The sequence below is a fragment of the Lethenteron reissneri genome, chromosome 44 (assembly GCF_015708825.2).
Source record: "Lethenteron reissneri isolate LAM-NWPU_2019-01 chromosome 44, ASM1570882v1, whole genome shotgun sequence".
In the NCBI taxonomy this organism is placed as follows: Eukaryota; Metazoa; Chordata; class Hyperoartia; order Petromyzontiformes; family Petromyzontidae; genus Lethenteron; species Lethenteron reissneri.
Genome location: NC_083822.1, coordinates 11,804,917 through 11,928,575, shown reverse-complemented (window position 1 = coordinate 11,928,575; position 123,659 = coordinate 11,804,917). Strand labels below are relative to the sequence as shown.

Genomic DNA, 123,659 nt, shown 5'->3' with positions numbered 1-123,659 from the left:
CCGTTTAGTAGATCAATCAAAACTCCCAATATCTAAACATTAAGGATAACATTCTAAAAGCAAGCTTATTTAGGTGTGCTGTAGAATAGGTTTAAGGTTCTGTTCCTAGTTAAAAAAAGCTTCAAACGTGTTGTGAATTGTCTGGGTCCAAGTATCGTGAAGAGCTCTCCGTATTGAATCTTTAAAATGCAATTGGTACAACACATTCCTGCGGAGGGAGCTGGTAGGAACGTTGGGTTGCTCGGTCAATGGCCAAGGTCAACGACGGCGTGGTGTATTCTGCAAATATGGCCGACAGTGAGGGTGGGCACAAGCCGGCGTGAGTAGGTTAAACGTTGAGTTTTATAAGGGCACCACGGGGTGACCAGCCCCTCCCCACCCAGCCCCTCCCTGCACGACGGACACAATAATCCCCTGTGGCCTGGTGTAACCAGGAGGTTCATACCAGTAAAAGCGAATACTCTCGTTGACAGTATTGTAGGTCCATACTCTAGATGATATTTGATTAGTTTCTAGGTGATATAACGGGACCAACAATTTTACGCGTAGTGTTCCACATCCTTGTTGGATATCCGTGCTGCTGTTGAAATTCCGTTCAATTGGCATCTTTTCGCCCGTGACAGCTGCAGCCTTGAGAGAGGAAATGCCACACGGGCCCCTGCCTGTAGCGAGAGGCAGCTGTGATTGACCTCACGGCTGTCACCACTTTTTTTTCTCCACAATCCGCACTGCTTCTTGTTGTCACGGCTTTCCGCCAGAACATCGCTCCTACGTGAATGAGACCCCCACTAACCCTTTCATGCTGTTCAACATCCCAACCATGTTACCCCCAATACACGTACCAACGATGAGCCCGCAGTGCCCTGTTTAACCGAGACTGACCCTACAGCAAAGTGTGCACATTTGCGAACCGCCTCGATGGGACAGGCGCCCAATTACACCCTTGGACATCGCTTATTGAACGAGGCAGTTGTCGTGGTGTCATCTAGAATCATCAAACCCATTCCATTTGAAGATGTCCGTCCCTAAAACGCGATCGTCTGCCCGAGCGCTCTCGGTGCGACCCTGACGATGTTTGTGTTCATCCGTGTTGCTGCCACACACATAATTCCTACCTGGTCAAACCGGTCGCGCGCAGCTACCGTCACCCACGCGTCGAAATGATTATCCCCACGCCGAGCCAAACAACCGCCCACTTTGACATCGTCGTCCCGCGCGTGGGAAGGGGCTGGGGGGGGCTGACCCCAATTTAACTCGTGGCGGCTTCAAGAACGTGGTCAGGTTGCAGCAGCTGCTGCGTGCAGTGCAAACGTTGAGGTCGACGTGAGGAGTCGCGCTGCTCCTTGATGTGTTCAGCCTCACGGCGGTTGTCACCCCCCACCGCCCCCCCGTGAGATGTATGCACGAATGTAGAGATGTAACCACTGCATGTTTAAAAAAATTAACCCGTAAAAACAAAGTTTTTCACTATAAATCCTTTATATGCGTGGCGGCTAGAGTCCTCTCGTCCTCTGGCTTGAGATGGCTGCCACCTATGGGTCAGATGATTGCCTGCCACCATTAAGCAATTGGTAATTAAATATAATTTATTTTTTCCTAAAAAGTGTAAAATTTTGGAGAAAAAAAATTTCACGAAAATAAATTGTCACGCACAACGAGTCTGTGTGCAAAATGTCAGCTCGATTGGATCACGGGAAGTGGGTTAAAAAACGACCGAAAGATTTGCACGGTCGTAAGCGCGCAAGCAAGCAAGCGAGTGAACTTAATATAAAGGATTTTTTTAAAAATTGTCAGCCAGATTCAATCCGAGGCGGAGCAAGAAACTTCCCAAGGCAGGGTGGGCGTGAGCGACATTTCAAGCTGATTAAATATGGCCCGAGAGTGATTTAAAACCAAGCAGTGTATTCTCTCTGCGAAATATCCATGATATAGCTGGCGAGTTCCAGAGCGAATTAGGAGGACTTAACAATTCTGGCTATCGCCTGATGAACTATAAATGTTGTGGGTTTGTTGAGCTGGCAAAACTTACTAATTGGCTGTGTGGTGGTGGCGGCGGTGTTTGACACCTTTTTATATTTAAGTGACAACACCCAAAAAATAGTTTTATGGATTAACGATATACACTCGGGTCTACCAATGTACTTCCATGAGCAGCGTTGCAATAAAACAGGTGTGTTTAAGATGTTAAAACACTCAAATATAAACCTTTTGCAAGGAGAATCAAGTTGCTGCATGAACCACGCACAGTACTCGTGGATACCATGCAAACAGACGTGCTCTGATACTGGCAAAAAATTAACCCGTAAAAACAAAGTTTTTCACTATAAATCCTTTATATGCGTGGCGGCTAGAGTCTTCTCGTCCTCTGGCTTGAGATGGCTGCCACCTATGGGTCAGATGATTGCCTGCCACCATTAAGCAATTGGTAATTAAATATAATTTTATAGAAAAAAATTTGTCACGAAAATAAATTGTCACGCACAACGAGTCTGTGTGCAAAATGTCAGCTCGATTGGATCACGGGAAGTGGGTTAAAAAACGACCGAAAGATTTGCACGGTCGTAAGCGCGCAAGCAAGTGAACTTAATATAAAGGATTTTTAAAACAAGATCCCATGCTGGTGGCAGCCTGCTCAAAACTCGCACGGCGCTTAGGGGCCGTCCATAAATGACGTCACGCACCTAGGGGGGGGAGGGGGGGTCAGACAATTGTGACGATGTGTGACGGGGGGGGGGGAGAAATATGACGTCACATCAAAATGCGCAACTTTAAATCAATATAGACAACACGTTCTACTTAATTAAATATACTTTTTGATGAATGTGTTCTCCTACAACATCAGAGTGCAGCGGCACATTAAATACGCACTACAATGACAATAGTTTAAAGCGATATGAAGCATGTTTTTGCGGGGGGGGGGGGGGGCAGAGCTTTGTGACGTCATATTTGAGGGGGGGGTCTGACTTTGTAACGCCGTGTGACGAGGGGGGGGGGTCAAATCGTCCAAAATCGCGTGACGTCATTTATGGACGGCCCCTAACGTGTGGAATGTTGGTGGAACTCGCCACAGGTCCACCACGCAGCATAGGTGTTTGTTTATATTTTTCGAAACGTTAGATCGTCGTCTGCAAATCGCGCTGAATGCTTAAATAATGATTTGTTGATGTTGCTGCTGTGTTGGAAGTGGTGCAGAAGCGCAACACAGTAGCCCTTAAAAAGGACAACCATCGATTCGCAACGTATCGTGGCAATGTCCCGTCTTCATAGCGTGTCAAATTAGCATGGACAATGTATGAAAGGCCATTACCCAAAACGTCTATTCTTTAAGGCCACGGTTATTGACGAATGTGTGGTTGTTTGTTATTTACGCGTGTGCACCGTTGCCAACGCAGCACCAGCAGCATCACAAAATAATTTATTCAGTCGTAAATGAACCTTTTTTTTTCCACAAACAGCATCCATATAAATTCCCCCCCCCAGCATCCTGGTTGCAACTTGCACCGGAGAAGATCATGTCCCTCCCTCGCGAGCTGCTGTTGTATACACGCCTGCCGAGCATTGGGGCCCATCGGAAGCGTTGTTGATTGGACTCCCGGTTGTACCCAGCACGTGGGTGGCCCAGACAGACAGAGAGAGACAGAAAGAGATCGGGGGGAGGGATGGTGGATTGGGACCCTCTCCCCGCAGGTTTGCCGGTCGGTGGTCGATGACTGTGCTTCAGGAATGGGGGTGGCTCGTGTCCGGACATGCGCTATCCACATTCTCCAGAGGAGTCGATGTGGACGTGTCCCAACGTATAAAGAAATGCGATAAACAGATCCAGAATTAAGAGGGAGGAGGGGGTTGTTTTTTTGGCCAAGATCGCTTAAATTTAAATGTCGTGAAATCCGCCCCAACTCTACACATCCAATTAGTACGGTTCATCACCTAAACAAAAACGGGTCAATTCGCTACTACTTCAGCAGAGGAAATGTCCCTGTCCACGTGATCCGTGGCTCAAACAAATCGCTCGAGACATCGGTGCATGACGGCAAAGAGCAGTTTAAGCGGACCGCTTGTCGCAAGAGATCACACGTTCGACGGCAGCGGTCCTTCGCTGTCCGTGCACAATGAATGAATTGCCCGTGATGAAGATATCGCACACGACACTCCGACAGAGTTGCTACCGCCTCCCGTCATGGTACCAGCCGCTGCTCTGCCACGTGGGCCGATAGCAGAAGCCCTCTCGGTGCGGATTGGCGCGTGTCACGAACAGCAGGCGCCGTGCTAACTTTTTTATTTTAACTTTGGTTTTTACCAGGTAAAGCCCGCTGAGTTCAGAATCAAAATGTGTATGTATACTGGAAGAATCCGATGAGCTGTGAAGCAATTTTTTTCACAGTTGTCCAGTGTCGGGACAGGCCAGAACTTTACAACAACAACACAAAAACACGAATAGAGTGCAAAATATAGGACGGGTGAACACATAATTTAAATATACAAGACAACAGCTTTTTTCTCTTACGAGGTAAAGCCCACAGTTATACTGTATAGCTCTTTTTTCATAAGCGACTTGGACACAAATGATAGCTGAACCAAGTGGCTTATCACGTGGCAATGTACAGCAGCCAAGTACTCTGAACGCGTGATGTCCATTCTAAACGTGGAAGAAAAAAACCAGAAGACCCGGAGAAAAATCCACGCGACTCCGGGGAGAACATGCAAACTCCAAATATACAGCAACAGCAGGCATCGTCAGGGTCGAGATCGAACCCACGACCTCCTGCACACCAGGCGAGGTAGCCAACACCCCAGACGACACGCGTGTACCAGGAGCTTGGCTCACGACGCCTCTCGCCGGTGTCTCTGTGAGTCGACGGTGACGAATGCTGACCTACGTGACTTTACCGAAAAAACTTAAGAATATGAACCAGAGAGGAGGCCCAGGCACAGGACATCTGTGGGGGGGGAAATAACTTTATCGATCACCGAAGTCCTCCAGTACAAATACAGATCCCGATTCTGACACCAGCCATGCTTACTCTTCGGGTTGTCGGTAAAGTCACGTAGGTAAAAAATTAATAATAAAATTATAATTAAAATAATAATAGAAATAATAAAATAATAAATCACGACGTTTCGGAGGCAACACAAGTCTCCGTCATCAGGTGGGACCGTCACAGCTAGATTTATTGTCTCAAGTGAGGATCTAGCTGTAAATCTAGCTGATTGATTTACCTTACATACGACTATCATGTGTGTTGTACTGTTTGTTGCGATGTTCTTTACCCGCCCCTACTGAACATCTGTGAAAAAAAGCTTTATAGCTCATCGGATTCCTCCTCTAGGATGAAAACATCCTGATTCTGTTGGCATGACGCCACGACGGCGAGTGTGCACCGCGCAACGCGGACGTGCCCGCCCGGCTGGCATGGAGCCCACGGGCGTCACTTGAGCCCAGCAGCCTCCAGTCTAGGTGCTGGGAAGTTAAATGTCGTTCAAATATATATCAGGGTAGGGGTAGTGATAGGGGTAGTGGTAGTGATAGGGGTAGTAATAGGGGTAGTGATAGGGGTAGGGGTAGTGATAGGGTTAGTGATTGGGTAGGGGTCGTGGTAGGGGTAGTGATCAGGGTAGGGGTAGGGGTCGTGGTAGGGGTAGTGATCATGGGTAGTGGTAGGGGTAGTGATGGGGTAGGGGTAGTGGTAGGGGTAGTGATGGGGTAGGGGTAGTGGTAGGGGTAGTGATGGGGTAGGGGTAGTGGTAGGGGTAGTGATGGGGTAGGGGTAGTGATCAGGGTAGTGGTAGGCCTGGCCGTAGCTGGGGAGTGGGTTGAGGAAGTAGTAGTCGCAGGATGGGCGAGGGGATAAGAGGTTAATTCAAGTGAGGATCAAGGCTCATTGCCCGAAACGTCGCATATTATTTATAAAAAAATTTAAGGCCACGCAGTGCTTTCAACGTGGTGAGCACACCTCGGCATTGGCATTTATATTCCTTCTAAACAAGTTTCTCAGAGGGCCTGGGGGAAGTTGGTGTGCGCTCTGCGTGGGTGTGAGGGATTAGATCCTCAAAACGTAAATACATCTTCTTGGTTCTTTCGGTAAAGTCACGTAGAAGGGAAGTAATAAAATAATAAAAATAAAACATAATAAAATTATTCTCACGACGTTATTACTTCCCTTCTACGTGACTTTACCGAAAGAACCAAGAAGATGAATCCCTGCAGTCACGAAAGCTTTAAATCAAAATTTAACGTAAATACAACAAAGTGTCCTTACACTTCAAAGGAACCGCGTAGTATAATAAACAGCGCACACTATCTTCTTGGTTCTTTCGGTAAAGTCACGTAGAAGGGAAATAATAAAACAATAAAAATAAAACATGAATAAAATAATTCTCACGACGTTTCGGCCACAACGCAAGCAGCCGTCCTCAGGTGAAGACCAGGTCTGTCGGGGAGACAGCGTCTGAATGAAACACCACCACGCTTGGCAGCGTCTATTTAAGCTGCTGGGTTGGAAGGGGGGAAGGGCGCCTTGACAACATAATGTGCATATCTCTCGCCCGTGTCTACAACGAGGCGATGTTTCTCGAATCGTCTCCGCCGCGAGAGCTTCTCAGCTGCGGGCCCATCACAGATCGTGAGCGCGTCAGCCCGAGACGGGAGCTCACTTTGAGTTTGAATCTCTCCATCAAGACGTTCCTCACCACACTCACCACACTACAGCCTGACACTCACCACCCTCACCACACTCACCACCCTCACCACACTCACCACACTCACCACACTCCCCACCCTCACCACCCTCACCACACTACAGCCTGACACTCACCACCCTCACCACACTCACCATCCTCACCACCCTCACCACACTCACCACACTCACCACACTCGCCATCCTCGCCACACTCACCACACTACAGCCTGACACTCACCACACTCACCACACTCCCCACCCTCACCACACTCACCACACTACAGCCTGACACTCACCACCCTCACCACACTCACCACCCTCACCACCCTCACCACACTCACCACCCTCACCACACTCACCACCCTCACCACCCTCACCACACTCACCACACTCACCACACTCACCACCCTCACCACACTCACCACACTCACCACCCTCACCACACTCACCACACTCACCATCCTTGTCACCCTCACCACACTCACCACCCTCACCACCCTCACCACCCTCACCATCCTCGTCACCCTCACCACCCTCACCACCCTCACCACACTCACCACCCTCACCACACTCCCCACCCTCACCACCCTCACCACCCTCACCACCCTCGCCACCCTCCTCGTGTGCCGTGCCGACTTTCCATAGGAGCACTTGCCCCAACAAGTCTATTGAAGGCTATACGGGAGAGGGGTGTCTGGGTGTGTATCTCCACGAGGGATACACAACAACAATGAGAGTGTGTAAGTTGCAGTTGAATCATTAAGATGCAACCTTAAAAACTGTGATCGTGTTAGTTAAAGTGCTCTGCACTTGCTGCGTTTCGCCTGCATTGCATCCCTGTCGACCCCTTATCAGTGCCCCTACCTTATTACAGACCAAATCACACCTTGGTCACCCCGTGCCGTTATAAATCTCAACGTTCATCTTACAAGGTACCATCACAAGCGAGAAACACGAACAAATAGAGAAAAAAATGTGCCCGTATTGAAACGGATGGACCTGAAAACTCAATTTCCCTGCACAAGAACACGGGGTAACCCGTGTGGGTTGACACAGTGTGTGGCATTGTACGCAATCTTGAGATACAGGCGCATTTCCATGTTTGACACGTGCACAGCTAATTGTCCGAGTGAAGGTGTTTTCACTTGTGTTGCGTGCGTTGATCTGTCAGTATATTGTCTTACACTGTCAGATGTGTTTGTGTGGTGTCGGGTGTAATAAGGGGTATTTCTCTGCTGTGGTCGAGTGGGGTAGATTGAAAGCTATTGAATGGTTTTGCTCCTCTTGACATGAATGGCAGTAGACCCTCGTGTGTCCTGCTGGGATCGCTTTTGTCAAGCGACATGCCTTGTTTATAGTTGTAAAGTGCATTTACAAACGCTGTGCCGAGACTAAAATGCACTGCCAAGGATAGTGGGTGATAGAAGCTCCAAGATTCGCGATGTTACAGACAGAAAGTGAACACCCACCTGGGAATCGAGGACGCGTTCAACTACCGTACCACCGATTAGTCCGTACGTACATTGAACTTCTTTCACACCGTACACTAACCAATCGCGCTAATCGGAGGTGCGGGGGGACGGGCAAGACAACCAAAAACAAAAATCATTTCTAAATAAATGAGTTTTTAATCTAGATGTAAAAGTGCATTGCTCGCAGTGGCTTCTTAATGTCGGAAGGAGCCAAGAGCGTTCCAGACGGCCGCAGAAGCGCACCTGAAAGCGCTCGCGATGCGGTGACCGCCGTTTTTGTTCGACGGCCAGCCACAAGCAGCCGCTGCTGCTTCGATGAGCCAAAAGCAGCTACGATGAAGAGAAGGGACTCTACCCAGTCCAGTCTAAGTAAACACAATATAAGGGGTGTCCCATAAGTCTGGAATCATAGGGGGGGGGGGGGATTAACTCATTAATATTTGTGTTTGTTCCTGCAGGCCCAAGATGTGTCTGAGTAAGGAAGGAACAAGTCCAGATAATTCTACTCGTAAGAAATCGGAGACTGTTGAATTTAACCGACTGCATCCAGACCACGGGCAAATGACACGGAGCTGTGTTAGCAAACTTGTTGCAAAGTTTAGGGAGACGGGATCCATACAAGATTAACCGCGCAGTGACCTTCGGGGAGTTGTATATCACGAACAACGGTGGACACATTGAGCACGTTCTGTGAATAAAGTCGTTATTATTGCCTTTTTTGTAATATTTTACTATGATTCCAGACTTATGGGATACCCTGTATGTATACCGTGCACTCGCTCAGTATCAAACAGTGACAATGCAAACGGAAACATGGCTTTGATGAAACTCTGCACCGTGCAAGAATCCCGCTTCATAATAAATAATAGATTTCTCACAGGCGTATACAGTACGTAGACTACGCACATACCCTGGGTCTAGTCGGATTACCCATCTCCCACGGTCACACACATGACCTAATACTCTCTAACACCACAATGAAGTGCGCCTTTTGGCGTCATCTGGTCGAACACCATATGAGACTAGGTTCTAAAGAAAGCTGTCTCTGGTGTGGACCAATCAGTTTCAATGACAATGCATACATTATCATAGTATTGTTTTTTGTTTGCATTTGACTGCAAGTATTGTGGTTAATGTAAACATGATTCCTTGCAAAAGGTGTCAGTTTTGTTGCCAGAAAAAAAGGGGAAAACCCCTATTACCACAATGAGTGTTCGCTCACTCTCTGCTTCAGCACATTTAGACGATCCGAGGGTCATGCCACGCTGCGTCCGCGTCTCCCGACTTCTCGATCCGCGACATCTGCGCGCGTCACCAAATTAATTGTTGATCTTATTTGATGGCTTTTTTCCCATCTCTGGGCCTTTTACCCTCTCACCGCCCAAATCTCGCCTTCCCTGAAACTCAACATATTTCTGTCCAACGAGTGTAATGCCCAATGTCCACTTAAATGGTCTAACTCCAAAAAACTCTCTTGACCTTCTCCGCTCACTTCTTCCGTTGTACGGCTGCTGATGATGTTAGATGCAGAGCATCGACTACAACTTCACATTCAGGTGGTCAAGCACAGACAACTGCGCTCGGAGCAGCAGCAGCAGCAGCAGCGGAGTCGTGTAGCATCGCCGTGACGTGTCCTTCGTGTTTGTGGATCGGGGCATCGCGTCGGTACACGTTGGCTGTTGTGCATGACCACAGTGGCACACTGCTACCGGAGAGTTTTTAATGTTCCCACTGATGCATCTCCGTGATGCCTGTGACCACATTGCACCAACGAACTCTCAGGTTTGAATGACCAGAGGGAACATCTCGCAATACATGGTCACATTACGGATTTTGGAGAGCATTTAAAAAATCTCTACCGGTCTCAACTAAATCCACCTTCCTCGAATACTAACCTCCACAAATACATTTTTTTCCTTTGTATTTCTGTTGTTGCACAAGATGAAAATGCTTATCTGACAATAATTATATTCTCAACAACATTGCCTAGTCCCACTTAAACCATGCATGAGGTTGTCGGAAGCTTTGCACTTTTAAAGTTAGATTGAAAAGAATTTCTTTAGCACTGCTTTTTGTGTTTAGATTTCTCGCCCCCCCCCCCCCGCACCTACGACTGTCCCAGTTGGCAACGTACGGTGCGAAAGAATTTCAACATACGGTACATGCACACAGGACAGTGTCGCTCGTGCAGGATCAGCAGACCCCGGGGGGCTCTGGTGTGACCTACAGGATGCGTGGCCCTGGCGTGCGTGGGCACACGTGGGATTCACATCGCTGAAACTGGGTTAAGTGCGTATCCGCAAAGCCCCAAACTGAGCTTGCTTCCTCCACGTGGATTGTTTGCCGAGTTCGAGGAAGCGGAGTGGGGGGAGTGCTCCCCACATGCAGGATGCTGGGTGTAGATCTCGTACAGAGAAGAGGGGGCATTGTGATTAACACCGGAGCGGGCATCCTGTAAGCTGCCGCCGGTGTACTGGTGAACACGTTGATCTTGCGACGCGGACGGCGCCAGTGCAATCTCCAGGCGCGGCAGCTGATTAAATGGGGAGAAGTTCCTTAAAGTCCACCGCTTCTGTCCACCGAGCAGCGTTCTATTATTTATTTTATTATTTCACCTTTATTACACTGTCGTTTATTTAGCACGTCCTACTTTATTACAGAAGGGGTTGCTACTCTACGCCTACTATTATTAGGTAACTATTCGTATGCCAATTAAAAATACACGGAAATCACAAAGCATGCTTTAAAATGTAATTGTCATGAGGGCACCATGGTTTTAAGTTGCCAGGTCCAATTATCCACTCAGTGTGCCCCATGTATGGCCCATGAAGAAGGGCCCCTTTCCCGTAACGTCACCCATTGTACGTGTTCCTGTGAAGGCCACGCGGGCGCGGTGCTATTGTCGGACGGATTTCAGTTTCTTGTGCTTGGGGTCGTCCATAAATGACGTCACGCGATTTTGGACGGTTTTGACCCCCCCCCCCCCCCACCTAGGTGCGTGACGTCATTTATGGACGGCCCCTTGTCCAGCAGTGCCAACTCAACATCATCAGCAGCAGCATTACGATTTGATTTCTGGTCTATATTTATATTTTTTAATTTAAAAGTACAATTGCAGCGTCAGTGAAATGCAGCGTGTGCGTGTCGTGCGCCTTCCTCGGCTACGAACCCGTGGACCGGAGTTCGATTCCCGCTCAGGGCCACCAACACATACGACTGCGATTATTTGAACCGGTCCTGGGCCATCCCCTAGGTCGAACTCAGCCTCAAATGAGTACCTGGTGTGGTGTGTAAAACATCGCCGGGCGTGGTGCTGGCCACCCAACCCCTCGTGTGCCACAGTGCCGGCCTTCAACAGGTGCTTGCTACTCGCGACAAACTTGCCCCACTTGCCCCAATATTATTTGAAGGCTACACGGGGGCTCTTTGTCTTTGTCCACCCGACACAGCCACGTGACGAACCTCTCCCTAGAACAAGGAGAGGAATCGGTGACAGCGTTTGCCTTTGCAGCAGCAGCAGCAACCTTTTGGAACAACTTCGTTTCCTCCCTTAACACCGTTAACATCTTCTTTCAAATAAATACCCCGAAGCAGGAGATGAGTGCTGGTCACACGGAGGCCACATTTGCAAATGTCACTTTGATCCTTTACCTGTGGAGTTATCGATAGTTTGAGTGTTCATGTGCCATACTGCTGTGTGGTGTTGTCTCAGTGTGGTCTGGGGCTGTGTTGTTGTTGTTGTGTTTTGCTGCCTTGCCTAATCTTGATTAATCCAACTTATGTAATCAATTAATCCATTACTTATTTACATTTGGTGACTTGCTGATCATTTTCTAGATGTTGCACTCCCAGCGTTGTCTGTACTGCTTGCCGTTGTGACTTTCTGACCCGTGCCCCCCCACGGGACATGTGTGACAAAGAGCTTCACAGATCTTCGGATTCCTCCTCCTGCAGTCTCAAAACCCATGCTTCTAGATTTGAAGCTTTCGTGACTGCAAGGATTCATACTCTTAGGGTGTTTTCGGTAAAGTCACGTAGGTAATTTTTTTAAATTAATTAATGAAAATAAATAAATTACATCACGACGTTTCGGAAGCAACACAAGCCTCCGTCATCAGGTGTAACTGCTCCAGTAAAATTACACGCTGCAGTAATTTGCTTCCGAAACGTCGTGATTTAATTTAGCTATTTTCATTTATTATTATTTAATTTTATAATTATTATTTTACCTACGTGACTTTACTGAAAAAAACTGAGTAAAAAACCCATCCTGACCCCCCATTGTGAAAGGGGGGGGGGGGGTTCACGGGGTACGCCCCCAATTCTCACCCCTCCCCCTGATCACGTGACCCGCGCCCCCTCCCCCTCCACGCCGCGTCACGTGATCACCCCCCCCCGCCTCGCGCTTTCCCAACCGAGGGGGATGGGGGGGGGCTGTATCGATTCCCGATTGCAGCTCCGGTTAAGTAATCGAGCAATGGGGAATCAACATAGCCGACGATTTAATTCCGTGAATGTTACATCGATAATAGCTGCTCCGTCGTCGCGAACTAGTGACGGACGTGCGGGCGTTGTGTGTGGAATGCAGAAGAATCGATCGTTAACCCGCGCGACGCAGCGCTGCAGGGCGCGTGCACACGCGAACGCGAGAATCGAACGCAGCACTAAACGGCGCGTGCGAATCGATTCCTTCCCTCGTCACTTGTCGCGAGGGGTATGGTGATAGGGATGGTGTGTGTGGGGGGGAGGGGTTGGGGTTGGCCAGTGCGCATGCGCGGCAGCGACCTGCTACGTCACGCGTCGGGGTCTATATAAGGGAGGCGAGACTCAGGCCCGCCCACTACCACCACAGAGCCGGCGGTGGAGCGCGTAGTCGAGAGCGAGTAGCGAGCGAGGCTTTAAAGATCGAGGGGGGCGAGCGAGGTGCGGCTGAGTCGAGGCTTGAACGGGGGGGGGGCCCTCTCCTCTCCTCTTGCTGTGCCACCGCAGCGGCCGTAAGGGCCATCGGTGAGAGAAGAAACAAGAACAACTAAGAATCGTCTTCGGATCGCGCGTGGAAGTCACCGAGGCGGCGACTGCTGCTGCTGCTGCCCTCCGCCAAGAGAAACAAAAGAGTCGACGAGGACGAGGTGGGTAGCGCTATGGCAGCGGTGGTCGCAAGTGGCGGACCCTCATGGTCCTTTAACTGCTGCGGTGTCTTCACAGACTCCGACTCTGTCTCGAGTCTGTGGAGCCGATGGCCGCTTCGAGTTAGAGCCGTGGGCCCAGCTGATTGGGGATGGCGACGGACGCGGTGAACGTGTGTGTGTTGGGTGTGTGTGATGTGTGTAGTGTGTGGGGTGTGTGTGGTGTGATGTGTGTCGTGTGGTGTGTGTGTGATGTGTGTGTGTGTGGGGTGTGTGTGTAGTGTGATGTGTGATGTGTGTAGTGTGGTGTGTGTGGTGTGGTGTGTGTGGTGTGTGTGTGATGTGTATGTGGTGTGTGTGATTGTATACTTGTGATGCGGTGTGTGTGGTGCAGTGTGTGTGATGTGTGTTTTGTGCAGTGTGTGGTGCGTTGTGTGTGGTGCAGTGTGTGGTGTGTGTGGGGGGCGTCTGTGGTTGGTGTGTGTGTGTGGTGTGTGTGTGGTGCGTGGTGCAGTGTGTGATTCAGTGTGTGGTCCTTCATCCAGCAGTGTATCGATCGCAGCCGATTCCGATCGCCGGCGCGCTCTTGCAGCGGCGCCGTGGTCGTCGCCATTGAGAAAATCGTCGCGATGTTTTATTATTCAGGCTGCAGGAATCCCATGAGCTACACACGATCTTTGTATTAGTTGTCCAGTAGAGACCCCTTGAGTCATCACCACCGTCTTCACTGTTACGCATCTCTTAATAATTTCTCGACTTCTCCCATATCATCTCTCACATATCACCATCTTCCACTCATCTCCGATTCATCATCACCATCACCCACTCATTATCATCAGCTCATACATCATCACCATCTCACATCATCATCTCTCACACATCATCATCATGTGTCACTCATCATCATCTCTCATCATCATCATCTCTCACACTCATCATCATCATCTCACTCATCATCATCATCTCACTCATCATCATCATCATCTCACACATCATCATCTCACACATCATCATCTCACACATCATCTCTCACTCATCATCATTATCATCTCTCATCATCATCATCTCTCACTCATCATCATCATCATCATCTCACTCATCACCATCTCACACATCATCATCTCTCATCATCATCATCTCTCACTCATCATCATCATCTCTCATTCATCATCATCTCTCACTCATCATCTCACACTCTTCATCATCATCTCACACTCATCATCATCATCTCACACATCACCATCTCACACTCATCATCATTTCTCACACATCACCATCTCCCACTCATCATCATTTCACACATCACTATCTCACACATCATCTGTCACACATCATCATCTGTCACACATCATTATCATCTCTCACTCATCATCATCTCACACTCAATCATCTCTCACACATAATCTCTCACTCATCATCTTCCACTCATCTCTCACTAATCATCTCCCACTCATCATCTCCCATGCGCCATCCTCGTCGCTTCGTCTCTCGGCTGTGAGACGCGGGACATCTCGTGGCTTAAACGAAGGCGGCTCACAGTGGCCACGTGGGTGTCTCCTCCTCGTTTCGCTGGGAGAGAAGAGATCCATCTGTGCGGCGCTCGCTTGGATTTAAAAGATTCCGTCACGTAATATCATTCGTTAGTCGCTCCCCTCATTTGGAGATCGACTGGCCCCTGCCGTAGGAATGTGGAATTCCATACCCGTGGGCCTGGTTGAGTGGTTGCACATGACTTGATTAAAGCAATACATTTAAATGTGTAACCAGGTGATAGAGCTCTATCGTTCATCACTACAGAATTACTACTACTACGACACGTGTGTGCCAAGGAGACGGTAGTGGGTGCGTGGTTAGTGAGACTGGCCCAGCCGTGACGATGTCCCCTTGCATTGCTGTGAGCCAGCGGCTCTGCAAGGACTCCACTGCGGCTCGTGAAAAATATTGAGTTTTTTTGACCGAATTTGAAAAAGTCTCTTTGTTATGTTGGTTGCCGATTTCTGACCATGGGAGTCCAGTTTACCATGGGAGTCCAGTTCACCATGGGAGTCCAGTTCACCATGGGAGTCCAGTTTACCATGGGAATCCAGTTCACCATGGGAGTCCAGTTCACCATGGGAGTCCAGTTCATCATGGGAGGCCAGTTTACCATGGGAGGCCAGTTTACCATGGGAGGCCAGTTTACCATGGGAGGCCAGTTTACCATGGGAGGCCAGTTTACCATGGGAGGCCAGTTTACCATGGGAGGCCAGTTTACCATGGGAGGCCAGTTCACCATGGGAGACCATGGGAGTCCAGTTCACCATGGGAGGCCAGTTTACCATGGGAGGCCAGTTTACCATGGGAGGCCAGTTTACCATGGGAGTCCATGGGAGTCCAGTTCACCATGGGAGTCCAGTTCACCATGGGAGTCCAGTTCACCATGGGAGTCCAGTTCACCATGGGAGTCCAGTTCACCATGGGAGTCCAGTTCACCATGGGAGGCCAGTTTACCATGGGAGGCCAGTTTACCATGGGAGGCCAGTTTACCATGGGAGGCCAGTTTACCATGGGAGGCCAGTTTACCATGGGAGGCCAGTTTACCATGGGAGGCCAGTTCACCATGGGAGACCAGTTTACCATGGGCAGGCGTTGGCAACCTGCGGCTCATTAAGGACTACTTCGTGACATTGTTTATTAATTATTTTTTAAGGAGCACCACCTTCTCATTCACATGGCATTGCGGCTGATGAAATATTGAGTGTTTTGGGCACATTCGAAACAAAATGTCTCTCTTTTGTTGCCGACCGTTGCTGTGAGCGAACGCCCGGCGCAGCAGTAGGCACATTGCTGATGCTGCTGCTGCTGCTGCGTGTGTGTGTGAAGCGCGATGCTGGGGGTCGTCGTGGGATGAGGGCGCACGCCAAGTCATGAGAGATTCGCACAAAAACCGCGAGAGAACGTGAGATGTGCTGGCAGGTCTCACCCCTACCACTACACCCACGTTGATGTTACTCCATAGCATCGGCAGTGCATTCATGTGCACAGTTTCAGAAAACGTGAAATATAAAAATGCTGTGCAGCAGACCGAGCGTGGTGAAATTTGGTCGATTAACCCCCCCCCCCCCCCTGCCACGACCCGCATTGCCCCTGGGAAGCACTCATCCAGCAGTGGATTGACGAGGGGCACTGCTAATAGTTGTAGGGAAACTGCGTGCACCCACACATGTGCTGAGCTTGTTAATTGTGCGATTTGATTTGGGTTTTTATCTCAAGACCGATGCGTAAAACACATTAACCGTAAATATTACGCAGTGTGATCCACTGGGTAAAAATAAATAAAAAACTCTACTACCGTCAGACATGATAATTGGTTCTTTACCCTTCTATCTGGCAACAAAACTGACACCTTTTTGCAAGGAGTCATGTTTGCATAGACCGCAATACCTGCAGTCATAATACAAACAAAAGAACATAACTCTGATAATGTGCACTGTCCTTGAAGTTGATTGGTCCACACCCGAGACAGCTTTCCTTCGAGCCTAGTCTCATATGGGTTGGACCAGATGACGCCAAAAGGCGTCATCTGGTCCAACCCATATGATTGTAGATTATTCCATCGGGGCAAAGTGCTCCTAAACAAATATATCCCTGAACCAGTGGTAAATATTTTCCACGTTCCCGTGGCGGGCACCACGGCACCAAGTGGTACCAGCTATATAACTCGACCCCTGCACCAGGTTCTAGAATTCGCAACCTTTCCGTTAGCGCTTTGCCGGGCGCCAGACCATGCCTGTCTGCCCCATGCCGGTGCTGCTGCAGGCGCCCCTCTGCGGTAAGTGGTAAGCTTGTCACTACACGGCCGTGCCAATGCTCTGTGTGTGTGACACCTAAATGTGCCCCCCCTCAAGACAAGTGACATCCGTGGAACATGTCGTACCGGAGTACGCATCGCAATCGCCATCACCCCGTCGCGTAAAACCCGCGCTCGATAAATTAGCATCGCAGGGAGCAGTGATTGGGCCGACTCGTGGGAACGCATTTGCAAACGGACGCCGCGACCCCTCCATTCGGTCGTTACGCACCACGGTCAGGGCATTTATTTTCACATCTCCCCTGATCTTGTTGGCGATGGTCTCCCGTTACGGATCCAAGCCTTTGACGCCTGCCCGACATGTGGTTTTAAGTCGATACATCTCCCCCAGCGCCACCCCCTTACCCAGTGATGTGGCACTTAAAAAAAGCCCCACTAAGCTATATATCTTTTTCAGAAGCGACCTGGCACAAAACGACAGCTTGAAGAAGTGGCTTATGGTGTGGAAATTTATAGCGGCCAAATACTCTAAACGCTTGTTTATTATAAATGTGGAGGGAAAAATCCATGGTGGCATTTGTCTTTTCTACTGGCCTCACCGTTTTAACGTTGTCCAACGCTCAGCGGCACGGTGAAATTAGCCAAAGCGTCAGCAAACTCCATCTGAACAATAAGCTTGGCCGTACACAACACGGCAGCCACAAATGCCTGGCATTGCCGCACTCGGTGTAAATTACGTTCGCTGGGTAAATGTGATAATTTTGATAAACGTGGGGAAACATTATTAGTTGCGGGAATCATTTAAGCAGTGTGGGAGGTGGCGGGGGGGGGGGGTGTGACACCACTCGTGTGCATTGTAAACATAAGGCCCTGGGAAACAAATTGTCGAACAAATTGTCAGATGGATAATTATTGAATCCCAAAAAGCTGATATCCATTTGTATGTATGTTGAACTTCTTTCGCACCGTACGTAGCCACCCGTGCTAATCGGAGGTGCGGGGGAAGAACAACTTACTAAACACAAAACGCGGTTCTAAAGAAATTAGTTTTTAGTCTACATGATATAAAAGTGGATCGCTCTAGTGGCTTGCTGATATCAGAAGAGCGTTCCAGATGGCTGCAGAAGCTCATCTGAAAGTGTGATGCAGTGACTAAATATGTCTCAATACCTTCGTCTGAATGGCCTTTTCCATGTTATGCTGATTTGACGCCAGGGTGATTAATTATATTTATATAATGAAATACCGTATCCTTGTACCTATATTATACCTTGTTGAATGTATACATTATTGTATTGGTATTGGGCTCTAATTTCTATTTAAATCAAAATGGCCGCAACAACCTGCTAGAAAATTTGCCGCATTGCCAGAGATTGAGAGATTGGCACAGTTTTGGCAGAAAAATGCGACTCGCCAAAAAACAACAACAACCGAAGACCCCTTTTTCTCGCGCAAAAATCTGCCCAGCAGTGCGAGATGGTAACGTGGCGTTGATGCTCAACTGCGTGACCATCCCCATCGATTGCTGTCGGTGTCTTCCCCGTGAGATGTGCCCCCCTCGCAGTCCACTCGTGTCCAAGGGCCACGCGGTGCGGCCAGTCCCTCTGAGACATCCGCACTCGCTCTGATATGGTCGCAGTCGCCCTGAAACGTCCACAGTCTCCCTGAGACGTTTTCCGTCTCTCTGAGAAGTCTGCTGTCGCCGTGAGGTGTTTGCAGTCGCCCTGAGACATTTTCAGTCGCTCCAAGACTTTGGCAATGCGCCCTGCGACTGGCGAACGGTGCAGTGACCCCGGGTCGTGTTTGAGTGGCTTCCTCTCAAGGGGCAGCCCGACCTGCACCATGCAAAAAAATAAGAATTAATTATTTACAGGCGTCTGTCAGCCCCAGTGCTGGGTGAAGGCCTCCCGCGCACACAATGGAGCTCATCATGTGTGTTGTTTGACCACGATTCACGCTGGTGAGTTCGTTGGTGAGCGGAGAGGCCCGGGACTGGTTCAGATACCACTCGCCACCAATGCTAGGCAGTGGCTAGGAGTCAAACTGGCTGCCAGGTTTGTTTTGCGTCGCATTAACTACTACAAAGACAAACATCCCCGTGTAGCTTGAGCAGGCTTTTGGGGAAAGTGCTGTTAGCGTGCACCTATGAAGGCCAGCACGGCACACAAGGGGGTGGTTTGCTAACACCATGCCCCGCCGCCTTTGTCTCCCGAGTGGCGATGTTTACACACCGCACCAGATACTCATTTGAGGCCAAAAAAAGCCTCGGAATCACGGGTCGGTTCAGATAATCGTCACCGGTGTATGGCCGTCAGCAGGCATCTAACTCTGGTCACTGGGTTCGTAGCGCAGGGCATATACACATACACATGCATGTGCACATACTTGTGCGTACACACACACACTCTCGTTGCTGTGGGACCCCAGAGTGTGCTTGGAGACCACACAAGGAACGAGTGGGCCCTGTCATGGCCCTGCGGGTTTGTGGTTTGTCGTAGCTGCTGCTGCCGCCGCCGCCGATTCCGACAAGCGTCGCGGTTCCCAGCTCGAGTCAACGCCCTGTCACACAAACAGCAGCCCAACCTCTGTGGCGCATCCCGCAGGAAGTAGCGAGCGAGTGAGCGAGCGCGGAGTGGCCCATTAATTACGATGCGCGCGGGCGTGCTGCTTGCGCGCGTCAATGGCAGACGGACGTGCCTGTGTTGTGGAATGCTTCAGCCGAGGGGACCAGAGAGCGGGCGGCCTGGGAGAATGGCGGCCGCGGTCGATGGATGCCGTTTTTCACCGGCAGCCGGCCACGACCGCTGGCTCCGAGGAGCGTGCGGCCCCTCCAGTCTGTTAAGGCTATACGGGGGATCTTTGTTGAACTTCATTCGCACCGTACATAGCCGACTGCACTAATCGGAGGCGGGGGGGGGGAAAGGATAACAAGCTAATCGCAAAATGCAGTTCTAAAGAAATTAGTGTTCAATCTCGATTTAAAGGTGCATAGCTCCAGTGGCTTGCTAATGCAAGGCAGGGGAGGGAGGGAGCACATGTGCAACACTTTCTCACTGTGTCCCTGTTGTAGCATTAAGCATCTGATGGTTGCTGAATAATAATAATTTAGTATCAGGTGTTTTTTTTATTTCACAGCAAACCCAGCTGAGGAATGTGTATTTATATATATCATCTTATGGTTGTGAAGAAAATGTTCTTTTTGTTGTTGTCCTAAAAGAGTTGACAACGATCGAGTGTGGACGTTCCTGTGAGTAATTGAGTCTTCTACAACACGTCTCGTAAGCCGCTGCTCCCAAAGGAAGGGGGGGGGTGGGACGTGCAACGAGCATTGGACGAGAGGGGGAGGGGGGAGGAACAGTGGTTAGCGCACAGCACTGTGAACTTGGCGACACGGGTTCGACTCCCGGCCAGTGGCTAGCGATGTCTCTTCTTGAGAACTGCTTTTTGTGTTTAGTTTGATGTACTCCCCCCCGAAACCTCCGATAAGCATGGTTGGCTACGTACGGCGCGAAAGAAGTTCTACATGCACGAGTCAATGCTGGCCCTTTAGGAATCGGAATCTTTATTCGAACCGGCGGAATCCGATCCGCTGCAAAGCTCCTTTTCACTGACCGGCACAATGAAGTATGGTCAAGCGACGCACAAATTCCCGACGTTACACTGAGGCCTCCGTATAGCAATGGATCGACGAAAGGGGCTGCGTGTGATCATTTTTTTTGTTTTACGCGGCAGCGGGCTGCGTCGAGGCTCGTGTTGCGCTTGGCGGTGGTGCCCGTGGGCGCCTGCTGTTGAGTGACAGCCCGCTGCGGCTCACCGACACGGGGGGGAGGGGGCTGGGGGGGCCCGGCCCGATCCGGTTTCGCTGACCGGAGCCGCGCCGTGTGGCCGACTCGGCTCTGTGGCGAAACGGCTCCAAGCCCCTTTCCCGCAAGCCAAACGCGACGTTTAGACGCCGCGCGCGTCGGCGGTTTTTCGAAGGGGGAAGGCCGCGCTTGGTCTGGAGTTCGTGCACCTGAGGTGGATTAATGGCGGCGGGTTCGCCGTTTGTCCCCCCCCCCCCCTCCAGCGAAGTGCCGTTTTGTGGCCTTTTTCTCTTGGTGACGTGAAGATGTTCCTATTCGGAACGCTCATGGCGAGCGGTGGACCCATCCTGTGTCGTGAAAATCGGCCCCCTGAAGAGGTCTACTTCTGAAGTCGCTTGCCCCCCCCCCATTCCTCCGGTCCGCACCGTTTTAGTGTGCTCCCCGCGAGCATTCGCCTTGCATCAATCTGACCGCAATGTTTTCTTTAGATGGTCGGCATGAGCCGGGAGTAATTGGAAAGTAACGGTCACTTAGAAGCCGGTTTAATCGCAGGCGGCTGAAACCGAAGTTGGAAGCTCGGATCTGGGCGGCGACCGCTCCACCTCAAACCCCAGAGCCGGCCGGCCACTTTCCTCTCTCTCGTCCGCCTGAGCAGTGAAGATGCCGCTTGTGCCGCGTGAGCTTGCCGCAGAAGACCGCGCGTGCTCGCTTGATGCCGCGTTAATGCGGTCCATACCCTCTCATCCCGATTGCGCTCTGAAAGCGGCGTGTGACGTGAATAAATAAAGCTTTTGTAATTCCCACTCGTTAAAATGCCGTGCCACTGGATGAACGGTGCCGGCACGCTGGCCGTGCTCCAGGCTCGATGGGCCTCTGGTCTAAATAAATGGCCGTGGGCGACAGCTGCGGCGTTACGGGATGCAAACTGAGCCTTTGTCCACCCCCATCTCTATCCCAGTGAAATGCTCTGCATTCTTTCTGCTGGTTTGGGGTGTTTGAAGTTGGGGGGGGGGGGGGGTTAAGTCCCTGGTGTGGGCAGCTTCCTCTTTGCAGAACAGATGCAGCTTTTTTCCCCGTGCGACCAGAACTGGTGATGGGATCTCATCTCTGCGCGAGTTGAGTAATTTAATCGCAGTTACAGATAGTGTACCCAGATAAAGAAGAAAAGTCACGGGACGTTTAAAAGCCGACATTTTAAGATTACCAGCTTGCATACCGTTTGTTGTAAACTGCACGTAAAGAATTGCAGAAAGGCAATTTAATAAATGCGGGACAATTTTTATCCGTTTAAATCAATGCGGCTGCAGTGCAGTGGCACCTACTGCATTCAAGCATCATGGTTAGGGCAGCTCGCCTACGTCAATAAGACGTACGTCCGTGATGCCGTGGACTTATTAACGCGACTTGCGGCAATTTCTTCGTAACATAATTTGCGTAGTAACAAGGTGAACGTGTTGCGATCATCCGCAGCTAGAAATGTCACGCTTCGGAAATAATTGCTTGCGGCCGTGCAGTCTTATCTGCAGTTGGGGTGCCGTTGTGCTCGTGAATAATCACGATCTCGGCATGCGGTGGTTGCGAATCGTCCCACCGCTCGCTCGGCGGAGAGACGAGATGGCCGTGCATTGCACAGTGGTGTATTTAACAGCGGTGTATTGAAGTAACCCACGAACAGTTGAAGTTAAATTTTGTGGGCGCTTAATTAACATGCACCGCGGTCCTCTGCCGGGGATAATCATTTGACGTTTCCTGCCATGCTGGAATGAATGCATTGATTGCATTCCTTCACTGGCGGCAGCGAGAGGCCATTTAAAAATTCATCTCTCTGCCGGGGGAGTCCGTGCACTGCAGGAGCGTTGCGCGTTACTACGCTGCAATAAACGCGAAGTGCTTGAAAATGAAGGCGGCACAAGCCGTACGCGTATTCAACCTCCTAGATGGTCTCATTAGGGTGCGTTTACAGCGGTTCTAAATGTCCACAAGAAGTAATCCTACACGGGCCTCTTACTGCTCTTGCCTCTCTATCTTTAGAGACTGATGCCGCTGCCCGCCCAAGGGCACCCGTGCGTCACGTAGGACCCATCGCATGGTGCACAGTGCGCGCGGCTCACCCCAGCACGCCTCTGCGTGTACGCTTGCACACGCGCAAACTTGCGTGTACCAAGTGCGGAAGCAATTCCACGTACATAATGACGACAAATTACAATCCCGTACACGCTACAGACATTGGCATAACCCCCTTTGGAGAATATCCAGTGGCGCATTTGCATCGTGTGTGTGTACGATTCTACAGTGTGAACACGCTTCCACGAGCTGTTGTGGGGGTGCAGTCGTCGTTCTGCATGTCAGCACGAACGCGAAGCCGTGCACGTCGCTCGCAAGCGATTGCCGCCTCTTGAGCTGCGGTATCGTTGACCGTGGGATGTGACGACCTCTGACCCCTCCCGGTCACTGTCACGTACCCATCCGCACGTGAGGTGTCACTCCCGTCAATTGTGCTCCCAACGAATGTTGAGCTTGGGGCGAGGTAATTGAATAATTTAGCGTTTGGATCGTTGTAAATGGGTAGCGCTTTGGCTGCTATCAACAGCAGCAAGATTGAATATTCTCAGCCCTTTGAATACGGAGACGCTTGGCGCCCTGCACTGACCAGCGCGTGGTGACGCACGGGCAAGTCGCCACGACGATCCGCACGGCGAGCAGAGGGGGTCGGCTCTCATCCAGCAGCGGATCGACGCGCGAGCCGTAACGCGCGTGGACACACCGCACAGTTCCCCCACCCCTCCTCCATTTGTGTGCCTCGCTCGTCAGCCGGCGCTCGCCGTGCTTGGGTGCGACGCCCCCCGCGGGGGATGAATGCCGCAGAATGCCCCAGCGGCGCGTTGCGAGTTGTTGCGCGGGCAGCATCCGCTCGTGTCTGCTGATGAAACAAGGATCTCATTGTGCGCCGTTCACAGCGTTTGCTGGTTTTGCCTGTTCAGTGCGGAATGGTTGCAGAGCTTCGCTGCGGCGTCAGGAGTGGGGGGGGGAGAAAACAAAACGAACCAACTCTCGACGAGTAGCGACACGGCCGCCCCCCTCCCCAGAACGGTCCCGACGCGATAAATCTAATTGAGGGGCGTGAAAAAAACCCACCGCTACACTTAGTTGTGGCTGTAATTTATTCGCAATTATGTATCTTGCCATTGGAGAATTGGTTTTGCTTGTCAACTCGGTCGTCCGCTCGGCGGCGCAAGGAAGATGCACGTGGGGGGTGAGGGTGGGGGGGGGTGCTCGCTTGTCAGTGAGGTCCGAGCCGCGAGATTTCCCTTGGAGGGTGCAGGAGGGAGAAGTGTTCTCGCAGAGTTGTGCAACGCGTGTCCCCCCAGCGAGACGATGCAGCTCAACGCCGGCAGCGTTGCGTCAGCGCCCCCCCCACCACCTCCCGCGTGTGGCGTCGCTTCATTTGCGCAACGCCATTTTCGGACCCGATGAAGAACGTGAGGCTGCCTGAGCCAAGGCAGACACGTTTCCGGGACATTTTATCTCTCCCAAAGAGGTCCGCTTGTGGGTACGATAGATCGGAGAGAATTAAAAATGGTAAAAGTCCAACATTTTAAATGTATTTGCAGTTATTGCTTTGCAATACGTGTTTCCATAAAACGGAGATAAAGTTGTCCCAGTTGTGCAATGGGTTGGTGCTCATTTCGATCTGCCACATTCTTCAATGCGCACGCCCCATTATCCCTGGCTGTCAAAGTGGCCTTCCTGCTCTGGCAGGTAATCATGAAGTCTCATTTCCTACTGACATCGAGCGATCTGGGCAGCAAATCCCTGACAGAGAACACTGCGGTGTGGCGGTGCGTCACTGTTTGAGCCCGGCTCCCCCCCCCCCCCCCCCCCGCTTCTCATGACGTCAACTCGCTACTTGCGAACCCGTTTAACCATGGGCGGCTGTAACACGGATTTAAAAGTCGATTCTCGGCGGTGTCCGGCTTGGCACAGTCCTCAGTCCTCTGAGGCACCTCCCAGGCCTCTTTATCTCCCTTCTGTTTAGAATTTTATCTTCTGGAAGCGTGCCGTGCCGTTCGAATTGTTTGTCGCAGCAAGAAATGCATGACGGCGAAATAAAAGATTACGAGAGGAATGCTTGGTTCATGGCCCCTCGCCGTTGTCAAACGTAGAGGAATGCTGACCGGAGGATATTCTTTCGGGCAAAACCGTTGGAGGCAAACTTAAACGGAGCGTGTTATTATTAATGTCTGCATGTTCTTGTCGTCCGTATACTTTAATATTTTACCACTAGTTGGCTCCCGGTTGTGCTATTGCAACCAAAGAAATGAGATGAAGTAGTCGGTCCTTCCGAAGCCACTATTTTTGGCAAAGGCCACACTTAACTGACCCCAGAGGGTCACAGCAGACGTGCGCTGCTGCTGCTGTTAATAAACCGGACCCTTGCACCAACAGCCGGTGATGCTTCATGCCATGCGGCCCTGGCAGAACGCGCCTCGGATTCACGAGTGACCTGCGTGGAGGATGCAATCGGGGCGCCGTGGTAGAGATGTTAACTACCTCGCCTGGTATGCAGGAGGTCGTGGATTCGATCCTGACCCTGACGCCTGCTGTACATTTGGGGTTTGCGTGTTTCTCCCCGTGATCGCGTGGATTTTTCTCCGGGTCCTCCGGATGTTCCCTCCACATTTAGAATCAACGTGCGTTTCTAGTATTTGGCTGCTATACATTTTCCACACGAAAGGCCGCTTCATTGGGCTATCAATTGTGGCTTCTGAAAAAAAGAGCCGCATAGCTCAGCTGGCCTTAGCTAGTAAAATAAAAAAATAGTTTTAATCCCCTAAATGCTCGCAAGCGCGGCGGTGGCAGCCTACCAGTAGTGGCACGGTGAGAGGCGCGCGCCAGGCCAGCCGAGCGGGGACGCGAGCGAGCGGTGCTGCGAAACCGCCCGCGGCGTCTTCACGGGGTGCCTGCGTCGCGTTGCCGGCGATGGGGGGGGGGGGGGGGGGGTTTGAAAATGAAACCAAGTCCAGCCCTCAGTGCAGGAGCTCTCTTCGCAATTAACCCCCAGCCTAGACGCACAAGAAGTCCCCCCCCCCCCCCCAGCGCCGAACTCGAGCCTCTGACCCTGCCATCTGGGCGCCCTGCTGGTGAAGGCGGCCGCCACCACCAAAGCGGCCGCCCCCCCGCCCTTCGCTTGGCGCCGCCGCTTTCGCTCGTCGTTGGGGGCGGATTGAGATCTCTCGCTGCGGTGCACCGCGCCGGCTTCCTGCTCGACTCCCCCGCTGCGGCTGAAGCAGGCCCCCCCATTTCTTTCGTAGTTTATCTTCGTCTCTGGCCTAAAGTGTCGAACGCTGGAAACGTTACGAGAGGGGATAATTTTCCCAAATGATGAGGGCCCGTTTCGATTATCTCGCACGTGATTAAGTTAGCACTCGGCTTCAATTAGCACCTCCGCTACTCAGGCCTGTAGTGGTCATGTGATATTCGGTGGGGGTTGGAGTGGTGGGCGGGGGGGCACTGTTCACGCTGGTATTTTATTATTTTTCTTTAAACGCCGCTTTCTAATCTTCCCCCAGTATATCTCGGTCCTTCGAGTCCCGTCGCCATTACCCTCGTTACTCTGGAGCATCTTGCACGTGTCCACCTCTTGTCGACACCTGTCATCACCCCTCATGTCTGCGTCTCTGGCATCCTCCGACACCTCTCTGTGCCTTGTCTCACACTTGTCGCTCTCATCCATTCTTATCGGATTCGCTCGTCTGTTGACTTCATCTCTCGTATGAAAAGCAATTTAGCTCTGGCTTCCAGCCCTTCGCTCCGATGTTGTTCTGGGTCTGACGCAATGGTAAAATGTGATATTCAGGCCACCCCTTGTAATCACTACCTCTTTAATCCCCGTAAATTATTGAGGCTTGGCAAACAAAAATGCCTCCCAGTCACTGTCGGTTGACAATGTAATCCAACACGGATTGAGTAAAGATGTTTCCAATTGATTATTTAGAATGTGGCGATTTGCATGCGTGTACATATTTAGTTGACCAATCGTGATGTGGCCGAAACCTAAGATGTAGATTGCCGGTCATTCGGGTTTTATACAAAGCAGTGTGGGTTTTGCTCACGCTAATACACCTGTTCCTTGTGGTAGTGGCTGTGGGGGTCATGGAAGTGGTAATTTGGAAGAACTGTCTTATTATTAAACATTTTTAAAAAACATCATTACTGCTGCAAGCCCGATGCCTGCGGTGACAATTCCATTCTTGTGGTTTTTGGGGGTCCAGCCTTGTCCACAAGATGGCGGCTGTTGAATTCCCGACAAGTGGTGCCACTTGTATAAACTCACTTCAAAGCTGATGCGCCGAGTCGGCCCCCAGTGTGAATTTCAACGGGACACTTTCCAATCTCGGTTGAACCTTTGTCCGCAGTGCCACCAGCTCGGGGTGAAGTACGGGACCCCCCAGAACTGCAGCAGCCACGAAACTGCCGCTGCGCCGTCGCCCCCAGTAGTGTCCGCTCGCCGCTCTGCGAGACACCGAAGCCTTTATCCGAGACGCAGGAGCGCCAACTGTGGCAATCTGGGCCTTCGTGCGTTTCGCTTCCCGTTGGTTGACTGTGCCCACCAAGCTTGCTGTTTGTCTGTGCCGGGAGGAGGAGGCCAAGGGAAGGGCCCTCCGCCTCCTGGATTGAAGGGACCCTTCTGGGTTGACCTTGGGGGGGGTGCGTGACGCCGCCCCCCACACTGCTCCCGCACTAAACACGTTGCTGCTGCTGCTGTTGTTGTCGTCGTGCGCAGGCTCGGAGCAAAGAGGAACGAGCGACCGAGGGTCTTGCAACCGAGAAGCGGACGCCCGCGGGAGTCCGTAGCACTCGCACCAGAGAGCCATGACGGTGCTGGACCACAGCCCCACAACGGGCGTCGTGACGGTGATTGTGATCCTCATCGCTGTGGCGGCGCTCGGCACGCTGCTGCTCGGCTGCTGGTGCTGCCTGCGCCTGTGTCCAGCGCGCCGAGCCGGCCGAGGACGAGGAGAGCATCGTGGGCGGCGACGGCGGCTACGTGACGCGCAAGGAGCCCTTCCTGCGGGGGCCGGGGGCCCCGGCGCCCGGAGAGGGCCACGGAGAAGGTCCCCCGCGCTCCGCCTCCAAGACGACGCTCGTCGCCAACGGCGTCAAGAGCTGAAGAGGCCGGATGGGCGATGGGGTGATGTGGGGGGGTGATGGGGTGATGGGGTGATGGGGGGGTGGACTCATGGTTGAGCTGTTGGGGGGGGGAAGCCTCGCAAGGCTGCGAGCAATCGACGAGATCAGAACTGAGAGGGCGCTGTGCATGCCACTCCATCTTGCCTGCGCCTCGCACGCGCGTGTGTACATTTTGACGGGTGCATTTTTATTTGCGTTGGCAGAGGTAGGCGTAGCGCCATGTTGCGGTGGTGTTGGTGTTGCTTGTGGTGTTGTCGTTAGTGTTGATGTTGCTACTAAAAGTGTCGGTGTTCGCATACAAAAAAAAGTGTGTGCCAGTGTTTAATGTCGTTGCCGTAACATTAATAGCGAATAGTCTGTGGGATTTGCACACAAATTGGGCCGAGGTGTATGCGCGACACAGCCTGCGCGCGATGGTCGCCCAGCGGATGGTCCAACGGCTTCTCTTAGCACGTTAACGCTGCGGGGTCGGATGGGAAAAGCCAGCGCGGCTACGCCAATGAGGGGGGGTGGGACTCCAGTGGTTGTAGGCGGTCGCAATGGGACGCGACCTTCACAGGGATCGCAACCGCAGAAGCCCGGACCAGGCTGAGCAACGAGCGCCAGTTTTCCATGATGCCCTTCAGAGCGCAATTGTTGATTTCTTTACAGGGTCTGCGAGGTTTCCGGAGCCAGTGTTGTAAGTCCCTGAGAAACTGACAATTTGTTTTTTTGAATACCACTTGTGAGTGTGCGTAGTAAATGGAAAATAACCGTGCAATCATTTCACATCGTGCTGTGTCGTAAGTAAAAAAAAAATAATGATACTTTTTTTCGTATCTTGTACCGAGCTACCGTCTTTCACAAATGGATTAATGGACAAACACATTTCGGACTATTGATGACGCTGCATGAATTGATCAGGGAAATGAAGCACATGTAAAAGTGCATTCAAGAGAACGAATGTGTCCGGTCCCAGGATGAATCATCGCGAGTCACCCTTAAAATTCCTGTTGATGGTTCAGTTGGCTGTCAGGATGTAGTGTGCAAGAGTGAACTCGTGTACGCTGCTTCACAGTAACCCCCCCCCCTCCCACGTCGATCGCTGCGCCTCCGTGCCGCAGAGAGAAGCAAATACGTTTCGCAGCGCGAGCATCGTCATTGACAAAGTGGGCAGCTGGTGAAATGCGAGGGGGGGGGGGGGAGGAAAAAACAATCGATTTATCTGCAAGGGTAAGGTACGCGCGAGCCTTGTTTGCATTGTCAACCTGCGAAATATTGGTGCGGACTTTCATCGTTTTCATTCTTAATTAGTGCGTGCAGTGCAGGGGGGGGGGGGGTGAAGGCCACCCATTCAGGCCGTGGTCACTGACCCGGCCTTTCAGAGTAGGTCACGGCAGTTGGCTCCGCTGGGCCTCACCGCGAACCCCATCAGGCTGGGTCAGCAACGCGAGGTTATTTTTATGTTCGCTCCTGTGGTATCCCCCCCCCCCACTAACTGTAACGGCCCCGATTTTTTTAATACACAGGCCGCTAACGAGCGTCTCGCCTGACGACTCGGGATCTAAAATGTGAATCGCTCCGACCTTGACCCGCTGGCCACCCCTGCCCCCCCAACCGCCCACTGCAGGGGAGTGGTGGTGCCGCGGTTGTGGTTTGCTTTGCCCTCACGTTTACAACGATAACCATGTGACTGTGAATGGGGGTGGCGGTGGGCCGGCGTCGTCTACCACGACCTCTTCGTCCGCACGTTGCGAGTGCTTTGTGCGAAATTTTTTTTGGAATAAAAAAAATAGGATTTGACCGATGCGATCTGTAGATAAGTTTAGAAATCCGATTCAGATGGGGCAACACCAGGATCTGTAGGCAGGCACGCCCGCCTGCCCACGTGAACCAGCACGCCAGCCTCCTGCTTGCTGAACACCCGGGGTTGCGCTTGGATTCACAGTGGCCCAAGTTTCAGCTGAAACCCGTTTTGCTAATTGGGTAATGTGGGTTGTTTGACCATACTTCACCACGCTGATCAGGGCTGGTTGGTGAGAGTTGGAGAACTGGTTCGGATATCGCCCGTCACTGTCAGCTGTGGCCAGGAACAGAACTCGGGTTGCTGGGATCATGGTGCGGTGCCCGAACAGACAAGAGCCGCCACTGGCATTTAATGTTAAATTCGGCTTTTTATTTCCACTCCCCTCCCACCCCCCATTCACTTGCCCCTCACCCCATTGGCTTCCGTCCTTGGGTCAGCCCACACATTGGTGCCACCTGAGAATGAATGGCACGGCTCAGAAATGTGTGCAGCCTCTGCTCTGGAGGCGTGGCAATGGGAGGCGGCCACTCCTGGCGTTGGTGGGTTGACATTGAAAGTCGCACCTGATGCGAAGAGTGGTTAAGGACGACCACTTGGCATTCACGGAGACTTGTTGCGTACATTCTGTTTGGTCACTTATCTCAAGTAGCTTCGATGGGGGAAAAAATGTGGGTTCTGTTTGAATGCACGCTGTGTTACACCGAGTCCCTGTTGTGCTTCCTGTGAACCTGGATTGGCCTGCGTGGACGCATGCTGGTCGAATCGTTCAATAGAACCTCGTTGCTGGACTGGGATATCATGGGTTTCGGTTTCCAGTCTTAACCAGCGAATTTGAAAGCGGTGCATGTGATGGGCATAAGGTAGCGTATTATAAACTCGTTTTGTTGTAATGAGATCCGTTGTGTGTAAAGAACGAACATTAACCCACGCGGCACGCGCACAGCGTAGAGCTCGAGGTCATTGCTTTTTAAGGTGACTGCTTGGTTGGTTAACAATTCGCAAACTCGCCGCGACTGTATCCGCGGCTAAAGTGGATGTTCAGGGGAAATGCCTGCTTGAGGGCTGCTTGATCCGAGCATCTGTTGTATACAAAATGTGTCTCAGACCCTTCAATGCTTGTAAGTTGTTGTGCATGAAGTTGTCCATGCTGTAGAGATGGGAGTCAAGTCGTAACACTTCGGCACTCGCCATTCAAGTTCTAGTGAACGATTTGTTTGTCACACTTGTGCATGTGTGAGGCAGTCTCGTGATGGCTGCGGGGGGGGGCATGTTATTAGCTGGACGTGTCTCGAATGGAAAAATCACTTTTTGCATGCATGAATCTGTGCATGTTGCTCGCGTAAATAATTGAACGGGGCGGACGAATCTCGAGACTGCCGCACGGTTTCTGGGGACAAATCTGAGTGGATGAATCCGATTTGGGTGGTCGAGCTTGGCTGTGATTGTGTCCGTCCCTGTCGTCCCCGCGAGGAATCTGCCCGGAAGTGGCGTTCAGAAGCCAGCATTTGAAGGGCGGGCGACAGGGGCAGCACTGGAGCTGCTTGACTCCACCTGTGACTTGTCACGTGGCTCGTGTGCAAGTCGTTGTTGTGCTCTGAATGCCGTTGCCGGGGCCATGTGAATGGAGCGTCCACTGAAGACTTTTAGCAATAAAGGGTCACGCGAGACGGAGGCTGGCCATTGCTTTTGAGGCAATGAACTTGTTTTATGATCTGTAATTATGAAATAAAATCCCCAAGTACCGTCAAACTGGCTTGTGTAATTATTTTATTCTGCACAATTCCCTGAATCAACATCTTGGAACCTTGTCCCCTTCTGTAAAGTATGGCTTCGAGTAAGAAGCAGAAAAAAAGTTTTTAAACATCAGGGTGGATTAGCACCACAGGCTGTGGTGTGCAGTTGCAGGAATTGGAGTTAGCAACTAATAGTTGCCCCCAACCCCTTTGACAAAAAGAAAACGGTTTAAACATGAAAAAAAACACCTCCCCATCCTTACTGCAGTGTTTGCCTTTCTCGAAAGATTTTGATAAACAAATCTCGACGACTCAACCTTGGCACGCTGGAGTTGCGTCCTCCTGCGGGGGGTCCCTTAGCTGTGCCACAACTCGCGAGCTGGGCCTTGTGGAATGTTTCCTTCTGCCCCACCCGGCTTGGGGAGGGGGGGGCATGGTGTGGGCCTTGCGTGCCTAACGAGTCAAGCACAGAAGTCCTTCCCCTCGTGTTTACACAGCGAAATTTGCATTTGTAGTGTCAATGAAACTGCATATGCACTACTGGCTGTACAGAGCTGGAGGTGGTACCAGGCAGAATGTGAGTGATTAGGAGGGGTGGGTGGGTAGGTGTGCAGTTGGGGCAGCAGCAGTGATTTGAGGTCAATTGCCATACAGCACAAAGGCAGAGAAACTCTGGAAGGTCTTCAGCTTGGACATCGTTGGCAGGGCGCGGGCAACAGGGGCGTGGGAATTCCAGCAGCAGCAGCAGGAACAACATCCCACCGCTGGGAAGCTCCTGATAATTGCTGGAGCAGAGTTAACGAGGAGAGAGAGGCCCCGCGGGAGATGGCCAGAGTGGTCCATGGAGGATTTGCACACCGGCGTGACGCACCTTGCAATTGATCTGGAATTAAATTGTGAGTCAAGACGGGATATTTGCGTCATGCGTGTGCCCTTTGGGAACTGGTCCACTTGAAGCTGCTTCACTCTGTGTGCATACACAACGAAAACCCCCTGTATAGCCTCAGACTTTTGGGGAAAGTGCTGTTCGCGAGCACCTATCAAGGCACGGCACACTAGCGGGTGGGTGGCCAGCACCACGCCTGACCACCTTTGTCTCCCCAGTGGTGATGTTTACACACCTCACCAGGTACTCATGAGGTTAAGACAGCATAGGGGAGGCCCAGGACCAATTAAGATAATCGTCATTTGCTCATAAAACTGAGGACTTTAAAGAAAATGTATAAATAAAAAACAGTTAAGGCATCCGTTTAATCGGCCACATAAATTAGCATTATGCCCCATCGACTCAATGGGGCCCCTTTCTGTAAATGATCATTACTTCATTACGGCAATGAACAGACGCCAACCCTGTTTGCTAATTACAGACTTCCTGCTGCCGCCACAGAGGAGCAGTTATTCCCCGACCTCGCGCGTGCACTCCGAACCCTTTGACACATTCAAGCGCCGTCCAGTGGCTCGACACTTCTCTGCGCGCTCCCAAAATCCTCAGCGCCGCACTGCCCGGCGGTGTCTCCGTCCATCGAGCCGAGCAAAGACCCACGCCGCTCGCCAGGGTCGCCGTCCCGTGACTCGCAAGCGTCCTGCTCCCCCTGCTCCTCCTGCTGCAGCTGCTGCTCGTGTCGGCTGCGGCAGTGTTCCTGCCGATCTTCTTGCCGATCTTTAATTTCCTGCCAACGCCGTTCGTAATGATTGCGATGTTCGTCCTGCCCACGCGGCACCTGCTGCTGGGGTTTCTGCAGCTCTTTTCGTTGCTGCTGCTGCTGCTGCTGCTGCAGCTGCCGTTGATGCCGCTGGTAATGTTCGTGAAAGTGCTGCCGTTTGTTCTGCCGCCGATCGCCTTCCTGCTGCTGCTGCCGAGCAAGAAGGGCGGTCACCTTCCTCTCCAGGGCGGCGATGTAGAGCTTGAGGACCGAGTTCTCGGCCGACAGGGCCCGCACGGCGCTCTGGAACGCCAGCGCCGCGTCCCCTCCGTGGAGGTCTCCGTGGCCCCGCAGCCCACCCCAGCGTTGCCGCAGCCGCTGCGCCGCCCGGCCCAGGTGGCGCACGTCGCGCCGCAGGCGGCCACGCTCGCGCCGCAGCGCCGACACGCGGCCTCGCAGCTGGGACTCTGTCGCCGCGAGCGCCCGCGCCGACTCGCGCAGGCGCCCGGCCTCGCGCTGCTGCTGGTGCAGCTCGGCCTGCGGGGGGGCGGGGGGGGGGGGGGCGACAACACGGAGAGTCGCGGTTGGAGACGGTCGGACGCCAGATTCCGTGACTGGCACAGGCCGCAGCCCTTGCAAGGACCTCAGGGTGCCCCCGTCTCTCCCCATTCTCATTATTAATGAAGCAAACACTGCGGTTGCCATTCTAAGCGTTGCTGTCTCCCATGTTCTGCAGTGATCGCTCAGCTCGGTGCAATGCGCTGGCCTGTGTGCGTGTGTGTGTTCCATGGTGCGGGGGCGACCTGCAGCCCAAGAAACGACGAAGGCTCTCCCTGCATCTTGGATTGCGTCTTCCTTTTAAGTGGCTGGGGGAGGTTAGGGCTTGGTAATGTCCAGGAGAGCGGCGAGGCTGGGCCACGCACGGTTTGGGAGGCTTTGGGTGCTGCCGCAGAGGTGCCAATGGATTTCAGCGGAGATTTCCTGCTCTGGTGATGTCCTGTTTACAGCACTGAGCCAGTGCTGGAAATTCCACATCCCCTATTATGGCAGAGATGAGTCCATCCACAGGACGATCACTGTCACGATGGCGAGAGGGGCGCCACGGTGGCTAGGAGATGTCAACGACCTCGCCTGGTATACAGGAGGTCCTGGGTTCGATCCCAACCCCCGTTGTATATTCTGAGTTGGCGTGTCTCTCCTCGTTGTAGTTTAGATTTTTCTCCGAGGCCTCCGGTTTTTCCCTCCACATTCAGAATGAACGTGCGTTTGTATTTGGCTGCTATAAACTTCAACATGACAAGCCACTTCGTTGAGCTATCATTTGTGATAGCCAAGTCGCTTCTGAAAAAAGGTAAATAGCTCAGTGGGCCTTACCTGGTGAAATGAAAATGGTTGAGTTTGAGTGTGGTTTTTAGTTTACTTCCCAACAGAGAGCAGTACCTATTTTGTTGACCCAGGAGAGATGATGGGCTGAATTAGTATCCAACCGGAATTTGACGTCGCGACCGGCTCGCTCTTGCCCGTCACACTTACTTACCTGGCCGATTTAAATCCATTGCTACCACCACAGAAGGCCACAGAGACTGTATTGCCAACATCGAATCATGATCCTGGATTGTGGCAACTCATTGAGAATGGAAATGCGGTGAAAAACAGAAGTCACTGGAAAGACAAACGAAGGAATTCCAAAGCCTGAATTTAAATGACAGGGACAGTGCAAAAGGATTAACCTCCCATTGAGCGGAGGATCACTGGGGGTGTAGATATAAGCCCTTGGTCAGAGTACATGGCGGAGAGAGAGATGAAATGGGAGATGGGATCTGGGAAGATCATGAAACATTAATTATCGTGCCACCAAGCCGAGCAGCTTCGGTTCCCCCGTGAGTTGCTCACCTCCTGTTTGCGGTTTCCAAACGGAGCAATTTGAGCCGAGTCTAAACAGCTCGAGGAGAAAGGGGGCGGTGATTTATGCGCACGCAAAAAGAGCCGTGAGCACCGACGGGATAATGGCCGCGCTGATCGCCGCACGCGCAATGGAACAAGAATGGCCTGCGAGGCATTCAGAATAGTGGCACATTGTGAACGCCCCCCCACCCACACCCCCCGCTCGATTAATCAGCCGCCAGCCACAGGGCGCTCGAGGCTGTGAGAAGCTGCCCTGGCCGCACTGCCCTGGCCCCCCGCTGCGCTGCTTCTCGTGTTCATCAGTCACCGAGCGTGCACGATGTCTCGTGGGTCCAGCGCATCATCGGTATTCCATTCGACATGTGCAGAGGCCAAGCCGTGTGCTGGGGAGCGAGGACCAGAGTTTGAGACGCTGCCATGTTGAGGAATCCTAACTTATGACCGACGTCCATGTGGGAGGTCCGCTAGATTACATCCCCGGGGTGTGAGAGGGGGAGCGAGTGAATGAGAGCGAGTGAATGAGAGTGAGTGTGCATGAGTGAGAGAGTGAGTGGTATTTCAAGCTAGTGCTGCGAGCATTGTCGAGTGTAAGTGGCGAGTGCTGTGTGAGCGAGTGAGTGTGAGTGTGGTGCAAGTGAGTGAGCAAGTGCTCCGAGTGGTGGGAGTGAGTGGAGTGAGTGAGTGCGACACGAGTGATAAGAGTGGTGCGAGTGATTGTGGTGCGAGTGGTGAGAGCTGCGAGCTGTGCGTGTGGGAGCTGTGCGTGTGGGGGCCGTGCCTCCTGCTGCTCCTGCTGCTCCTGCTCCTCCTCCCGCTCCCCGCTGGACGTGGAGGCCGCGAGCTGCTCTCGCGCCGCCCCGCTCGCGTGCCGCACCAGGAAGCGGCCGAGCTCGGGCAGCGAGAAGGGCGCCTCGTCCGGGTAGCGCACGCTCATGTCCTTCCTGTGGGGACCACGGCACGGGGAGAGGGGCGTGCCGCGGGGCAAGCGGAAACGGGGAAGGGCAAGGCAGAGAGTAAGGCGGTGGCGGCGGCGATGGAACGGCTCTCGATCGGCCGCCGAGGGGACGTTCGCCGAAAAGCCGAGTTCACTCTCACCCCGTGACCTGCGAATGGAAAACAAGCGCGCCCGCTAACGCGCTCCACGTGACGACTCGCGTGGCGTTGCCCTCGTCGCGCGTTTTGCTCCACAGCTTTTGCCAATTATCTGTAATCACAAACGCGGGCGGGGTTGGCGGGGTTGGCGGGGCAGGCCAGGCCGGGTGGCGAATTGCGCGAGATGCCCACGCTTCACCCCACCCCGAACTCTCCGCCACGTCGAGTCGTGGAGTCCACCATCCCACCCAGTCCCCCCGCCCACCCCTCCCCCAGTGCCCCACTCCCCCGGGCCGCTGTCGACCGCAGGGGAAGTCTGCTATGCGAGAGTTTAGCTGTGGGTTCTGTGGATTGACGTGTTGCCAGCCACTAAACAACAGCTTTTCAACACTTTTTATCCGATTTAGTTTTCCCTACAATAAACACGTGGGAGTAAGCAAAGATTTACGCTCACGTCCGTGTCACGAGTGTGTGTGTGTGTGTCGAGTATGTTTGGGAGCAGACGTTTATGTGCGCGGATATGCAGATTTATGTCTTCTGCATCTACGTGCATGGCCAGGGGCTGATTGTGCCCATCATTCCTTCAGGGTCAATTAAATTCAACATCCGTTGTCTCATGGAGAAACCGGCCTCTGCCATGGTGACGTGGAATTTCGACTGCTGGAGAGGAGTGCTGCTGGAACCTCGTTGGAACACGGCGGCGCCGTGACTCGGTTTGGAACGCGCGGTCAAAACCAGCGGCGAAAATAATTGAAGAGGAGAATATCAAACCAAGTGACGATACAAGGCCCCGCTTCATGCGTGGCGTTCACACTAAAACGCGTGTTTGCTATGACGCGGCTCTTCCATTCGGGAACACTTTCACACAACGCACACCAATATAATGTGGAATGTGCACCGTTATAAACGGAAAAGACGCACCGTTATAACGGGGAGAGAGAGAGACATGCAAACTCCAAATATACAGCAGGCGTCAGGGTCGGGATCAAACCCAAGTCTACGGTAAGTGGCCACACCGAGCAACGGCAACTCGCCGGTGCCAGATCGCAGACCACGCCAAGCGGAAAATACGTCGCTAAATAAATACGTACACGTTGCGCCGTTCTTACAACGCCAGGGTTGTCACGTCAGCAGCACTATGGTTAAGCTTCGTCAACGTATGTATCAATGTACATCGAACTTCTTTCGGACCGTTAGGAGCCAACCATGTGAATCGGAGGTGCGGGGGAAGGGCAACAAACTAGACACACAAAAAGCAGTTCTAAAGAAATTCGTTTTCAATGTAGACGTTGTAAAAGTACATCATCGCTCCAGTGGCGTCCTGCAGCTATGCACTTTTCCTGAATGTTTCCGTCTTCAGTCTACCATCCCCGGCTCGGCGGAAACAAAAACCAAAATCCACGCTGCAAAGAAACCCCCGGAGCCTTCTTCAGCGAGCGAGAGAGGACAGCGCAAACGCCGCTCGTGCGAGTCGTTTGCGCGGTGCGCATTTCACTCGGGCGGGGCGAGCGCGGTGGGCACCGTGATTCACTCGCACGGGACGCACGGCTCCTCGGCGGGCGAGACGCGATCCGGGAGGAGGCCGTGGGACGCGTTGCAATCATCCCGAGAGCGAGCCGCGTGACGTCAATAAGAGTGGAGCGCGCTCGGATTACAGCGGCGGTGGGATTTGCGGCCGAGATTCGGTTGCCGCGTTGCGCTGTGACGAAGCGGCCGCATTGAGCGAGCGAGTGGCTGTGCATACAACAAGGTGGGCAACGCACCGCCGTGATTTCGAGATTGTGGCAAACGCCAAGAGTGAAACCCCGAGCGAGGAAGTGCGAGTGGGAAGTTGTGGCGTGGTGCAATAGTGCACAGAGCCTCTCTCCCCTGGGTCAACTGAACCCGAAATCAGTCACAAAATAAGCAGACAATGCCTCACTGCTATATTTGTCTCGCCAGATTAATCATACGTGCGTTCTATACACATCCCTTCTGGGAGTGCCTCTTTTCAGCAGCAGTGGTTCAAAATAAGCAAACACTGGATCGGTTTTGATATTCAGTGTCTCATCAGCAGTCGGGCTTGCTTCAACTGAATGTGGGCGAGTTGCCTGATGTTTAAAGGCGAGGATCTTGTTTAGAACATGGGTCCTAGTTGGATGCAAAACTATGGAATGCACAGGACTAAAAGTAACAACCAAGCGTCAGTATTGGGCTCGGTCTGCAATCGCAATGGAGAGACGACAATGCAGCAAGGCGTAACCGTCAACTCGGTGACCTCTGGATAGCTGCGAGAATGACAAATGCCCTGCTCTCTGCAATTGCTCCAACAGAATAACATTACAAGTCTCACTAAAGAATACGCGTGGATGTGTGTCAGCGGTCAGCGCGCTGCGCTATGAACCTGGCGACCCGGGTTGGATTCCCGCTCACGGCCAACACCGGTGACGATTATCTGAACCAGTCCTGGGCCTCCCCCGAGGTCGACTCAGCCTCAATTGCGTATCTGGTACAATGTGTAAACATCGCCACTGGGGAAACAAAGGCGGCCGGGTGTGGTGCTGGCCACCCACCCCCTCGTGTGCCGTGCCGGCCTTCATAGGTGCTCACTAACAGCACTTGCTCCTACAGCCTGTTAAGGCTATACGGGGGATCTTTGTATTTGCCTGCAGCGTACGGGTCTACTTTCTATTGGCCTAGCATCAACGCAATAATTCTTTGTTATTAAACACTGGTATGGGTCTGTGAGCAATGCTAATTTGCCAATTGAAAACACTGGCACACTCGGGTAAACAACGTTTTGATTTCACGACATGTGATCATTCGTTGCACACACACTGCGAATTAGATAATTGCCAACAGATACACACAATTGTTCTTTCACTTAAAACATTTTTTTCTGAAACCACCAAATTTGCTGCGTACCCCAAACGCCGGGGCCAGCGTTGAGAAAGCAGCGGCACAGCCGGTTCAGCCGGCTCGGCCTGGCTCGGCGTCCCGGCAAAAAGCCTCCCTCTCTCCACGAGGCTGCGGGGGAGACGCTGTCGCAAGCCTCTGACCGGCGCGGTTTGTTTTTATTGTAACACGGTCGCTGCGGCTGCTGAACTTTTCGCACCGTAAGTCGCCAACCGTGGCTATTTAAAAGGTGCATCATTGGGGGGGGGGGGGGGGGGGGAAAAACAACAAACTAAAGACAAAAAGTAGTGCTAAATAAATAAAAAGTAGTTTTCAATCAAAGTGGTTGTGATGGACAAGAGTTGAATTGAGCAAGGTTGTACGTAGGTTGAACTTCTTTCGCACCGTACGTAGCTAAGCGTGGCTAACCGGAGGTGCGGGAACATTGTTTTGATGAGCTGTCTGGACTTGCAAAAGGATAAATACTTAAAAGGTCCACACAGATGGGTTCACAAGCCCACTTGTCGCGCTCGCATCTCCTGGCCACCACCGCCGTTCAGTCGCTTTCGGAGCGTCACAGACATCGCGATCTGCCAACCCCTAGCGTCCGTGCGCTGGGTGATCGGTGACAAACTTGGCAAGCGCTCACAGTGCAGGGACCAGCTCGCAGAAGCAGCAGCAGCTGCAGTGTCAGCGGACACTCGAGTTTCCAATCCCCAAGAACCGAACGTTTTAGAAGCGAATCAATGTAGTCCCACATTTCAAATTTCAAAATTAACAACATCCAATTACATCGTTGCCTTCAACGACTGCCTTCACATTAACTTAACTAATGTTCGGTTGATTTGACCTCAGACAGTCTGACCGTTCTCTGGTTGTAAGCTTGTGCGGCGGCGTGGGTTCGGAACTGGGCCTCTCTCCGATCTCCGATGTCACCTCATCGCGCGGCATCAAGTCCCATCAACATGCCGATGGTACACAATTGTCCACCGCAGTGAGGTCAAAGTTGTATTCGGAGAGCCTCGGTAACCGCGACGATTGCACGCGAGCGGTGCACGTGCTGGTTTGCGCAATGCTGCTTAATCCAGAACAACGACACAAAAAGGAAGGTTTTGCTGGTTGGCACTCGGGAGAAAACATTTGCGGGAGAATCAGGCGTGGCGGTCGCGGACTCAAGACCAAAACACAGACCGGCTGCTGTGGTCCTCTCAACGGTCTACGCTACCGACTATTGGAAACCATTTTTTAATGATAAAAAAATCATACAAGTCGTAAAAATCAATCGATACATTCCCAGTGACGGTAACTTGATTAGATGCTACGATAGGATTACACAGGATTACCGTTGTCTGCCATTGGTAATCCGATTACAGTTGTGCATTACTTGTAACATATTACTCCCCAACACTGTCTTAAGTGTTATTATATTACACAAAGGGTTTCCGTGACCCGCAAAGCCACGAACCACAGAGAGCGGACTGATAGGTCAAAGCAGCGTGCAACTCAAGTGATATCTGAACCGATCCTGAGTGCTCCCCTTGTGCGCATGTTAAACTTATTTCGCACCGTACGTAGCCAACCGCGCTAATCGTAGGTGCGGTGGAAGAACAACAAACTAAACACAAAAAACTGTTCTCAAGAAATAAGTTTTCAATCTAGATGATGATTGAAAAGTGCACAGCTCCAGTGGCTTCCTAATATCGGAAGGAAGAGCGTTCCAGACGGCCGCAGAAGCGCATCTGGAAGCGCAAAAAGGCAGCACACTGACCGGCGTGGTGCAGTTAAACAAACTGCAAAGGCCGATGCCGAGCAGGGAGGCCGTTATCCAGCAGTGTACCGACAACGTAAAGTTTTGCAAATCGCCGAGGTTGATTTACGAAAGCAAACGCCGGAGCGTAGTCGAGACACGGACAGGTCGATTGTAGCGGACCTTGCAGTTAGAAGCAAAGTGCTCTCTAATATTAGCGCCCAGCCGCTGCCTGCATTGACGGACAACCGCGTAATGGTTCTGAACCGTCAGCAAGGCCACAACGCTTCTAATAAAACTGGGCGCAGAAATGCAAACGATTTTTGTTAAGGCAAATAATTTCGAACTCTGATCAAGTTAAGAAAATCCGTACTGATGAGAGATGACCAACAGGAAATCAATTCCTAAGAGGCCCCCCTACAAATATTTTCCAGGCCCATTCTCACGAGATTGAAATAAAAAAAAGATTGCTTGGGTCAACATCCTGCCCCATTCTCCCTCCTCCTAGGACCGGTTCAGATAACATGCACACACAACTCCCCCCCCAAAGATCCCCCATATAGCCTGTAACACTCTTGGGGCAAGTGCTGTTAGCGAGCACCTATGAAGGCCGGCACGGCACACGAGGGGGTGGGTGGCCTGCACCACGCCCGGCCCCTTTGTCTCCCCAGTGGCGATGTTTACACACCGCACCAGGTACTCATTTAAGGCAGAGTCGACCTAGGGAAAGCCCAGCAACGGTTCAGATAATCGTCACCGAGTGTTGGGGTCGTGAGTGGGAATCAAACTCGGGTGGCCCGGGTTCTTAGCCACCGTCTTGTCCACGCCACAGGCCTCGCGGAGGTGGAGGCCGCGGGCCACGTGGGCGGGTGGTGGTGGTCTGGGGTAAGTACGGCTTGATGACCCGCGTGGTGTTACCGTGTGTGCGTGCGTCTCTACACGTTTGGCATAATAACAGTTTCCCAAAACAGCAACTGGCATTCCACGTGGCCCCGTTAACACATGCAGGAATGCAGCAACTGCTCTCCGAGCCTCTTGTTTTCAAAAGGCCTATTCACATTCACAGACGAGTGCACCACAATGGGTTAGATTACACATTCAGGGCACTCTCACACCACAACTCAAACGCCTTTTTGTTTCGGGGGAAACCCGATTAAAACGCTACAGGGAGAAAATCTGCATATGAACTTATGGAAAGATAAAAAAAAACACTTCTACCGCGGATGACTCATTGTATCTACGCCAGTCCATCATCCGATAGCACCCAGAATCCACACATCCTCTTCTAATATATTCAAAGGCTCTCTCTGTAAACACCAATATTTCCATAAGTAGTAAAATATCGACACCTTCCATTCTATTCCGTGAGAGTAGACGAAAATGCTGCCATTATGTTCCATTAACCTGTTGTTTGAAAGGCAAAAGTTCGGCGTATCGTGATATCAACCAGCGGTATATATATATTTTATATAAACGGTGTCACGCTCGTAAAATCTACGACGTAGACACCGTATTCCGTCCCCGCGGCGCCCGAGTGCGGAGTCTCTCCTCTCGTGAGCGAGGCCTCACACTTCCCGTGGGACGGCCCCGGACAAAAGGGCCACGGGGCCCCCATACGGGGGCCGTCTCCTCCGCCTGCGGCTGCCCCGCCCTTCCGTTTGACAACCCACTCGGCACAATCGTCAATCGCACGGCGCACGTGACCTTAAAAGGACATAGAAATCGGCGACATTTCTGGCAACGGCCCTTCTTCATAGCACGTGAATGGAGTCCCCGGTAGAAACACAGCGTGGACGATAAGAGTTGGAGACTGCACTTGCTTACATCGTCAGAATGTGTCCCGATGACCAGATTTTTATATTCATACGAATAGTTACCCAATACACAAGTATCTATTTTGGCTGACCATGAACTAAAGACGGTCACCGCATCGCGCGCTTGCAGATGCGCTTCTGCAGCCGTCTGGAACGCTCTTCCTTCCGACACTACTGAGCCACTGGAGCTATGCGCTTTTAAATCTCGATTGCAAACTCATTTCTTAGAGCAGTTTTTTGTGTTTAGTTTGTTGTCCTTCCTCCGCACCTCCGATTAGCACGGTGGGCTACGTACGGTGCGAAAGAAGTTCAACATACATACATATTGAATAATAAACAACCCCCGTTCAATCATCAAAAAGTATTACTCCTGAATATTTTATATAAACGATAGCATTGTGGGAAGATTTGTTCACATGAGCACAAGGCACAATCCACCAGGCAGTGCATTCCTGGGCCGAGTCACCATATCAATGCAAGGGGTTCAACTTTCCTACTTTCTTTGTTACGGTGTACGGGGTCAGGGCTACGGGGTCAGGCCACGCGCTGCAACACGATGTGCGTTGTTGGTCTGCGTATAGCGTAACGCATCACCATGAGATGTTCAGCCTTGCCCTGTATCTGTGTGCGGTACGTGTAGGGGTAGGAGAGTGTCCGTGTGTGAGGTACGTGTAGGGGTAGGAGAGTGTGTGTGTGTGTGTGGTGCTTGTCGGGGTAGGAGTGTCTGTGTGTGTGGTACGTGTAGGGGTAGGAGAGTGTCCGTGTGTGTGGTACGTGTAGGGGTAGGCGTGTGTCCGTGTGTGCGGCACGTGTAGGGGTAGGAGAGTGTCCGTGTGTGCGGTACGTGTAGGAGTAGGAGAGTGTGTGTGTGTAGGGGTAGGCGAGTGTCCGTGTGTGCGGTACGTGTAGGGGTAGGAGAGTGTCCGTGTGTGCGGTACATGTAGGGGTAGGCGAGTACCTGTGTGCGGGAAAGAGCAGCAGTGTCGGATACCGCTCTACCACAAACTCCCAGGGCAGGTCGTTGGTGTCACCGTTGATTCTGCAAGACAAAAGCGGCGACGTCACAACTCGACAGCACAACAACGCGGCATGGGGACAGCGCCGTGGTATCGTGGCACCGGCAGAGCAACGCCAACGCCAGACAGCAACGCAACAACAACAACATCATCATGAACATAATCATCAACTACAACAACTTCAAACAACAACGCCGCCACGACCACATCAATGCAACGCCACTACGCACGCGAAAAACACCAAGGCACAACGCGCGGAACTCCCCAATATCTCCGCCACGCCCTGCGTCGAGGGCGGCACGGTGGCAGCGCAGCGGTGCTGCTCTGACCTCGCAGCAAGAAGAGCAAGCGTTGCATTCAGATACCCGTCAACTCCTTATCAGTGCCTACCTTATTACAGACCAATTCAGACCTTATTGGTCACCCCGTGCCCTTATAAAGCTCAACGTTCATCCTACAAAGTCCCATTACAAGGGAGAGACACAAACAAAGACACTTTTTTTTGTTGTTGCCCGTATTGAAACGGCTGTACGCCGTATGGCCCTGAAAACTCAATTTCCCTTACAAGAATACGGGGTCAAACCGTGTGGGTTGACACGGTATAAATTCCTGACTCTGACGCCTTAATGTACGGAGTTTCTGACCCATGACCTCTGACCCCTGACCGCGTTCTGCATGGGGGTCCCTCCAGGTTCTCTGGTCACCTCCGTACACATCTAGAAACGTGCATTTAAGAGTATTTGGCTGCTGCTACACATTACCACGTGGTGACGAGCCACTTCGTTGAGCTATCATTAGTGATAGCCCAGGTCGCTTCTGAAAAAGCGCCTAACCTAGTAAAATAAAAAATAGTTTTAGTTTAATGCTGAAATATTAAATTTCGATTTAAAGCTTTCATGACTGCAGGGATTCATATTCTTGGTTCTTTCGGTAAAGTCACGTAGAAGGGAAATAATAGAAATAAATCAATTATTTTATTATTTCCCTTCTACGTGACTTTACCGAAAAGACCCAAGAAGCTGAAATCTTACTTGCAAATTACTCAAATGGCATGACACACCGCAGCAGCAAGATCGCCCCCTACTGCTACAAACATGGCAGGACCCTCGTGACTAAAGAGTCTTGAGACTGAGACTTTCTTGGGTAAACAAGCGTAGTAATAATAATAGTTTTAAATAAAAATTATAATTTTTTAAATAACGTCACGTGAGAGAAACGTTCCATGGTAAGCGAGCGTCGTGTTGCCATCGACTCGCTCGCACATTAAAAGCTCAGCTACGTTTTAGCCCCAAAATTGGAACATGACAAATTTAATTTACCGTATCATTTGAAAATTAAGTAATAAACCATCAACATTTAACGCTTACCATACATGACGAACCATAGTGCAAGACCCCCCCCCCCGCCCCATAACCTATGATATCACTTTATTACAACCACATAGTTGAAATCACTCGCTCTCTCCACTCAATCACACAGCCCTCTCTCGCTCTCTCTCGGAGCATGCACATATAACTCCCCCCCCCACCCTCAAAGACAACAGCCTTAACAGACTGTTGGGCCAAGTGCTGTTAGCGAGCACCTATGAAGGCGGCCGGTACGGTACACGAGGGGTGGGTGGCCAGCACCACCTTTGTCTCCCCAGTGGCGATGTTTACACGCCACACCAGGTACTCATTTGAGTCCGAGTCTTCCCAGCAGAGGCCCAGGACCGGTTCAGATAATCGTCACCAGTGTTGGCTGCCGTGAGAGGGAATCGAACTCGGGCCGCCAGGTTTGTAGCGCTGCGCGCTAATCGCTGTACCACCGCTCACCCCACCCCTCCCGCCGCCCACCCATTGCACAGTGCCCTCCCCGCAACCCCCCCCCCCCCCCCCAATCACACGGCGCTTTCCCAGCGCAGCACAGCTGGTACACAAACAGCTGCAGGCCCGCTGGTGCGCCCCGGCCGCCACGGGACAGATTTGATCGATCGGTCCCCCATGCTCGTTACGCAAACATTTGCTGTTTTTTTTTGCGGACAAATTGGGCTAAATTCAAATTGCTCGTTGTATAGGGAATAAAACTAACGCTCGTTAAGCGAGACACGCCTGGGGTTTAATAAAAAAAAAGAGTTTAATTGTCCGTGAAATGACCTCACTGCCGGCCGGCGCCCAACATCACGCTCCGTTCATCATCGTCGTCGTCGTCGACAATGCCATCATCATTTATTATTTACACCGCACCTCCCATGCAGCAGCACGACTGCTGGCGGCAGAACCGCGGGGCGTTTGAGATAATTACTCGGTCAAGAAAGGATTGCAGACAGAGTACGATGTTCAAAAACAATGCGGTACGGAATGAGCGCAGCTGAAGAGCTAAACAGTGCTCGAGACGCCTTTCTTGTGTGCACACCTAAACTAAAACAACTATTTGTTTATTTCACCAGATAAGGGCCCACTGAGCTACCTGGCTCCACACTGCGCAAGTGGAGGCAGCAGCAGATGTATGTGAAGCCTGCTCCCCTATAACGCCGCGTGTTGTGTTCATAAAGCTAATTGGATGTAACGCTATGAATGTATTAGGCAACATGTTTTTTTACAACGCGGATGCGAACTGGGTAGAACGCGATCGAGTGAACTGAACAACGTCACAGCGCGAGTAGGAATAAGCGGCCGTACGGCTGCCTCGGCGTAGCATCACGCAAGGCGTTGGGATGCTGCTGGATGCTCCTAGATGCTACCCACGTGCCTCGGTCTTTGTTCGGCCTACCGACACATATCACGTGTCATCGCGGACTGTTGCTCTAACCCCAGAAAACATAATATTTATGACAACGTGATTTTTCCACGACGAGGTGTTGTTCAGGAACGCAACTACCAGCGTTACAGGAGAACGAACTGTACACGAGTATGTAGAACTTCTTTCGTGCCGTACGTAGCCAACCGTGGCGTGGGGAGAGGGACGCCGATGGCGCAGCGTGCGTGCCCGCTCACCGGGCGATGCGCAGGTGCCCGTTGTGCCGCAGCTGTGACGCCAGCTGCAGGTAGCGGTGGCTCAGCGTGGAGCAGAGGCCGCACCACGTGGTGTAGTACAGCAGCAGCACATCCTGCGGGTGGGGGCACGCGCAACGCAACACGCGGGGCGGACGGAGGAGTCAGGCCGTGTCGCAGATGGAGACCGTGGCCAATAGGCAGCAGCAGAAGAACAAACTCCCCCCCCCCTGAACCTCCCAGACTCGGCTCACAGGGGTCACAGGGGTCGCGATTCCATTCAAGAGCCGAGTTTTCACTTGTTAAAAAAAAACTTTTTATTTTACCAGGTAAGGCCTACTCAGCTATACGTCTCTTTTCAGAAGCGACCTGACCACAAATGACAGCTCAGAGAAGTGGTTTATCACATGGACATTTATAGCAGCCAAATACTCTAAACGCACGTTGATTATAAATGTGAAAGGAAAACCCGGAGGTCCCGGAGACAAATCCATATGACCACGAAGAGAGAGAGAGAGAGACAGACACGCAAACTACAAATATATCAGCGCCAGTGTCGGGATCGAAGCTTCGACCTCATGCGTACCAGGCAAGGTAGTTAACATCGCCCCACCAGCTTCGCGCTCGTGCTGGGTTGCTGCTCTCAAGACCCCGGGCCCAGCGGCTGCTCGGGCGAGCGATGTAAACATGCCTCCGCTAACTTCCTGCAGACGAATGCCCGCTTGCGGGCTTGGTGGCGAGTCAACCTTGCGCTGCACGGAGACAGCTGCCACTGAGGGTGCTCTTCGAATGTTTGAGATGGGACGCAAGGCGCTTTGGAGTTGAGGACATTAAGCGCCATATGCATGCAAAAGATGATTATCTTCTTTGTTATAAAAGTTATTTTGCAAAGCATGCTGGGATTTCCTGCTCAGATGTTGTCAAAAACACCATTCCCGACATTTTCATCATGGACTTCTGTTGCACCGACAAAAAATAAATCAAATTGCCCTTTCTAATGCGAAATTATGTGTTTACAATAAGACTGAAATTCACCAGTCTTGGAACCGTGCCACTCAAAGTCTAAGGGGAGCCCAGTTGCTGTGCGGAACAGCGCCGACACCACGGCTGCAATGTGCATAGGCGTGCCAGTGCAGAGGACACGCTCCATGTAAAACGGTTACAGCTTCATGGCGGCACGAGAAAGTGCATTAGCGTTCAGCAGAAAAGTGACCCAGGTCAAAGGTATCACGTAGAATCAGGTGTCCCTTTCCGCCCAGGATGAACATCCAGCACATTCCGAGCCTGGCATCGATACCACTCGATACCGACGGTACGAGTCAAGTAATAGACGCGCGTCCAGTCACGTAGGCAGCACTACACAAGAACGGCACAAACATGCAAAGACGAAAAAGATCCCCCGTATAGCCTGTAACAGACTCTGGGGGCAAGTTCTTTTAGCAAGCACCTATGAAGGCCAGCACAGCACACAAGGGGGTGGGGGTGGCCAGCACCAAGCCCGGCCGCCTTTGTATCCCCAGTGGCGATATTTACACACTGCACCAGGTACTCATTTGAGGCATATTCAACCTAGGGGAGGCCCAAGACCGGTTCAGATAATCGTCACCGGTGTTGGCCGTGAGCGGGAATCGAACTCGGGTCGCCAGGTCAGACGGCGTCATATTTTCATCGGCTGCGTAACTGTGTGGAAACTATCTGGTCTGTCGCTCCACACGAAACGGCGGGTCTTCCTCGGCCACAGTTATGCCCTCCCTTCTCTATGCTTGTTGAAACGTGGACCCCTCTAATGGAACATCTGCACCTGTTAGAAACATTCAGGCTGGCCTGCCTAACCAGGCTGGATTGTGTAAAGAGTTCACAAATCCTTGAAAGATCTCTACATATTCCCATCGGCAAGATCCTCCAGCAGGCAAGGCTGCGTTGGCTGAGTTATGTAGCCCGCATGCCTAGCCAGCGCATGCTCAAGCAGCTTCTGTTTGGCGGATAGAGGGGGCTAAAACGGGCATGACACCTGCTAGAAAAGAGATGGTCTGATGCGGTACAGCAGGATGTGGAACTGAGTGGACTTGCCCAAGAATGGTACCAGCTGTGTCAAGGTCGGCCTCTATGGAGGAGGCTCATGAAGGACGCTACTGGGCAGTTGGTGGCAGTCACCCTGCAACAAAAACGGGGGGCAGAGGAGCGACGCTCACAAGAACCAGAAGATCGCCAGGAGGCTACAATGCAGCAAGTTGGCACAGTAGGGGGCAAAGCTGGTGCATCTGCCAGTCATCTCAGTCAGAATCATCATCAGAATCAGAAAATGTATTTCTCATGGAGGAATCCGATGAGCTCTAAAAGCTCTTGTTCAGAGATGTCCAGTAGGGGCGGGTAGGAAGGTTACAACAACAAACAGTACAAGAACAATTCATGGCACCTGGGTCTGTCCCGTGACCTCCTGTCAGCGAACCTTCGACACACCTCACGTAGCCTCAAAGTGCACCTGGCCTGGCACAGGCGCCCTGGTGATGTGACCGCCACTTAGGTGGCGGGTGGCGGATGGCGGCTGTTGTTCTGTCTGTGCACGTCTGTCTGTGTGTCTTGACAGTCATGGAAATGATAATACAAATTATGGGAGAAAATTACATTGTTTTGGACAAAAGTATTTTTTTTCTTCAAAAAAATAAGCTGTTCATCTCACGTCAGACTGGATCCACAACGGATGTGGCGTCGCCTCAATCACCCGCCTTGGCTTGGCAGCAGCATGATCAGCCGCTGCCATCCACAGCTGCGATGTTTATTTTTGCTTTACGAAATTCTTCATTCAGGTTTTGGAAAACAGCGTTTCCTATCCAAGTGGATTCACTTACAGAGTTTAATATTCCGACCGCGTGCTGCGCAAATTGAACGGGAGAACGTGTTACAGTGGCCAAATGCCACGCTTACATGGTTACATAACTTAAAATAACTGCCGTGGGATTAGACCGCTGAGAGCCCTCGTCCAGAGTCAGGTCAGAATCTGTGTAGATTAACGATCCGCTGTTCCCCCGGTCCAGATAGGCACGGGTAACGGGCGAGCTATTTTGCTCACAAATAATGTGCGGCACGTCCAATTTGCTTGGGGTCAGGCATGGGTCAACGCAGCGGTTTGGAAACACGGTGTTTCGCCTGCTGCCGTAACTTGAGATCCTCAATTACCTGAACCGCTCGTCACAACCGAACCGAGGGTTCAGGTGATGCCTCCGCCGCGCTGACGGCCTCTAGACAGGTTCACGTGACCTCCGCAGCAACTGGAGCCGCAACAATTCACTATTATAAGAACAATATAAAAAGATCGATTGTTTTAACCAAACTGTGAACCTGTATCATGACGAATCGAACGGTCGTTTGTCGGGAACCCAATTTAGATTTAGCTTTCCTTACTCATTACAGTAAAACCCAACGGCACCGCACACGGCACACAAGCACGGCTCCAGGGACTCTGGCTACCTCCGGCACTCCGGCTATCTGCACCATCGTGGCACTGCGGCACACAAGCCCGAGGGAAACATTTATCCAAAAATGACGTCACCGACGTTCGCCAGGGGAAACACGCGCGTGGTTTATTGTCAACAGTGCAGCCCGTTGCTACTTCAAGGGCCGAGTGTTTAAATGTGGAATATTTGACAATGTACGATTTTGTGATTCAGAAATTTTACAAATTCTACTCGAATTGTGCCATCAGTGTCACGTCAGAAGACCAGGGAGCTTTCCGCATTAAACTCTCGCAGCTAGCAGTGCACCATCCTGTGTTCACACAGCAGTCTTTGGAAGATTAAGTCACATGACTCGTACCCACACTGGGTTGCTGCGGCACCCTCCCACACGCCGCTGCCACGGAGCTCACCGCACGGCAAACATCAGACGTGTTTTTGTCCTCGCGGCTACAGAAGAACAGGCAAACTAAATTTTCCATCATATCTTTTATGCAGTTATTTAATGGGCAACTGGCTGAGGGCCATGAAATCACCGCACTGGAGAATCCAGTTAAACTAGGAGCGCTGGACCACGTGCTCCGACACAGCAACAACCCTCTGCGCCACCCACTCCAACCCCGGTCACTAAAAGAGTTTCATTGGCTAATGCACCCCTGCAGGTGACGATTCTCCGGCTCGCGATTTGACAAATAGTCACAATTCGGGGACATGGTTCGATTCGAGAATCGGTTGTTTTCAACGCAGTGGATGCAGCCGCCTCTCTTGGCTGGAGAGGTCACACGAACCCAATTACACGCAGCGCGTTACGAATAAAAAAAAATGTAAATATGTTTTCATAAAAAATACGTGTTACTGTGCGTTCAACTCGTTACGCACATAGCTAGCTTAAGAATTGGTTTTAAGCGACGAATCAGAGCGTCCGTTACCTGCTGACCCCCCATGGTCTCTCGCCGGCCTCGCGATTCCTGGCACCGCCCCCCCCCACAGCGGCGCCCGTTAATGGCGACGCCGCTCCTAATGAATGAACCACGAGGAAATGATTAGCGATGGGCAGCGGGGCGCGTTGAGATCACGACTCGAGATTTACTCTCACCTCGTGCGGCTCCAGTGGAAGTTTCCACCGGTAAGCAGGGCTGCATAAATTACAGACTCCTCCACTGCCTCTCACCCGAGATGATCCGCGAGGGTCTCTCCCCTAAGGCAAGCCCCACATTCGCCGGGACTTTTTAGAGGGAAACAAAAACGAAATCTTGCTCTTTTTATCCATTTGTCCAAGATATTGAAATTGTTAAAAACGTCATCAACACTCCTTAATCTAAACCGTCAAAACGGCTACTTTCTACAAAATGTATGGCCCCATTCACAAGTTGGGCATTGCTCACTTTCATATATTGTTGGACAAAATGAGATCTCCACAATATCAACGGTGGAGAAAACTCAGGAACGCGGCGTGAATCTGGACCCCATCTTCTTTTTCTTTCCCACCGTACGTAGCCAACCGTGGCTAATCAGAGGATCGTGCAGCATACCGCTTTATACCACTTACTCCTCACAACAAATCCAATGTTCGGACCTATTCTTGCCGAGCCAACCACCCTCCAGAGGTCAAACCCAGTAATGCCAGCAGACTTTGCCAATGCCAGTGAATACTGCCTGCCATTGCTTCCTTCTACTTGACGGATCCTGCAGCGGTTGCGAGGCCAACTCCCGACCTCCATGCTCTGCTCCTTCGGCAGTGACCTCTGACCGCAAGGCACTGCCCCCCCCCGCTCGGTGGGCGACCTCTGGGAGCCACTTCCGTTCGCTCGCTCGCAATTTATAACCCCACGATGTATTTGAAACCACCGTCTCGCCGTTCCGTGAAGAATGATGATCCGTGTGCCACTCGCTGCAACGCGTCGCAGTATTTATATTGGCGATGTTTGGTCAATTATTTCCTTTTCATAATTATAATGTCAATTCATTAAACAAAATTGCCCACAAATAATGATTGCGTAATTACATTTCGGGGGCTAATTGGCGAAGACACCGGATGCAGGAGAGAGGCTCCGTGGGTAGCGGTGTTTAGAAAATCACGGAGCGCGGCACTTCCTGCCTTCCGCGACCATTATGGCGCAAGAGCCGCACGCTGTAAACTGGTGACGGACAACACGCGGGGAACATGCCGCAACAAGTCGTGACAAAAATCTAAAAAGATTGCGAAGCACAATTTTCTATTTTTCTTTTTGTACAAAATTTGAAAAGACCCCGGGAGGTAGCTCTGCGAGATCCACTTCCGTGGGTCAGGTGTCCAACACCAAGGGTTGCACGAGAGAGCCGAATGGATTATTCGTCTCATGACGTGATGCCACTTAGCACAATCAGGATATAATTGCAGGTACACATTTTTTGTCCATATAAATATAACTTTTAAACCGAAATGTTCATTAGTCATGGTGATGGCATGCTGGAGACAGGGAGGGTGATGGCACGGAGGAGATGGGGAGTGTTGGTGGTGGTGGCCGGTGGAGAGGGGGAGGGGTGGTGGTGGAGACAGTGAAGGTGGAAAATAATCATCTGGTTTTCAAAAGTGGCCACCGGCACACGCTCTGAATGGGCACCTTACCGCCCCCCCCCTCCCTCCTGTGACAGTTTCCTGGCTTTGTTGGGAAGTTGGGACTGTGGGTCTGGGATGTTGAGACTTATGGACTCGTGTCTTTGTCGCGAGAACTTTTTGATGTCTGTGCTTTTTGTTTTGGTGCCAATTCTGAATAAGTTTAACTTTTTTGTTCAGTTAGTAGGGTTTTCATTTGCTTGGTAGCGGCTGTATAGAGGATTTGGGTCCTTTGTGGGATTCTATTAGCATGAATGACGCTATCTAAAATGAAAGTTTTATTATCAGTAGTATTACCCGGACTGTGAAAGTGACCGCCTTATGACCTAACTACGCTTACCGAGGCCTGAACGTGTAACACAACGCACGCAGAGGCAACGAGTGTCTCCGGACATTCACGATTGGGTTTCTTTTTCGGTTTTGTCGAGTGGCAGTGAAGTGAAAAACGAATCCCTTTGGAGCGTTCTCAGCGCTCGCAACACCGCGCGCCGTCGGCACCGCGCAGAGGGACATGCAAGTGCACGCACGAGTGCCCGTGAGGCACATCCGGTTCAGACAAGCGGTCTTCATCAGCCAAGTCCAAAGCTGCGACGCGCGCACGTCACGTGCACAAACCCATCGGCACCGCGGCACTCCCCGCCCCCCCCACCAAGCCGTGCCAGCGTGGCGCACGTCACGCGCACAAACCCATCGGCACCGCCCCCCCCCCCGCTAAGCCGTGCCAGCGTGGCGCACGACCGACTCTCCCCGACCGCTGCCCGGCCTCGCGTGCCACGCAGAGCTACGTCCGGTTGGGTTAGCGTGTGACGACGACGACGACTCGGCCACCCGCCCGTCCGCCGTGCCACTGCAACGAGACGTCGCTCCACTTGGACGGAAACACTCAAAGTGAAATGTAAAAGTGAAATTGCTGCCAGAATGGGACCGCACGTGGGCCCGCCCTGCGCTCAACCTGGTGACGCTGCTCAAGCATCGTCGTCGCGGTCAATGATGCCTGTCCAGGAGGCATGGCTCGGGGTGATGGATCACAACACACGGAGGAATATTCATTCGAAATGGCTCCATCGATGGTTTAGCAACCACTGCTCCTACGGCTGGGACAGCAAGTACTGATAAGCACCAAATATGCCAATGGCTTTGCAGATGCACGATAAAAATATACGTAATCCGGTCAATCTAAATCTCAATTAAATTTTCATTAAACCTGGATCGTATCGCTTCATCTGCACCGAGCACTCTGTCTGTGTCAGAAGAACCAGATGCACACAGTGGCTGATTTTCATTTATATTTTTTCATTTTAGCCGTACTCGAGATATGTAAACATATTCGTTATAGCTGTAACATAAACCATTTCTTGATCATCTGTCAGTCGAAAACGTTCGACCTTCCTTGCCTTTGAGCAATCCTATGTTTATGGATCAATTTTAAATACAAAGGACTATTTACTGAAGGAGCAGGTCACTTGTTTTCCTGTATATTTATATAATTGGGGAGAGTGGTGGGACAGTGGCAAGCACACGGTAAACACATTAACCGAACACATCTTGATGTGGCAGGACCCTGCTGCACAACGAGTCCTTGGACTGAACGTAGCTCTCCTGAATAAATAATTAATTCTCATTATTCTAAGTGTGAGAAACAGTTACGCAAGCTTTTTATAAAGTCTACTCAAACCATCAATTTAGCCTCATTAAATTAATGACGCAGAACAAACAAGATCACGGACAGGGCTGATACAAGTGAGACTACACGAACGAGACAAAAACATTCATAAAAGATTCATTGTTGAATGAGTTTATGACCCTGGATTTAAATTCATTGAATGGGGGTGGGGGGGGAAGAGATAGATAATTACATGCCCCACAGGGGGACGTTTTGGCCAAAACTCACAAAGTGCTCGCCACAAATGAACCACAACGCCTTGCTGATCTCAAGGGGCATAAACCATCGTCATGCAAACTCCGGTCCATCCTCAAAGCAGCAGCAACAGCGGCTTTTGGCTGGCCATCGAACAAAGACGGTCACCGCATCGCATGCTTTCAGATGCGCTCCCGCGGCCAGTCTGGAATGCTCTTCCTTCCGATAGCAGGAAGCCACTGGAGCCATGCACTTTTAAATCAAGATTGAAAACTCGTTTCTTTAGAACTGCTTGTTGTGTTTGGTTTGTTGTCTGTCCCCTGCAAATCCGATTAGCACGGTTGGCTACGTACGGTGCAAAAGAAGCTGAACACACATACACGTACACACACACACTCGCATGAAGGAACGCTTCAGGCCAAGGCATGAACCGCGTCCATTCTCGTAGAATTGGACTCTTCACGAATGTGCAGGGAAAGCCTCCGGCCTGCGTGTGCCCCATTCTTTACTGTGGGGCAATGACTGCATTCCTAAACCCCCGCACCACCGATTAGCGCAGTTGCCTACAGACGGTGCAAAAGAAGTTCAACGTACATACATCCACCCCTCTCTCTTGAGCCCGAGTGCCAGCCCCTGTCCGGATATGGGTCTTTTTGTTTGGATTGCCCTACGACAACAAGCCTTGCCCCAATACTGGCACACTGCCTGCGCCTGCTGGATTTAATTCCTTCCTGTATTTTTGGGGGAATTTTTGTTCTAGTGCCACCAGGGACCCGGCATAAAGCAGCAGAAGCAGACCCTTCCCACAGCCCAACTTCCGCAAACCCTGACCCCCGAAACCCCCGGCTTCGTCACCCAGCAGCGCCGACGGCGACTTGTCAAAACACGTCGGTCATACAGCTCGTCACCACGGCACGTCCCAGCTTGTAACAACCAGACTGAAGAGTTTTCGAAGGGAACACTTTGTCTATTTGTAGACGCAGCCAGGTGGACTTGCCAGCATTCTCAACTCATGATCACGAATTGAAATATCAGCCAGGAACCGACAGCCCTTTATAACTCCGGGGCTGATGATGCGACCTACCACTGTGAGAAGTCAACAGTGGGCGGCTGCCTCATTAATAGACTGACCCCTGCCCCAGTAATGTGGAAATTCCACCCGTTGGCTCAGAGCGACCGGTGGAGGTGAACAGCACTCCACGCTCGCTTGAGCACCATTGGGATGCGGAGACAGCTGAGAAAAAAGCGAGGAAACCGCTATGCTAGAAACCCTTGATATTCGCGGGTTTGGCGATTTCAGTTTTTGGTATTCGTGACTAATTCATTGGAGCGCGATTTGAAATGGGCGACGTTGCATTTTAAATATTCGCGGCCGGTGCCCGAATCGACACCACCGAATTGCTGAGCCCTGAGAACCCGGTTTAGTCACAGCTGCCTGCCTGGATTCGAACCCAAGGTGTCAGCGGTGCTGGCTCAGCACTTATATTTGACAATCAGTTTGATTAAACTGCTCTGAGGTGAAACACCAATCGTACATTTTTGTCCGCACCTGCGATGAGCACGGTTGGCTATGTACGGTGCGAAAGAAGTTCTACATACATACGTATACACAAATAAAATCTGTTCTCATGCTCACACGAGCCCCTGCGCAGGGCTCACCCCCCAATCCGATACGGTGACAGCCACTCCACATTCCTGTGGCTGGCAGCGGCATCTACGCAATAGCAACCTCAAGGAGCATAAAACACCACCACGCGAACTTTGGTTATCCTCGCAGCAGCAGCTTTTGGCTAGCCATCGAACAAAGACGGTCACTGCATCGAGCGCTTTCAAATGTGTTCCTGTGGCAGTCCGAAACGGTCTTCCTTCCGATATCAGGAAGCCACTGGAGCTATGCACTTTTAAATCATCTAGATTGAGTACTCTTTTATTTATAACTGCTTTTGTGTTTAGTTTGCCATCCTTCCCACGTTCACGCAAACATAACGTACGAGACCGGCGCCGAGGCTCGGGGCTTGAGCGCCGGCGCCGGCCATGCCGCGGGAACCCACCTTGGCCGGGTCGAGCACCAGCTCACGGAAGGTGGTCGTCGTGACCTCGATCACGAGGGGCGGCCGCGCGGAGGTGGGGGGCGGCCGCGCCACGCCGCAGCCAGAGCTCAAGTGCCGCTGGAGGTTGCTGTGATGGCGGCTGAACTGCTCGACGAACGCGACTGCCGGCGACACAATCGCCGCGGGCGACGCAATTAACACGGGCAACGTAATCAACGTGGGAAACACGATCAACACGGGCGACGCAAATGCGCATTCATCCTCCGCGCAGAAGTGGACACACCCAGATGTTGCGGCTGTGATCCAGGCACGGGTTGTGGATCACAGCCACGATTAACCCACTGGGCTGCCCCAAGTGGGCTGAGAAATGGCAGTGCGGCAAAGTGGGCATCACGAACGCAGAGTGCGGTCCCCTCTTATGCATGGGCATTGCAACTTCCAGGCCCCCTGCGCTCGAGGCGGTCCCCGCTGCTGCTCCGCCAATGCAGCAGAGCACTTCGCAAGGCTCCTCCCCAGTCTGTCTCCCATGACAGGTCGAGCCACTACCGAGGCCCGAGTACAGAAGATGCTCGTAAAATCTGGCAGGCGCCGATTCTAGTGAGATCTGAAATGAACCTAAGAGGATAGGATGGAAACCTGCAAGTCCCCGGTGATATTGTGGCTGGGGCACAGGAAGGCAGGGATTGAGTGGTCAGGTCAGTCACCCAGCAGAGAGCGTGTGGTTGTGGTACGGTTGTGGGGCGGTTGTGGGGCACTTGTGGGGCAGTTGTGGGGCAGTTTGCGGTGCAGTTGTCATTGGAGCGGTTCCAGTTTATGGGGTGGTCGTGGAGCAGTTGTGGTGCCACTGTGGTCGAAGAGAGATTGCGAAGCAGTTGCTCACCCAGCTGCGTGCGGTTGACCGTGTGGTTGTGCCGCAGCACGTGGTGCTGCTCCTGCTCCACGCTCACGATGGTGACGAACGTGAGAGGGAGGGAGGGGGCCGGCGGCGACGGCGCCCCCAGCCGCTCCGCAAACTCCCAGTGCAGCTCCGAGTCCATGGCGTAGAAGCGCAGCGTGCGGTTGGTGCGGCACCGCAGGCCCCGCAGCGCCGCCACCGCCCCCGCGCCGCCGCCGTCACACGAGCCGCCGCCCAGGCCGCCGGCGAGAGGACCCGGCACGCCGGTCTGCGACCCCGGCTCCGCGCGGCCAAGCCGTCGGCAACACAGGCTGAACCTCCGCGTGCCGTAGCCGTCCTGGGCCCGCAGGCCGTCGCACGAAGCGCGGCCTCCCGCGGCGGGCGGCAGGGCCGCCAAGGCCGGGAGGCCGACGGGGCAGGAGGGGACCGGCGGCAGCGCGCACAGCTCGCACGCGACCAGGGGGCGTCCCGACGGAGGCCGCGGCTGCAGCAGCAGGCAGCTGCAGCAGGGAGCCGAGGTCGCGGGCGGCTCCGGCTCCGCACCGCGCTGCTTGCCGCGCAGGTGTCTCGTCAGCAGGGACACGGCGTCGCTGCACTCGCAGTTGTGGTACTCCAGGGCGAGTTCTTCTGCCTGGGACCACCACCACCACCACGAATGAATCAACAACACGGCACCGATACCCGCCCATTCGGCAACGAGCAACGGCGACGCCACCACAGCGCCGTGCCAGGCCAATGACAGCACCACCACCGCCGCTGCCGCCACCACCATTTCTCAAAGATTTGTAATCTCTGAACTTTCGTCTGTCGTGTTTTGTCTCAACTCATTCAGGGTTCTTGATCGGGTTTTGTACATGATGAATTTGAGGTGATCACACGGGAAGAAGTAAAATAGATATTGATAATCCATAAGAGGTTTCTGGGTTAGATCGCGTAAATGTGTCGTTAAAACCCGCCACCACCCAACTAGTAAGGGTTGTCACGTAAACAGAACGTGCCAATTAGTCACTAGTACAGCACGCCGGTGTGTTGGAGAGCCAAGCCACAACATTTACAAACCCGGTACGAGGTTTCGCCAGTAATTACAATTAGCTTCATCAGGCGACAGCCAGATTTGTGGAGAAGTCTTACTGTTTCGTTCCTTATATAGAGAGGCGTAGATGTGTTGACCACGCAGCTGCGCACTTGCACAATGTGGGGGGGGGGGGGGGGGGGTGATTACCGAGGCAACGTACATTATGCGAGCCCTTTGAACTTGTCCTTCCTGTCAATTGTGTTTATTAAAATAGCCCAACCAACGGTAATCCCTATTGAAGTACCCTGCCGCCCTTTGTAGGCATGCATTTAAATAATGTATTATTTGATGATTTGCTTCCACGCAGCACTAAGGCGGTAGCTATCCGAACGGTTAAAATTATTTTGATTTCTTTCAATTTCGATAGATTCTCTAATTCGTCTTGGCCAGTAGTAGCTAGTTTTGCACAAAACTTTATCAAAATCAATCTAGTGTCCTTGTTGGCACGCGTGTTCTGCTACTGCTGACAGTTGCATTTGGGAGTATTTGTGCCAAATCCGACTGGGATGCTTTGTTTTTCCAAACATCTGGCTAGTTTATCAGTTACTCCCGCAATGTACGGTATTTTGATCGTTTTAATTACTTGGGCAGTTTCAATGCCCTGGTTAGTTGATTTGTTTTTGGTATTCATATGCCCTGTTGATTTGTGCATCATTGTAACCGTTCATTTGCAGCGCTTCTTTAACATGTTGAATTTCACTTCTCAGACTGTCACCATCTGACACTGTCTTAGCTCGATGAATGAGCGTCTTGATAAGAGCAGATTTCTGTGCAGGGTGATGGTGTGACTCTGCATTCAGATAGGCGTCAGTATGCGTTCTCTTTCGGTAAACACTGCGTGTTATTTTACCATTTCTACCCCGTCCGAGCAGAATACGTGACAACCCTTACCTAGTTGGCTGTGTCGGGTGGTGGCGGGTTTTAACGACACATTTATATATTTACCCAAAAACCTCTATTATGGATTATATTGGTCGCTAAAGCCTACGTGTTCAACAGATATTGATAACAGATCAAATATGAACCGAAAGAATAAACATGAAAAACTTTTAATGTCAGTTAAAATATAACCCTGTGGCCAACATTCCATGAAGACAGAAGAGTCAACGGACGTGACAAAAATTTAACCAACTTCTAATTAAGTATAGAAAAAAAATATCACATTACAATTGTGCCAAATATGAATAGGACAAAAACGGGCAGGCCAGTAGTTGGCCAAATTCAAAAATTAAATGAATATTTTGGAGCACCACTGGTATCGCAGTCGTCAGAGATGAGTGTTACAATGTGAGAGCACGTGCACCGTTATATTGAACTATAAAAAAAAACTATTCAAATTTTTGTTATTTTACCAGGTAAGACCCACTGAGCTATATAGCTTTTTCAGAAGCGACCTGGCCACAAATGATAGCTTAACAAAGTGGCTTATCGTGTGGAAATATCTAAACGCATTATTCTAAATGCGGGGGGGGAACCGGAGGAGCCGGAGAAAAATCCAAGCGATCACGAGGAGAAAGACACACAAACTCCAAATAACCAACAGGCATCATCAGGGTCGGCCTCAGACCCACGACCTCCTGTATACCAGGCGAGGTAGTTAACATCTCGCCACCGTGGCGCCCAGTAATAATATCTGCGGAAGATGAATGGATGGAAATGTCAAGGTCACAACTCCCCATGTCGTTGCTGGAAGCACAGTACGCCCTGCATCCTTCCTCCCGCTCAACCCTGCAAGTGTCGGAGCCAACTCCAGACCCTCCTAAGGCTACTTGCACTGAGAACACGACATGAATATTTGATGAAAGGAAAAACAAATCGCACCAAGCGGGACAGTTCTTATAATAGCCTTTGCCAAGGAATATTCAGTGCTTGCATTGGTAGGACGAGTTATCATCGTGACAGCCCATCAAAAGGGAATGGTTGTCAGCGACGTGATTTAGGTTAGAGTTGACAGCGCAAGTGGTTTGTGCTGTGGGAACAAAGCGTCTGGGCAGAGGTTGGGCCGAGTCATAGGCAGCCTCAACAGGGTCCCAGACACAACGAGAATCACCGATAAAGATGTTACGTAAAAAAAAAAAATGTCATTTTTATTTTTTAGGTTGTATATTTGCGATAAATTTAGATTATTGTAGGTTCTTAACTAAACGCAATGGTTTGTTGTTAGAATCGCGATACGTGAAGAAACATCCAAGTCTGTGCTCTCGGCTTGCCTGGGTGAAAATTGGTTGGGGTTCTGCCCTTGGTTTACCCCACGTGACTGGCTCACAGCCACCATCAGACTCGATAAACAGCCTTGGTTTTTTTTTATTTTCACACGAAGACGTTCAACTCCTGTACGATGTTAGAATGTCATCATCTATCATACCATCACGGTTTCACGGGCAGTCCCCCCCCCACCACCTACGGGCGTGATGTTATAATTGTAACTAACGTGAGCAAAAAGCAGACGCGGCACGAATCCACACGCCTTGGTGTGTGGATGCTGCCGTTTGCGCCGTGCTGCATTGCAGCTCTCCCGAGGCGGCGCACGCACGCACGCCGGTTTACCGATTGGTCGCCACCGCCGCTGCTGCTGCTCCTCCTCCTCCCTCGTCGATGGGGTCAGCGAACTCGGCGGACCCGCGTGGCAACAAGCAAGCGAGGATGTCTGCGTGGCGACCGCTCACTTAAACCGCGCAATAAAAAATACATCGCGTAGCGATTCTCACAGATTGGAATCTTTATCAGAATCGGAGTGTCTTTTTTTTTTTCTCCTGGAGAAATCCAATGAGCTACGAAGGCTCTTCTACACAGATGTCCAGCAAGGGCGCGCGCGGTCAAAAAGTTACAACAAACAATGTAAAATAACGATGCAAGCGGAAAGTATAGGAAAGGTAGGCAAATAAACATAAATATACTAAAACTAAACTATTTTTATTTTACTAGGCAAAACCCACCCACCCCCAGTGACAAGTTATTCCGTTTGGTTGAATTTCCACGGGGCGGGGGCAGGGTGAGGTGGTGGGGGGAGGCAGGTTGAAGTGGTGGGGGGGCAGGGCAGGGTGAGGTGGTGGGGGGGGCGGGGTGAGGTTGTGAGGTGGTGGGGGGGACACTGCCACTCTGAATCCCTCCCCTCTAACCCACCCCCTGTGAAAGCAGACGCCGCCCCCTGTGAAAGCAGACTCTGCTCTGTGCAGCAGTGTCGAGGCCTCTCTGCGGCATCTCCCTCCCTCACATCTCCCCAGAAAACCTGTGCCCGTTTCTCTCCGTTCCTTTTCCTCTCATTCCCCATTCTTTCTCTTCCCTCTCCCGTTCTTTGCTCTTCTTCCCGTTCATTAATCTCGTTGACTCTGCTCCCCCCCCCCCCCCCCCTTCCTGTGGCGCTGCCAACAGGTAAAATGTTGCTAGTTTAAGCTATTCAAGTTTTAAAACAACACGCCCTTCAGAGATATGCAAATGCACCGTCAGCCTAGGCGAATGAAGAACTGCACTATGCAGCATTAACCAATTGCCTGGCTAAAGTTCCGCTCGCAACGCCTCCCCCCCTGCTACGGACCACGTCCCTCTTCTGAACGCAGCCGCTCAAAAGTGTGAATAATGAACGGTGTCACGACTCCGCTGGCAAGCGAACTTCGGGCGCAGGTAGACAAATATTCGTCTCTTGCACGAGGCGGCAACGCTTCCCCAGTCGACAAGAACGCAGCAGCGTCCACGCGTACGGCTCGGACACGAGCGTCCCTCGCAAAAGGGACGCGACACTCCGGCGCGGGGGCCTCTCGCGCGACTCAACGTGGACGGGCTCGTCACGGTTCTCGTCAGAGACCCCGCCGGACATTGGTGAAAAAAAAAAGCTTTGTAGCTCGTTGGATTCCGCCAGTCTTTAAAATAACTCCGATTCCGATCCTAGGCTCGGGGAGCACCAGGCGAATCGCAGGGTCACCGGTGCCAAACCCCAGCGGGGGAGGGGGGGGGGAAGTAAGTTCACCGGGTCCTTCGTCACGTCAACACGAGAGCCTGGCCACTACGTAAAGGGGGGGGGGGGGGGGGCATTACGTTTCCCCGACCCACAGAGGCTCAGACTCAGGGGAGACAGCCTGCGACGCACGGCCTTGTGTTTTGTGGGTCCGAGTCTTCCTCTGGAGAAATCAAAAGAGAAACAAGCGCGACCCCCATCCGCACGCACCAGCGCACGCGACGGTGTCCGAGCTGACGCGCGTCCGGGAAGTGGCAGCTGCACGTCAGGATGTCCTCGCGTGGCCTTCAAGGCCACATCCTTCCGTGCCGCCACCACCACCTTCCCTGTCTTATCTGTGCCACCACCACCACCCTCCCTGTCTCCTCTGTGCCACCACCACCCCTCTACATCTCCCTCTGTGCCACCACCACCCTCCCTGTCTCCTCTGTGCCACCACCACCACCCTCCCTGTCTCCTCTGTTCCACCACCACCCTCTACATCTCCTCTGTGCCACCACCACCCTCTACGTCTCCTCTGTGCCACCACCACCCTCTACGTCTCCTCTGTGCCACCACCACCACCACCCTCCCTGTCTCCTCCGAGGGGGCAAGATATAATCAATATTGACTTTTCAATACAGATTTCACTCGAGTCCCATCAAGAACTTTCCGCGATGACTGGTGCTATTTCAGCCGTAGAGCTTAGCGAGACCGAAACACAATCCAGCGCGTGCTGGGAGACGACACGGGCACGCATCGCCGCCGTGCGACGCGGAACATTTTCTGTGCACGCACCCTGCTTGGACGTAGGATGCGTTTCCTAGCACCCCGCCAAATCGCGTGCAACCCCAAAATAACCTCACTTATGCCCCAGTGTAACCCCCTCCCCCGCCACAGCGGCTTGCTGCAGCATGGCGACGCATTCCGGCAAGACCGGGAACGACTCGGAGGCGCCAAGAGGAACCACAAAACAAGCGGGGAGGGCAGCCATGCGGTGAGCCGGCATCAAATTCCCTCCCAAGCTCTGCCGTTCTCTATATGCACGTATGTTCCGTACGTAGATAACCGCGCTAATCGGAGGTGCGGGGGAAGGACAACAAGCTAATCACAATAAGCAGTTCTCAATAAATGAATTTTCAATCTAGATGATTTAAAAGTGCACAGCGCCGGTTGCTTCCTAACATCGGAAGAGCGTTCCAGACGGCCGCCGAAGCACATCTGAAAGCGCGCGAATGCGGCGACCCACCGTCTTTGGTCGATGGCCGAGCCAAAAGACGCAGCGCGTATTTACATGTGGGAGGAAACCAGAACACGCGGTGAAATCTCTCGCGTGCCAAGGGGCAATAATTAATTCCATACAGGTGGAACAGACGCAGTCCACGTTCTGCTACACTGCCCTCTCCTGGCGGGCTAGGGCATAGCACCTAAGCGCCCACGGGAATGGAGCTTGATCACACGATTGCGATCCACCAAACCTCACATGACGGTGGCGGCAAGAGATGCAAAAAAAAGAGAATGCAAAGATGATGATGATTGTGGAAGCCTCCATTTGGGGACGACACAAGTGGGCGTGCCGACACTCACCCAACGCCTTGTCAAGGCCTCGCTGAAAAGGAGTCCTCGTCTCCAATGGACCACAGAGCAGTACTTAGATTGCGGATTTCGGGGAGCCATTCTCTCTTCATTTAGTCGCCCGGATAAAGTGAAGTGCCGAGTCGGCCCAATATTATCAGAGTCAACCAATCAGTGAACTCGGTAAAACATTATTTTTACGCAGGCAGTCCCTGGGTGACGGAAGGGTTAGAGGTTCCCGTGAATGATCCATAAACCCGAATTTTCCGCATGTCGGAAACTTAACAATTTCCCCCCAAAATGAACGATAAAATCCCATAGCCGCAAATAGGTGATTACTGTTTTAGTTTTCTCTCAGTACTGCATTGCGCTATCGTCTATTTTCTATCACGACCTGTATCATATCATTTCTTCGAATATATACCCTAACACTGCCCATAATTAAACTAATGGAACGTATACTGTATCCAATTGTTTACGAATGAAAACTATTTTTTTAATATGACTTGTTAACAGAAAGCAGTCACTTCCGAATGTCCATTTCCCGTGCCTCCAGCTGGGCCTAGACTTCTCCAATCGCTGTTGATAGAGACCAGAAGCAAGTGTAATTGTGTTAAATATAGTACATTGGGTAATTAAATCTTTACTTAAAGCTTTCGTGACTGCAGGAATTCATATTCTTTGGGTCTTTCGGTAAAGTCACGTAGATAGGCTCAAAGAAAATAACAAAATAACAAAAAACTATGACGTTTCGATTGCAACACAAGCGGCACAACACGAACAGAAGACAAAACCGCACAACGATCGGTGTCGCAGTGGAGAGCCGGGGGGCGAACGTCCGCCCCGCACGGGCACGCTCGCGAACGAGCGGCGGTTACCATGTGCAGGAGCTCGTGGCCGTCCGAGCGCAACGGCCGGAAGGGCAGGAAGAGGATGAGCGCGGGGCCTTTGCGCAGCTCCGTGTTGAGCAGCAGGCTCTTGCGCCCGCTGGGCCGGAGCCACTGCAGCGGCGGGGGCTGGCGCGCGCCAGCGGCCCAGCGATACAGCGTCTCGGCCGTGGCGCCCGCGCCGGTCTCGGTGAACACCTGCCCGGAACGCAGAAGCCCACCGTGACGATGGCGGCGGGGGAAGCACTGGCGGACGGTGTGTGTTGAAGCAAACCGTGGTAATTCGAACAAAAACTAAACGATAGCATCTTCTTGGTTCTTTCGGTAAAGTCACGTAGAAGGGAAATAATAAAATAAAAACATAATAAAATAATTCTCACGACGTTTCGGCCACAACGCATGCAGCCGTCCTCAGGTGAAGAACAGGGCTGTCGGAAAGACAGCGTCTGACAGACCTGTTCTTCACCTGAGGACGGCTGCTTGCGTTGTGGCCGAAACGTCGTGAGAATTGTATTTTATTATGTTTTATTTTTATTATTTTATTATTTCCCTTCTACGTGACTTGACCGAAAGAACCAAGAAGATGAATCCCTGCAGTCACGAAAGCTTTAAATCCAAATTTAAACGATAGCCTATTTTTTATTTTTTCAGGCAAGGCCCACTGGGAAATTAAGCTTCTTTTTCAGAATCGACCTGGCCACAAATGATAGCCCAACAAAGTAGCTTATCACGTGCAAATGTATAGCAGCCAAATCCTTTTCAACGCGCGTTTATAAATGTGGAGGGAAAAACTAGAGGACCCAAAGAAAAAACCACGCGACCACAGGGAGCGATACACGCAAACTCCAAATATACAGCAGGTATTGTCAAGGGGAGGGGTCGAACCCACGGCCTCCTGTATACCAGGCGAGGTAGTTCACATCTCGCCACCGTGACGCCGGGGCCATGACCGGGACTACTCGCCACATGGCAGCTACAGCCTCCTGACCCATCTGTGCAAAGCTTTGAGTGTCAATCCTCAAAATGTGCCAATTTTTTTCCCCACGTGAAGCCAAACGCTCCAGTACAGAAAGAACTAAATCAGCCAATGCAGGACCCTCTTATTTAGGGCCACTTCTAAACATATGCTACAGGCCCCGCGCACTAGCTTAATCCGGCACTGGTCCTGGGCCATGTGACCGACGCTGGGTGGCTCACCGCGGTGGAGTTGAAGAGGCGGGGCATGCACACGGAGCCCGGGCGCACGAGTCCCGCGAGCTGGGCAACGCCGCCGCTCGTCAGCACGCCGAACCGCATCGGCGCCGAACCGTCTGCCGGAGAGAAACAGAACCCAAGCGCAGGAGCGGTCACGCAGAGTGCGCACGGAACCCATGTGCAGCGGGCGATCACACCCAGTGCAGGCACTCGCCATCACATGGTTTTCATTTTACACCTGCTCCAAACACAATTTAACTACACGTGAAAATGACCAAATCACCCTAAATTCAGCCGATCTCATGAGATCTCGGCAAACTAAGCTGGGTTGCGCCTGGTTAGTATTTGGGACGAGAGGCTGTGTGGGGAATACCACGCGGCGTTGCAGTTGCCTTCGTCGTTCAAGTGGTCATTTTGAGCTTTTTATTTCACTTCGTCAAAACAGTGCAACCAAGCACGAGGGCTCCATTTGAGTCGGGGAATTAGTGCGGCGTCCGGCGATCAGCTGACCAAGCAGGACACCCGAGACTCGGACGGGGATGGGGTTGGGGACAGCAGCGTTCTTCATCGCAAGGCTCACCGCGGACCACTGGCGGCCCCTGGTGGCCTTGAGTGCGGCCCCTGACAATACACAAACAGTGAAAATACCCCCCACCATCATCGTGCTGCTGTCAAACCCCTAATGGTTACAAATGTGTGGCGGTCCTCACACTGATGATGTCTTATTGTCGAAACCGACTTCCCCCCCCCCCCACCTCTGAAAATTATTTAAGAACACTGCTGTAGGATGAGACCATAGCGGTCAGATTTCAACTGTGAAACAGCCGCCGAGTTTATCAGAGGTGACCAAGAGGTGCGCAGTCATTGCAAGCCAAGCGTTGACGCGACGCGGCGGTGAATGCGATCCTGTTTACGGCTCACCGCGGTGACTCTGAGAGCGCACCCAATATTCCGCGCCAATAAATAAGCAGACGTCTCCGTCGCACTCCTGTCTTGACGTGAAACATGCCACCAGTTCTGACTCAACCCATCAACAAGCCACGGCTTTCTGGGAGTGCACAACTTCAGCAGCGTTGCTTCAAGTCAAGCAAACTCTGGACCAGTATTGTGTCTGATCAGCAGTCAGGCTTGTTTAAATAAATGCTGGTGAAGGAGCGATCTTACAAACAAAGAACCCTCCCTTTATACTAGGAGGTCCTGTTTCATAAGAAAGTATATATAAAATAAATAACATCAAATAATCATTCATGTCATTGTGGACAATATAAGAATATTGGATCCCTCAATAGTGGCCAGGTTGCTTCCGAAAAATAACTAATAGCTCAATGGGCTTTACGGGACAGCTGCACAGTTGGCAGAGGTCGCAACCGGGTACCCGATACCCGTACCCTACCCGATACCCGGCTACCCGTACCCGGCAGGGTACGGGTACGGGTACCCGTTTGCGACCCTGGTGCGGCCGGGTAAGGGTAAGGAATCAAAACCCGTTTGCGACCTCTGATGGTTGGGCACGTGTGAACTTACGGCTCGTGGCGCCACCTAGCGGACTTGAAAACAATTAAAATCTCTACAGCTTTAGAACACTTAGGCCAGGGGTGTCGGCGACCGAAAATAACAAGGGGAGACATTTTTCTTCTCTAATTCGGTAACAAACTCAATATTTCAAGAGCCGCAATTGCACGCGAATACACGACGGTGGTCGCCAATAAGTAACGTAGCGGAGCGCTCCTTCAATAGCCGGCGTGCGGCTACGGAGCCGCAGGTTGCCGACCCCTGATCTAGGCGATCAGGCGCCTCTCCACCGATGTGGACAAATCGCCTGCCTGAGTAGCTGCCACAGTGGGTTCGTCCCCAACCCTGACCGTCTGCAGTGTATGTGGAGTTTGCATGTCTCTCTCTCTCCCCGTGGATTTTTCTCCAGGTCCTCCGGTTTTCCCCTCCATATTTATAAACATGCGTTTAAGAGGATTTGGGCTGCTATACATTTCCACGTGAGAAGAAGCCACTTTCGTTGAGCTATAATTTGTGTCCAGGTCGCTACTGAAAAAAAAAGCTGCAAAGCTCAGTGGGCCACGCGTGGTAAAATAATTTTATTTAATAGTTTTTATAGATTCTGTGTGAACTGCATTTTAACCCCGACCCCACACGCAGGCTCTTCTCAAGAGGTGCCGAGCCGGTGTTGTGAACTGGAAGGCAGCTTGAAGACGTCCGAAGACCAGATGATGATTTCCTGTATAGATGTGCCATGCCTTTCCCTTACTCTCCATCTCCGAGAAGTGAGAAAAGGAGCATCACCTCGTGTGGCTAAAGCAACTCAGGAGTAGTCCTGTGACCTCATCTTCCAGAGGTGCCTTCTCTAACGCGGCCTGGTGCTGTGACATCTTCCAGTCAAGATCGTTGGTATTCTGGATTTTCTGTTTGCACATAGTCACTTTAAGATGTTTTCTTGTTCATGTTTTTGTCTTTTGTTTGTTGCGGTTGCACCCAATTCAAGAGCCGAATGGCTCACAGGGCTATTCCAAATAAATGAAACTGAAAACTGAAACTCCACGTGGTGCGCTGCTTTCTGCGAGAGCTCCTTGTGGAAGCATCTCACGACGCGACCCCAACCGGCACAACTGGAGTAAGAGTGGCACGGAGCCTCGTTGCACAGGTGGAATGTAGGCCACGTTTGCGACGTTTGCCGCGTGCTTCCCCCGTCTCTCCGCGCACCACCACGTGTGTGTGCGTTGTCCCCGTCTCTCCGCGCTCCACCACGTGTGTGTGTGTTGTCCCCGTCTCTCCGCACACCACCACGTGTGTGTGTGTTGTCCCCATCTCTCCGCACACCACCACGTGTGTGTGTGTGGTCCCCGTCTCTCCGCGCACCACCACGTGTGTGTGTTGTCCCCGTCTCTCCGCGCACCACCACGTGTATGTGTGTGTTGTCCCTGTCTCTCCGCGCACCACCACGTGTGTGTGTGTTGTCCCCGTCTCTCCGCGCACCACCACGTGTGTGTGTGTGTTGTCCCCGTCTCTCCGCGCACCACGACATGTGTGCGTGCGTGTTGTCCTACCTCTCTGTAGTGACAGCAGGGCAGCACGGTAGAACTCCAGGTACCCAGGCGGTTGCGGAGATGCATTGAACTCAAAAAATCCCAAGATACCCGGCTGCAGGGGACGCAACACAGACACAGGTATTCAAAAGACGACTCATTTGAGGCTGATTCGACCTAGGAGAGGCCCAGGACCGGTTCAGATAATCGTCACTTGTGGTGGCCATGAGCGGGAATGGAACTCGGGTCACCAGGTTCACACACACACATACATTGCCACAGACACACACACGACAACAGCCATCATTCGTCACGTCATCACAGAGCATGTGTCACGCGAGGTGCCCCGTACAACAAATTAAACAGAAAAAGCAGTTCTAAACAAATGAGTTTTCAATTTAGATTTTAAAGTTCATAGATCCAGCGGTTTCCTCATATTGGAAGAGCGTTTCAGTTGGCCAAACAAGTGCATCTGAAAGCGTGCAATGCAGTGACCGTCTTTGTTCGATGGTTAACCAAAAGCCGCTGCGAGGATGACCGGAGTTTGAGGGAGGGAGGGGTTCTGCCAGTGCTCACCTCCGACGTGGCGAGAAAGTCGAGGAGGTGGTGCGGCGTGGCGACGTGCGTGACGGGCACCATCACGCGCTGCACAAACGCCTGCAGGTAGGAGGCGAGCAGCGGGCCCTCGTAGGGGATGGGGCCGAGCCTGCGGCACGAGGAGCCACTCGCTCACGGAGCCACGACACTCGCCCGGAATTCTTACAGCGGCCGCCCGCCCGCCCACCGCGGCAAAACTCAGGAGGCGTCACCATAACACGGATGTGTGTTGAGCTTGTACATCGCCAACCGTGCTAATCGGGGGTGCCGGGGAAGGACAACTAAAGCAAAAAGCAGTCCTAAAGAAATTAGTTTTCAATCTAGATGATTTAAAAGTGGCTTTCTAATATTGGAAGAGCGTTCCAGACGGCCGCAGAAGCACATCTGAAAGCGCACGATACGGCGACAGTCTTTGTTCGATGGCGGAGTCAAAAGCTGCTGCGAGGATGACCGGAGTTTGCATGACGGTTTATGCTCCTTGACGACATCATTTGTGGCAAGCACTTTGTGTGTAATTAGTACGACCTGATACTATAAATGTATTCGTTCAGCAATGGGAAGCCAATGCAGCTCGGCGAGCACTGGACAGACAATTCGTGTTCCACCAGAGCAGGGTATTTTTGCTCTGGCTGAACAAGCCATGCATCAAATAGCACTTCTAACTCTCGGCTGTGACGAGTAACTGGTACGGTGTCAACATCACCAACGGGGAGACAAAGGTGGCTGGGCGTGGTGCTGACAATCCACCCACTCCTGTGCCGTGGCGGGCTTTCATAGCTGATCGCTGACAGCACTCGCCCCACAAAAGTGTTCAGGCTAAAACAGGGGATCTTTGTCAAAGTTGGTGCTAGCTGCAGCATCGATGCTCTGTGCGTTAATTGTTGCTGTGCCACACAGGCAGGCCTCAGGGCCGAGACAATGTGGACTACGGGGGCTGCTCACCGCCTTACCCGGTGTGGTAGATGTGGATCGCTGGGAAGAAAGAGAAGCTCATCTCTCGTCTGCATCTCCCTTTGGGCCACCAGCAGTTCACCGCAATGAACAGCACCTGAAAGCAGAGGTGGATGGGACGTTCCAGCGCAGATTCTGATGTTGAGTTTATTCCCTCTAGTAACTCACACACTCACGGTTAACCCTTTCTCGTTCTGAGAAGTCTGCAAGTCCCAGAGTGGGTGCCCCGTTCGCCGCGGAGTCTCGGAATGCGCAAGCCGCTCAACGGTGATTTTATTGAGAGGCGAAGCAGCGGCGTTGTTTTTAAAGACGTTACACTCGCGACAGAGAACCGTAGCGGCACGATCACACTCGACGTATAGCCGACGCCAGACTGTGCCACACGCCCTCCCGGTCGGAAGACGTACCAATAAAGTTACTTCCCATTCCGATGACGCACAAGAACAAGAACGTTACCGGAATGGGAGCGGGTTAACAGTGGTTACTCTCTCCTTGCCTAAAATATCGCAAAGAGACCAAAGCCAGCCCAGTTGAAACAACAATTCACTTTCCCCATGTGCACAACAACTGCTGCCAAGCTGCTTGTTTTATGCCAGCATTAAATTATTGTAAAATGCTTTGATCGAAGCCATTGCAGGCGATTATCGTTAATCGCCTGCAATCGCCTCGTGCCAAATGATTAAGCGCCCAGCACCAATATACAGGCACGTTGTTGTTGTTGTTGTTGTTATTGCTGCTGCCATTTACAAAAAGCGTGACGGCGTTTCGATTTTTTATCGGCGCGACAAAATACGTAAAAACCACGAACAAGGTTAACAAAGCGTACAAATTGTGGAAAAGAAATGTTACTGCCTTACAGTTATTGTAAATGTGTCGTAAAACCCAACTCCACTCACGTGACAAAACATGCCAATGGGTTACGACTTCAGCACACCGCTGTGTTGGAGCGCAAACCCACGACGTTTACAATTTGAGTACTGTGACGCTGCGCTGGCGATGGCAACCAGCATTGTCAGGCTTACGACACATTCACATTTACGCGATCTCACCCAAAGGAAAAAAGCGTTGTTGCGAATAATATCGGTGGCGGAAACCTACGTAGGGGGCAGGGCGCTCTCACCTGCGGGGGGCAAGGGGGCTCTCACCTTGTCCGGCGGGCAAAGGGCTCTCACCTGTCCGGCGAGGGCATGCGCCACGCGGTCCACGTGCGGCACGGCGCGCACGCAGCGCGCGCACCACGGCGCGTACAGCACCAGCACGCAGACCTCAGCGTCGGCTCGCAGGCGCTCCGCCCAGTCCAGCTGGCCCAGCGGCAGGTCGACGACGCGCGACGCCCCGCGGAACAGCGGCGCCGCCGGCCACGCCTCTCGCTCCACGCTGCCCCCTCGGCTACGCGTGGGGCGCACACGCGGGGAGAGACGGAGGAGGGCAGGCTTGCAGTAGGCACGACCGCTTGGGCACTACGTCGCTTTATCCCTGGTTCGACGGTCCGCTCGATGCCGCTCCCGCCGGCTACGAGCCAGAATCGAACAAAGACGGTCAAAGTGCATCGTGCGACTTCAGATGTGCTTTGCGGCCGTCTAGAACGCTCTTTCTTCCGATGTTAGGAAGCCATCGGAGCTATCAATTTTTAAATCGACGTTTAAAACGAATTATTTTGAACTGCTTTTCGTGTTTAGTTTGTTGTCCTTCCCCCGCACCTCTAATTAGCACGGTCGGCTACGTACAGTAAGAAAGAAGTTCAACATGCTTACCGTGTTGCCCGGGCAGGATCAAGTTCTCATATCTCATCGGTCTCCCGCATCTTATCTTAGATTTATATAGCGCCTTCTTCCAAGGAGCTTCACAGCCATTAAAAATTGTACATATGATAGTGGTTGACATACAGAGCGGGGTTATTAAAAGTAGTGGTGGTGCAGTTACGGTGATGGTTAGGAGAACTGCTGGGACAGCAAAGGAGGGGTAGGGGTAGCTATAGGGGTTGGGGTAGCGATAGAGGTAGTGATAGGGTTAGGGGTAATGATAAGAGGTAGTGATAAGAGTTGGGGTAGGGAGTAGGAGTGGCAGGATGATAGGCTGGGGGAGAGGAGATGGGGTTTGTTTTAAGGGAGGAAGGTAAGCAGGTTATCGTGAAGATTATTGTTTTATGTGCAGTGGGAGTTGGTTCCATTGAAGGGGAGGATGGGATGGGACAGAGTCGTGAGGTACGAGAGAAGCATGGGAAGATGGGGCAAGACCATGAATGGATGTCGACTCGAGTGAGACATTTAAAGAGACCACGATAGCACACAGGGAGCCAGCAGAGTTGGGAAAGTAGAGCAGAATTGTGGGAATTGTGATGGAGGGGGTGGTTGAAAATTATTTCGGGCTGGGGCGTTGTGCATCTGTTATTGGAGAGGAGTCAAGGCATCGGGCAGGAAGGCCGACAAGACGAGAGGTGGCAGGAGTCAAGTTCAGTGAAGACGAGGTAGTGAACCAGGAGTTTAGCAGCAGAGTGAGCTGAGGTCTAGAGGGAAGCAGGGATAAACACATTCCTGCGGAGGGAGCTGGTAGGATCGTTGGGTTACTCGGTCAATGGCCAGGGTCAACGGCGGCGTGGTGTATTCCGCAAATATGGCCGACTGTGCGGGCAGGCACAAGCCGGCGTGAGTAGGTTAAACGTTGAGTTTTATAAGGGCACCACGGGGTGACCAAAATCCACGCGACCACGCGGGGGAGCGAGACACGCAAACTCCAAATATCCAGCAGCAGGCGTCAGGGTCGAGATCGAACCCACGACCTCCTGTACACCAGGCGAGGTAGTTAACATCTCCTAGCCACCGTGACGACCGAGGTGGCGATGTTGCCTGGCACGGCACCATACGGGGCAGGAGGGGGGGAGAAAGCCCGACCACCACTCTGCTCTGCGGTGTCAGGAGCCACGTTTCACTCCTAGGGAGACGCCGAGGCTGGACACGAGAGGTGAGCCAACACCCCCCCCCCCCCCACCGTAGTAAGCAGACTTCAACGTCAATGCTTACTACCTCCTTCAAGCAGCCACTAAACAGAGTATTGAGTGGAACACTTCATGCGGCTGGGCAGCAGAGTCGAAATCAAACTTTTGCAAACAAAATCAATCCCTCGGCTGCATGGGGGTAAAAGACAAATAAACTAATAAACTAAAGTGGAATGACATCAGGGACGGGGGGAAAACCCCGGCGGGCTACTCCTGCTGACATCCATCGTGAACTCCGCTCATCCGTAAAGATCCTGACGACGGAGGTCCAGGAACGTCGCTGGAACGTCGAGGCGGTGCCGGCTGCGAGGAGGGAGGGAGGGGGGAGGTCACCACGCACGGACCGCTTCTGTGTCAAAAGTCAATAACTCCACGTGGCCATCGCCAAGTCGTCAACCCCCCACGCGCCTGTGGTGCGGGGACCGGGGCGCCACACCGCCGGTGACGATCATCCGAACCGATCCCTGGGCCGCCTCCTGCCCCCTAGGTCGACTCGGCCTCAAACGAGTAAACGTCGCCAGTGGGGACGTCCCACCAGCCCCTCGTGTGCCCCAACAGTCTCACGTCAGTCTCTCACCCTCTCTCTCACTCACTCCACAAAGTTTCTCCCCCTCCTCTCTCTCCCCCACGTCTCTCTCCACGTCTATGTACCTGTCCTGTCATGGCACCTTCCCGTGTCTCTATCACGTCCCGTGCCCCCCCCCCCCCCTACACCTCACCACTTCCTCCCCACCACCCCCCCATGCAAACCACGACTTGTGTCCATCTGTGCGGCTACAGCCGTCCACGTGGGCTGGCGAATTCCACGCGAATTCCTCGCTCTGTCAAAAGCACATCGGCACAGCAACCCCCACCTCCCCATATAATCGCGAGACGGCGCAAATTCGTGACCCACCAACCCTAGCCTTGACCGATGGAGCCTTGACCCCGGTAGCGCTGCCGGCTCCCGTCATCTGTCCCTGATGTCCATACCCACCGCGTACCTATCGTGTTCTCCCGTCTCCCCGTGCTGATCACCCCTCTGTTGCACACCTTGTGCACCCCAGTACCCCCCGTGGGCCCCCATGCTCCAGTCTCCCCGTCTGTGCCCCCCTCCCCCGCCAACCTCAGCCTTTCTTCCAGTGCCCCACACCTGTGCACCCCTGTTGTACACATCTTCTTGTGCCCCCCCCCCCCCCCCCGTGGGCCCCCCTGTCTCCCAGTGCCCCCCCATGCTCAGGTCTCCCCGTCTGTGCCCCCCACCCCCGCCAACCTCAGCCTTTCTTCCAGTGCCCCCCACCCGTGCACCCCTGTTGTACACATCTTCTTGTGCACCCTACCCCCGTGGGGCCCCCATCTCCCCGTGCCCCCCCATGCTCAGGTCTCCCCGTGTCCCAGTGGCCCCCCACCCCCCACCTGTGCACCACGGCGAGCAGCAGAATCGCGGTGGCGGCTGCGAGCGCGGCGAGGCCGCAGAGCGCGGGGCCGCCCATGCGACTCCACAGAGGCTCCTCGGGCCCCGGCTCCGCTCGCAGCTCCACTCGCTCCTCGGGCCCGGCTCCAGCGCGCATGCCGAGCGCGGTGGTAGCGGTGGTGGGGGGGGGGTTGACCGGCTACTAACCCGCCTCCTCCAGTCCCCTCCTCCTCCTCCCCTCTCACGACTCTCCCCTCTTCCTCCTTCACGCTCACGCCTCCCTGGGAATCGTCGCCCCACGTGTAAGGGCGGGCGGGCGGGCGGGCGGGCGGGCGGGCAGGAGGGAGGGCGAACACGTGCGCGCAGCTGACGGCAGCCACGTTGGGTGAGGAAGCCGCCTGCCCGCCGCTTATATAGCGGGCGGGCGGCGTGACGTCATCAACACGCCGGGCTTCCCCGCCCCGCCCCACCCAACGTGGCCGCCCGCGAGTCGCGCTCTCCGATTGGAGGAGCCCCGCATAAAAACAACAATATTTACATATTGTTGTTTCTTTCGGTAAAGTCACGTAGAAGTGAAATAATAATTATTTAATAATCATTTAATAATTATTATTACCCTTCTACGTGACTTTACCGAAAGAACCAAGAATATTAATCTCTGCAGTCACGAAAGTTTTAAATCAAAACAATATTTACATTCGCGACTGCTGGCGATTCGGCAGCTTCCCATTGGACGAGAGGCGCGAGGATCGCGACAGCCAATCACGGAGCGCGCGAGCGAACACCAACCCCCCCCCCAAAAAAAGTGGGCGGGGCGTCGAGACAGGTGACGCCCCCTAGCCCCCTCCCCCGCCGCCGTGACGCCACGTGGTTCCACTGCCCTCTAGTGGCACATTTTAAGAATACAACTCTGTCTTGATTTGTGTTTACCGCAAGAACCAGAGAAAGAAAGCTGTCTCGGGTGTGGACAAATCAACTTCAAGGACAGTGCATATTATTATCATTATCAGAGTTGCTTCTTTTTGTTTGCTTTTTTGCTACTTGTGTTGTGGTCATTGCAAACATGATGCCTTGAATAAAGGTGCCAGTTTTGTACCAGTTTAAAAGGGTAAAAACCTATTACTATATTTTGCCACTGGTAAAAGAGATCTCATAGTGTAAATGCTTACCCCGAGCTCTAAATACTCTGATATTGCACTGTGTTTGAGTTGTACGCCTTCTGGTGTCATCTGGTCCAACACCAATGGGGACTAGGCTCTAAAGAAAGCCGTCTCGGGTGTGGACCAATCAACTTCAAAGACAGTGCATATTATTATCAGAGTTGCTTCTTTTTGTTTGCTTTTTTGACTACTTGTGTTGTGGTCATTGCAAACATGATGCCTTGAATAAAGGTGTCAGTTTCGTACCAGTTTAAAAGGGTAAAACCCTACGACTCGAACCAGAGTTGTTCATACAACTCTGATGATTATCTTGGCTGTCCGCCTGATTGGCTTGCGTCGGGTGGTTGCGGGTTTAACGACACATTTAAATTTACACGATCTAACCCAAAAACCTTGACTATGGTATGGATAATACTGGTGGCGTGTTAAACTGTTTGTAAGTAGTTGCTCGGCTCGGCATGACCCTGCCAGCAGTCGGTGCCCACACACACAATCTATGCCGAACTTCTTTCGCGCCGTACGTCGCCAAGCGTGCTAATCCAGGGCCGCCCTCGTTTAATGCGGTAGATGCGTTCCTGAACAGAGCCACGTTAAACGGAAGTAACTTCCCAATAATGTAACGATAAAACGTTTGGCGAGATACGAAGCGAGGACGCACACACACAGCGAGATGGCGGGACAGATAGCGTCAGCGTTGCTTTATCAGCTGTGCAGCTCAAGGAAGTAGTTTGTCGTCGACCGCTCAGAAAGCGCGTTATAGCGGGACAAGTTCGCGTTAAAACAAAGCGCGTTCCGCAGGGTGTAGTTTTCCCGAATGTTTGAACCACGTTCTTGCGAAAACGCGTTGTGAACGCCACGCGTTAAGCAATACCTTGCCGTACATTGTGTCAAAACAACTGTCAATTTCAGCCAAAAGTTTTATTGTTTGTGAATGTTACATATCACACAAATGCATCATCTATTACGATTAACAAACGCATTCCAAAAAAGACAGACAACCTTAGAAAACAGCTCATCGCAGCCCTGGCACTGGATAGGGTGGCGATCAATTTCCCCGTTTGCTGGCCGAACAGATGTTTACATTTTAACTTTCTAAACAATCAATACCTAAAACGGCAGGTTTTCCACATGTTAGTTTTGCTTCACTGAATTCTGCCAATTTAACTGCAAGAGATTAAATCGCATCATTCATAATTGATGTTTGGATTAGGCCACAATCGGTGTGGTCGGCCCTCCACCACCCGACATATCCAAATTAATTGGCAAGTTAACAATCGTTTCGCGTGACAATCATTACTTTTAATTACGTGGCCTAACCCAAGAAACAATCACGTCAATCATAGTGTCTACAAAAACCTACGCGTTAACTGTAACCATAGTATAATGCACATTAGTTGGAGCAGCCCTTGCCTTGTTGATGTGTTGTAATACTTAAGAGTTCACCAGGACGGGTCTTTAACGACGACCACAGTTGGGATAACCCTTGCCTCGTTATCCTCGTTAATGCATTCAGAGTAAATAACATGAACATTGTTTCTGACAAGTGTGATTTTTGTTTGGGTTTATACAGTCCTCCCCAGGCCGTCACCACCTCCCACAATCCGCCTAACACCGACACACGGTCCTGAATTGACCACTCCATCTCCACGGTGGACGTGATTCATCCCCCTCCCTTCGCTGGTACTCTCTAATTATTCTTGACCATTGTCCATGGTCTCTCCTCGCGACACTTTTCTGCGTTATAATTGTCTTCAAACGTCATGTTCTCTGATCCCATGTGTCCCATCATTCTGCCATGTAATTCCACGCATGTGTATCGTCTGTACGCGCTTCTTTGCACAATTTCCAGATATTCATATAATTTTCTTTAACGTCTATGTTTCTACCCCATGTCTTACTTGTCGTGGTAGTACGCATTGGTTAACACTTACTTCTTTAGGCACATTGGTATGTTGCTTCAAAATCAAGGTCAGCTCTCCTCCACCTATTTATTTCATAATTTTGGCTGCGGTGCACTTTCAATACCCGAGGTATATAAATATTCTGCTGTTTTCAAGTTGCGTCCCTCCAATAGATATCACCGATTCTTTAGAAACGTATTGTACATGTTCATGCGAGGCTTTTTGGGTGAGATCGCGTAACTTTAAATGTCGTACACCCACCTCCAACCTACACAGCCAGTCAGTCAGGTTGGTCACATGATCTTTTGTTGAGTTCATATTAATTTTGAGCACAACTTCGTGTAAATAGATCACACTGCTGTCAATTAATCCTACCCAAAGCTATTGAAGAATGACAACAGTTCCACACCATTGCAATATTCAACTTCAAGATGCATAATCACAGCTTACAACCAAGCACACAGCCAAAGAAACAGACCGTGAAAAACTCCTAAAAGATGCACAACCATAAAAACATTAAACAATTCTACCAGCTTTAAAATAACCATGAAGGCTAAATTATGGAAATTAAAAACAATACAATCAACCAAAAAAGTAAACATGCTTTGGTCAAAACGAGAATGGCATGATATGTCTGCCATGTACTCAAACGATTGTGTAATGAGTGCCTACTAAACCCATGTTTTAGACTAATATTGGCATGATGGGACCAAGGAAGTTCCATTCACAACTCTCACAGTGAGCAGCTCCCATCGAGGGCCACCTTGTCAGAGCACGGCCCCACGTGGTTATATCACAACACGACTTCCAATTCCCTTCAATAGATATCATTATATACACTCGAGGTGTATGTTACATGTCCTGCGAGTATTCATAATATATCAATACAAATGTTTACTTCTCATCGAATAAGCTTCATTATTTTAAAAAATGTGTAGTCATTGGTGACTGGACTGAGATGATAAACTCCCTTAAGTATCAGTTTAATCACAGGTGACTATGAATGTTGAACTTCTTTCGCACCGTACGTAGCCAACCGTGCTCATCCACGGTGCAGGGGAAGGCCAACTAAACACAAAAAGGATTTAAAAAGAAATGAGTTTTCAATTTAGATTTAAAAGTGGACAGCTCAAGTGGCTTCCTAATTTCGTAAAATAGAGTGTTCCAGACGGCTGTAGAAGCGCATCTGAAATCATGCAGTGACCATATTTGTTCAATGGTGAGCCAAAAGCCACTACTGTGAGGATGACCGGAGTTGGGGTGATGGTTTATGGTCCTTGACAAGATGTCTTGTGGTTTACTTGTGACAAGCACTCTGTGTGTGTGTAAGGAGTGCGACCTCATAATATTCCCATCACCCTTTGCTTCACCACCTTCCCCCACCACCCCATGAATTACAAAAAAACAAATGTTCTCTTCCAAAAATATGAGTTTTTCGTTTGGATCAACTATAAAACGTTTTATTTTACCAGGTATGGCCCACTGAGCTGCATAGCTCTTTTTCAGAAGCGACATGGCCACAAATAAGTATTTGGCTATGTCTACGTGATACGCCACTTCGTTGAGCTATCATTTGTGGCCAGGTCACTTCTGAAAAAGCAAATAGCTTGGTGGGCTTTACTTGGTAACAAATGTTTATTTGTATTTTTTAGTGATTTGCTTACCTTTACTATACCTTCCACTCCTATCGTGTTTGTGTATTGTTTGTTGTTGGACATCTGTGACAAAGAACTTTATAGCTCATCGGATTCCTCCTCCAGTATAAATTCAGATTCTGAAGCGCAGCAGGTCCGGAGAGGCTACTACTGCTGCTCCTGGGCTGTTGATGGGCAAGCACGGAGGGGGGGGGGGGGGTATCCAGTTTCTTTCCCAAAGCTCACTGCTGCAGGCCAGGCCGCTTCTGGTACACCTCCGAGTGGGCATGGAAACGAGGCGTCAGGTGGCAAGCCGGTGTGTGCGAAGGCTAATAATCTACCGCACACAGTTCACAGCAACCTATAGGGCTGGTGAGCAAGTTCAACTTTTATTTTCTGCAAGAGGGGAAAAGACGTAAATACCGTAAATAAAAAATAAATTGGTGCCCTGAACAAGCCACGAAAGCAAATGCATATTCGCTTTTGCGACCAATATTGTCCAAAATAAAGGGTTTTTTAAAGGAGAGATTGTGGAAGTGACAAACCTCACTAATTAGCTGTCACGTGGTGGTGGCGGGTTTAACGACACATTTATACTTGCGTGATCTAACCCCCCCCCCAAAAAATAACTTTATATTATGGTGGGGACATGGCACCATGCTCCAAAACAGGCGCACGCACGCAGGCAAGCAGCGCACACATGGCACGAGCTGACGGGAACCAGAGCGTGAGTGAAGTGCGGTGGAGATAAGCCTCCCAGGTCCATAATGCAAAATGGCAATCACACATTAAACAAAGAAACTATAATTGTATATATCTCAAACGGCTTGATACGGAAATAAATACACACGGATCGTTGTGTATTCTGCCAAAGTAATTCTGCCACGCGATTTCTTACCAAATACATTTCTCATTATTTCTTAGCCCAACCACCCAGTTTAATCTTGCATTTGAATACATTCTCTATGCAAAGCAAGATTAAATATTATATTACAATTAAGCTGTAAATATTGTCATCATTTCACTGATTGGCATGAAATAAGATGATATCCATTAACAATTTTAACGGGGGGGGGGGGGGGGGGTTACAAGCGAATATTATTTTGTTAGAAAGCTGTATTTTCCGAAATCCCCCCGTTCATCAATGAGCTTGTCGTTGATGGCCTTGGCGAGTTTGGACTTGAGGTAATCCCGTCGCTCGATCCACTCCTGGAGCTCGGCAGCACCGTGCGCGTACTTGCACTCGCTCTCTTCGGGACAAATGTTCCCGTGCTCAATCCTGCGGGGAGGAGATTGAGCAGCACAAATGGTGTGGATGACAAACAACAACAAAAATTAATCACAAACCTCATTTTTTTTAACAACAAAAAATAATCAGTCACAATTCCGCCGTTATCGTCGGCGCGGTGCAACGCATTGATGCCCTGTTCTGTTACAGCAGTAGCAATTGTAACTATTAAAAAATGATAATACTCATTGGGATATGTGTGGTGTGATCGACACATCCGTGGTTGACACAGAAGTGCAACAAGAACAAAGGTTAAAAGGTTACAAGGAGTGTACTTTCAACAATTAAGCGAGTTCACAGCAACAGATTAACCCTCGTTCGTTCGTAGGTGTTTAAAATGATCGTGTTTGTACATTGTATGAAGAATTAATAAATAATCAGGTGACATCCTATACTCATTATACCTGGTTGCCAATGCCTTCCATGTTTCCACAGTTCAACAAAATGACTTGAGAAAAGCACGTTAACATCTTCTATATCAATAAAAGGGAAATTTGTGATTGTGTGTCTGTTCAAAATATTTAGCGTACTTCCCCACATGCAAAAAACTTGAAATTTGCCATGTAGGTACTTTCCAGACTGTACACCATGCAAAAATGATAAAAATACACTTTGGTATTTTTTTAGGGGGGGGGCGTGCAATAATGCATATTTTTTGCACGGCAAGTGAGCTGTGACATCACATCTGTCATGTGACCCGCGCATGCATAGTGCTTCGCGCGCTGCGCTACGAACCCGGCGACCCGAGTTCGATTCCCGCTCACGGCCACCACCGGTGACGATTATTTTAACCGGTTCTGGGCCTCCCCTAGGTCGACTCAGCCTCAAACGAGTAACTGGTGTGGTGTGTGAACATCGCCACTGGGGAGACAAAGGCGGCCAGGCGTGGTGAATCCAAGTCCCGGGCGAAGCCAGGTAGTAAAGCTAGTTAACAATAAAGGAATGTGTTTTATGAATGAGTGGTGTGAGCAGCGAGGACAAAGTGGTTCTTCAGGGGGAAGGATAAAGCCTCGCAGCGGACAGACCAAGTGCACCTGAAGGAAAGCATCCAGAGAGTAATGGTTTCATCCGGGTCAGCCGCTACATTCTACATTACTAGAGATGGGCAGATACTTGTGAAGGGAGAGCTTTCCAAGCAAGCAGAGTTTGCTGGAGTGACCTAAAGGCCACAAAATTATGTGTTTCCCCCACAGTCCAGTGTGTTGCTGGGTGGTGGTTATGCACCATGGATCAGCGTGTGTGTGGGTTGCTGGGTGGTGGTTATGCATCATGGATTAGTGTGTGTATGTTGCTGGATAGTGGTTATTCACCATGAGTCAGTGTGTGTGGGTTGCTCGATGGTGGTTATGCACCACGAGCCAGTGAGTGTGAGCGAGTGTGGGCTGCTGGGTGGCTGTGTGTGATCACGCACAACGGGCACAGAGAGAACTCCCCAGCAGGGAAGCGATGCTGCCAATTCTGCCCATCATCGTCCAGGAAGACACGGTCGCGGTGCCGCTCCGACGTGATGTGCTGCTGCCACTGCTTCCCACCGTTACAGTTCTTGCCGCACAGCCAGCAGTGGTAGCCGGTCTGCAGGCGTGGCACACAGCAGCAGGAGCAGGAGTAGCAGCAGCACACAGGCACGCACACGGCATGAGCGCACCATGCACAACATGACATACGATACATACCTTCACGATTCCCAACAACAATAGCCACAAATGGCTACCAAAGAGCTGTGACGTCACCACGGTGCCTGTACCAGGCCAGGTGCACTTAGAGGCCATGTGAGGTGTCGAAGGTTCTCGGACAGGAGGTCACCGGCCAGGCACAGGTGCCATGGGTTGACTGACTGAGATGGCTGGCAGATGAATCAGCTGTGCCCCCTACTATGCCAACTTGCTGCGATTTAGCCGCACGGGGCCCCGCTCGTTGTCGTCAGCATCGCTCCTCCGCCCTCCGTTGTTGCTGGAGGGCGACTGTCTCCAACTGCCCAGCAGCATCTTTCACGAGCCTCCAATGTTCAAAACAATACAGGGATTCAACTGCACGCGTGAGAACTGATTACTAATACATTGTGCAAATCTTACACCTGTATGTAGGCTAATGGAATATAGAAGAAAACTGCAAACAGACAAATGTGACTGAACGGAAGTAAAAAAAAAATAACTTCATCGGTACCGAGTTTCTGCACCATGGATCAGCCTATACACACACACGCTGATCCATGGGAGGGGGTGTGGTACAGTTTGCCACCGGCTATCGTAGAATGCGGTGGTGTCGTTACGGTTCTCTGCAGGTGAGTGCAATGTCTTTAAAAACAATGATGCCTATGTCTCTCTAAATAAAACTAACGCTAACCGCTTGTGCGCTCCGAGATTCAGCGGTGAACGGGACACCCACCCTGCAGCTTGCAGACGTCTCTGAACGGGAAAGGGTCAATGGTCTATTTATGTTCACATCAAAGTGTTACGTGCGCACCTGGAGTATTATAATCGACGTGGCTCAATATTATTTCGATCGTGAAGCTATGCAGTACCAAATTGCTCGTATTCGTCTGCGTCATGCATAAAGACGGTCGCGTCTCAGTATTCTTCTAAGCGCCGGAGCGGCGAGTGACGTTGAGGGAGCGAGTTGTGTGCCACCGCGTGTGGCGCTGCTCACCGTGATGTCTGCATAGTCGGTAGGCAGAGAGATGTGCTCCGAGCACTGGCCACTGATGCCCGACAGAGTCCCGCCCGTGGTGTCCTTAGCCGCTGCCTTGGGCCCGTGCGTTTCCATCCAAATTTCATACAGCTTCTCCGTTTCCTTAACTGGCGTCAAGAGACAGGGCATGGCGCCAGGGCCTGGCTCAGGCATCGCTGCAATGCTGTTATGCAACTCCAAAAACAGATGACCGCTGATGTAAAACAACAATTACTGTGAACTGGTAAACAGTGCTGAAACTGACAAAGCAATTAAAGGGCATCTTTTGGATAAAATAAGTGGAATCGCAGCTACTTATGTCAGAACCTTGGTCCTAAACAGGTTCAACATCACACACAGGTCTCGGTAAATCTCGTGGAAGTGGCACCACTGGCAAATAACAGTGCCACCCTAGTAGGTTAGTTCATATTAAAAATATTTGAATTGTATTGTCAGCATCATGCCATATGTTTAAGAATCCTTTTATAAATCCTACAGTTTGTTCCATTTGCCAGAGAGTGGCTGCAGGTTTAACATTCTACTCCGAGACTGTTCGTCGCATGTATGTATGCTGAACTTCTTTCGCACTGTACGTAGCCAAACGCGCTAATCGGAGGTGCACGACAGTCAAACCAATATTTACATTTCACCGAACTGGAAATTAACCAAATTAGGTTGAAAACCAAACTTAATCGAGAGGTTTTTTAGTGAGACCATTAGCGATTCGGCTCAGACGATCAAGTCGCGGGACTTGAAAATCCAGTTTAATGGGGAGGTTTCCCACTCGGATTCAAACCCAGGATCTCAGCAGGACCGGCTCAGCACACTGACCTCTGGGCCACCCGGCTACTTTAGGGAAAGGTTTTTTTTTTACCCTTGAATCAAATTGTTTTTAGTGAGCAATTATTATGGTCAGCACTTAGCACAAGGGGCTGGGGTAGGGCTAGCACCGCCTTTGTCTCCCCAGTGCTGGTGTATGCACGCGACACTCGTCATTCATTTAATGTGTGCGGTAAGGTCAGCCTTGGAAGTTGGCTTTGTAAAAACCTAAGGGCTTCAAGCTCAGCGCATGCATGCGGTTTAACTCGGATTTGTAGATAGATGTTGAACTTTATACGCACCGCAACGTAGCCAACCGTGTTGATCGGAGGTTTCAACCATGCTAATTCATGCAATGTATGCCCAGCAGCACCACTAACCGCCACCACCACCCACACTTACTATTACTCTCTCTCATGTAGGTCCAGACTTCCTTTTCTTCTTGGCTGTGAGCAAAGGTGCAGTTCCCCAAAAACGTGCACTTTTTACCCTTGGCCACATGAGCACACAACTGGGGAACAGGAGGGAAAACAACACAAGACGCTTTAACTCTCCACGACGATGCTTCACTACACAAGGGCAGCTTCGCTACGCGAGGGCAGCTTCGCTATGCCAGGGCAGCTTCCCGTGAGCTGATGCAGCTCCCAGACTCACATTGCCAATGTGCACGCTCATTGCTCAGACAAAGACAAATATCCCCCCTGGAGCCTTAACAGACTATTTGGGACGAGTGCTGTTAGCGAGCACCTGTGAAGGCCGGCACGGCACACGAGGGGGTGGGTGGCCAGCACCACGCCAGGCCACCTTTGTCTCCCCAGTGGCATTAATTACACACTGCACCAAGTAGTAATTTTAGGCCGAGTGGACCTAGGGGAGGGCCAGGACTGGTGTTGGCCGTGAGTGGGAATCAAACTCCGGTCGCCGGTTTGTAGCGCAGGGCGCTAACCGCTACCGCCCGATACTCTCATGGGCGGGCACGCACACTCAATGTTAGAAATGCCTGAATATTTTATGATAAAGCGCTTGTAGAGTCAAAGGGTCTCCCGGCTGAAGCGAGCAATGGTGGCAGCACTCATGTCTGCATGTCTGCATGACACCATGAGCCGGCAGTGTTAAATGCCACGTTCACAAGGCGGAGTCGGTCTCTACTTAATGAATTACCACACAAGAGGACGTTTACAACAGCAGATCTGCATAAGCCAGAGGTCGGTGGCAACTTGCAGAACCCGGAGCCACATGCGGCTCGTTAAGGAACTTCCTCGTGACATTTATTTATTCAGGACCCACCGTCTCGTATTCGCATTGCATAACAACTCGAATTAGAAAAAAATGGCCCTTCTTGTTATTTTGGTTACCGGCCCCCTAGTATAAGCGGTCAAAAAGTCAAAGCCAGACTATAAATGTGTTGATGGTTTCAACCTAATTGTGAATTCTTCTCAGTGCAAATGTGAGGATGTAGTTCTGAAAGAGCTAACTAAACAGTTTCTTTCTGTTTAAAATTTGGTACTTAGATGAATTATGAGCCAAGTCGACCTCCAAATGAATTGAGTACTCTAATGAAAGTACCACTCAGCCAGTCAGATTAAAATTTAACAATTTTTTATTTTACCAGATAAGTCCCACTGAGCTATGTAGCTCTTTTTCAGACGAGACCTGGCCACAAATGATCGCTCAAAGTGTTTTATCGAGTGGAAATTTATAGCAGCCAAAAAACCGGAGGACCCGAAGAAAAATTCCACGCAACCATGGGGAGAGACATGCAAACTCCAAATATACTGCAGGCATCAGGGTTAGCATCGAACCCACGACCTTTCGTATTCCAGGTGAGGTAGTTAATTGAAAAGAAAGTGCGGTTTCCCCAATAGCCAAGGGCGGCACGGATTGATGAGACCACTCAGCGAAGACCAACGCTGTACTCACATCAAACTGCAGAGGCACATTTTTAGGATTTGGGAAGGGACGGATTTGTGTCCATTTCTTGCGCTCCGGTGACATGACCAGAAGAACCCTGCGCTCTTTGGACCAGCTGCAGGAGAACAAGAGCACACACACACACGGACGTAAGCATAGGTGCAACTATATAACTGTGAATGTTCACACACAACAACCGCCATTCGTCACCAAGTGACAGTAACATTACTATAGTGTCTGTTCCAGGCTAGGTACAACACAAAAGTAAGGATCCCCCGTATAGTCTTTACCAGGCTGTTGGGGCGAGTGCTGTTAGCGAGCACCTACAAGGCCATGCGGGAGGGCGTGTGGCACAGTTTGGCGCCAGCTATCATAGAGCGTGGTCGTGTCGCTACTGTTCTCTGCGGCGAATACAATGTCTTTAAAAACAAGGAACCCATACATCTCTAAATAAAATTAACACTGAGCGGCTTGCGCGTTCCAAGCTTCAACAGTGGTCGGGACCCACCCTGCAAACTGCAGATGTCTCAGAACAGGAAAGGGTTAACATCTCACCACCGTGGCTATATCGCGATGTGTGTGTGCTCATCTTAGGAGTAGTAGTGTAGTGGTTAGCGCGCTGCACTACGAACTCGGCGACCCGAGTTCGATTCCCGCTCACGGCAAACACCACTGACGATTATTTGAACCGGTCATGGGGAGACAAAGGCGGCCGGGCGTGGTGCTGGCCACCCACCCCTACGTGTGCCGTGCCAGCCTTCATAGGCGCACGCTAACAGCGCAGTCTGTTCAGGTTATATGGGGGATCTTTGTGTGCGCATACATACGTGTGTCTAGCCTTGGAGTTGCAGTACTTAAGCGTAGCTTCAGGCTCGGTCACCTGCCCGTTTCTCCAGCACTGACTGCACACACACTTCATGCGGAAGGGCATCTGAGAGCGCTTCACCTCCACCTTGGATATCTGCGGAGAGAGGGAGGGAGGGAGGAGGCAGGGCCAACCCAAGCGTCATTGCAGCACCTCATGTGGGTGTACTATCGACGCTCAGGAGCAAAGAGCATAAACCATCGTAAACCATCATCACGCAAACTCCGCTCATCCTCGCAGCAGCAGCAGCAGCGGCGTTTGGCTCAGCCATCGAACAAGGACGTTCACATCGCTCACTTCCAAGTGCGCTTCTGCGGCCGTCTAGAATGCTCTCCCTTCCGATATTAGCAAGCCACTGGGAGCTATGCACTTCTAAATCATCTAGGTTGAAAACTAATTTCTCTAGAACTGCATTTTGTGTGTAGTTTGTTGTCCTTCCCCCACACTTCCGATGAGCACGGTCGGTGTTTCGTGTTTCTATCGGAGGACCTTCTCACTCCTTTTACTCCCCATTTCCTCCGTCTATAACGACCTCGCATGTCTCTGTGCTGTTCACCTCTTTCCGTTGTTCTCTGGTCTAACACCGGCGAGACAAGACCGGCCATAAAGGATACCATCTCTGGTGCAGCCCAATCAGTTTCAAGGATAATGCATACATCATCAAAGCATATTTGTTTGCGGGTTTTACTACAAGCCAGTGTGGTCAATGCAGCCTTGATGCCTTGTGATAGGTGTCTGTTTGGTGTTTCTTGCCGTAAAGGTGAAGGCCTATTCGTTTGTTTTTCATCGCTCTGGTAATTCCATTCACCTTTTCATATCCTGGCCCCAGACCTCCCGTGTCTCCTCCGCTACGATCTAAGGCCTTCCGTTTCTTACCTGCACTCCACTGCAGCCCTCTCTCCCCCCCACCCCTCTCTGCGGTGAGCCCACAGACTCGCTCATCGTGTCACTCATCTCTTTAAAAGGCCAAAGATCGCCATGTAGCCTTGAACATACTGTTGGGGCAAGTGCTGCTAGCGAGTAGCACCTATAAAGGCCGGCAACGGCACCGGGTACTCATTTGAGGCTGCGTCGACCACCGACGTTGACTGTGAGCGGGAATCAAATCCAGGCCACTGGGTTTGTAGAGCGCAGCGCGCTAACCACACCACCACCGCTCCCCACTCATCTCTTCTCACACCTCACCTTCATCCCCCCCCCCCTCCCCATACCTACACAACAACCTGAGAATGGTTATATTGAGAAGCTTTATAAAAAAAAAAATTTGAGTTATACCGGTACAACTGATAATGTAGAACTCGTATGTTGTATAATTCCCACATAATTGCTAAGCCACTTCGCTGAGTGATCATTTGTGGCCAGGTCTCAAATAGCTCAGTGGACATTACCTGATAAAAGACAAATAGTTGAGTTTTGTTTGTATATATTCTGAAGTGATTTGTTTACCCTTCCTACACTTTGCTGTAACGTTCAGACCCGCCCCTACTTGACATCTGTGAAAAAAATAACTTCATAGCTCTTTTGATGTATAAACTGACGGCGAATATGCTTCCTAAAGCCTCGTGGTATTGTGGGAGATTGCGAGCAGTGCGGCGAGGTCGTGGCGGCACTGCTTGGGCTGCCCGCTCCGTGTGTGTGTGGGGGACAGCACAGAGACACGAACCTTGTGTGTGGGAGCTGCGAGTGCCCCGCTGCTCTGAGCCACGATCTTGGCACAGTCCATCTCAATCTCCTCGTGGGAAATCCCTGCGGTGGCGCACGCACGCACACAGGACATTCATGATCACACGTGCCCGAGGCTACATGTACTCGCGAAAATACCGCGCGTCCACCCCGGTGATAAGCGACCTTTGGTGATGATTGATACCTCGACGAAGGCAGGACTGGCACATGGAGGACAGGGTGAGGATGAAGAGTGAGGCAGCAAGGCCGTTGGGTAAGAGGACAGAGGCTAGAGGGAAAAGGCAGGGACAGTTTAATTGAATTTGGAGTTCACCGACACACACACTACGAGCGTGTGGTAGACCTAGGCACGCTCACAGGTCGTGTCGCCAGACAGCGTGGGGTGGTGCATCTGACACAGGGAGCGACGCAAGGCGGGGTGGGGTACCTGACTGCTGCTGCATCACCCAGACCTTGAGCTCCACGAAGCTGTGAGCGAAGTTGCATTTGTCTTCGCGCAGGCAGCCATAGCGGATCTCGTGCCGGCAAATGTCGAACTGGCTCAGCTTGTTGAGCGGGCGGATCTTCGAGTAGCGGACGCTAGTGCCTCGCAACACGTGCACCAGGCACCTGCAGCGCACACAGGAGGGCGGCGGAGAGCGGGTGGGGGGGGGGGGCAGGGGGGGGGGAGAGCGGGGGCGTGGTGGGACGGGCACAACGCGAAGGAACGAGCGCGTCGATCAACTTCTCGGATTGGCATCGGCAAAGCCCGCTCGAAGTTAAAACTGTGAATTGAAAGAGGAGTCAACGACAACCACCGAAAATGTAGTTAAATTCCATCACAAGTTGGCCTTGCCATTTCCTGGCTTGCCGGAAGGCAGTGCAGAAAGAATGTGGACCCCTTCTTCTTACGTCTGTATGGGATAGTGTTTCTATCTCGCATGTGTGGGTTTGCTCCGGGCACTCCGGTTTTGCTCCCACGTGGAAACACGCTCATTCAGTGGCCAATAAACCTCTGAATATCGAGAGGGACGCAAAGCTTGGGCAAATATTGGCGCCGGCTCTTCGCGTGGCTGCCTTCCCGCTTGCCTCCTCCACGCGCCTCCCTCAAGCCGTCCTCTCTCTACGAGAGTGAGCGAACACTGCGTGGCGCGTTGCAAGTTGAAATTATGTTGTTGCATTGAGAGTGAAGATGCGTGTATGCGTGAGCGCCTATTAAAGCAGGCATGAGGGGTACAGTGTGGTCAGGTCCTTGCCCAGCTGTCCTACGGGAGACTCAGGGGGCAAGTCCAAATACCACTTCGCACTGATGTGCAAGACTGGGGAATTGCTGGGATCATAAGTGCATTGGGTGAACTGCCGTTTCCCCACTCCGTCACTGCTCCCCACTACACTAACAACAACAGCCGCCATTTGCCACCAAGTGGCGGTGATGATGTCACTACGGCGCCTGTGCCAGGCCAGCCACGCGAAGTTTCGAAGGCTCGCTGACAGGAGGTCACGGGACAGACCCAGGTGCCATGGGTTGACTGAGTGAGAGGACTGGCAGATGAGGACACTCCAACACACGCGCGCACACCCGCGCATATGCACGCAGGAGGACACGTACTTGTCTTCTTGGTTCTTTCGGTAAAGTCCCGTATAAGGAAAATAATAAAATAATAAAAATAAAACATAATAAAATAATATCTTATTTTATTATATTATTTTATATTATTATATTACGTGACTTTACCGAAAGAACCAAGAAGATGAATCCCTGCAGTCACGAAAGCTTTAAATCGAAAAGACACGTACTTGGTTTCATCGAAGATGTGTTTGACGCTCTGGTTGGTGCAATACTTGGGGTTTTCTTTACTTTCTTTACTCAACATCCGGGGTTTATTGTCAAAACATTCCTGAACACGAGAGAAAAAAGAAACTTTATGTCAGCATTGATCAAATCATGAATTTCTCATTATTCCCTTCATAATAATTATAACACTTTGCCGGCGCTGTAAAAAGGCAGACAAAAGTTTAACTTCCCTGCAATACCACCTTGATCAGGACCACTCGGCAAAAACCCACAGCAATTATCTCAATCGTAAGTTCAACTGAACAGGCTAACTCGTGGGATGAAATTAGCACGAATGACGCTATATACAATGAAAAAAGTTATGAATGAATAAAGGCATACACATTGACAAAGCAAAATTTCTTCAACGGACAAAAAATAGAATAGGCTGGCAAAGACATCCGTCCCAAAGATGGAGAAACGACCTCTGCTGATATACATGAGGTCGTGGGTTCAATCCTGATCCTGACCCCTGCTGTATATTTGAAGTTGGCGTGTCTCTCTCCCCCATGGTCGCGTGGATTTTTCTCCAGGCCATCCGGTTTTTCACTTCACATTTGGAATCAACGTGCGTTTAGAATATTTGAGTATTTGGCTGCTATAAATTTCCGCACAATAAGCCACTTCATTGAGCTATCATTTGTGGTCAGGTCGCTTCTGAAAAAGAGCTATATAGCTCAGTGGGCCTTACCTGGTAAAATAAAAAAGATAGTTTAAAGTTTCATTTAGTCACAGAACCGCGAGAAATGACAATGAATCGACTCGCGGGAGGCGAGGTAGGGATGGGAATCGTTTACAAGCCTGACATGCAGGAATGATGAATGACTGCGGGCCTACGCGCGCGTGCTAACGTGCGTGCAATACCTCGCATAGGAAGAGAAATATTCCATGGTGCTCCTCTAAAATCCCCTGCAGCGTCAACCGGACCCTCCAGCCGCCGGTACCGCACACGGGCGCGAACAGTAGCTCGCGCTGCATCAGCCCCTTCCTCTCCAGCGTCCACACATCGATCTCCTCCTGGCTGTACGCGAACCGGCAGTGCCCGGGGAAGCGGCACGCCTTGCCCTCCGTGATGTCTGCGGCGACAGCGCGTGGGTCAGCGGTCGGCAGTTGGTTACGGCAGCGCGCCTTGGGCACGACCGCTACGCAGCGCCACGCACGACCCGGTCCGCACGTGTGCGCAACGTGCGTTGTCTACTGCACCACCTTCTGGATCGTTCATTACAAGCAACTGGCCAGGTGGCTCGGTGGGGGGGGGGTAAAGTGAGCGGTGCGTAATCAGAAGGCTGCGAGTTTAAATTGCGGTATCATTTGTATAAATCGCGAGTTATTCTTCCACGAACCATGTGATGCATGTGTCACGATTAAGAATCGGCGTGAATTGACGAATCGATGCGTCGTCACATGTCTGGTGACTAGGCTGGGTGTCCAGGGCTGTCTGACCCGACCTTGAAGCCTAATGAGAGAGGCTCGCAAGGGCACCGTAGCAATGCAGCCTAAGCCTCGTTGTTCACGAATAAAACTTTGAACTCATCGTCGGACGTGCCAAGACTCGCAGCCTTGTGGGGATCAACGAGAAGAGAGCTCCTGATTTTGGGGGTCACGCGCTCCTTTAACCACATTGTAAACATGAACGTGTGGTGCAGTACCTTGACATATGCAGTATGAGCCGATATAGTTTATCATCTGCGGTCGGGGCCTTATTATTTTGAAGCAGGGATCTTCTGAGTTCCGAAGCCGCCCTATCAACAAGTTCTTTTTACACTTGTGTTCCAGGTCCGGAAAATACTTGTAATCGTGGATCTCGGAAACCGCAGCTGCAACGAGGAACAAACACCAAGCGCGTGGTACGAACGCATTAGACACGAACACGGTGGCACACACTCGCGCAATGCTGTCTCTACACAAGGTGTGTGCGTATCGCATCGTCGCACCGATCACTCCCCACCACCCATCACTCCCTACACATGCGCGCGCACGTGCACGCGCAAAGACAAAGATCCCCTTGCGTAGAATCCTGGGGCAAGTGCCGACAGCGCACCTCCGATTAGCGCGGTTGGCTACATTACGGTGCGAAAGAAGTTCAAAGTACGTACAAGCTGCACAACGGTGTCCCTAAGCGCTAGCGGCAGGGCTGCTTGAGCCTCGCTGTCGGTACACGCTCGTGTTAAAGGCACTCGAGCATCACGGGAAAATAAACACGTCACGCTGTGCCGGCTCTGACTGCACGCACGATATCAAGGCCGTATGACAATCTGACTATCCGCATTATATATTCCAAAAACCAGTGAGTCGGCTGCAATCGAATCATTATTTTGGTAGATTATTTTAAATACGTTATTGCCGAATAAAGCTTTTACTCGACTTACACAAATAACAAAAACAGAGTAATATTTTTGATGTTAAGATGTCGTCTTATTTCTCCTACTTTGTAATGCAAACCGCGGATGTGTGTATGTGCGCGCGCCGTGTGAGCTGTGAGGTGTGTGTGTGAGAGCTGTGAGGTGTACGAGAGCCTAGGTGTGTGCGTACGTGCGCTGTCAGTTCGGTGTGTGTGCGAGTGAGACGCGCCGGGTGTGCAGAGGCTCGTGTAAACGCCGCCAGCCGCGGTGCACGACAACGGGCGGTGTGAGCGCGGTGCTCCCCGCGGTTCCGCACCTAAGGAGAAGAAGCACTGATCGCACGCCTGCCTCAGGTCGTGCGTCTCCGCCAGGGGGTTGTTGCCCATGCGCACGCCGGCCCAGCCGGACCCCGCCAGACCGGCCTGCTCCACGCCAGCCAGAGCACACACAGAGGCAGCACGAATGACTATGAATCTCCAAGATGAGCACTCTAAACTCAATTTTATATATATATACAGCAAAACCTCGTTATTTCGGTATTTGATCATTCGTAATTGGGGATCATTCGGTACGGCTGCGCTTTCGCCATATTAGTAATTCGCCATTAGCCGAATGGTCGTACCGAATGGTCTAATTCCGGCATACACGTGGAGCGACGCCACACGCCACGACCAAAACAACGGCTCGGTCTGGTGGCGGCGCGCGTGGTGAGCGTCAATGCAAACCCATCTCTTTTGTCGTTGTTTGTGCACTCTGTGTAAGCCAACCCTCTCAGAAATGTCGTCCACACCTACATTAAGAAGTAATAGAAAGAGACTGAAGTAGAAATCCCTTAGTCTGCGAGACAAATACAAAGTTTGGGATAGAATTGATGCAGGTTGTGTGTCGATGCGTATGGTGTTTGAAGAGTTTGTAAAACAAATTTGGAAGAAAAAAATTTGATTGGGGCAGGAGGCACTGGGGAGTACTATTGTGCATAATTCGGAATATCGGATAATTCAGCAAGAACAGAGCGTCATATGTGTCGAATTAACAAAGGTTTTCTGAAGCTTCCCCACAATGAAAGTGCCCTATGATATTTCGCAGGTTTTAAACAAGTGCCACATTAATATCCGCACATCCCCGTCGGAAACGTGTTCTCATATATTCCGTGCAAACAGAAAAACTTACCACAATGTCGGCAGAGTTCATATTCGCCACCACATTCACCAACCCTGCCATTAGACGTAACAAAAAATCGCATTAATAGAGAAACACTCCTCCTAAAACAAATAGAAGCATTACAACCTCTGAGGAACACTTATCTGCCAAATGTCAACTTCTAAATAAAACTAAAAAGCAATTACTGTTGCCAATACAAACATTCACCCCTGCACCCCATGTTGTGACTACCGCCAGCCAATTAAGGACGCTTTCATTTGTGAGAAAATTAAGACTTTTGCAAAGAAATGTGTGCACAGAAACAAATGCACACACGCGCACACGCGCGTCCCACACACACGCGCGTCCCACACACACGCTCACACCCGCTCATGCACTCAAACACACAAGTACATCCGTACTGATAAGCAACGAGCAGAAAAACACTTTTTTTTCCAAACAAATTTGTTGCTAAAAAAAATCTGTACAGATATGGGCGCTGGTATTTGATAAGCTGTGATAAGTTTCATCGTGCTTGGTTATCAAGGGGTTTTGTCCCGTTCGTAAACACAAGTGAACTGCAGTTGGGACGGATAGGCACACTTCCCAGGCACGGCAAAAAGTATCCGACAGTTGCCTTAAGAAATCGGCAGCAGCAGGGGCAGCAAAACTACAGGGACATGTGCTCCTAGAAGCCTCTTGAGTGCTGCCTGAGGCATGTGCGGTTCATCTGCTTTTTGTATCCCTCCCCCACTCCTCCGATTAGCACGGTTGGCTACGTACGATGCGAAGGAATTTCAACAACATACATACGTACGTACATCCGCGGAAAGTCACACATTGCCCGCGAGGCCCCGAGTAATGTTAAATCCATTAAGGGGTTCGAATAGCAATCCAGCGAAACTGCACTGGTTCTGCGGGGTACACTTGTATGCGCAGTGTACAGCTCTTTCACTTTTCCTAAACACACTTTTACTTGATGTTGATCATCTATCGGTATCCGATGCACCACCGGGATCATCTATCTGGGCAACACGTGGTGCCGTCTGCGGTGGTAGCACAGCGTTGATGGGTGAACTCAACGATCCGGACCCTAACGTTTGTAATATTTTGAGTTTGCATGTCGCGTGGATTTATCTCTGGGTCATCCGGTTTTGCCCTCCACATTTATAATCGATGTGCGTTTCGAATATTTGGGCTGCTATACATTTCCCAGGTGATAAGCCACTTTGTTAACACGTCAATTGTGGCCAGGTCGCTTCTGAAAAAGAGATATACAGTTCAGTGGGCCTTACCTGCTAAAAATATAAATAGTTCATAGTTTAGTTAGTTTATTTACCTTCCTGCAGGATGTGACCGGGCCATCCTTCAGGATAGAGCCGGCCCGCACCTCCATCTGCAAACAGAAATGATGGCCGTCACTACAGATTACAGATCATCAGTATCTAGCACAGACGCCAAAGTGGAATGGCATCATATTATATGTACTGTCGGATTTGTTGTAGTGATTGGGCGAGGAGAAACAGGCTGGAATATCACAGCTCTGTATAACTCGTTCTAAAAAACACTCACCGAGAATTAAATAAATAAACCTCTTGCTTTGTATCTCGGCGTACGCGCGTGTCTTCCAAGTCTACTGGTCGACTGGCGTTCCACGCTTGTGTAATTAGTAGGAGGTGGGGCAATAAACAATCGAGAGCCCATGGTTAGCCCCAGAGCTCTACAACTTCTAGCGGGCGCCGGCTGGGTCAGGCAGCTGTGTGCGAGAGCAACACGCCGGCGACGCTGACATTCCGAGTTCGAATCCAGCTAACCGCCTGTGGTTAATCCAGGTTCTCAAGGATAATGAGTTCATGTCTCAGCAGTTACCAACGGTTGGGCTATATCGCCCATGATGCTGCATTTGGTTTTTACTAAATTTTGCACATTTTCAGCTTTTGACGACTCCCGGCTGTCATTCAAAGACCACCTGTACACAGCGAGCAGTGCGAGTGAGATGCCGCACCACCTCGGGTAGACAAGAGGCAACTGAAGGGAGCTCGGGAGTAGTTCTGCGACGTCATCTTCCACAGGCCGTTTCTCTAAAACGGGAGGCGGCGATGCACTGCTCTTGGCAAATGGAATTTTATTAATCTCACCAGCAAAATAAAAAAAGCCTCAGCAGTTCGCCTGCTGTATTTTTTCACCAGAAGACGATTGCTTGTGTTGCGATCGCAACGTCTTGATTTTTTATTATTTTTCTATCTACGTGACTTTACCGAAAGACCCAAAGAGTAAGAGTTCAAATATGAATGAATAAATAATTCAATCAATACACATCTGGAAGTGCTCAATGCGGGGCCCTCAATGCCGCTGGCTCTCACCGTAGGCGATGGGGCCGCTGCTGAAGGCCCCGGTGGCCCTCAGCACAGGCAGGGCGGTGGACACGTCATCCAAAGAGTCGAGGCCCCTGCAGGAGGTGGCTGCTCGCTCGGCGAATCCGGGGGGCATCTGCTGTTGCTGCTGCTGCTGCTGCTGGTGCTGCTGCTGGTGAAACTGCTGGTGAAGCTGCAAGTGCTGCTGCTGCTGGTGAAACTGCTGGTGATGCTGGTGCAGCATGGGCCCGCCACCATGTGCCATTCCGGAATGCGAGAACATGGTCGGGGGCATTTGTAGACCGTGGGGCAGGCCCTGCTGGAGAGCGATATGCAGTCCCGCGTGAAGGGGCACGTGCATTCCGTGGGCCATGTGCAGGCCTTGTTGAAGTCCCTGGGGAATCTGTAGGCCTTGATGAAGCTGCATTTCATGAGGCATCGACAGACCCTGAGGAGGCGTGGGCAGGGAGTTCTGAAGGCCCGCAGGAAACTGCATGGAATGCGACTGTAGGCCCTGCAGCATAAACAAAACACATTGCGCTTTAAAGCCCCCAAATAATGCTTGCCGAGTTTAAGCCATACGACTGCCGCATAGGCGGGCGACTGCAAGATCGAAGCCATCGTTTCGTGGGCTGCACAAAGGAGGACCCCGTTACCTGCATAGAGAACTCCTCAGACACCATGTCCAGCAGCTCGTCCAAGTCCTCTCCGATGATCTCATCCTCCGCGGTGTTGAAGGTCGCGCTCTCAGCCACAGCGAGAGGAAGCAGCTTATTGTCCCCGACCCCCACACCACCCCCGCCCCCATAGCCGTTCACCAGGCCCGGCGGGGTCTCCTTGGCCGGCTCGGCCGCATTGGGTGGCTTCTCCGCGACGTCGCCGGGCCTCAACGGCACGAGTTCAGGCTTGGTAGGAGCGCCGCTCTTCCCAGCAGCGGGAAGCACCGATACTGGCTTGGGGGCCTCCCTGACGCGCACGCCGCTGGCGGTGGCGGCGGCGCTGGCGGCAGCGGCGCTGGTGGCGGCGGTGGTGGTGAAATTACGCGTGGGGCCCACCTTGCTGGCAGGCCGTGTCTGGGCAGGCGTGACGACCGCGAGCCCCGGCCCGGCTTGATGCGGCGGGAGTGGTGGCGGCGGCGGCGCCAAGCCACCCGGCGCCCCCTTGCCTCCGCTGCCTCCCTTGTGGCCCTTGGTTTTGGCGGGGGCGGTGGCTGCCTTGCTGCCCCCCCCACCACTGCCGCCGGTAACTCCGCTACCGCCGCCGCCACCACCGCCGCCGCCACCGCCGACAACGCCGCCGCCGCCGCCGATCGGTTTGGCGTTGGTTTTTCCATTGCACTGCTGGCTCGGCAGGGTGGCTTTGCTCACCGGGGTTTCGTTTCGCGTTTCCGGAATGGGCTGCACATTTTCATCTTCTGCAGGGGGGCCGGTCACCACACGCACAGGAGACAAGCGATGATTATTGATCAGTACAAAGTCCTGCCTAAAGACCCCATCACCTACTGAAAAAGCCCTTCTCTATGCTAGTCTCATGAGTCTCTCGCTGTCCGGTTACCCGTCACTTCTTCTCCTTTATTTGCATGGCACTCCGAGATCCATTCTTTAGGGCACCTTATAAAGAAATATCTACGAATAAATAGATAAATATAAGGTGCCCTAAACTGTTGGCTACGTGCGGCTCGAAAGAAGTTCAACATACATATATACATTATTATAAAAATTTTAATTTTTTCGTACACATGTGCTCATTAAGAATGGTTAAATGTTTCCAAGCACATTGGAAACGCAGGTTCCGGCCTCAGACGTTGCATGGGGAAAACACTGAAAACTATAAAACCATTTTTCTTTGATTAGGTAAGGCTCACTGAGCTAATACAGCTCTTTTTCAGAAGTGACTTGGCCATCAGAAATTATAACTCATTGAAGTGACTTATCACGTGGAAATGTATAGCGGTCAAATACTATAAACGCGTGATGTCGATTCTATATGTGGAGGGAAAAACCGGAGGACCCAGAAAAAAATCCACACGAGGACAGGGAGAGAGACACGCAAACTCCAAATACACAACAGGCGTCAGGGTTGGGATGGAACCCACGATCCTGCACACCAGGCGAGGTAATTAACATCTCACCACAGCAACTGGTCGTATGTTAAATTGAGACTGGGTAAAACCCCTATCACAACCCCAACCCCTACCACTACCCCAAACCCCTCAACCTCTCCAGTCTGTTCTCCTGTCACAATAACTACACCCACCACCCTTCAATGACAGCAAGCCCAACTCTTCGTCTCAAGCACTATCATCTTACGGACAATGTTACCCTCGTTTGTAAAGCGCCTTTGAGTAAGGCGCTGCTGTAGAAATCTACACAATGTCCAGGAGGATGTCAAGCGAGTGCTGCTGTGGGGGGGGGGGGGGGCTTTGACCCACGGTGACGGTGGGGGGCGGGGAGGCGGGCGGGGGGGGGCAACCTCACCTGAGATGACGTCATCAATGTCGTTCTTTATCGCCTGCCTCTCCCCAGAAGCCTGCACGCGAGACAACGATGACGTCAACGCCCAAATTAACCACGCTGACGTCAGCTCCAAAGACGCAAAACCAACGTTAGTAACATGCTATATTTTAAACGTAGACATATATTTAATATATATGTGTATCTGACGGCTGTACAACAAATGTTTTAAGCTTTGTTTTTGAGAAAACATAACTGAAAGTCAAGTTGTATCGTATGACTGTATTGCAGAAGGGAATCATTCAACCCCTGGTATTTTCACAGTTAAGGCCCACTGAGCTATACTGCTCTTTTTCACATGTGACCTGGCCACAAATGATAAGTCAAAGAAGTGGCTCATCACATGGACATTTATAGCAGCCAAATACTCTAAACGCACGTCGATTCTAAAAGTGGAGGGAAAAACCGGAGGGCCCGGAGAAAAATACACGTGACCACGGGGAGAGAGACATGCAAACTCCAAGTATACGAGCGCAGGGTTGTTCATAATAATGTTTTTTGGGTGAGATCCTGTAAGTATAAATGTGTCACAACCCTCCACCACCCGACACGGCCAATCAGTAAAACATGTGTCACGTTAACAAAACGCCAATTAGTTACTTCTTCAGCCCGCCGGTGTGTTTGAAGAGTAAATGTTGTGGATTCACGCACGCCCCAACATATGACAAAAACACCCCCCGGCGTGCATGTTTACCAACAGCCCCCAGAGATGGAAATTCTCAGAGAAGAAATTATGTTATAGACCACACTATATATACAACTAAAACAATACAAATATAACTGCGTGTCACATTTGTAGTCGTAATATTACGTGACATTTTTTATTTTATTGCACGCGGCTCACTGCACAACCCGTTTTTAAAAGACGCCCGCCCAGTGGCCAAACCAACACGCCTGACGCGACGCTGCGTCAAACACGTCAGCACGTCCTACCACGCGCAGGTAACAACGGGTAGATGACGATGATGCATTTTTTGAGAGGCGCGTCGTTGACAAAGAACCGTCTTTACCTGGCTTATGTAGGCCTTGCGCAGACGCAGCCCCAACGCCTGTGCCAGCTCCTGCATCAGCGCGATGACCTGCTGATCCTGAGCATGGGGAGAACGAGCGACATCGATGACGAACAGAGGGCCTCTACGCCAATGTCATTCATTGCAAGGCCTGCCGCGGGCCACTGATGTGCAAGGCCCCGGACAAAAAACACAAATGTGAACACGCCCCCTATCTTCGTGCTGTCAAACCCCAATGTTTTCAAATGTGTGGTGGCCCTCAGACTGATGTCTTATCGGCAAAAGTGGCCCCTCCTCTGAAAATATGTAAAGAACACTTCCCTATGGCATCTGCGTGGCTAGACAAGGCAATGGAAAAGTGAAAAGTGAACGCAACGTTTAAAACGCCATCCTTGGCAATGGGAATAAAAGTGGGGCAAGCACACATCAGCCAACCAAAGTCTCCACATCATAACTGGAAAACGACTTACACCAGCCCCGAGCCCCAACCCCAGAATGTTAAGTCAAAGGTCAAGTTGTCTGTGCTCAAATGAATACTGAGGTGGAGTTTGTCTCAGTCGCCATGTGCCTGCCAGCAGAAATTCCATATTCCCATGGCAAGAACAGTATCTTAATAATATGCCCAATAATGAGTTCCCACAAATCAGTAGTCATTTAATTGACTCCAAAGTGCTCATTGGCTTTGTCAACCTCCAACAGTTGGCTACGTACGGTGTGAAGAAAATTCAACATACATATGCGAATTCTGGACGGTTCCATCCGACCAGAGAAGACAGAAACAATTGGCAAAGTGGTGTCACATACGTGCAGAGAGATGGCATAAATTACGGATGACGCGCATCATCTGGTATTAAAAAAAAAACTGTATAAATTGAGTTTATGCCCTTTACACGAGGGAACGAAAGGTTATGTTCAAAAGGGTAGTAATTATATTTTTTTAATTTCAGTGATATTTCATGGGAGGTGGCTGAATGACTCGGGGAGCTCACACCTTTTATAAAAATGTGTCAGCATCAGTGAGATCACAGGTTCGAACGTTCGTGTTAGACACGCGCGATTAAACGCATTTTTCAAGTGATGTGCCTTGAAGGTCTCAGCCCACGACAGCAAATACAAACCATGATCATTTCTTGTTCATTAAAATCAGCTAAACGCAACTGTCCAAGGGTTACAGTCTCTCCATATGAGATGTTAACTACCTCGCCTTATATACAGGAGGTTGTGGGTTCGATCCTGATGCCTGTATATTTGGAGTTGGAATGGTTTCCCCGTGATTGCAAGGATTTTTCTCCGAGTCCTCCGGTTTTTCCCTTCACATTTAGAAACGCCCGTTTCGAGTAATTGGCTCATATAAATACGCAGCTCTTTTTTAGAAGCGACCTGGTCATCACAAATGATAGGCCATCAAAGTGGCTTATCATGTGGAAATTTATAGCAGCCAAATACTCTAAACGCATGTTACTAAATGTGGAGCAAAAAAACGGAGGACCTGGAGAAAAATCCACGCGACCACGGGGAGAGAGAACATGCAAACTCCAAATATACAGGAGTTAGGGTCAGGATCGAACTCATTACCTCCCGCATACCAGGCGAAGGAGTTAACATCTGGCCACCGGGGCGTCAGCTCCTCGGACTGTTAAGTTCCCGTTACTGCGATGAGCTCTGCGGCTGCTGAAGGGGCCACTCAACAAAAAAGCGCTCCGCCCATCGTATGGACCCCCCCCCCCCCCCAGAAGTCGTCCCTCACCTGCGGCATGAGCTTAGAGCAGATGACCACGGAGTCGTAGGCCTCGCGTACGCTGCCCATGGCGCGCAGCGCTCGCGCCCTGTGGTAGCATGCCTGCGCGTTCTTCTCGTTCAGCTTCAGCGCCAGGGCGCAGTCCTCCAGGGCCTTGCCGAAGTCATTCTGTTTTCCGGGAGCGGAAGACGGTGGGGGAGTGGGGTAAAGAGATCTCTCGCTCACGTCAACCCCGCGTGACGGCCGGCTCCTCGCTGCGATCCTCACAACCGTGGTTATTTATCGATTCGCCTTTTTGCGTGTTCAGTCGTCGCAATCGAGCCCAACGAAACATTGTCGAAAAAAACCCAAAATGCTCTGCCAACAAACGCGGTGACTGCTTGGGATGGCCAAATTATTTGCAAGCCCACACATGCGACAAGATTCATGTTTTTTGTGGTTGTCATTGGTGACCAGACTGAGATGCTCAACTTACCACACTGCAGGGAATTAGAACACAAGATATCAGAATACTGATAACAAGACAGTGCATGGTGCAGTGTGTGTGTGTAGTGTGTGTGTGTGAAGCGTTTGGGAGCGGTAGCGTGGCGGTTAGCGCGCTGCACTACTAACCCGGTGACCCGAGTTTGATTCCCGCTCACGGCCAACACCAGTGACGCTTATCTGAGCCGGTCCTGGACCTCCCCTAGGTCGACTCAATCTCAAACGGGTACATAGTGAGATGTGTAAAAATGTCGCCGCTAGGGAGACAAAGGCGGCCGGGCGTGGCACCCACCCCCTTGTGTGCCGTGGCGGCCTTCATTGGCGCTCCTCGCTAACAGCACTTGCTTGCCCCAACAGTCTGTTTACCCTTTCCCATTCCAAGACATCTGCAAGTTGCAGGGTGGGTCCCGTTCACCACTGAATCTCAGAACGCGGAAGCGGTAAGTGTTAATTTTATTTAGAGGCATAGCGCCGTCGTTTTTAAAGACATTGTCTCACCGCAGAGAACTGTAGTGACACGACCGCACTCTGTGATAGCTGGCGGCAAACTGTGCCACACGCCCTCCCGCATGAACTTGTGGTAGCCTCGGTACCGATAAAGCTATTTAATTTTAGTTTTTCTTTCGGTTGTGGCCCTGTGCCCAGCAACTCTGTTTAAAAGACAATCGGAAGAATAACTCACAACGTACGCGTACGTCATCGGAAGGGGAAAGGGTTTAAGAGGAGGCTACGCAGGGGATCTTTGTCTTAGCAGCGTCGTTTACGTGGCGCAGGTGGCAGGCGGCGCGGTTGACGTGCAGACGCTCGTTCACGAAGTTGGGGCAGTGGAGGCCCTCCTTCTCCATGTACTCCACCACGTCCAGCGCCTCCCCGTACTGCCGCTGCGCCGTGGCCGCGTCGCCCGCGCGGTACAACTCGTCCCCGTCCGCCCACAGGCACGACACAAGCTTGCGCAGGAACCCCTGGGCGCCGGCCGAGGAAGACGCAAAAGAGACGATCGGCGGCACAGAAACGGTTCGACGTACACGGAGGGGTGCGGGGGGGGGGGCACGTTGGTTGGCGTTGCCAGGTTGGCAGTAACCGCATGGCGTGCGCAGACATTGCCGTGACCGTATCCCCTGCGACTAGGCCAAGGGTCGGAAATATGCGGCTCTTTAAGAACTGCTTCGTGACATAATGTATGTACAGTAGAGCCCCTCTTAATGGCCACCTCTGTTAACGGCTAATCGCCGTGGACGACGAGCCTCCGTAGAGCCCAATATGTTAACGACGGGCTGTTGTAGGTATAGTACATATTAATTAATGCATTCATTAACCATGTTTATTTTAATATCACGTGTTTATAATGTTGGTAGTATCTTTATGTATTAATGTCCATTGATGAAATATTACAAAGTACGTTTTTTGGGTGAAAAAAAAAATGTCTCTTCTTGTTATTTTGGTTGCCGACCCCTGTACTAGGCCTATAACGATTCAAACTCTGCCCCCCATCCACCTCCAAACCACGTGGGAATCAATGATTTGTCACGATTCGGTTAAAACGGTTTCATTTCACCAAATTGTCCGAAACATTTTTCTTCTTTTTCTGTCCTGCTCGTAGAGATTTGTTCATTCCTTTAGGGTTAAATGTCACATCAACACATCACCCCCATATAATGTGCATAAATAGCATACAAGCACACTACTTTATAGTTCAAGCCGCATCCTCATTAAGCAGAGGTGGAAGGCTGCAGTTCGCTCCATGTTATTTAAATCTGAACTAAAGGCCTTTTTGATTGATTCCTTAAGAGGCAATATTTGGCAGTATCCATGTTTCTAATCCATGCATCATAATGGGTAACCCCGCACTGATCGGAAATGTACTTGCCTTAAATATACTGTGGTCTGTTACTTTTCATTACTAAATTTCATTTTCCAAATGCACTCCACCCTCCTCTCTATTGCCTTTTCATTTCACCAAACATTGTCTGAAAGAAAGCATTTATTAACCGCCCTAGGATGGTGCATCAGTTGTGTTCATCTACCCATTGATTTGTTTGGCAAAGAGAATAAAATACCAGTGTACTTAGTTAACACATTCCTGCGGAGGGAGCTGGTAGGAACGTTGGGTTGCTCGGTCAATGGCCAGGGTCAACGGCGGCGTGGTGTATTCCGCAAATATGCCCGACTGTGAGGGCGGGCACAAGCTTGCGTTGTGCCCGAAACGTCGTGAGAATTATTTTATTATGTGTTATTTTTATTATTTTATTACTTCCCTTCTACGTGACTTTACCGAAAGAACCAAGAAGATGAAAACTGCTCCGATGAAAATTCCACGCTTTAGTTTGACCAAGCCTTGAGTCTAAATTTAACCATTTGGATTATAACCACACAACTGACCAGGGGACTGATTGTAAGGTATACAACAAAATAAACTGGCATGGTGAGGTATGGTCAAATATATATTGGCAAAAAAAATTTAGGAGCAGTCGATATGATAAAGGGCTGTTTGTTTACTTTACCTTCTCATAGCATGCACATACATATTCTGCAATGTAATAGATTGCACCCTACCGAAGGAAAATCATATTTGTAAATTGTGTTATTGACATAAAACACAACGACGATTCTAAGAAAACTACCTCATATTCACTGTCCGAGCCGTCAAAAGGCTGCGGTGATCTGAAAAACAAAAACGAGAACAAAATTATAATTAAACACACATACACATTTTCAATTGTTTCACAACTGCAGGCATAAACTAAACTATTAACTAAATTGTAAACCAAACTATTTTTATTTTACCAGGTAAGGCCCACTGAGCTTTCAGAAGCGAGCTGTCAATCACAAATGACAGCTCAACCAAGTGGCTTATCATGCGGACATTTATAGCAGCTAACGACTCTAAACGCACGATTCTAGAGAAAAATCCACACGACCATGCAAAGTCCAAATATACAGCAGGCGTCACAGTTGGGATCGAACCCACGACCTCCTGTATACCAGGAAAGGCAGTTAACATCACACATGGTAAAAAACTGTATTTTCTACACGTGGAAAAACTATTACTAGTTACAAAGTGAATTTCATCCAGCACTGTAGCTTAGAACAAGACACGTGTTTTAGACCGCACACTTTAATATCCTGGCATAAGTCGGAAAGAGAAGGCCAATTTGTGCCGGCATCAAAGTCCAAATTTGCCAAATTTGAAATAATGTGCCCGCATATTCCACAACGTGGACTCCACATACGAATCATCGCACCCTACCGGCAGACCAATACCCGGCCTGCAGGCCAGGTGCCGAGTTAAACGTGCGTCACACAGGGACAACTGCCTCCGGGGGTGCCCTTTCAAACGTGTTGCGACGATCCAACGGAACGGAGGGCGCGCAATCTCTTTAAAAAAAAAAAAACGAATCCGCTATCTCGCGATTGTGATCGGTAATTTCATCGGCTGCTGCTGTTCTCACGCTAACCCAAGCCGCCGACTTCGGTTGCAAAGCATCCACACCCCCACCCCCGCCACACTCACTGGAGGAACCGGAGGCCCTCCTCAATGAGCTTGCTTCGCGTCGCCTTGTCAAGCGTCTTGCTGGACATCTTCACATCGAGGTGTCCAAGACAGTCTGTGCAAAACCTGCCGTTTCAAAACAGCGACACGCGACGATAACAGTTTGGTCAGTTTTGAATGTTCGCAAGGTCTGAATTGAGTAGACTTTTAACGGGGAAACGGGCAAGTGCATCGGTGCTCGTAAACATTTACAAACGTCATTAAAACACGCGATGCTACCAACAGTAGTTTGTCGTCCTTCCCCCCACACCTCCGATTAGCACGGATGGCTATGTACGGTGCAAAAGAAGTTCAATATACATACAGCAACAGTACCTAATCTGAATTTAGCAGTTAAGCACCAAGTCTGGATTAAACATCCACCACCACAAAGAAAACAAATAACCACTTAACACTGCAACTTGCGTTGATTATTCATCACTACAAACACAACTTTAATATCAATGATCTACCACAATGATAATCCCAAGGTCAATTAACTGTTGTACCAAAATTGCAGTACATTAGGAATTACTGCGGACAAAGTTAAACACAACACAGCAGAAAAGTCCACGTTGCCCGTGGCTTAGACTGGTTTACATGCTAGGGGCCAGGTATGATGACGCGCTGCACATTATAACGTATCGGGGTGGTTTTGCTTTCCTGTGATGTCAGTCTCTAAATATCCTCTATGTGGAAACTTATAGATACTCTAGATAGATACTCTAAACTGAAATGTGGTGAGCGTTGGTGGCCCACTAAAACAGCGGTTGGGTTATTTACAAATGATAGCTGCACAGTAAAACCCCTCTCATGCGTGGTGATGCAGAGACACTTTTGGTGGGTCTTGTTATCTCAATAAATTACTTTGGTCCACACAATTCATCCATGCTTGCAGCTCCCCGAAACTCATACAACAGAGGTGACTAAGAGGCTGAAATCAGCACCATTTGCAGACTACTTTTCGAGTGACTAATACACAAATGAACACGGATCTAGGGTGAATAATTTTCCACCAATAACAGGAAGAATCAAACTGCAGAAACATCATTTTCCGTGGATCGAGTGGAGGTATGGATGGTAAGAGTAGTGGATTTAAGAGGAGCTTCACTGAATGAATACAATCGCCACCCTTCTTCATGGCGAATCGCAAAGGTGTGGTCCCACAAACAATAATAATTATATTGGCAACAATCACTCAACGCGTTTCCTGCTCAAATGAGCACTGATGCGGCGCTCACTTCATGTTTACATCTCTGAGCCAGTGGTGGATATTCCGCATTCGTATTATGGCAGGGAAGAAAACTATCCAGGGGACAACCACTGCTGACTTCTCGAGACAAAGCGGCGCTTATTTTTTATTAAGGCCAGAGCGACCATCTTCTGAGTCAAACCGCAGGCCAGGATTTTAACTCGCAAACATTTACGATTGTGAGCTGCACCATGAGCCACCTGGCCCTGGCTGGCTACGTGTTATCTCTCTGTTGTATAAATAACAAACAAGACAAAGATCCCCCGTATAGCCTTAACAGACTGTTGGGTCAAGCGAGCACGTATGAAGGCCATCACGGCACAGGACGGGGTGAGTAGCCAACACCACACCAACACCAAATGTACAGGTGTCAGGGTCGAGACCATACCCACGACCTCCTGTATACCAAGCGAGGTAGTTAACATCCCGCCAACGTGGCGCCTCAAAGTCAGAAACCAGGTGACTTGCTGCTCAATCCCAGCAGCAGCCTCCCAGCTAGCCGTGGAAATGTGCCGTGTGTGGGAGGGAATAATACTTGAAGACAACCAGCATTGACATTCCAGAGTGGTGAATCAACTTATCAACCCTGACCACGACGTCAACTCACGACCTTCCAACGGTGATGCCGAAGCATCCCCCGCACCTCCGATTAGAACGGGCGGCTGCGTACTGTACGAAATCAGTTCAACATACATACAACATAAATGCCCTGTGCAGATAATTCTCAACACAAGTCATAGGAAAGTTTGAAACAAGGCCCTTTTAAAATCCTTTATATTAAGTTCGCTTGCTTGCTTACGACCGTGCAAATCTTTCGCTCGTTTTTTAACCCACTTCCCGTGATCCAATCGAGCTTACATTTTCCACACAGACTCGTTGTGTGTGACAATTAATGTTCGTCAAAATTTTTTTTCAAAATTTTACACTTTTTAGGACAAAAATATTATATTTAATTACCAATTGCTTAATGGTGCAATGCAATCATCTGACCCATAGGTGGCAGCCATCTCAAGCCAGAGGACGAGAGGACTCTAGCCGCCACGCATATAAAGGATTTATAAGTGAAAAACTTTGTTTTTACGGGTTATACTTGTTTCATTTCTATGCCAGAAAATACACATGAAGACCAAATATCAATTCAAACAATTCAGTATGGATTGTGAATTGTGGATGCCTGCACGGCCGTGTGGAGAGGAGCCGTTAAAAAAAACGGGAAATAAATGGTGCTTATAAATAATATATGATAAAATAGGAAGTGTAAAGGGTGTGGTAGCCAAAGTGGACAGAAATCTAACGTTCGGTTATTGACCACTAGAGTTGCTCACTTCTATTGAAGTCTTTTTGATAATCGCACGCAGAAATAAAAATGGGAGAGAAAAAAACTATTTTCCATTGACCAACAACTTGCAATGACCGGCGTGGTGACGTATCGTCAAACGAGTCAAACAGCCCCCATGATCGACATGGCGTGGAAAGAAACCTTCATGCAGCAGTGTACCGAAACAGGGCTGTTTTTGTCATGTGTGTGTATAATATTACACGTGAAAACCCATTACCTGTATGCCATGGGTTGCCAACATTGCTAACACATTGGAATACGCCGTGCGGTATATATGTACATAGCCAACCGTGCTAATCATTATTGTGTGCCAATCCAATCGATTGTTGCTAAAATTTAAATTAATCTAATCATCAATTCCATGACCACTGGAATTGCGAGTCGATTCTGTAAACAATTATTTAAAAAAATCAATAACCGGTTTACAACCCTATGCTGTGTATCACCTCAAAATAAACTAAGCAGTAAGTCAAACGTGTAAAGTGTCTGATCCAAAATGAATGAAGAACACTCCTCATAGCAGTGCAGGACAGAATAATCCACTCACTGCCCCACACTATAAATTACCCCTCCTTATACCCACAAACACACTTATCCTTCTTGCGTCCTCCATACACAAAAAACTAAGATAAAGACCCCCGTATAGCCTTAACAGGCTGTTGGGGCAAGTGCTGCTTGTACTAACTATTAAAACGATTGCCCTCAAACATACAACACGATGTACATCGCACGGAATACGCAACTTGGTTACACGTGGCACTGTGCCTATCATTTCGGAGCAGGTCAAATGAGCTCAGATGCAGCACGGCAGCCAAGTAAGAGACGCGTTTTCAAACAGAGTGGAGCCTAATTCTAGATTTGAAGCTTTCGTGACTGCAAGGATTCATACTCTTAGGTTTATTTTAGTAAAGTCACGTAGGTAAAAGTAAAAAATAATAGAAATAAAAATAGAAATAAAATAATAAATTACGACGTTTCGGAGGCAACACAAGTCTCCGTCATCAGGTGGGACCGTCACAGCTGAATTTACTGTATCCAGCTAGGCAAAATTCCAAGAGACGAGCTCTTAAATAGTGGAGATTTACTAGATTTACTGCATCCAGAGTGGAGCCTTATCGTGATGGCAGCAGGACGAGCACCCCCCGTACTTACTTGACTTTGCCCTTTGATTGTGCCGCCTTGCGACCGAGAGAAACGAGGGCCACTCGACTTCACAGCTGCTGGCCACGGCACTTGTGAGCCCGAACGAATCACGCCCGAGTGAGCCCCAGAACCTGCACGCAATTGTGTGAAACAGCCCGGATGTGACTCATGAAAACAGCTATTTGGCCCACATCATTTCGCAATCTCACCACGCCCGCATGGCACAAGTCAACACGTGACAGAAGATGATCTCGTATTAACTATTCGCCTGTTGGCGTTCTCCGGTCTGACACGTGGTGCGACAAGGACGTAAAAGAAGGACGTCTCTGGTGTAGCCCAATCAGTTTCAGAGGCAATCAATATATTATTATTATTATCGGAGAACTTTGTTTCCATGTTTTACCACATGTACGTGTGGTTAATGCAAACTTGATCCCTTGAAAAGGGTATCTATTTGGTGTTTAAAAATCTTAACACATATTGTATTGTCATAAAGGGGTAAAACCTATTCTCAGAAGTGTTTTTCGTTTCGCTCTTTGTTACAAAAAATAATTATGGTAATGTATATATTCGTCATAATTGTTTCCAATTGGTTTTAATTAAATTGTGCTATTGGCACCATTCCCCAAGGTGAAGAAATTACCAATATGAAACTCTCCCAGAGAGCAGCCATTCCAGGAAATTACGAAGTCCTCTGCATCCACACTTACAGGGTAGTCCAGATGTCTTGTGACCCCCCCCCCATTTAATTCTCTAAAACTTTATTTTCTTTAAGGTAAGGTGTATTTAAAACATAAATTAATAAAACAAAGGGAAAAAAATTTAATTGTGGGTCACAACACATCTGGACCACCCTGTACAGGCAACCATTTTACATGCTCCCCGCACGCGGTGCATACCGGATGTTTATCAAACCGGTTTTTAAATGGTCATGAGCTGAGCTCACCGACTCGCTAAACTGGAAATTCTGATTTAAATACCAGATCTCCTGGGCTACCCAGCTTCACCTGGACCACTGAGCTTCACCTGGGCCAATGAGCTGCACCTGGGCCACTGAGCTTCACCTGGGCCACTGAGCTTCACCTGGGCCACTGAGCCTCACCTGGGCCACCTAGTTCCACCTGGGCCACCTAGTTCCACCTGGGCCACTGAGTTTCACATGGGCCACCTAGTTCCACCTGGGCCACTGAGTTTCACATGGGCCACCTAGCTCCACCTGGGCCACTGAGTTTCACCTGGGCCACTGAGTTTCACCTGGGCCACCTAGTTTTACCTGGGCCACCTAGTGTCACCTGGGCCACTGAGCTTCACCTGGGCCACCTAGCTTCACCTGGGCCACTGAGCTCCACCTGGGCCACTGAGCTCCACCTGGGCCACTGAGCCTCACCTGGGCCACTGAGCCTCACCTGGGCCACTGAGTTCCACCTGGGCCACCTAGCTCCACTTGGCCACCTAGCTTCACCTGGGCGACCGAGTTTCACCTGGGCCACTGAGTTCCTTTCGACGTCATTCCCAATCCTGTAGTAATGCCTCAATGTTCTGAATTGTTAATTTTACAAAAAAGGTCAACTTTGTCACAAACTAAACATTTACTTCAAAGCTTTCCACAACTTGTGCCCACAGCCAGAGAGGCTTCAGAGTTTGTTGCATCTTGACATGACGGTACATGAAGGTGGACTGTTGCTATGGAGATTCTATTTATTTTCAAAATGATTTGTTTGCCTTACCTATCAATTACACTCCTATTGTGTTTTGTACTATTATAACCTTCCTGGATATCTGTAAAAAAGAGCTCCTGAATCTGATTTGAAGTACTTCTGAATCCAAGAATGTTGTTTGATTGCCACAAAAAACCAAAAGGACCCCATTCAAATATCCCTCTGTAATACAAAAACCACCGTTTAAACGTGTGGGGGGTTCTCTCCTGTTCTCCCCTCAATGATTCCAACTATCATGATTCCAACTAGAAAACCTACAATGCAAAACCATAACACGACCAAGACGAAATCACAAATCATATGCATACCTGTCCAGCAAAAACATCATATACCCCAGGATACAAAAAACAACATTCACATGAGGACGTCCCAGATGTTATGTCTGAATAAGTGACGCATTCTCTTCACAGTATAAAAAAATAATGTTTCTGGACTTGAATAAATAAAAAATGGACAAAATCAAAGCTCAAAATTAGTATTCAGTAAATGTTTACATAACAATGAAATGCCTCAATTGTGAAAATTATGCTTCAAAGAATTACAAAACACATTCCTACGGAGGGAGCTGGTAGGAACGTTGGGTTGCTCGGTCAATTGCCAGGGTTAACGGCGGCGTGGTGTATTCCGCAAATATGGGCGACTGTGAGGGTGGGGCACGGGGTGACCAGCCCCTTCCCACCCAGCCCGACCCTCCCCACCCAGCCCCTCCCCACATTTCCTACCCAGCCCCTCCCTACCCAGCCCCTCCCCACCCAGAATTGTGGACAAAGGGTATAGCTAGCAGGCCATTAAAGAGATGGAATCAAAGAATCAACAAGAGGCATGAGTCCTTTGAACAGAAGGAGAAACATTTTTGAAGTCGATGTCTCACAAAAACTGGAGCCATGTTGCAGAGGAGTTGAACTCACTGCTCTAAGCACTCATTACACACAAAGTCCTTCCCACAAATCAACCGCAATAACTTGGTGATCTCGCGAAGGAGCATAAACCATCACGCGATCTCCCATCGTCCACGCAGCAGCTTTTGCCTATCCATCGAACAAAGACGGTCACCGCCGCATCGCACGCATTCAAATGCGCTTCTGTGGCCGTATGGAACGCTCATCCTTGTGATATTAGGAAGCCACTGGAGCTATGCAATGAAAACTAATTTCTTCATAATTGATTTTGTATTTAGTTTGTTGTCCTTCTCCAGCACCTTGGATTAGAACGATTGGCTACGCACGGTGCTAACAAAAAGGGCTTGCACTACCCTCCTCGTAGGTCGCTGGTGGTAGTGTTGCAGCCTGTGGAGTGACAGAAATGTGTATTATGCTGCCTTATGGCCCCCAATTGGTGACACACATTTACCAACTATTACAGCCACAGAACACGTTGTCCCCTGTGACCAAGGGGGTGGGGGGGATGTGCATATTACGTGAGCAATTTTATTTATGCGTATGGCAGCAATATGTTAAAGATGTAAATACCAATGTCGAGGTAGGTTCGCCACAAGAAGGCTTCGGGGCAGGGTTTGTGTAATTTTGCACTTTCTCCCTTGAAGAAGTGCAGACAACAGTGTTTCTTGCCGTGGCTGCTGAAGCGTGATGAAGGGCAGGCTTGGGAGGGAGAACGCGAGGAAGTGGAGGGGAGATTTTAGTATTGTTGAACTTCTTTCGCACCATACATGGCCAACCGTGTTAATGGGAGGTGCAGGGGGAAAGGTCAACAAACTAAACACAAATAGCTATATTCTTGGTTCTTTCGGTAAAGTCCCGTAGAAGGGAAATAATAAAATATAAATATAAAACAAAAATTATCACGACGTTTCTACTGCAACACAAGCAATCATCATCAGGTGTGAAATCCACAGAAAGAAAAATGTATTTCTGTGGATTTTCTGTGGATTTTACACCTGATGATGATTGCTTGTGTTGCAGTCGAAACGTCGTGATAATTGTTATTGTTTTATATTTATATTATTTTATTATTTCCCTTCTACGTGACTTCACTGAAAGAACCAATAATATGAATCCCTGCAGTCACGAAAGCTTTACATCACAAATAGCTATTTAAAATAAATGAGTTTCCAATCTAGATTTAGTGACATGTGATGATGTGGGAAGTGTGGTGATTTGGGGGGGGGGGGTGTGAGATCAAAATAAAAATCGCACAAGTAACTTGAAAAAAACATCTCTATTTTCACTAAACTATTAAAGACATTCACATCGAAAGGTCCTCTTAAACACGCGTGAGTGTGCCAGTCTAAATAAAGTGCCCCGTGCAAAAGTCAACAATTCATTCACACTGTACACCACCACCTGGACAACCTTCACCCAACCCCGTCTCAGCAGAAATGCTCACTTGTCATCATGGCGACGCCACTATTGAAGATTAAACTATTGACCTTATTTTTATTTGACCAGGTAAGGCCCGCTGAGCTTATACAGCTCTTTTACAGAAGCAACCTTGCTATCACAAACGATAGCTCAACGAAGTGGCTTATCATCACGTGGAAATTAATAAAAACCAGAGGACCCAGAGAAAAATCCATGCAACCACGGGGAGAACATGAAATATCCAAATATATAAGTGTCAGGGTCGTGATTGAACCTACGACCCCCCCGCATACCAGGCGAGGGAGTTAAAATGTTGCCACCGCGGCACCCAAGATGATGGTGCTGACGTTGATGACAAATGATGATGAACTTAATGATGCTCAAACACTCACTCACTCATCACAGCAACACCAAAGCTCCAGTGACATCAATGACACAACTGTAAATCGTTCACAACAACGAGCAGAGCGCCTGTTGGCTAAAGCACAGCAAGTTGGCACAGTAGGGGGCACAGGTGAGGCCCTCTTGCCAGTCAACTCAGTCAGTCAACACATGGCACCTGGGTCTGTCCCGTGACCTCTTCATATCAGCGAGCCTTCGACAATTCAGGTGGCCGTAAAGTGCACGTAGCCTGGCACAAGCGCGTGTGGTGACACTATTGTTGTTATGTAGGCACACCAGCTGCTAAGCAACTATCTTAATGACATGTACGACAATGAAGACCCACGAACTGCTATGGAACCGAGAAACTCAACGCATTCTTCAATTGCACTGCCACAACAGAAAAAAATGTATACTGTTTATATAATAGACGACGTTTTGGGCAATGGTCCTTCTTCATAGCACATACATGGGAGAGGCTACATATAGATATAAGTGGATCACAAAAGTTGTCTAAAGGCGAACTGAATATAAAATTATTTCTAATGACCAGTTTGTTTTAAATTGGCATACGAATAGTTACCTAATAGTAGCGATTGAGTAACGAAGGCGCGGAAACTCGGAAGAAATTAAAAGTCACTATCCCAACATGAACTTCTGAAGCATCCGCCACTCGTGCGCACGAACTGCTAAAGATTACGACAGGCGAGTTTACGAATGGCGAAGTTAATAAAGGCACGGGAAGTCATGAGCGTGACTACATTTAAAGGCTATGGTGAGCCTTGAAAAGACTCGCCATGGTTAAGCAAACAGAGAGACGTCTTCTTCATGGACTACCACCACCACCACCAACAACAACAACCCCGGGCATGATCAAGCTCACAACATCATGCCGCTCACCACCAACCCAACCAACCTCGCAAACATCATCACTAATCTCCTCGTCAACCACCGAGGTTGTGTACTCACAGTAGCGAGAAGCAGCAGTCAGTGCAAGGGGGGGGAGGGGAAGAGGGGTGTGGACACTCGGGAGGGGCAACTGAGTCCGAGGCGCGCGTGCTCCCAGCGGTGTGGGCACGGCTCGGCTGCGGGAGGCAGGCGGCGCTTCCCGGGCAGAGGCCTCCAGGCAAGGGGGGGGCCTCGGGCCCAGAGTGCGGGATCCGCTCCACACCCCCTCGGATCCGCTTCCGCCGGAAGTGGATTCAGCGATATATCGTGCAACGCCAGAGCCGCGATTATCGTCGTCGTTGCGGTATATCGCGATATCACGATATCGCGATTTCGCGATTATCGTCGCTAGTGTTTTGCTTGAATGGGTTTGGCCTCAAGTCTTGCGTTTACTCATTTTAGCACGATCGGAAGCAGGTGAATCTCTTCACAATTGCGGAAAATGTCCCCGATGATGCCGGTTGATGTAATTACAAGCGAAACGCCAAATTGTAACACATTCCTGCGGAGGGAGCTGGTAGGAACGTTGGGTTGCTCGGTCAATGGCCTGCAGAGTCAACGGCGGCGTGGTGTATTCCACAAATATGCCCGACTGTGAGGGCGGGCACAAGCCGGCGTGAGTAGGTTAAACGTTGAGTTTTATAAGGGCACCACGGGGTGACCAGCCCCTCCCCACCCAGCCCCACACCTCCCACCCCCACCCAGCCCCACCCCTCCCACCCAGCCCCTCACCACCCAGCCCCACCCTCCCCTCCCCACCCAGCCCCTCTCCACCCAGCCCCTCCCCACCCAGCACCACGCCCTCCCACCCAGCCCCTCACCACCCAGCCCCACCCTCCCCTCCCCACCCAGCCCCTCTCCACCCAGCCCCTCCCCACCCAGCACCACGCCCTCCCACCCAGCCCCTCACCACCCAGCCCCACCCTCCCCTCACCACCCAGCCCCACCCTCCCCTCCCCACCCAGCCCCTCCCCACCCTCCCCTCCCCACCCAGCCCCTCCCCACCCAGCCCCTCCCCACCCAGCCCCTTCCCACCCTCCCCTCCCCACCCAGCCCCACCCCACCCAGCACCACCCTGCACGACGGACGGACGTCATTTATGGACGGCCCCTTATTGAGGTCCTGATTAATGGGAAGGGGCGACTGTTATAATGCACGGTGGTTAAGATGCCAAAGTCTAGATCCTGCGAGCCACGAGGGGTCTTCAGTAGAAAGAGTTCGTGCAGTTTTGCTGCTCGTAATACAATTAGGGCGTTTCAACGTTTAGTGGAACTCACAATCATCCGTCGCCTCCGCCTGGGGTACTGCAGGATTTTGGTAGTACATGTTGTTTATGCCATTTATTGTGAATATTCCGTCACAGTTCCTATGATCACTGTTTCATTGCTTTCATGGCTTTATTTTGGTGATTTCGATAAGTGTATTGGTTTAGCCATGTTTGTTTGTTGTAGTACAGAGTTAGACTGATGGCCATAATCTAAGTTGTTTTGTGGTTGTTGTTGTTTGACTTGCATCCCACTGGGATTTTTGGTGTACGGTGCTTTTTCTGCAATATTTTGCTGTCTTTTCTTGGATTTTGTGTTTGCACTCAGTCACATATTCACTTTAAGATGTTTTTTGTTCATTTTTTTGTTTGTTGCGGTTGCACCCGATTCAAGAGCCGAATGGCTCACAGGGCTATACCTAATAAATGAACTTGAACTTTGCGTCGCCTATAAATAAATGTACTGTAGAGTTTCCTGTATTATTTACGTGCAGTACTTTTTATGATTTAGTTTTATAGTGTCCTGTATCTTATTGTGCTCAGTATAACGCGTGTTAAAGTTGTACTTGCTGTACACTAGTGTTGAGTACAGTATTTTAGTAATGTAATGGTGACGTTTTGGGTCCGTCTCGGATGAAGATGCGCGCCTCCTTCACCAATCCCTTCGTTGTCTTTGTTTAACTCGGGGAGACAGAGAAAGAAACACATTTCATTTACGTTGTTATTCGTTGTCGCACCTTTCATAAACGCGTAAACCGGGGTATTATTGTACTGAATTGAATCTCAAATTTTAATCGAATTTCAAGAAGGAAAATCAATAACATCAATAACATCCCCGCTTGATAAATTCCCCCGTTGCCATGTTAACTGGGTATCAATAACGAACGAAGACAATTACTCACAAGGAAATGAAACGTTACGTACATTCATCTCTAAGTATTGATTCTCACGCTCGCAGTGGATGCAAAGAGTCGTGGGTGCAATAATCAATCATGTGTAAAATATATCGATTACAAACGGGGGCCGAAATAAATTACTGAAAACGAAAGTGTTACGTGAATCTGACAGAGAGGCATGAGGGATGATCGTTAGATTCCTATTAATAATTATATTGTATGCTGCATATATCGATCATCACATTGCCACGAATTCACTGAGCACTCAGGAATCAATTATATTTAGCAATGCGTATCGTGGTGCCACAGGGTTTGTCAGAGGTGTGGACTCGAGTCATGTGACTTGGACTCGAGTCAGACTCGAGTCATGAATTTGATGACTTCAGACTCGACTTGGACTTGCATAACAATGACTTTGTCCCACCTCTGAGGTGTGGACTCGAGTCATGTGACTTGGACTCGAGTCAGACTCGAGTCATGAATTTGATGACTTCAGACTCGACTTGGACTTGCATAACAATGACTTTGTCCCACCTCTGAGGTGTGGACTCGAGTCATGTGACTTGGACTCGAGTCAGACTCGAGTCATGAATTTGATGACTTCAGACTCGACTTGGACTTGCATAACAATGACTTTGTCCCACCTCTGGGGTTTGTACAAACCATCATGTCCAACGTACAGAAATCAAAACTTCGGTCGTCAATGTGAAATTCACATCCATGATCCTCTTACGCGCATCATTCATAAGGATAATTTTTATAGTCTTAGATTTTACGTTGGCCAATTAATCTATGCGGGTTTGCTCTGCCCCATTCCTTCAGTTAGCCAACTCAGCAATGCAATAATTGTTGCCAACATTTTCTAAGTGGAAACTAATTTTGGACAAAATCCTCTCGATAAGAAAATACTGTATGCGTAAAAACAAAACTACATTATATTGTAAATGTGTTTCCATTTACATTTCCCAGAACAGAACCTCTTGAAGCTGGCATCCCGTCCGTGATGTCATCTTGAGGGCATTCTCTGACATGACGTCGGCTCAAAAGTGTCCGAGACGGAGTTCCGAAAAAGGAAGTGATGCGTCACCGTGCCTTGTCGCGAAATGATTCGGATGATTCCGAAAAATACTCTTATCAAACATGCGCGGTGGTCATCTCTCTTGGCAGCCTTGAGTCGTGGAAACCCTCGTGGAAATTGCACGTTCCCATGGCCGGAACCAGTCGACCGGCAGTGGTGGCCCCACTTCGGACAAAAGGTTGTGCTCATGGCAACGATCGTGGAGTTGCCCGCAGGAGGTCAACTCCAGGAAAATCTGTCAATTGAAATGTAAATTCGAACATTATAATCCCTGGGCGGATTATCCTATAGTTGTGGATTATCCATGGTGGAGAAAAAAAATATTTGAATGATCTTTCTTCACACACTGGCTTAAGTATTAGTCGCTCATCAACTTTCTGAGGGTCAGTTGTTCAGCGCCCACGTGATCACAAAAAAGTTGGCAAACAAACCTTTTCGTTTATAAGAAGCAATGCCACGTAGATTACATATGTCTTCACCCACAATGTACGGATGGGTGTACAGTATTTATGTATGTTGAACTTTTTTCGCACCGTGCTAATCAGAGGTGCGAAACACATGCTTTTATAGCCTAAATAAAAATGTCTTCACGTTTTGAATTAGTTTTTTTATCCTGACCACACCTCCCCTATTGCCCCTGGAAAATTGAGAGCTGACTAGTTCTTACTGCATGGAGTGTAACGTTTTAGATGGGATTAGCACTTTGAGGTCCACCAATATACAGTACGCAGGCTTCCATGAAGACACGAAATGAGTCCACCTTTATTTGTTACAGATCTTAAAATTGAGTAAAATAGTTTGACATTCGTTTTACCTATCATTGTCAAGCAGCCCAAGTGTAATAAAAAAAAAACGTGTACACTGTAGGTTCAGAAAATTAATATACAACAATGTGCTTGTAAATTGCGTGAATGGGAAATGCGTGATGGTTTTCCAGAGTCGTGAACGTTTCTAAAATTTCCACACATTCACCGAAGTTCGTGATCACAAACAAGTTGGGAAGAAAAGCATTTGTGGCAAGCACTTTGTGTGATGTTCGGTGGACGCTCGCATTGACGGTGTAGTTTACAAAGTGCAAGAGCTGCCTCGACTGCAGCAATAGACGCATCACATCTCAAATATCCGGGTCTGCAGATTCCTCAACTGCAGCAGTAGAAGTGTCGAGAATGTATGTACGTGTAACTTCGTTCGCACCGTTACGTATCCTTGCGAATCAGAGGTGCAGGGGAAGGACAAAATAAGAAACACAAAAAGCAGTTCTTAAGAAACGTGTTTTCAATCTGGGTGATTTTAAAAGTGCATAGCTCCAGTGGCTTCCTAATATCGGAAGGAAGAGCATTCCAGACGGCCGCAGAGACACTACACTGAGATTGTATGAATAAAATATCGGTGGTGGCTATGCATGCCTGTCATCCAGTACATCTACTGTGGAGGAAATAATTGGTGGCTCACTCAAATGTTGCACAACACCCTTCCCGTCAGCGTCGAGCTGCCATACCCTGGCTTGCCAGAAGCAGGCAGTACAGCAAAATGTGGACTCCATCTGATAACTTTTCATACTTTTGTTGTGACACAACGCCGACTACTGTCCAGCAGCGGCAACTGCGGAGGACAAGTTAGCGCACGCGCCGTTGAACATATACACAGCTGTGTGCCGGCAGGGCGGAGGAACTGGGGCAAGGGTCACGGAAGACCTCATTGGGAGGCCACTGGAACCCACTAGTGCAGGGGTCGGGAACCTTTTTGACTGGGAGAGCCATAAAAGCCAAATATTTCTAAATATATTGCATTGAGAGCCATATAGTATTTTTAACGTATAATACATTAAATATGTATCACTTTTAATGCGACTTCTGGTGCTGCATGGTTTTGCTGATGGCCTTGTAGTCTGGTTCGTACGTGGTGAGGTTGAGCTTCATGCAGGCGTTGAGGCCCCGTGACATTTATCTTCAAAACTAATTTCTGTTTACTTTAAAATGACACAGTATTATTAAGCAATATCACAAGTATTTTAAAATCAGTTACAAACTGATTTTTGTATTTTTTTTTCAACTCAAAATTGTCTGGGAGCCATATGCCGTCACCAGAAGAGCCATATATGTCACCAGAAGAGCCATATATGGCTCGCGAGCCATAGGTTCCCGACCGCTGCGCTAGTGGGTTCGAGAAGGGAGGCGTGGCCAGGGCGGAGCCAGGGCGGCCGAGGGGAATAAAAGCAACGGAGAGCGAGAGCCCTGGGCTGCCGGTTCTGGGAGTGGACTCGTCTCGTCTTCGTCGCCTCCATCGCTGCCGCCTTCGCCCAATAATTGCGTGGCCGGACAGTAGTTGGCTGTCTCGGTCAACGCCGTCGGTGCAACGTGGACAGGGTCGTGTCTAGGCCGGGCTGTACGGCAGCGTGGTCGAGAGAGAGGAGGCGGAGTTGGTGTGGACGGAATAACGACCTCGTCTCCGACTGAGTGTGTGCGCCGCACACCACACGCACGCCGGGAGGAAGGAGGACACTACACTTGGATACTGGCAAAAAGGTCCCATGATATTGCTGCTCACCCCGAGATATAAATTCTCTGATACGTGCATTGTCTTTGTACTTAACGCCGTTTGGTGTTCTTTGGTCTAACACTGGTGTAGGCTAATTAGTTTAAAAGACAATGCCATATATTATCACAGCATGTTTGCATGTTCACCGCAAGTACGTGTGGCTAATGCAGACTTTATGCCTTGCAAAAAGTATCTGTTTGGTCTTTGAACATCCGTTGTATTGCCAGAACGTGTAAAGCCTACTGTATAATTATTTTTCCATCTGTTCCGCCTAAATGGGATAGAGCAAGGGTCGGAAAACAGCATAGCAAGAAGAGCCACCTTTTTCGAATTCGGTAAAGAAAAATACTCAATATTGCTAGAGCCACAATGCACTGTGTGGTGAATACGAGACGGTGGGTCCTTCATAAAGAACTGTCACGAAGCGGTTCCTTAAAGAACCGCACGCGATTCCGGAGCCGCAGATTTCCGACCCCTGGGATAGAGTGGTGTTGTTGTTGTTGTTTGACTTGCATCCCACTGGGATTTTTGCACACAGCGTTGATGTACGGTGTTTTTTCTGCAATATTTTGCTGTCTTTTCTTGGATTTTCTGTTTTCACTTAGTCACATATTCACTTTAAGATGTTTTTTGTTCATGTTTTTTGTTTGTTGCGGTTGCACCCGATTCAAGAGCCGAATGGCTCACAGGGCTATACCTAATAAATGAACTTGAACTCGTTACACACGCGGGTTGCGCTCTGTGTGCTCCCGGTTTTCGTCCCACGCGCAAACACTCATTATTTGGCCGATAACTTAATATGTAGAGAACCGCAGAGCTTGGGGAGAAATGTGGCCCCTGCTCACCGCTAGGCTGCTGCTTCATCACTCGTCTGTGTTTCCTCCTCATTCCGATGAGTCTCTGCCTCTCTTCCAGTCTCCAGAGCAAGCAGATAATTGTGCGGATGGCGCCGTGTTACAAGTTGAAATTGTTGTTACGAATCAAACATTTTACACGGAGCTATTCATGGCAACATTGGAAGTTTGTTGTTTTCCTAAAATTGTAATGGAGAAATGTAAGCTTCCATATAGGCGCAGAATAATGAGAAGGTATCTCAAGAATATCCATGACATTCGATCCAAGCATTGATTTGTGTTCATTGTATATAAGCCCGACTGCCACTAGATGGTGATACATTGCAACAATAGAACTTGAGTACACTCAATGCTCTACATTCTTCAATAACATGAAAAAAATAATACGTTTTACCTTTTCAGGCAATAAAATAGGTGTTAAGATGTTCAAACACAAAATAGATACCTTTTGCAAGGAATCATGTCTGCAATAACCACACGTACTTGTGGTGAACATACAAACATGCTCGCATTATAATATATGCATTGTCTTTGAAACGGATTGGCCTACAGCAGAGATAGCCTTCTTTGTGGTCTAGTATCACCAGTGTCAGACCAGAGAACGCCAAAAGGCGAACTGGACAAAGCCAATACACGTATCAGAGCATTTATATCTCGGGGTGAGCTGATATACAGTATAATGGTATCTTTTTTGCAGTATCAAAATATGAAATGCAGAACTTGCAAATTTAATCAATTTGATATTTGAACATCTTAACACATGTTTTATTGCTAAAAAGAGTCAAATATATTCCTATGTTTCATACTTTGATACTGGCAAAAAGGTCCCATGATATTCTTCAACTACGTTGCATTTTTAAAGAAAGAATATATTCTCTTTGGTTCTTTCGGTAAAGTCACGTAGGTATAAAAATTAAACAAAAATAATATATCACGACCTTTCGATCGCAACACAAGCAGTCGTCCTCAGGCGGAAAAAATAATCCAGCAGTGGAACTGCTGAACCAGCGAGAGAGCTGTTAAACAAGAGGTTATATATGTGGCGATGGGCAAGCAGGCGGGGTCTGAGCTGGAAAGGAATTGTACGCAAGTATGTCAGTTGTGTTAATGGGGGAGATTAGGGAAAGAGAGATTATGGAGAGAGATTAGCATGAAATGAGCTTCCGTCGCTGTATATGAGTATCATCCCCGCATATGCGCACAGCAGCAGTGTTAGTGGGAGATTAGCACTAAGTTGATGGGAGAGATTAGGCAGGGAGATTAGGGGGATTAGTAAGTTAATGTCATGTCTATGTGTAACACAAGCTGCGGCGCTGCCAACTGCGTTGTGAGGCTAGCACGTCCACGCAAGAGAACCACCGCAACGGTGGTCGCGCCAGTGAGACACACAGCCCATCACACAGCCAGAACCATCGGTACATCGAGGCTTAGGGAACAGAGGTGGCCATGTTAGTGAGACCCCAGCTCGTTAATGCAGAGGCACCAACAGGGCAATGCAACTCAGAGAGGAGGAGATAACAGCGAAACGGCAGGGAATAATGGAAGCAACACAGCAAGTTACAACTTTGCTTGGTTAATAACGTCCTTTCGGTGATTGCTAAGCTTATACCCATCTTCTCGGTTGAAATTTTATTTTACCAGGTAAGGTCCATTGAGCTACATAGGTATTTTTCAGAAGCGACCAGGCCACAAATGATAGCTCAACAAAGTTGCTTATGTGAAAATTTACAGCAGCCAAATACTCTGAATGCAAGTTTCTAAACGTGGAGGGAAAAACCGGAGGATCTAAAGAAAATCCACACGATCACGGGTAGAGAGACATACAAACTCCAAATATATACAGGCGTCAGGGTTGGGGTCGAACCCATAACCTCCTGTAACATATCACTTGGTAAAATAAAAACAAATAAATAAACTAGATTCGAAGCTTTCGTGACTGCAGTTTGTCTTGGTG

The 123,659-nt window shown here is 50.4% G+C and overlaps 2 protein-coding genes and 1 pseudogene across 2 annotated transcripts; 1 reads left to right on the top strand and 2 right to left on the bottom strand.

The window, feature by feature from the left end:
• The first annotated feature begins 12,998 nt into the window (after positions 1-12,998).
• LOC133353666 (stannin-like) lies at positions 12,999-29,241 on the top strand (annotated as a pseudogene).
• A 2,466-nt stretch (positions 29,242-31,707) lies between these two features.
• TXNDC11 (thioredoxin domain containing 11) lies at positions 31,708-75,335 on the bottom strand. Its single transcript, XM_061570088.1, has 13 exons — positions 75,129-75,335; positions 71,911-72,127; positions 70,738-70,835; positions 69,767-69,896; positions 69,212-69,305; positions 66,159-66,271; positions 64,953-65,159; positions 57,479-58,124; positions 56,599-56,759; positions 46,645-46,757; positions 43,612-43,692; positions 35,905-36,067; positions 31,708-33,758 (listed from the first exon to the last, which is right to left on the bottom strand). The coding sequence occupies exons 1-13, from the start codon at positions 75,281-75,283 to the stop codon at positions 33,018-33,020; spliced, it is 2,919 nt and encodes a 972-aa protein (XP_061426072.1). The 5' UTR covers positions 75,284-75,335; the 3' UTR covers positions 31,708-33,017.
• A 1,854-nt stretch (positions 75,336-77,189) lies between these two features.
• LOC133353689 (zinc finger CCCH domain-containing protein 7A-like) lies at positions 77,190-115,263 on the bottom strand. Its single transcript, XM_061570127.1, has 24 exons — positions 115,097-115,263; positions 109,720-109,841; positions 105,959-106,063; positions 105,069-105,108; positions 103,212-103,409; positions 101,974-102,132; positions 100,227-100,304; positions 99,181-99,232; positions 97,360-98,117; positions 96,713-97,217; positions 95,689-95,745; positions 94,380-94,423; positions 93,526-93,631; positions 92,517-92,684; positions 91,732-91,943; positions 90,831-90,931; positions 89,482-89,663; positions 89,035-89,117; positions 87,334-87,467; positions 86,516-86,621; positions 84,998-85,106; positions 83,756-83,904; positions 82,521-82,681; positions 77,190-81,100 (listed from the first exon to the last, which is right to left on the bottom strand). The coding sequence occupies exons 3-24, from the start codon at positions 106,024-106,026 to the stop codon at positions 80,920-80,922; spliced, it is 3,651 nt and encodes a 1,216-aa protein (XP_061426111.1). The 5' UTR covers positions 106,027-106,063; positions 109,720-109,841; positions 115,097-115,263; the 3' UTR covers positions 77,190-80,919.
• Positions 115,264-123,659: the final 8,396 nt, after the last annotated feature.

What these genes read in the sequence shown, in the direction of transcription:
- TXNDC11 (XM_061570088.1), bottom strand. Translation starts at nt 75,283, where the DNA reads ATGCGCGCTGGAGCCGGGCCCGAGGAGCGAGTGGAGCTGCGAGCGGAG. An exon ending in CCTGCTGTCACTACAGAGAG is followed by an intron (nt 66,272 to 69,211) that starts GTAGGACAACAC and finishes TCTCTCCGGCAG; the next exon opens with ACGGTTCGGCGCCGATGCGG. An exon ending in GGGCACCTGCGCATCGCCCG is followed by an intron (nt 43,693 to 46,644) that starts GTGAGCGGGCAC and finishes TTTGTCTTGCAG; the next exon opens with AATCAACGGTGACACCAACG.
- LOC133353689 (XM_061570127.1), bottom strand. Translation starts at nt 106,026, where the DNA reads ATGTCCAGCAAGACGCTTGACAAGGCGACGCGAAGCAAGCTCATTGAG. An exon ending in TCGCAGCTCCCACACACAAG is followed by an intron (nt 87,468 to 89,034) that starts GTTCGTGTCTCT and finishes CTCTCTCCGCAG; the next exon opens with ATATCCAAGGTGGAGGTGAA. An exon ending in ATGTGCCTCTGCAGTTTGAT is followed by an intron (nt 85,107 to 86,515) that starts GTGAGTACAGCG and finishes CCTGTTCCCCAG; the next exon opens with TTGTGTGCTCATGTGGCCAA.